The following is a 144179-nucleotide window of genomic DNA, read 5'->3' as shown; positions in this document are numbered from 1 at the left end:
GAACAGAAAAATGTTAAACTTTGCAAATACACATGTATACATATAATAGAAACTCTAAAATTAAGGGCACAGCATTTTGAAATAAAATATGAATATCATACATAATACATTCTGCAAGATTCAATAATTCAGACTAATGCAAATTATGAAAATAAGTCAATAAACAGTATTAACATATAGCTACAGACAAGGTACTAGGAACCTTTTTTCTGCCAAGGACGATTTAGACATTTATAACATCATTCATAGGTCATATAAAACTATCAACTTAAAAACAGACCATCTAATGTTGGAGCTTTTAATTGATCGGGATGATACTCTGCTGGCTCTGTCTTCAAACCAGAGAGGGTATACCTAAGAAGCCATTGAACTTGACTGAACAATAAGATGCTGGACTCTATGTTTGGTATATGCTTGCAATGAGAGAATCTCAACTGAACTTGAACTGTGGTTATGCAACAAGGTGGAGGAATCCACCATGGTGGGAGGGTTTGGGGAGGGGTGGGGAGAATCCCAGTACCTATGAAACTGTGTCACATAATACAATGTAATTAATGAATAAAAAAAAAAGAGAGAAAAAACAGATCATCTATAGGTTTATTGAATTTTGAGTTCCACCTGTGATTCTCTAGGCAAGGAAGGTCAAATAAATTTGCAGGCCTTATATGGCCCATGGGATGAATGTTCCCTACTCCTACAAGTTTATATTCCTCTCTGGATCTGGTAGTATACCCACTTCCTAGCAATGTTCATGGAAAAGATACATAACGATCTATTATCAGTATTACAAATATGTTGCAGACACACATGCTATTTCAATGGGCTTGATGTATCCATTTGGTAAACATTTATTCATTTTCTTATATTTGAAAGGCAGAGTAAAACAGATAGTGGGGGGAGAGGGGGGGACAAAAAAGGGAGACTAGAAGAGGCAAAGGAGGAGACAGACAGAAAAAGAGGACCAGTTCATCTGCTGGCTCACTCTCCAAATGGCCCACCACAGTGGAGCTAGACCAGAACAGCAGCAGGAACCAGGTCCAATGTGGCCTTCACATGGATGGCAGAGCCATCACCTGCTGCCTCCCAGAATGTGAAATAGCAGAAATGTCAGATTTGAAGCAGGTGTACAACCTGAACCCCAGCACTCCCACATGGATTGCAGGCTTAACTACTGTCCAAACACGTGCCCATAATTAACAGTTATTGAGCATCTACTGTAACAGCTATTCATCCAGATACTGGGGATGCACCAGTGAATTATAACAGATACCACCCCCCACCCAGCGGGGAAAAACAAAGTGTAGAAGAAAATGATAATTACTATGAAAAATAAGCACAAAAGATTGAGTCAAAACTGATGACTTGCAACAAAGTTCATTTTCAATTTTATACTAGGTGTTAACATTTCTGTGCCTCAAAACAAAGTTCAACACACTACAAGAGGTGATCTGAAAATATTTACGAATGAATGAATGAATACAGAACCATTTTAACATCAACATAAGAGACCTAGATACCATGTTGAAGAGACAGAATTGGAACAAAAACGATACCAAAGAGGCTCCAACGTATCCACATTATTTTGTATTAAAAAAGAAAGCAACATTTCTACGGCAAAATATATTTACTTACGCTAACTGTCGAGTCCAAAGATGGAAATAATTTTTCAAGTATTGTATGTGTTCTGGCTGTACCCCTGTGATAACCACAGCAGTAAAGCTATCTTTTTCCTTTTCGTCAATGATAAGATTATGCAGAAATCTTTCATCATCATTTGTAATGTGAATAGAATCAGATGGCTGTAAGAGTGAATATAAATACAATACATTAAATAATCTAACTATAACTATACAAATAATGTTTATATCACATATCAGTGTGATTTCAGTTGGACAGTTTCTTAAGCAAATTTCTGAAAAACTTTTAGAGCAAACTGACCCCATATAACGAACAAGCTGAATATGTGACGACACTGTGAAGACAAGGCAACCTTCACTTAACTGTAGACCTGAGAAAGAGAAAGAATGTCCTACCTTATAATAGTGAACCTACGTTAGAATCACAAAGGAAAAAGGGGGGGGAAAAAGCAGTTTTCAACGGCTATCAGGTGCAGAGAGAAGGGGGACACACGATACGCAACACACTTACCCTAAGGCAAAATGGGTGCTCGGTTGGGATTCCTAACACCTAACCTAGAATCAAACCTAGCCTTCATGCTCAAGAAAACTAGATGGCAGAAAAGATGTCCAAATGTTTACAATGGGGAGTAAAATCATCCTGGGCACCAAACTACTTCTGGAGAATATCAGGAGTTTCGGACACAGAGTTTGCAGAAAGGGTGTATACATCAAAAACTGAATTTTTATATATGTATATGTATACACACACACAGTGCTGCTTATACAGATTAAAACTTTGTCAGGATAAAGATGTATACTTTATTTCCATCATTTCTAAGAAGCTGCTCTCTTTAAAATAAGTATGCATTATTACTTCCTTCAAAAAACCAAACTTTTTCAAATTATCCTTGTATCTCTTTACACATTACATTATTAATGTCACTACATATTATACAATATTTTCTGCACATTACAAATTAGCAGATTATTTTGGGTTTACTAATGATTCAAGTTCACTATTCAATATTTACTAATACTGAATATTACCAATATTGAATATTTACACTATTCAATATTTACTAAGTGGTTTCTATAAATTTTATGCTTCAACCTGGACCTGAGGAGAACAGGATTCAAGAAAATTGGAGAGTACTTTTGCTCTCTACAAATCCCAACTGGTAGGAGATGAAAATAAAACAAAAAAAGATTTCAAAACAAGCTATTTATAAAGACATGAACCCTTGCCTGAAGAGTTTAAAAAAAAAATTTACCTAACAGATGACAGAATAAGCATATCTTGTTACCTAACAGATGACTGAGAAGAACATGATGGATGAAAACTCTAGAATCTCTGATCTTAAAGCAATGGGCTAAAAAGCCCTTACTAAACAGATGATAATGGTTGATATTTACGTGCTACATATATTAAGCAGTCTATATATGGGTGGGCTTCAAAAATTCATGAAAATTTGCATTGTTTTTAGCCTCATTTTTTCATGAGCTTTATGAAGCTCCTCAGGATATGTACCAGTTAAACATCAACCATTATCATCTGTTTTTTAGTCAGGGCTTTTTAGGCCACTGCTTTAACAGATCAGAAATGGAAGAGTCCAACAGAAATAGTACTCAGTAAAAGAAGATGACCAGGTAGGTACTCATTGGTGCCCATGAGGTGCTTCTCAGAATGAACCAATCATAAAACACAGGAGAGGCTGGCAGAGAAAGAGTAATCCAAGAGACTTGGCTCTATTCAAGCAGCTACAGTCACACCTGTGAAAATCACTTGTATTCTCAATTCCAATTTTTCACCAGTTCTAAAATAGCAAGGAATATTTTGCTTTCTCCACTTTATTGCTAACAATTTCTGAAACTGAAATTCAGATCAAGGAAAAAATTTTCCACTATTAGGAGCAATTTACATAAAGTTTGGTAGGCTCCAAAGACAACACACTATCTAAAGCCTTTCATGTCAAAAAAAACCCCACATAAATGATAAGTCTAATTAGTCACATGATTAACAGAGAAAGGATGGTAATTTCAAATCTTCAGGTTTTAAAACAACACTGCCACCTTAAAAATTGGAAGTAAAGCTCTGTCCTGTTAAAATGAATATTTATAATTATGAGTTAACATGTACTATATATACATATATACATACCTTTCTGTTTCTAATATATCCACTATATATTGCCTCTTTATTTTTTTCTTTCTTCTCAAAATCTTCTTTTGAAAGCACAAGCTCATGAACATCTTGTGAATCTGCAGGCTTGCTTATCATCTGTCAAATATTAAAAAAAGTAATTTAAAAATTCCTAAAAATTAAACTGGTTAACACATTTACACAAATTCAACCTCAAAATGTTTTGAAAAATTTTAATTTGTAAGAAATTTATGTACTCACTCTGGCTGACTGTCCAACAAAGAAAACAGCCTGCTTTCCCCCAACTCCAAAATAGGAAATATCACTGTTTAAACTGCGTGGTACTGGCACTGGACGAACGTATCCTGAATGGTCACTGAAACAAAACATTATGTTAATGTAGTGGTTTTTTAAAAGGCCCTTAAACTTCAAAGGAAATGTTATAGCATTTTTATTCATTCTAATTCAAGTTAAAACAATCTTGGATAAAAGATACCTCTAGTAAGTGGTTCTCAAAGTGTATCCCCCATACCAGCCTTGAATCTGGAAACTTTTGGAAGTGCAAATTTTGGCAGGCCAGAGCAATAATACAGCAGATAAAGCCATAGCCAGAGACACAGAGAAGAACATCCCGTAAGAGCAGCAGTTCGCGCCCTGGCTACTGCACTTCCCAGTGACCTTCCTGCTAAAATGGCCTTGGAAAAGCAGCCATTACACACATATGTGAGACAAGAGCTCAAGCTCTTAGCTTTGGCATGGCCCAGCCTTGGCCAATGCACACATCTGGGGAATAAACAAGAGGATGGACAATGTCTTTTTTCTGTCTCTTCCTCTTTGCCTTATCTATATGCCTTGATACAATGCCTTTTAAAAATGCAAATTCAGGGTCCAAATTCTTGATCCTGAAAAGTCCCAGAAAACAGAACTCGATAAATACCCTTATCCTTAGATACCCTATGCTCTGAAACCTTTCTTTCAAGATTTGTTCGCCATTTCAAAACTTTCTAAAATACTGTACAGGAAAAAAGAGAGAGAGAACTGGAGCATAGGAAATCCTCCTTTCCACATAAAATGACAAATGAGAAGCTCAGAGTGAAACTTGTACCATACTCTAACTACACTCCGCACAGGAGGTTATCACTGGTCTCTCAAAACATACGCAAGGCCACCAAACACTTGCCACTATCAGAAACAAACAGAAAATGAAGACTGAACCAATATGAAGTCAATGCAAAGATTAAAATGCAGCTATGAAACAGATGGGAAGCTTAAAGGAAGAATACTAGCACTGTGGTACAGCATATTAGGCCACAGCTACACAACGGAGTGCCACTAGGAATCCTGGCCATTCTGCTTCCGGTCTAGCTCCCTGCCAATGCACCTGGGAAGGCAAGATACGATGGCCCATCGAAGTGCATGGGTCAAGCATCACATGAAGGATCCACATGCACTTCCAGGCTCGAGGCTCTCTCTGGCCCAACTCTGGGTGTTGTTGCCATTCGAGAAGCGAACCAAAAGAAAGATCACTCCTCTCTTGTCTCTCTAATCTGAAAAAAACCAGAAAATTGGCTGACAAATAGAAAAGGTTAGAAGACTTTGGCAGCAACAATATTAGACTGTGAGATATTATGTTCACGGTGACCGGAAAGTACATCTTCCTATGGTCATAAAATGAAACTCTAATAAAGAAATTACAGTTAAACCAAGGCACTCTACCATCAAGAGAGTTGCTTCAAATGAAAAGTTCCTTTAAGTACATGACATGTACTCAAAATTTTACAGTAATATATATAACATTAAAAAAAAGAAAGTATTTGGATTCAGGGAGTCAGGTTGTGGCACAGGAAGCTAAATTACCACTAGCAAAACCTGCATCTTGTGCCTGAGTGTCTGCCTTAAGTCTGGACTACTCAGCCTCAAATCCAGGTTCCGGCTAATGTGCCAGGGAAGGCAGCAAATTATAACTGAAGCACTATGCCTTTCAAATAAATAAACTATAAAGTAAAAAAAAAATAAAAATAATGTTTAGGGGTCAGCATTGTGGCGCTTAGGCCTATCACAACCAAGTTTCCTCCTAATGCACACCTGGGAGGCAGCCAATAACCTGGATCCATTCCTCCCCTATGGGATCCAGGTGAAGTCCCTAGCTCCTGGCTGCAGCCTAGCCTAGACATGGCTGTACCAGGCATTGGAAGTAAACCACCAGATAGACTATTTTTGTCTTTCAAATACAATTTAGAAATATTTTTTCAAAAGAGTGTGATTCAGGGTTGGTGCCATGGCCTAACAGGCTAAGCCCCAGCCTGCAATGCCAGTATCCCATATGGCTGCTGGATGGAGTCCCAGCAGCTCCACTTCTGATCCAGCGCTCTGCTAGTGGCCTGGAAAAGTAGCAGAGGCCCCAAGTGCTTGGATCCCTGCCCTCATGTGAAAGATCCTGAAGAAGTTTCTGACTCCTGGTCAGCATGGCCCAGCTCTAGCTGTTGTGGCCATTTGGGGAGTCAGTTATCAGATAAAGGATCTCTCTTCTCTCTCTGTAACTGTGCCTTTCAAAGAAAAATAAACAGATCTTCAAAAAGGAAAAAACAAAAATGTGTTGATGGGAAAACACAATGTCTAAGTTTTGGAATAATAAAAGGTCAAACTTTAAATGCCTTTAACAACAAAAGTATACATACCAACCTAACTCCATACCTCAGGAAATGCAAAAAGGCACAATTAAGTAAATTATCCTATTTCTGCTTATCAACCATTAACATTCTGTAATAGAAACATTTGGATATCAAAATATTCAATGTATCATGTATAATTAAAGGCATATTAAAGTCCTTATTCTTATTCAAATACACAGCTACCCATAAAGAAGTAAGGCTTTCTAAGGGGGGACCCCAGAGTGGAGCAGGCAAACAGAAGGAGGCTTTTATCCCAAACCTGAAGACTCCCAGTTTCTCACAAAGGACTATCAGTATGAGCACCGAGAACTACATCCCAACTGCCAAGGAGACCACGGGGAAATGGAGTGCCTTCAGAGACCAAGAACTCTGAGGTCAACCACCCCCATTTGGATCTACCACATAGGATGGAAGAAGCCCAAATCCTGCCTTGCAGGATCCAAGGGCATCAGAACGACAACCAGGATCCCTGAGCGGTCCACAGACACAGAAGAACAGTAAACTTCCTTCAGGACTAGGGAGAGGAGCTTTCTCTGGTCCTTGTCTGCTTCCAATTTTGGGTCCCCACCCTCCTCTCATAATAACCATCAGGATCGCTCCAGAAACCCCTCAAAACAAACAAACAAACTAGAATAGATAGAGAACAACAAGGAAAGCTTAGAAACAGACAGGAAACGGTCAGCAGGGATGTACTTATAACTCACTGACTGGGACACAAAGCTTAGTCACTCCTCACTGGAGTATTGAAGATTTCTCTGCACACCCCTCCTAAAACTGTTCACCTATACTGTTGACATATGTATCATTACAGTTATAGAGTTAGACTACCCGAAAAACAGCCAGGTTCAGCAAAATCATGCTTCAATGCTATGAACTGCTAAATACTAAAATTAAAATAGACATGAGACAGCTGAATAGTAATCTATAGCCATTTTAAGGTGTATAACACCCGGTTGTATATAAACTAATAATTGAAATGTCAATGTAGAAGTCACAGGATGTGGTTCAGAACTTGCATTCTTTTTTTCTAGTAACATATTGGTTACTCAATACCATGTCAACTAATTCCATAACGTTATAGATTGTTGCTGATGTAATGTCGGGGCTTTTAATTGATCGGGATGATACTCTGCCAGCTCTACCTTCAGACCAGAGATGGTCTCCCCAAGAAACTGTTGAACTTATCTGGACAAAAAGATGCTGGACTTTATGCTTGGTAGATGCTTGCAATGAAAGAATCTCAACTGAATTTGAACTGTGGTAATGCAACAAGGCAGAGGAATCCACCATGGGGGGGCGGTGTTGGGCGAGGGGTGGGGTGGGGAATCCCAGTGCCTCTAAAACTGTGTCACATAATGCAATGTAATCAATAATAAAAAAAAATTTTAAAAAAAGGCAACAGAGAGGCAAGTTAGAATTATGTAAGGTTCAAAACTGAGTGTAGTTTTTTTAATCAGGTTTTCAACTTTACAAATTACTATTCACTGCACAAAACTCTTAATAAAGCATAAATATATATATATATACATATATATATAAAAAGAAGATGGCTTTCTAACCTTTCAAAGTCACCTTGCCTTGTAAATTTTGATAACCTATACACGGCCCAGTTGTTAAGCTGTTTAGAGGTCATTCCTCTTCCATTATCTATCACTGCAACAGCAGGTTTTCCTTGCGTTTCATCAAAAAGCTATGAAACAAAGTTCAAAAAGAAAGTAAGAATAAAATCAACATTTATAACATCAAAAGTTAAATATGAAAAGTTTCAGTGAGCTCATTCATACGTTCATACAACTTTCAGAAAACCACTTCAGTTGCCTATTATAAGCCTTAGAATTTATGTCTTTTAATGTAAAAATTCTATTCCTCATTATTTAATTTGAGCAAACTGCACAAAGATGTGTACTTATCATTCTAACATTGTTTCTCATGACAAAACTACAGAAACAATTCTAAATGTTCAACAAAACCAATACATAACTTATATTATAGCCAATAAACCACTTAGCAGCAATGAAACATTCTATTCCCTAATATTTACAATATGGCAAATGTCTATAATGTCTTGATAGAGACATTAAAAAAAAGAAAATGAAAGATATTAAAAAGAGAAAATAAAAATGTATTAAAAGCAGTATACTCACATAAATACATGAAAGGAAAAATGACACATGAAAAATTTTAACAACAGACATCAGATGATTTTTCTGCTTTTAGTTTATCTTCTATTTTCTACTTATTCTCCAATAAACCTATACTGTACTTATAAAGGGAAAATGAAGTTGCTCTATGATACTTTCTTACCAATTTGATCTGTATGTTTCTAACACCAACGTTACGAGCAGTAGCAGACAATGAATTGTCAATCAATTCCGCAAGAGCAAATGCTAGAAGAGATTGAGAAAACATTATTGCTTAACACCTCCTTCCCAAATACTGCATATAAAAATTCAAAGTACAAGAAACTCTGAAGTACCTTGAAGTGATCACTTCTATTTTCCAAAAAGCTAGAATTAACGTATTATCTCGATCTTTTCTTTTTAAAGATTTATTTATTTTCATTACAAAGTCAGATATACAGAGAGGAGAGACAGAGAGGAAGATCTTCCATCCGATGATTCACTCCTCAAGTGAGCGCAATGGCCGGTGCTGCACCAGTCTGAAGCCAGGAACCTGGAACCTCCTCCAGGTCTCCCACACAGGTGCAGGGTCCCAAAGCTTTGGGCTGTCCTCGTCTGCTTTCCCAGGCCACAAGCAGGGAGCTGGATAGGAAGTGGAGCTGCCAGGATCACAACCGGCGCCCATATGGGATCCCGGTGCGCTCCAGGCGAGGACCTTAGCCGCTAGGCCACGCTGCCGGGCCCATTATCCCGATCTTAATGATATAATACACAACAAAGGCATCATCATCAATTACCACCAACATACAAAAGCAGTCATCAACCAGTACTTGCATGGCACTACATAGCATGACTCAGCCAGCCAGGCTTCCTGGTTCAAGGAGTTTAAAATCTACAGACAGACATACAGACATGAGAGAAAACAGGAGACCATAACCATAAAAACACACAGTAATATGTAGTATGATTACAGCATACAGAAGTCAAAGGTAAACACATTTATAGAAACGGGGCAAAATGTAAGGCAACGGTAACTATACAAGTATCTTTTACAAGTTACTTTGTATGTATAATTTTTCATTGCAACAAAACTCATCAAATGGCTTTACCAACATGAAACTACTTTACCAACAAGAAACTACCATGATCTATTACCATATTGCCAACATGACATTCAATTTATGATTGGCTCAGCATTAACTAACTTTATTCAGGGTTACTACTCAAAATTATTTCCTGTTTTCATTCTCTTAATTAAAAAGAATGGGAAGATATCCAATTGATATCTTAATTCCACTGAAGCACAGCAGAATTAGACCTGTGGTTAACCCACAGAGTAGCACTCAAGCAGCTACTCCCATTTTGCTTAAATAATTAGGGTTAGGTATGCTTATAAACTAAAATAAACTAATACAGCAAAGTTACTACAACCCTGGTAAGTATAAAGATCCAGCAATGGGTAAGAACTATAGAAAATGAGGAAGAAAGGACACTATAGGAAATGAGAGAAAAAGAGTAAAGAAATACATAAAAGTTTACGGAGTAGATTTAAAATAAGAAAAAAGAAAATCCAAAATGAGGTTGAATTTCTGCCTTTAGAAGACTGGAAAAATTTTTCCATAAAGGGAAAATTTAAAGGGAAAGAAAAACGCAGTTTGATATGATATTCTACATCAAGTTCAGTGAGCAGACATGTTCCACAGGGAGGTACATCAGTTAACACAATTATCTGACAAACTAAAGACAGCGAGGCATAAGACTTCTGCTTCACTGACACACATACAATAATTAAGGTCTGCCATGATACTTAGAAAGGGGGAGGGAGAGCAGAGAAATCTTACATCACCCTAGAAGGTGTGAGGAAGACGGGAAATATAACCAATCAGGATCATAACTGGTAACTCATAGACAACAGACTTGAATTAGCATTAGACAATAGCAAAACTAAAAAGGCAAATGGGGGAATCAGGAGTAATCCTAACAACCTTTTAACAGGAGGTCATGCGCATAGAGCAGGGAGGGGTCCCCAGAGTGGAGCAGGCAAACAGAAGGAGGCTTTTATCCCAAACCTGAATTCTCCTAGATCCTCACCAAGGAGCACCGAGAACTACATCCCTACTGCCAAGGAGACCACGGGGAAATGGAGTGCCTTCAGAGACCAAGAACTCTGAGGTCAACCACCCCCATCTGGATCTACCACATAGGATGGAAGAAGCCCAAATCCTGCCTTGCAGGATCCAAGGGCATCAGAACGACAACCAGGATCCCTGAGCGGTCCACAGACACAGAAGAACAGTAAACTTCCTTCAGGACTAGGGAGAGGAGCTTTCTCTGGTCCTTGCCTGCTTCCAATTTTGGGTCCCCACCCCCTCTCATAATAACCATCAGGATCGCTCCAGAAACCCCTCAAAACAAACAAACAAACAAAACTAGGATAGACAGAGAACAACAAGGAAAGCTTAGAAACAGACAGGAAACGGTCAGCGGGGATGCACTTATAACTCACTGGGTGGGACACAAAGATTAGTTACTCCTCACTGGGGTATGGAAGATTTCTCTGCACACCCCTCCTAAACGTGTTCACCTAAACTGTTGACATATATCCTGTTAGAATTATAGAGTTAGACCACCTGAAAAACAGCCAGGTTTAGCGAAAATATGCTTCAATGCTATAAACTGCTAAATACTAAAATTAAAATAGGCATGAGACAGCTGAATAACAATCTAAGCCATTTTAAGGTGTATAGAACATGGTTGAATATAAACCAAAATTGAAATGTCTACGAAGAAGTCACAGGCTGTGGTTCAGAACTTGCATTTTCCTATTAACATATTGGTTAATCAATACCATGTCAATTAATGCCACAATGTTGTAAATGGTTGGAAATATTATGTTAGGGCTTTTAATTGATTGGGATGATACTCTGTCGGCTCTACCTTCAGACCAGAGATGGTCTCACCAAGAAACCATTGAACTTACCAGGACAATAAGATGCTGGACTTTATGCTTGGTAAATACCTCCAATGAAAGAATCTCAACTGAATTTGAACTATGGAAATGCAACAAGGTGGAGCAATCCGCCGTGGGGGGAGGGTTTGGGGAGGGGCGGGGGGAATCCCAGTGCATAAAAAATGTATCACATAATGCAATGTAATTAATTTTTTAAAAAATGAAATGCAATAAAAATGTTAAAAGATATTTTACAAAACACACACACACACAAAAAATTAAGGTCTGAAGCTGTTAGATACAGCAAGTAAAACTGCCACCAGCAACAATGGCATTCCACATGCATCCTAGTTCCTATCCTGGCTGCTCCACTTTGGACTAGGCTTCCCGAAAAGGGTTTGGGAAAAGCAGCAGAATGTGGGCAAATGCTTGAGCCCCTGCCAATATACAGGAGACCTAGATGAAGCCATTGGCTTTGCGGCTGTCCCTGGAGGCTATCCGGGCAGTGGATAAGTGGGTGGAAGATCTCTGTCTCTCCCTTTTCCTAACTCTTTTAAATAATTAAATAAAACTTAAGAAGATATACACACACACACATACCAGAGTTCAGACCTGAATCAATTCACTAACAGAAAAATACAGAAAGAAATTATCAACATCACTTGAAGAAACATTGGCACACAACCAAGAACCAGAAGCAGGGAAACAGAAGCAAGCAAAGACTCAGCAACATACTACACAGAGTATTCAAGAATAAACACCGAGATTTTCACATAATGGTAGTAGGAAAGAAAATGTATACAACACATTTGGAAGGTAATTGAGCTGTATGCAAAGCCTTTAAAATAAATACATCTACTGACCTCACAATGATGCATTTAGAAATTTATCAGCAAAGAATCAAAATTTAATCATTCTGAAATATTTAAGCACCTACTAGGTGTTAGGCATTGTTCTATGAACTGACTACAACAAAGGTCCTGTTCTTGCAGATCAAACATTCTGATGGAGCAAATAGGAAGATGTAATCATAATACATTAATCCTGCAGCATGTGAGATTGTATTATGTGCTATCCAGAAAAGAAATCAACCAGGGCCTGGCACAGAAACCTAGTGGCTGAAGTTCTCGCCTTGCATGTGCCAGGATCCCATATGGATACCAGTTTGTGCCCCGTTATGCCACATTCTATCCAACTCCCTTCCTGTGGCCTAGGAAAGCAGTACAGGATGGCCCAAAGCCTTGGGACCCTACACCCACTTGCGACACTTGGAGGAGCTCCTGGCTTCAGATCGGCGCAGCACTGGCCATTGTGGCCACTTTGGGAGTGAATCATCGGACGGAAGATCTTCCTCTCTTCTGTCTCTCCTCCTTTCTGTATATCCGACTTTGCAATAAATATAAAATAAATCTTAAAAAAAAAAAGTACTAAATAAAAAAACCAGTAAGACTCTTAGAAGAATCGATCTGATTTTTGTCCTGGAAGAACAAAACGATGATCAACACGTATGTGGAATACTGTATGTAGCATAGGAGTCATTTAACACATATGTGGAATACTATATGTAGCACAGGAGTCATTTAACACATCAAGGTTCCCATTTTAGACCATCCTCATATGATGCTATGTGGGCAAATAAATGAACAAAGGTTGAATTCATGAGGTAAATTTGTACTATTTTCAATATGAAACTAAAAATGACTTTTTTTTTTTGCCATTTCCATGTAAGTCACTACTATAAAGACAGCATTTAGAGCCATGGGACCAATGCAATAACCAAGAAGCAAGAGAACAGAGAAGCAAGGACTAAGACATGAGTGAGCTATTCCAATCCTTAGAAGATGGAGGAAGAGAGACAGAGCAGGCAGGGAGGCAATAATAGGTGGTTTCTTTTTTTTTAACATTTTTGTTTTAAAGATTTATTTTTATTTTTTTATTACAAAGTCAGATATACTGAGAGGAGGAGAGACAGAGAGGAAGTAGAGCTGCCGGGATTAGAACCAGCGTCCATATGGGATCAAGGCGAGGACCTTAGCCACTAGGCCACACTGCCAAGCCCAATAGGTGGTTTCTTATAATCCAACTGAAGAAAACATATCAACACGGAGAAAGAGATAAAGCCATGTCAGATATTGCATCAAGTGAAGTAAGAACTGAAAAACTGGGCATTGGATTGTCACTGGTAATCCTTAAAAAACAGGTACTATAGAATGCCTGGGCAAACATCTGGTCAGTGCAAGAACGAAAGAGACAGCCCTTGACTCTACTAACTCACTAGCAGTATGGTCCTAAGCTAGTTACCTAAAATCTCATAGTCTCAGTTTCTTGCAAAGTAGGTTGACTACCTCTGTCATTCCCTAACATCATCCACTGCATGGGATAAAGTTTAGATGAGCTAGTGCTCGGCACAAGGTCTGGCACCTACAGCTGATGGCAGTAACTGCAGCAGCAACAGCAGTAAGGATGTGACAAAGCTGGAGTCACAAGAACATGCAGTCATCTGTAATCAGATAAACACAAAGCTCACATCATCCATGTACCACTAACATACGCATCTGTTATTTTAACATACTTAAAATTCCATTTAATTCTTTAACAAAATAGAAAATTAAATAACTATGCATCATATTACACCATCTAAAAATTAAAAAATGGAAAGGTCTGAAATGGTAAACACCAAACAAGTGGTGATTACATTTGGATGATAGAGATACGGATGTTTGTTAAGTTTTTTGGTTTATCTACATTTTCTAATTTCTAACTTCCTGCAAATAATAATGCATGAATAAGAAAACATTTCAATAAAAATTTTATAATGAACTAAGTTGTATTAAAATTTGACAGAAGAATCTACTAAATCCGCTGATTTGTAAAGATCACTAGCAAGTACGAGGAAAACAGCAAACAAAGTTAGAAGGAAATGAAGACAACACAGACCACTTGTGCAATTCAGTTATATAAATTTGTAAAATAAAAACAGAATGAATCAGGAGAGGACAGGAGAGAGAAGGAAGTAGAGATTCAATATTCCTTAGGAGCTTTAGAGGAATGAATTGGATCAGGTCAGCTGTAAGAAAAGCATACTCACTCTGAAGATGACATTGGTAAAAACAAACATAGTTAACAAAGAAGTTGAGAAAGGAAGCCCAAAATGCCCAGTCAGTTTTCTAATAAAGAAGAAAGGGAAGACCTACAAAAGGTCACATGGAGGGCCCGGCATGATAGTGTGGCGTAGTAGTTAAAGTCCTTGCCTTGACCACGCCGGAATCCCAAATGGGTTCTGGTTCTAATGCTGGCAGCCCTGCTTCCCATCCGGCTCCCTGCTTGTGGCCTGGGAAAGCAGCTGAGGACGATGGCCCAAAACTTTGGGACCCTGCACCCACATGGGAGACCCGGAAGAGCTCCTGGCTTCTGACTGGCTCAGCTCCAGCCATTGCAGCTGCTTGGGGAGTGAACCATCAGAAGGAAGATCTTCCTCTCAGTCTCTCCTTCTCTTTGTATATCTGCCTTTCCAATAAAAATAAATAAATCTTTCAAAAAAAAAAAAAGCCAAATGGAACATACGCCAAGGGGTAAGAGAGTGATGGCTTATCAAAATTAGTGTCAATAGGATACTTACGCAAAGGATTCTGTCCTTCACTTGCATAATATTCATACATGCCACTTTTAACCAGTGTATCATAGTGAGGTAGGAAGTCAATTCTTTCCTTTGTAGCAGTTAGCAGTAGCTGATTCACAGAATGCAGCAAGTACAGAGTGACTCCATCTTTAACAGTTTCATCTGTAATTAAGAGTTAAAACTTCATGTTAAGTTCAGCACCAGAAAGTCAATGATCTTTTAATTTTGAATATGTAAACTTAATCTATTAAAATACCTTTTTGCAATGGTATTGGCAAATCCCCAAACAATAGCTCACCTACAAATTCAGTCATATTTTATTAGGCTAGTCAATGGGATAGCAGTAAACATTTCCATAAGCCTAAAACAATTTTTAAAGTTAAATCATAATAGAAAATCAGAAAATCTACACCAGAATATCACTGCTAATACAAATGGAGAAAAACTGTAAAACTCAAAAGAAACTGGGCATAAAACACTGGCAATTAATTGGATAACAAAAGATAATGGCAAAATTCAAGTTGGTGAGGAGAATTAGCTTAACAGCACAATCCAAAGACCTGTGCTAGCTGTTATACAAGGGTTCATTTTCTGTAGCGAACATCAACTAACATTTTTACAAACTGAATTGAGTAAGCTGAATATAAAGCCAATTTCTCCCTTCACCCCCAAAAATGTAATTAAAAATCATCAATAATTTTAGAAACTTATCTGTGTGATAAAGTAGTAAATGTGTTAAATACTAAACATATAAGATACATGGAGAACGCATCATGGCACAGCTCGTAAAGCTGCCGTCTGCAATGCTGGCATCCCATGTGAATGCCGATTCACACCTCAGATGTTCCATTTGTGATCTAGCTCAGTGCTAATGACCTGGGAAAAACAGAAGAGGAAGGTCACACCCCCGGGTCCGCGCCATCCAGGAGGGAGATGTGGGTAAGCTCCTGGCTCCATCCTGCTCACTGCTGGCCATCTTAGCCAGCTATGGAGAGAGTTGAAGGATGGAAGCTAACTCTTCTTCTCTCTAAATAAATCTTAGCATAAAGAAAAGTAATAAATAAAACACGCTAAATATAAAAGCATGAAAAATAGTATTATTTACTTACCAAAATTATCACTGGTAATTTCTTTCCGACTTGTTGTTGTGATAACAAATTTCTCTTCAGGTGAAATGCCAAGTGTCTATTCAAAATAAAAATAAAACAACTCATTTCAGAAAGGAAATTAATACATCGTTGAGGGCACTTCGGGAGTGAACCAGCGAACTAAAGATCTTCCTATCACTCCTCCTCTCTGTAAATCTGACTTTCCAATAAAAATATATTAATCTTTTTAAAAACATTTGTAGTGACAGTTCTCCTTGGCCACTTTTCTTCCAATCCAGTTTCCTGTTACTATGCCTGGGAATGCAGCAGAAGATGGCCCAAGTATTTGGACCACTTGGATAGGATTCTAGGCTCCTGATTTCTGTCTATCTGAAAAACTGATCTGCCTTTGCAATAAAACTAAATAAATAATAATAATAATAAAAAGTGCATGAGAATTGCCACTGGGAGAAGACTTGATGCAGGAGCTTGGGAAACTCCTTCATTAGGATGCAGACCCTGCAGGTGAGCCCAAGAAGCACAGCAAGGAGCAGCTCAGATCATGCAGGTTACAGTACCCGCCATCATACATGTGGGTCAGGTCTGGGGACAGACCAGTCTCGGCCAGTACATACACCCACAGGCGATCAGAGAACCAGGGCAGGGGGAAGGAGGAGCCAGATCAGGCCACAACACTAGCCAGTTCACATTAGGGCTGGGACAGCAATCAGGCTGCACTGGGATAGGCTACAGCACCCACCAACAGGAGCTAGAACAGGGGACAGACTAAACTAGGTCAGGCTGTGCAATAAGACTGTGAATGCTGAGGTGAGGCAAGTCATGCCAGTCTGAGCCCAGCAGGGGCCAGGCCTGTGAATCCTAGGGACGGAGGATCTGACAGGGCTCCTCGGGTAGCTTGGCTCAGGTCCTGGAGCCCACGTGTGTGATAGGGGATGGGTTTCTAAACCCCAGAATTGGGGGAACCAGTCGGGTGTATCGCCGCCACGACACTAAAACGATGAGGTATGCTATTGAGGGTCTGGTAAAAGCAGGAACCACAACTGGACCCCTCACTGCCAAAAGCGGCTGCGTTTAAATCCTTATCTCCGCTGCTCCTGTCCACATTGGTCTAAGCTTTCCTCCCCGCTTCTCCAGCCCTCTTTCCACCACCCTTCTTCCCATATTTCTTCGTTCTCCCTCATCCCGTCTTTCCCTGTCATCGTTGTCCGTCTGTCCGTCCCGTCCTTCTGTCCCTAGCTTTTACCGGCTACTTTTATATTGTTCTCCACCAATCACTTCTCCCTGTGGGTCCACTTGGAGCTATCCGATAAGCCAGTAGCAATGACATAATCACAGTGGGGGCATTAGCCTATCCCTGTGACTTCCCATTTACCTGCTGGAGAGACCAACCCCGCCTGCTGGCCCTGGGCTAGCCGCCATCTTGCCGCGGCCCCTCTCAATCCCAGAATGGCTTCAGCAACACGCTCTCCAAACGGGTGTGGGTCACTTGGCCCAGATCCTGGGGCCCACCTTCTAGGTGGGTGTTGGTTTTGTGAACCCCAGGGGTGAGTGATCCAGTGGGGCTTGGGTCTCCTGTCCCGGGCCCTGGGGCCCGCCTACTAGGTGGATGTTGGGTTCGTGAGCCCCAGGGGTCGGGGATCCAGCGATTCTTGGGACACACCTGGCCCAACTACTTGGACTCACATGCAGGAACATGTCCTACTTAATGAAAAAGGTGTAGCAGTGGACCATAGGCCCTGTTGGAAAAGGAGAATATGGCAGCACATTTGGTGTTGTAACAGAAAAAGAACAGAACTAACTAGACATCTACCCCAAACAATGACAACAAAAAATCCCAATGAATGGAACCAATGAACATTGGGACGGTGACATCATCCTTGGATCAGTGAAATCAGCAGCATTTCAGAACTATCGAAACCACTTGGACAAAACCCTCAGAATATGTACACACTGAGACTCTGGGTTGACATGAAGTGGCGGTTCCTCATTCCTGGTGTGTAAAGTCATGAGAGGTTTCTCCCTTTGTCTGTCCCCTTCCCCCCAGGAACAACAAGAAATAGCAAATTTGGAAGCAATGAATTCACCCAATTTTCCCTAAACCTAGATCCTTCCCACCCTGATCAACCATGTAATCATTACTTAAAACAATGAAATTAAAAGAAAAAGAAAAGAAAAGAAACTAGAAATCCACTGAGTAAGTGGGTTACCATACATTTGAAGGAGCTGGAAAAACAACAAAATAATCCCAAAATTAGCTGAAAAAAAAAATCAAAATAAGAGAGGAAACAAACCAAGTACAGACCAAAAAAACAATATGTAAGACTTCCAATTAAAGAGCTGGATCTGTGAAAAAATCAACAACACAGATTTCCCACTAGCCCAACTAATCAAAAAATGGAGGGCCAAGATATACAAATCAATAGAACCGGAGATGAAAAAGGAAATATAAAGGATACCTCAGACATGCACAGAATATTCAGGAACTATTACAAGAACAATATGCGAAGAAATCAGAAGAACTAGAAGAAATGGATAGATTTTTTTGACACATACAATTTACCAAAATTGAATCAGGAGGTAGTTAAAGATCTAAATAGACTTATAACCAGGATGCTGATTGAACCAGTGACTGGATTCCTCCAGACAAAGAGCCCTGGACCAGATGGCTTCACTGCTAAATTCTACCAAAGGTTTCAAGCATTTACCGCCCTTCTCCACAAGCTTTTCCAAACAGAAAGGAAGGAAATTTTTGCAAATTAATTCTATGAAGCCAATATAACCTTAATACCAAAGCAAGATGAACACACAACAGAACTACAGACCGGTATCTAATCAACACAGACACAAAAATTCTCAACAAAATACTAGTCAACAGAATCCAGTAACAGTTAGCGTCTACAACCATACCACCCTGAACACGCCTGATCTCAGAATCCAATAACATATCAAACAAATCATTCACCCAAATCAGGTGGAATTTATCCCTTGCATACGGGGATGGCTTAATATGTACTAATCAATAAATGTCATATACAACATCTACAAATTATATAAAAACCATAAGATCATCTCAATAGACACCTTGGAATGAACCTAACTAAAGACACAGAAGACCTCTATGATGAAATTATAAATCATTAAAAAAAAAAAGAGAAAAATATAAAGAAAAGGATACTAGCTTCATAAGCACATAAAAAATGAATAGAGGGCCCAGTACAATAGCCTGGTGGCTAGGTCCTCAGTTTGCATGTGCCAGGATCCCATTTGGGTGCCAGTTCATGTCCCGGTTGCTCCACTTCCCTTCTAACTGCCTACTTGTGGCCTGGGAAAGCAGTTGAGGATGACCCAAAGCCTTAGGACCTTGCACCCACATGGGAGACCTGGAGGAGGATCCTGGTTCTTGACTTCAGATCAGCTCAGCTCCAGCCACTGTGGCCACTTGGGGAGTGAACTAGAAGACAGAAGATCTTTCTCTCTGTCTCTCTTCTCTCTGAATGTCTGCCTTTCCAATAAAAATAAATAAATCTTAAAAAATAAATAAATAAAAGACATTGAAAGTTGAAGAAATTTACCACGTTCCTGAATTAATAGAATCGACATCATCAAAATGTGCATATTATCAATTGTAATACACAGATTCAAGGAAATCCCAATCAAAATCCCAACATTCTTCTCAAATAGAAAGCATAATACAAAAACTCGCCTGGAAACAAGAGACCACAAATAGCCAAGGCTATCCTGAAATATAAAAAATAAGGCTGGAGAAGTCACAACTCTAGACCTCAAGACATATTACAGGGTAGTGGTCATTAACAGTAAACAGGGAAACTCAATGGCAGCAAAACAAACCACCCTGCGAAGAAAGAGGCAAAGGAAATGAGCAGGCATTTCAAAAGGACAAACTGAAATGGTTAGTAGACATGTGACAGACTCCCTACCCAGAAAAACACAAATAAAAGCCACACTGAGGTTCCACCTAACTCCAGTTAGATCGGTTAGACTGCTACATTTGGAAACCAACTAATATAATAGCTCTTGCCAGAGTGGATGTGGGAGGAAAGTAACCTATTTCGGGTGGAAGTGTAGCCTGCTACAACCACTCAGAAAGTCAGCAAAGCAAGTGCTGACAACTGAAAACTGATCTACTATATGACCCAACTATCGCATTCCCTGGAATATATCGAAAGGAAATCTGCATATAAGAAAGTGACCTGCAATTCTAGATTTATAGCAATGCAATTCACAATTATGAAGACACAGAAATAACCAAGATACCCACCAAAAAAGGAGTGGATGAAGAAACTGTGGTACATCTATTCCATGGAATACTATTCAGACATTAAGAATGAAATTCTACCATTTGCAACAAAATGGTAACAAAATGGTCCTAACTTGAGATCATAACACTCAATGAAATAAGGCAATCCAAAAGGACAAATGGCATATGTTCTCTCTGAAATAAGGTAACCTTCATGCAAAACACAAGCCAGATATGTAGGTAAACAATAATATACATACACACATATACACACACATTTTCATAGATGAACTGTATAATGAAGACTAGCACACCAGGAAGTGAAGCTACACTGCAGTATGTCTCTACTCCCAAAAAGGACTCCCAATGAAGCTATTAATACAACTTGCCAATAGACTACTACAGTTTCCACCACTGCTAATATCTACAATGCCATGATCCACTTAAACAGCAAAATGTTGGACTTGTGACTACCGCTGAAGGGGGCGTGGATTCTTGCGCTTATGGAACCATTTCACACACTTAAAAGTAACTGGTGAGGAAACAAGCTTAAATGAGGCCAGCACTGTGGTGCAGAAGTTTAAGCCACTGCCGACAACATAAGCATCCACGGCCCCCGCTAGAGTCCCGTGTGCTCTGCTTCCAATCTAGATCCAAACTAAGGTGCCAGAGAAGCAGTGGAGGACTGGGTGCTGTCACCCATGCGCAGTGATCCCAGATGCAGTCCCAGCTCCTGCATTCAACCCGGCCAGGACTGGCAACTGAGACCCCTCTGGGAATGGATCAGCAGACGGAAAATCTGTTTTCCTCTCTTCCCCCTTTCTCTCTGTAACTCTGCCTTTCAAATACATACAATGAATCTTTTTCAAACTGGACTACTCAGGGCTTAGGTTGTAACAATTGACTGATCCTCTGCCTGCAGACACCAGCATCCCATATGGGCACATATTAGTGTCTCAGTTGTTCCACTTGCCATCCAGCGCCCTGCTTAGGGCCTGGGAGAGCAAAGGACGGCCCAAGGCCTTGGACACCTGCAGCTGCATTCGAGACCCAGAAGAAGCTCCTGGCTTCAAATCACTGTGACCTTTGCTGTCATTTGGGGTGTGGATATGTCTGTCTCTCCTCTCTTGTAGATCTGCCTTTCTAATAAAAACAAATCTTAAAAAAGAACTACTCAATAAACAATACTGAAACAAGTAGTTAATCACATGGAAATAGATACAATTCTCATCTCAACACATTTTAAAGTAAATTCCAGATTTCAAGTGCTTACAAAATTACAGATAAACACAAGATTTCTGGAAAGATATAAACAGTACAAGCCATAAAGGAAAAGGCTAGAAAACTTGGGAGGATGTTAATTCTCACCATTTACTAGAGAATTTAAAATAAGTGTTCATCAGGCCCAGCTCAGTAGCCTAGTGGTTTAAGTCTGTGCCTTGCACGTGCTGAGATCCCATATGGGCTCCAGTTTGTGTCCCAGCAGCACCGCTTCCCATCCAGCTCCCTGCCAGTAGCCTGGGAAAGTAGCGGAGGACAGCACAAAGCCTTGGGACCCTGCAACTGTGTGGAAGACCTGGAAGAACCTCCTGGTTCCTGGCTTTCGATTGGCTCAGTTCTAGCCATTGTGGCCACTTGGGGAGTGAACCAATATATGGAAGATCTTCCTCTGTCTCTCCTCTTCCTCTCTGTATATCTGCCTTTCCAATAAAAATAAAAAAATCTTTTTAAAAATGTTCATTATTCCCCTATGTATGTGAAAACTTTAAAAGTTCTGATCCTACCATGAACAGGTGTCTGTATGAGGAAACAGAAACACACATTGCTGATCGGACTAAGAACTAGCACGGACATAAAGAAAGCAATGCTGCACGTTCCAGTAAACCGGAATGCTCACACCTTCTGCAAATCCACTTTACAGAAATAAAGACGTGAACATAAGCCAGGAGTAAGAGTCTATTCGTTTAGCAGACACTAACTTCACTAACTTTACAAAGTTTCATTAGGTTTTCACTTAGTTTTGACTATTACCTGTTAGTCCATGGCTGCTCTCCCATCTCTACAGTACTGCAACTATCAGATCAAGTGCTTATGAATCCTAAAGAACAAAGTAGGCTTTTACAGTTCCTGAAGATTATGTGCAAATGATTTTTAAGATTCATATCTATCTGCAAAATTTTCACATCAAATCATGCCTGTCAATTTGTACATAAATCTCTTTTTAATTTTCCTGAAGACTCTTCCAGAAAAACTGCATTAGATATTCATCCAGATCATCGCTGATTACAGGGAAGCCGCCTCCCAAACTGGCCCTGTATCTTTATCTAAGGAGAGCAAGACCAACGCCTTATGCCCCTCTACAAACACAGATAAATTGTGTTGGCATTCCTAATCCTGTTTCATCTAACAGTGGCAGTACAGACGCTCCTCTATCACAATGAGGTTATGTCCCAACAAGCTTATTCTAAGTTGAATATATTCCAAATCTAAGAGATTTAATAATACACAACATACCAAAAATAAGAGTTTAATATGGTTACCCTTAACATGCTCAGAAATAGGCTATTTACAGTAGCCTATGATAGATGGCCAAAGTCATCTAACATAATTATAGCCTACTTTATAATAAAATACTGAGTATCTCACCTACCTTGAATACTGCACTGAAAGCAAAAAACCAGAATGGTATAGTACAGTCTATCACTAGCCTGGGAAAAGATGATATTTCAAAGTGGTTTCTTCTGAATATGTACCAGTTTTACACCAATGTAAAGCTGCAAAATCCTCAATCAAACCATGCAGAATTATGTTTTTCTGGACTAGAGAGTTCATTGTCTTTCAATTTTTAATCCACATTAAAATAAGCAGAGAGTGGCATTTACTCTAGTGATCAAAATGCCCACCTCCATACTGGATAGGGACCTGACCCCCAACTCCAGCTGCCCACCACTCGAGACCCTCAGAGGATGGCGCAAGTTGACGACCTGGTCTGAGCTCCCAGCTCCGGGCAGCAGGCCTGGCCCACCCCAGCCAATCTAGGTATTGTAGGACCAAACCAGCACATAGAAGCTCCATCTCTCTGCTGCTCAAATTTTTAAAAAGCTTTTGTTTTTTTTATGAATAGAATGGTGGTTACAAGGAGCCAGCTAGCAGGAGCTGAGGTTATGTTAGTCAAAGGACATAAAACTTCAGATAGGAGGAATAAATTCAAGAGAGCTATTGTTAAATACAGTGAACATAGAGCTAAAAATAAAGTATCATATATTTTTTAATGACCTATTTATTTGAATCACAGAGTTTACTTCCCAGATGCCTACAATGGGCCAGGACTGCATCAGCCCAAATGCCAGGGGCCAGGATCTCCATCTAGTTCTCCCATACGGATGGCACAGACCTGGACTTGGGCCATCTCCCACTGCTCTCCCAGGTACAGATCAGGAAGACAGTGGATGAGAAGCGGAGAGTCCAGAACTCCAACTGATACTCTAATATGCACACAGGCATCCCAGGCATCAGCTCACTGGCTAATTCCATAATGCTAGCCCCTCTGCTCCTGAGAATTATGAATAGATCTTATGAGGTGCATGTTAAAATAGCCATTTCACTACACACACTAAACATACATAACACAAAACACAATATACACTATAGACATAATTTTTACTAATTAAACTTGTTAAAAATTTTAAATGAAAATCAGCTGGCCTTATACACCCATATACCCCTCTACTGCACTGACCTCTATGTCTATATTACACATCAATACTGTACTGTATCACTGTAGCTTTATGCTCAAGTCCTCAAATCACTTTTAGTCATTTTGTTCCTCTTTCTATACCGTTTTTGCTGCTATGGTTATTTCAGGTGCTTTGTATTTTAATATAAACCGTAAAAGTTGCTCATCAATTTATATAATAAACTGAGATTTGGGGGTCAGGTGATAATAAAACACAAGCCACTGTAGAAACAAGGTATAGTGTACCCATACAAAGAAAAACGCAAGCAAGAGTTCTCAAAATTGCGGAGGTTGTGGACACAGGACTTGGCATCTAGAGCATATATGAAAAATAACCAAGGGGCTGGTGACACAGCAGGGGTAAGGCAGCACCTGTAACACTGCCATCCCACACAGCCACCAGACGTCCCAGCTGCTCCACTTCCCACCACGGTGTCCATCGCGAAAGGCCTGAGACTTACAGCCCAAGTGTTTATGTCCTTGCTACCCACAAGGGAGCCCTGGAAGAAGCTCCTGGCTCATTGCTTCCAGCTGATCCAGCCCTGACAGTGGCGACCACCTTGACAATAAATCAGAAGTTGGAAGATTTCTGTTTCTCCTTCTCCTTTTGTAGCTCTAATAAATAAATAAATAAACAAATGACTCATTTTCTTCTCTTTGATTCTGCAGTCTTAAAGGTTCAGGTGAGCCAACAGCGGCTAATGGGCCCCATCCAGTTCACTTTAAGTTTTTATTTATTTATATTTCATTTTGAGAGGCAGAGAGAAATAAAAAAATGAAATAAAAAAAAAAACCTTTGTTGGTTCACTTTCCAAATGGAAGCAACAAACCAACCAGGATCCCAGGATTCAATGAGTGTCTTCCACAAGAGTGGCAGGCACCAAGCAACAGAGAAAACATCACTTGCCGTTTCCCACCACGTATACCAGCAGGAAGCTAGAGAGAAACGGAGCCGGGATCTACACCAGGCACTGCATCCGTCCGGGATGCAGGTGTCCCGAGAGCTGGTTTAACCCTCCACACCAAATGCAGGATCTACACCACGCACTGCGTCCGTCCGGGATGCAGGTGTCCCGAGAGCTGGTTTAACCCTCCACACCAAATGCAGGATCTACACCACGCACTGCGTCCGTCCGGGATGCAGGTGTCCCGAGAGCTGGTTTAACCCTCCACACCAAATGCAGGATCTACGTTTCGTTCTCCCTTCTGGGAATGTTCCCCTATTGCCACAAGGGAAGCGTTCCTTAGTTTAGGATTCATAAAACTCTCTGGCACTACATTTACTGGTTTATATTTCACCTAAATAATTTAGTGTGATATTTTGCATTCTCTCCTATGGAAGATAGTAAAGACTTTAGCAAGCAGTGTTTGGGGAGTTTTCTTTAAATGTAAACCTTTAAAACATTGACCTATGGCCGATGGCCTTGATAGCCTAGTGGTTAAATCCTTGCTTTGTATACGCTGGGATCCCACATGGGTGCTGGTTCGTGTCCTGGATCCTCCATTTTCCTTCCAGATTCCTACTTGTGGTCTGGGAAAGTAGTAGAGGATGGTCCAAAGCCTTGGCAACTAGTACCCACATGAATCACCTGGAAGAAGCTCCTGACTCCTGCCTTCAGGTCGGCTTAGCTCAGCTCTGGCCGCTGCAGCCACTTGGGGGAGTAAACCTTCAGACGCAAGATCTTTATCTCTCCTTCTCTATAAAATCTGCCTTTCCAATAAAAATAAATAAATCCTTAAAAAAGAAAAGAAAATCAGGCGTGGCGCAGCAGCCTAATGGCTAAAGTCCTCACCTTACATGCGCTGGGATCCCACATGGGCGCCCGTTTGTGTCACAGCAGCACCGCTTCCCAATCGGCTGTTTCTGGCCTGGGAAAGCAGTCAAGGACAGCCAAAGCCTTGGGACCCTGCACCCGTGTGAGACCTGGAAGAGGTTCCTGGCTCCTGGCTTTGGATCGGCTCAGCACCGGCCATTGCAGCCGGAGTGAATCAACAGATGGTGATCTTCTCTGTCTCTCCTCCTCTCTGTATATTTGTCTTTGCAATAAAAATAAACCTTTTTTTAAAAAAAGAATCATGTGATAAAACGACGATATATTATTTCCTCCGCTTTAAAGGACAGTTTTTCTTAAAAAAAAAAAAAAAAGACTAATAAACTACTGAACAAAACAAAGAAAATTCACCTAGATTCAACCCTAGTTTCACTAGTTAACTGTGTAATTTAATTCAGGATTACAGAATTCAGTTCTTCATGTATGTAATAAAAAAAAAAGTATGGAATGGTGGCATAAGCAAGCAATGCTTCAAAAAAAAAAAAAAGGCTTTCTCAGTCCTTTTTCTTTTTAATTCTTCCAGCTCACTTCTAATCAAAGTTAGTGTTTCTCTACCCTAACAGAAAAATAGTGGAAAGGGGAAAAATTAATCAAAACCATTTTCTTTGATTTTTAAAGTTGAACTGCTGGAAGAAGGACCAAGTGTATCTGTTCCCTATAGTGAAGAACTTCATTCTTAGCAGATTGGTGTAACAAAAAGTATATGGGTTCAGGCTCTGAAAATGATCACAACTTTTACTATCCGACTCATGTTAGTGACCAACTGCAAGGGTGAGCTTACACTTCTGTAATAAAAGCTTAATAATCTTCCCCTAGCTATCTAGCAAAGTTACTGAGCCAGCCTACAGAGAGAAGGCAGAAAGCAGGAGAAACACACACAACCTTTTTGAAAAAAGAAGAGCTTTAAAATGTTCCTGACTATTGATATGCAGGAATTTAACTTCTAAGATCCTAACAAAATAATAATAAAGACAGAAAAAAAAAGCTATTTATCAAAAAAGTGTTTCTCACAGCATTACTTACCACTGTGGGGGATTCTGTTTTGTCAAGCGTTACATTTAATGCTAGTTATTTATATTTACACTATTTACAACAGACACACCTGACAACGTTAACCTAATACTTTTTACAATGAATAAAGCCTACTTCTTCCTTTTGAGTTCTGTATTTTCTTTAATGTGCAGAAATCTTTGCAACAACAACAAAAGTAAAGAGTTTGGCTTTTGGGACCCGGTTCTACATGCAGGGTTGTAAATTCAAAGCATTCAAAGAACATTCATTTTGCAAACGCAGCGGAAACGGACAGGTGTCGATCTTCATTCACTTATCCCACTCTGAGCTCTTGCAAGGTGCCAGGCAGAGTTCCAAACACCAAGAACTGCAGGTAGCAGAGCAGTTAACACCAAATAAAACCCTTGCTCCCACACCACGGTCATGCTCAAATCAGAACTTCCATCATTCCAACAACTGTACCGAGTCATGTGCCCCAAATGCGTCTAAGCCTATCAGCCTACGGAAAAAAAGCACAAGTGTTTCTCAAAGTTCTTTCTCCTCGGACGCTTGGTTTTCTTAATAGCTTAAAAATGATCCCACGTGGTGACTTCGGGGCCTCCTCATAGTCCTTCTTCAAACAGCTCGGGCAATACACGCCGGAACCAGGAGGCACAGCCCAGCTGAAAGCAGGTTTTCCCACCCAGTCATTCATTTTTAAAGCGCACCGAGACATCGAGTGGACGCTCCCCATGGACGCCCTTTGATGTTCCTCAGGACTTGCCCCGAGGCGCCACGGCCCAGAACAACCGAAGGAGAGCAACTCCAGCTCCGAAGCCACCTGCAGCAGCGACTGGGGCGCCCCAGGAACCCGCCGGCGTGGGCCCTGACGCAACCTTGGCAAACGAGGAAGAGCCTCCCCCTCCGACCCCCCAAATCGGGAACAATGAAGTAAATATCTCCACTCCAGGAACTTCAACAAGTCGTAAGCACCACAACCCTCACAACAGAGTCTTCGCTTAGAGCCCCGCTCGTCACTGAGAAGATCAAAAAGTTCACCACACACCGGCCCGCCCCATCACGCTGCAGCCCAACGAGCCCCGAGGGCTCACGCCTGGGCGGCCGGGCAGGAGCGGAAGGACCCGAGGCCGGGGCCAGCGCCGGACCCAGGTTCCCAAACCGCAGGGGTCACTGGCGTGGCGCCCCCCTTTTCCCCACGCCCCGAGAGCCCAAGAAGCCAAGGCGGCGGGACTGGGGCTGGGTGACAGGTTTATTACCCTGGGGTGAGCCACCCGGGTTCCTCCGTCACCCTCCCACCCCAACTCCACCCCGCGCGCATCCCTCTCGTTCGCGTACCTGGCACACCGAGGCGCGGAAGCCCGCGTAGTCCGAGCGCTCTCCGATCTGCAGCGCCCGATCCCCGAGCTCCGACTCCTTCTCGCGCCGGTCAAACAAGTACACGGTCCTGCGGCCGTCGCCCCTGCCGTCCTCCCCAGTCCCCACCGAGGGCCCGCCAGACCCGCCATCGCCCGCCGCTGCCATATTGGGGAAAAAGGAGAAAGGACGGCGGCCTCGCCCACGGGCCGCCTCCTCGCTCGAGTTGCGGGCTCCCCGCGCGGCGCGCCTTCAGAACCAGCCCCAGGGGGCGGCTCGAGGCCTCGGCCCGGCGCCCTACAGCCCCCCGCTCGGCGACGGCGACGACGACGGCGGCGGCCGCGAGGATCACCCGGGAACCGATTCAAATGCGCTCCTGCCCGTCCCCCACGTCACTTCCGCAACCCGCGGCTCCAGAGGGACCTAGAGGGAAGCGCGGCGCGTTCCTCTGAGGGCCGGCGTCCAGCTCCCGCCGCCAGCCACCAGGGCCTCCCGGAGGGAACCACGAGCCGGGCCGCCAACCCGGGCTGTGGCGCAGGAAGAAGAGGGGCGGCGGGGACGGGGCGGGGCGAATCCAGCAGGCCGCGCGGGAGGGGGCGGGGCTCGGCCGCCCGCCCCCTGGGCTCCGGAGGCGTGGAAGGACGCGCGGCTTTGAGGGGGTGGGGGCGCCTGGAGCCCGAGGCAGCAAAGCCAGGCCCGGGAGCGAATGAGGGGCGGGGGGAGTCTCCCGAGGTGGCTGGCTGTTTTGCTTACCTGGCGGAAAGGGCAGCCATGGTGCCTTCCCGCCTCTCCTCGCCACGGCTCCGACGGGACCCGGGGCTGCGGCTCCGGCGGCTGAGGTGGCCGGGACGCCGCCGTGGGGAAGCGTCCGGCCCGCCGGCCTCGCCCAGTGCAACTTTGCCCCCCCACCGATGCGTGCACGTGGGTCCCCACGTGGAGACAGCAGTCGCCGAGAGACAACACCCCCCCCCCCCGCATCCCGCTTTGTTCCACATCTTATTTCTTAGTACTTCGAGGTGGGCTGCAAATTCCGAGGGCCACCGAGGCAAAACTGATGTGTGAGATTTCAGAATCGAATTTTCTGGCAACCTCGGTGTCCTGAGGGCTCAAAGGGTGTCCTGGGGCGGGAGTGTCTCCTGCAGCCCTTCACCCCGCCGACCTTGGGCTGTAAGTTGTAAATGAGAGTTAACGTCTACTCCTTGTTAGGGCTCAAGTAGGTGTTTGTGAAATACTTAACGCAGAGTACACTTTAAGCCAAAGCCATTCGTATGGAATTTGTTTCCTTCACTAAGCAGATCCTGGTAGTGTCCTAACAAAAGATGCCCTTGTTGGACTGCTTAGATCTACTCCACATTTTTTTTTTACGTGTTTTAACTTGGGAGTGGTGTGGCCATCTGTAGTGTCTCAGGTAGCAGCTCAAGAATTTCCCAGTCTCCAAAAGTCTAGATAATATTTCACATGTTTTCTCCGTTATGGGTTTTGTCAAACCTCTTGGGGTTAATTTTTTAGTGGACAAACTTGTTCATCTGTTAGAAACCTCCACTTGCTAGTTGGTACCCGTATTCCAGGATCCTGGGGGTGAGGAATAAGAAGGAATCCTTGGCATGACAGAAGATACCGCAGCGAGAAACACAGTTGAAACGGAAGTGTGAAGACGTGTTTGGAGACCAACTAGTGTGGTTGGAAGAGCAAGGGAGACACAGCGTTTTGAATCTGTATACCTTCTCTGTAATGACAAGATATACAATGCCAAGGACATAAACACAAACTGTTTACATCTATAGAAGGTCATGATCACCTCTTAAAAAAAAAAAAAAAAAAGAGGTTCAAAATGCTGCCAGAGACATGTACTGCAGCTTTAGGGTCAAGTGTTGGTGGAAATGTTGAGGTGTATCTTCTCAGATAATGAGAATTCATTTCTTGGATGGCAATGTGCCACCCTGAAGCAGTCTGGAAACCACTTACCTGTCACTTCTGTTCTCAAGAAACTCCACAAACAACTTTTTCAGGGGTGAGGGGGATTATGAGCTTATTTATTATCACTAAATAAATAAATTGTGAATTTCTTTTTAAAAAAAGATTTATTTATTTTTATTGGAAAGTCAGATACACAGAGAGCAGGAGAGACAGAAATATCTCCCATGCACTGGTTCATTCCCCAAGTGGCTGCAAAGGACAGAGCTGAACTGACCCGAAGCCAGGAGCCAGGAGCTTCTTCAAGGGCTCCGATGCAGGTGTGCGGTCCCAAAGCTTTGGGCTCTTTGACTGCTTTCCCAGGCCACAGGCAGGGAGCTGGATCCTAAGCAGACCAGCTGGGACATGAACTGACACTCATTTGGGATGTCAGTGCTTGCAGGGGGAGCATTATGAAGTTGAGCCGTCACTCTGGACCCTAGATTGGATGGTTCCAGTAAGAGAAATGAGAAGATTCAGATGAGGCTGGCTTGGTTCAAGAGGCAAACTGAAGCCTCCGCTAATGGCTGTTGCTTTCTATGCACGAAGATTAACTTCCTTCTCAAAAAAAAAAAAAAGAAACTCAAAAGCTGTTCCACTGCTTTCTACTGCTCTCTATAAAATTTAGGACTTGATTAATTTTCTAGCATGAAGAATAACTGCATTCTGAAATAGGCTAACTTACATAGATTTGTTTTGAAGCAGTGTTGAAGATGTTGCATTTCATTTTTTTTTTTCATCAGCTGCACAGATCATGTTGAACAGATAAAGGTTTTCTGTAGTAGCTTCCTGAAAAGATAAGATCCAGTGCAGCAGCCTAGCGGCTAAAGTCCTCGCCTTGCACGTGCTGGCATCCCATATGGGCACTGCTTCTAATCCCGACAGGTCCAGCCGCATGGCCACTTGGGAAGTGAGCCAGTGGACAGAAGATCTTTCCTCTCTGTCTCTCTTCTCTGTATATCTGACTTTCCAATAAAAATAAATCTTTTTTTAAAAAAAAGGATCATTTGATAACACTATGGTATATTATTTCCTCTGCTTCAAAGGACAGCTTTTCTAAATTCTAGGAAAGTTTTCCATAATCATTGATCTTGTGTTTACCTTATAATGCTTCAGTTATGGGGGGATGTCATGGGGTGCGCATAAGTACTAATTATATGGGGCTTTATGATTTATTTATTTTATTTATTTATTTATTTATTTATTTATTTATTTATTTATTTAAAAAGGCAGATATGCAATCAGAAGAAGAGACAGAGAGGAAGGTCTTTCACTTGCTGGTTCACTCCGCAAATGGCTGCAATGGCCAGAGCTGAACCAATCCAAAGCCAGGAGCCTGGAGCTTCTTCTGGGTTTCCCATGTGGGTGTAGGGTTGCAAGTCTTTGGGCTATCCTCCACTGCTTTCCTAGACACAAGCAGGGATCTGGATGGAAAGTGGAGCAGCCAGGACACAAACCAACACCCATATGGGATCCCGAAGCTTGCAAGGTAAGGATTAGCTGGTTGAGCCATCCTTCCAGGCCCCATGTTTCTCATTTTATTGTTTTTTTTTTCCTTTAATATTAATTAAAACAAAAGAATGGCATTCCAAGTCACGGGAGTGTCCATGTCGTTTCTGGGATGCCCTCATTAGGAGCAGCTCGGACTACTGGAGTTAATTTGAATATTTTCCTGAAGCTATTAATATTAACCTTTCAATTTCAATAGCCAGTACTATAATTGAGTGAGGTCAATTTAATGTAAATCAGTTAAAGGGGACCATATAAAGCAACCAAAGCAGGATTCATATCCATGTCCACAGCCATATGACTGTGGCTATAGATAAACAGCACTTTATTTGTAAAACTCAGAAAGGAAAAATATTATCACTACTAACAACCTCCCTAGCAGGTGTGGAAAGGAAATAATTAAGACTGGTTGGTTTTAATTAGTTTAATTAAGTAAGCAAGGCTTACTTCAATGGATATTTAAAGGTTGCTGCTCCTGGGGCCAGCGCAATGATGTCATAAGCTAAGACTCTACCAACTGTGCTGTCATCCCATATGGGCACAATTAGTGTCCTAGCCGCTCCACTTATTATCCCATTCCATATTTATGGCCTGGGAATGTAGTAGAAGATGACCCAAGCAAGTACTTGGGCCCCCCCACTCCCTGCTTCAAATCGGCTCAGCTCTGGCCATTGAGGTCATTCGGGGAGTGAGCCATGGGATGGAAAACATCGCTGTCATATCCTTCTCTCTATAATTACATCTGTGAAGATAAATCTTTTTTTTTAAAGTTGCTATTCCTTTAGACAAAGTTGAGAGGCCAGCATTGTGGCATAGTTGGTAAAATCACTGCCTTAGACTCCAGCAAACCCATATGGGTATTAGTTCAAGTCAGGGCTGCTGCACTTCCCATCTATCCCTGCTAAAGTGCCTGGGAAAGCAGCAGAAGATGGCCCGAGTCCTTGTTAGATACCTGGAAGAAGCTCCTGGCTTTGGTCTAACCCAACTCCAACTGTTGCAACAATTTGGGGAATGAAACAGCAGATTAAAGATTTCTTTCCTTGTCTCTCCCTCTGTCTCTATAACTCTGCATTTCAAATAAATAAACATTAAAAAAAAATAAGTTCAAGTCTTCATGCTACATTGACTTTAAAAATCATGGTTATGGAATGATTTTGCTTATGAAACTAATTATTATGTTGTTGTTGAAGACCTGCTATCATAAATGGGTGAACAAACTTGCAATCTAAACTATCTACCTGCATCTTTTTTTTCTCTACCACTATCCATTCCTTACCTGTAGGCTCAGTTTCTCAATATTTGGGTGACAGGTTTGGAAACAGCCAGGAAAAAAACTGTTATAGTAAAAAGAATGTTATCTGAATGTTTCTTGTTACTTTATTGTGAATGTTAATGAACATTTGCCAGTAAGTCACTTTTCATGTATTACTTGAAAGCAGCAAGATACAGGGCTCTTCCATCTGCTGTTTCACTTTGCAAATGTCTGTCCACCACAAGGACTGGGCAAGGCTGGAGCCAGGAGCCAGGAGCCAGGAGCCAGGAGCCAGGAGCGGGGAGCTCAACCCAGGTCTCCCAGCTGGGTGGCAAGAACCGAAGTACTTGAGCCATCATCTTCTGCCTCCCAGGGTGCATGTTTGCAAGTTGCTGCAATCAAAAGCAGAGCCATTACTAAAACTCCTGCACTTTAGCATGGGATGTGGTTAGGCAGTGCACCAAATGCCAACCTTGAGCTTTATTTAAACAAATGAACAACATCCAAAAGCACAGTAGTTTAGAACAGGAACCCTTCATTGGCTCTTGAATCTGAAGTCTGGGCTGTGCTCAGATCAGTTCTGGTCTTGCTTGCAGTCATATACACAACTGTAGGTGCCTGGCGGCGTGACAGAGGCTGGGAAATCCATGACGGCCTCCGTCACGAGGCTGGTCAGCAGCTGAGCTTGTTGGCCTGAGCACCTCATTTCTCCCTCATTAGGCAGCTCTAATAGGAGAGCTTTGTTTCTTCCTTAGCTGTCACAGCACTACAAAACCAAAACCCAAACTAAAAATCAATGTACAAGTGCTTGTCAAGGTTCTGAGTGGATTACATTTGCTACTGTCCCTTGTCCAACTTTGGTTAGAGCCAAGCTCCTGTGTGCTTCCTTCCCACAACAGAAATGGGCTCATATAAATGACTACAGGGCCTGGCGCTGTGGCCTAGCAGCTAAAGTCTCACATGGGCACCAGTTCTAATCCCAGTGGCCCCGCTTCCCATCCATATGGTTCACCATTCAAATACTCACAAAATTGGGCTAGGCTAGGCTTAAACCAGGTTCCCATATGGACACAGGAGTTCATTTACTTGAATCATCTTCCAGACATGTTAGTCAGAGGCCGATTGGAAGTTAAGATGGAGAAAGAGTGGACAAGAGAGAGAAAGAGAGAGCTCTCATCCACTGATTCACCTCCTAAATGTCTACCATGATGAGGGTTAGGTTGAGGACTAAGCCATGGAGGTGGGAAGTCTTGGCCATTTGTGGCAGGGACCCATCACCTGAGCCATCATCACTGTTTCCCAGAGCCTATGTTAGCAGGAGCCTGAGTCAGGATCGAGAGGCAGGCATTCAACCCAGACATTCCAATGGAAGATGTAGACATATAATGATCTTAACCACTAGGCCAAATGCTTTGCCCCTGCTTTCATTTTATGGCTACACTTGTTATTTTTCCTCAAATAGTCCATGCAGTTTGAATGTTTTCTAACATATGGATAATGATGCTGTCATTTATTGAATTTTGAAATCACCAGTATCTCTATACTTAACATTTTTGTTTTACAGTTTTGAAATTATATCATGAAATGCTTCATATAAACAAAAGTTTATAAAATATGAGTGCTCAAAAACAAATATCTATTTATCATTTGCCCAACTTGAGAAAAAAGAGCATTACTGACCCTTTGGATCCTTAGTGTCCATACCCTCCCAACATGACATCGCTGTACTACAAAGGTGGTCTCCATTCTGAAATTGGTAGGCCATTTGTCTTCTTCCCTTTTGTTAAAAATATTATTTTATGGACCTGGCACGGTAGCCTAGTGGCTAAGATCCTCACCTTGCACGTGTCAGGATCACATATGGGCATCAGATCAACTCCTGACTGCTCCACTTCCCATCCAGCTTCCTGCTTGTGGCATGAAAAAGCAGTCAAGGACGGCCCAAAACCTTGCAACCCTGCAATTACACACAAGACCCAGAAGAAGCTCCTGGCTCCTAACTTTGGATTAGCTCAGCTCTGGCCATTGTGGCCACCTGGGGAGGGAACCATCAGATGGAAGATTTTTCTCTCTGTCTCTCCTTCTCTCTGTGTATCTACCTTTCCAATATAAATAAATAAATCCTTAAAAAATATTTTGTAAAGTTTTTGAACCTTATACCTGGGCATATATTCTTTTGCCTCCTTTGAAGCCTTATTTTATCATACTTATCAAACAAATCAGAAAGCATATCAACAGTGCATTTTAGTATACTTCAGTTTGCAATGAAACTGAACAGGGCAATTGTGTTTACAGAAAAAGTTTTTAGCCAAAAAGTACACAATACGGTCAACTGAAATGGAGTGTTCATACTTTGTGGGAATATAGAAAAATGAAAAATGAGAGTCCTTTGCCACTTGCAAAGGGGAAAAGAGTACATGACTTGAATGAAAAACTAGGAATTGGGAGATTTGAGAAAAGAACTCAATGCTGACACACATCCCAGTCCCACTCAGACCGCTGGCCAGGATCTGAGTCATGTGATCTAGTTGAGAGTTCCCAAGAAATCTCAGCTGGGGTGACCTCAGACTTGACTCTTCTGTGTGCCATCCACTGTAGGGTCAGATTCAGTCTGTCAGCTGCAGCAGACCACGCACACACCCTTGGATGCAGCCTGATCAGTTGTGCTCCAGCCCCAAATCTCACACAAACCCACCGGGCTGTTGCCCAGCTCAGCCCAGCCAACCTGCCAGACTGCAACCTAGTCAAGGTGACCTCTAATAACACCCACCAGGTCTGCTCCCGGCTATAATTTTTCCGCATGCCAGCATCTGCTGCCGCCTCGCCCAGCCCAACCCATATTCCAACCGGCTCTCATGCACACCCATGGATGCTGCAGTTTAGCTCAGCCCAACCCGCTCCCAGGTTTAGCCCTCATGTATGCTGACAGGGGCCACTGCTTTCCAGCCTAGCCTGTCCCCAGCCCTAGTTCTTGTGCTTACCAGCGATAGGTACAGCATAGCATGGAAGTACAGTTTTGCACCTTTAAAAAAAATGTTCTAACTCTCACTCTAATCCATAATGGCTGAATTCATTATAATTCAAACTACAATTTGGTAATCTTCAGTGAGGCAACATGTTTTATTTAAAAAGAGCAAATGCTGGGCCAGTGCGGTAGCATACAAGTCCTCCCTTTGCATTTGCCAGGATCTCATATGGACGCTGGTTCTAGCCCCAAATGCTGCACTTCCCTTGAGAAGTTTCCAGGGGGGCATGGCGCCATGGCCTAGTGACTAAAGTCCTCACCCTGAACGCGCACCGGGATCCCATATGGGTGCCGGTTCTAATCCCAGCAGCTCCACTTCCCATCCAGCTCCCTGCTTGTGGCCTGGGAAAGCAGGAGAGGACGGCCCAATGCTTTGGGATCCTGCACCCGTGTGGGAGACCTGGAGGAAGTTCCTGGCTCCTGGCTTTGGATTGGCACAGCACTGGCCGTTGCGCTCACTTGGGGAGTGAATCATCAGATGGAAGATCTTCCTCTCTATTTCTCCTCCTCTATATAAATATCTGACTTTGTGATAAAAATGAAGAAATCTTTAAAAAAAGAAAAAAGAAAGTTTCCAGGGACCAGCATGATGGCTCAGTTGGCTAATCCTCCCCTTGCAAGTGCTGGGATCCCATATGAGCACCAGTTCATGTCCCAACTGCTCCACTTCCGATTCAGCTCCCTGCCTGTGGCCTGGGAGAGCAGTCGAGGATGGCCCAAAGCCTTGGGACCCTGCACCAGTGTGGGAGACACAGAAGAAGCTCCTGGCTTTGAATTGGCGTTAAGTTGGCTTAACTCCAGCTATTGCCACTTAGAGAGTGCACGAACAGATAGAAGATCTTTCTGTCTCTCCTTCTCTTTGTAAAATCAGCCTTTCCAATGAAAATAAATAATTCTTAAAAAAAAAGAGCAAAGCTCTCACTAAAAGTGATCATAAAACGACTCAAAGAAAAAAGGATGACAGACGTATAAGTAGCTAAAGATAGTTTCACTGCATGTATCAGATTTCACTTTTGGGGAAGAGAAACTGTAACTTCAATAGAGAGCAACACAATCGCACTTAGTTTCCATTTAGTGAGTCAGTGTATCTGATAGGTCCATTACCAAACTGGTTGTGCTTGAACCCTCCTTGCTAGCAGCTTTGCAGCTGCCTTGAACTTGGCAATTGCCTGCTTCTGTGATGTTTGGAGCTGCTCTGGTACCGCATGCTTCTCCACCCAGGTTCTCATCGTCTTGTGACCCTTTGCATACATTATGTTCTGTTCTGCGCTGTAAGAGCCTGGACAATCCTTTATCTCCTTGTGTACCCTAGGAAGTCATTCCTGGTCAGCCATCTCCAAGGCCATGGCACTATTATTATTCCCCTGAACATCAAAAAGGCAGAGGTGCCTGCTATGATTTCTCCAGTTCAACTGTATTCTGCATTTGTGTGAATGAAGCTTGTTTCATTTCTAGTAACACAATATTTTGTTCATTGAGTCTATTAGCAAACTGCCCAATTGAGGCACTATCTTTTTAAATTAAATTTATTTAATTTTTTTGATAATGATTGCATGGTTAACCAAGGTGGGAAGAAAGAGGATTAGGGAAAAGTGGGTGCAATAATTGTTTCATAATTCTCTGTCTCTTCTTGTCTCTGGGGAAAGAGAGAAAAAGAGGGGAGCCACATGTAGCCTCCCAGATGTCCCAGTACCCAAGGACGGGGAACCGCCATCCGATAACCCTGCTATTGATATCACAGAGAAGGTCTCTAGGAGCAATCACATATATTTATTTGGATAGAAAAGATAATATCAACCCAGACCCAGCTATCCTGCTCCTAGACATATACCAAAAGAAATGAAAACTGTATATGAGAAGGGGATCTGTAATCCTATATTTACAGCAGCACAATCTACAATAGCAAAGACATGGAAACAATCCAGGTGCATGTCCAAAGAGGAGTGGTTAAAGAAACTGTGGTATATCTACTCCATGGAATTTTACTCAGCCATTAAAGAATAAAATCATACCATTTGCAACTAGATGGTCCCAACTAGAGACCATTATACTCAGTGAAATAAGTCAATCCCAAAAAGACAAATACCATATGTTCTCTCAAATATAAGGAACCCATCATGCAAAGTGTAACTAACTTCAATAACCCATTCCATACTGGTTTTTTGTTTTGCTTTGTTTGGCTGCATCCCATGTGTTTTGATGTTTTTTATTTCAGTTTCATTTCTTCCAAATATTTTCTTTTCTCTTGTTGAATTCATCCCTGGCTCATGGATTACACAGTGGCACCATTTTACCCATGAGACTTTTGTGTTTTATTTTTTGTCTGTGATATCAATAGCAGAGTTATCGGATGGCGGTTCCCCATCCTTGGGTATTGGGACATCTGGGAGGCTACATGTGGCTTCTCTCTTTTTCTCTCCATTTTCCCCAGAGACAAGAAGAGACAGAGAATTATGCGTTGGTTACTCAGTGGCACATTTTTTCATGGTGCTGTAATTTTGTTGTTGTTGTTCTAATTCATACCAGTTATTGACATTATTTTGTGGCTTCTCATTTATGGAAAAGTATAGTGTTGCAGTAAAGCGTTGGAGATTAACATATCCAGATGTGGGGATATAATGTAATATGCATCCCTGCTTCCAAATCAAAGATCGACTCCCAATGAAACTGTTGGAAATGTGTAGACAATGGGATGTTGGACCATCTGACATTGTCTGTACCAGCAATGTCAGGGCACACTTAAATAACAGGCTGATGGAATTATGACTCCTTATGAGGGACTGTACTATGTAATATATGAAGAAAATCTTTCAGGGGGTGGGAGTTTGGGGGCGGGGGAAATGTCAGGTTCTACAAAATTGTACCATAAAATTCAAAAATTCAAAATAAAAATGCAACAAAAAAATCAACATCACAAAGAAGAAGAAAAAGAAGAAGAAGAAGAAAATACCAACCCAGCTCTAAGCATGCAGGATCCTATCACATCAGCTTTAGGGTAAAAAACAAAACAAAAACAAAAACAAAAAAACAGAAGAATCCCTCAAGAAGCTCAAGACAAAATTTTTCTTTATATTAAGGGGAAGTGGTAAAGGGCAAGACTTGGCCTCCTCATGGGCAAAGTGCTGCATGCTTGCCATAGCCATGGATCTAGGAGGCCTGTGGGCTTCATCTGGGGCCATGTGGCAGAAGCAAAGAGCAACACTTGGATCAACATGGTCTGCAGAGGACCAGGCAATCCTGTTACTCTCACTGGAGAATCTATTAGGGGAATGTCAAACTCAACTTTTAAAAAAATTAATGTATTTTTATTGGAAAGGCAGAATTACAGAGAGGAAAGGAGATTTACAGAGAGTTCTTCCGTCTGCTAGTTACTCCCCAAATGCCACAATGGTCGGAGCTGAGCCAATTCAAAACCAGGAGCCAGGTGCTTCTTCTGGGTCTTTCATATAGGTGCAGGGACCTAAACACTTGAGCCTGCATTCTCTACTTTCCGGGTCGTAAACAGGGAACTGGATTGGAAGTAGAGGATCTGGGCCTTGAACCAGCACTTGTACAGGATGCCAACGCTGCAGGCAGAGGATCGGTGTAGTATACCAGTATGCTGGCCCCCAAGATCAATATGTTTTTTTAAAATTAATTTATTTATTTTGGACTTATTTTCATTGGAAAGGAAAATTTATAGAGAAAAAGAGAAAGATCTTCCATCTGCTGGTTCACTTCCCAGTAGCTGCAATACTAAGGGCTCTGCCAAGCCAAAGACTGAATCCAAGAATTCCATCCTAGGCTTTCAGATGGGTGGCAGGGCTCCAAGTCTTCAGAGCATCATGTGTTGCCTACCCAAGCACAATAGCAGGAAGGCGGATAGAAACAGAGAAGCCTGGACTCCAATCAGCGCTCTGACGTGGGCTGCTGATGTCACAAGTGGGAAGTGTAACCCTCTGCCCAGCAATGCTGGGCCCTGCTCAACGTAATTGCAAATAAATGCAGTACATTAGTATATAGTATTTACTGATATGGGTACCTGCACAGTTTCCCCATTGTCTCATCGATTTTTGAATATTTTTTTAAAGATTTATTTTATTTTTATTACAAAGTCAGATATACTGAGAGGAGGAGGGATAGAGAGGAAGTGGAGCTGCCTGGATTAGAACCAGCGGCCACATGGGATCAAGGCGAGGACCTTAGCCACTAGGCCACGCTGCCGAGCCCCGATTTTTGAATATTTTAAAAGTTGTTTCCATAAGTATGTTTTTAGACTCTTGGTTGAGCTGTCTGCATCCCGCATGGGAGTGCATGGCTCCTGACTAGCTGCCTGACCAAGCAGCTTTGAAAAGTAACTGGAGTCAGATGCCTGGGTTGTGTTCCTCGCTTCTGCCACTGCTTGAGCTGGCCACTACAGTTGCTGTGGCAGCAAAACAGTAGATAGAAGTGTTTTCTCCCTCTCTGTCTCTCAAATGAATTTTTAAAAAATTACAATTATTGCCAAGCCTTTGGTTTTTGCTTTTTCCTTTTGAATATCAAACTTCTATGAATATTTGCATTGTATTCTGATCATCTTCTAACAGATATATAGGGGCATAGGGTACACTCAGTTTTACAGACTATGCTTATTTACAAACCTATGAAATAACACCAACTTGTTTCTTAAGAATACATACGAGTCACTGCTGTGTCATCTTCTGTATACCTCTAGTGTTTTATTTCTGAAAATCTTTGTCAGTCTGGTAGATATAAAATAGCATCTCATTATGGTCTTGAAAACAGCTCCCTCATTCTACATTTAAATGACATTGAAAACTTTTACCTTTTTCAGATTTTATTTATTTTTATCTGAAAATCATATTTTTACAGAGAAAGAGATGGGGGGTGGCTTCCATCTGCTGTTTCTCTCCCCAGATGGCCACAATGACTAGGGCTGATCTGACTCTGTTATGGGGTGCAGCCAGTGAAATTTGGCTGGGTCCCCTATCCTCTGTCCTGAAGGTGGGTCCTAACAGCAATGGAATGTTAATTCAATCCTCAACCACTTCCCCCATGTCCTAATTTAACCAGGATAGTGGATACACACAAGTCCAAGTAGTCTAAGCATTTCCAGCTACAAGCCCAGTTCCTGCCCATCCCAATGAGCACCAATTAACTCCTGAACTCACAACACTTAGGTATTCGCTCCTGCCCACCTGTGACTCACAAGCCCCTTTTAAAAGGCCCAGGAAGCAGGGCTCTCCGGGGTTCTGGGGCACTCCGGCTCTGGGGCGCTCTGGCTTTCTGGCTCTCTGGCTCTCTGACTCTCTCGCTCTGGCTCTGGCTCTCTCTTTCTTTCTGCCAAGGTGCTTCCATTACGCTAGCACTCTTGGTTTACTCAGAACAGGTGATCCCTGAGCATGGTCCCTGTGTACTGTTTAGATAGAGCAATGGTTATAATAATGTTTCTGGTTTGCGTGCTGTCAGGAGTTCCAGGAAGGGTGAGGCCTAGCAGTAGTGGAATGTGGGCAGAGAAACCAGGGAAAGGTGAATGTCTGCAGCTTTGTAAGTGTGTCCAGGTTCTTTGTGAGTGCGTCCCGGTTGTTCGTATAACTTATATTGTTGGGGAAGCTGGGAAATAGGTCTTCAGCTTAATGGATGGATTTAAGGATAATGCCCATTGGCTCCTTTTGGGATTATTATTGATTGGATTGCTGTATGGACTTGTGATTTCCTATTGTGCTCTGTTATCACCAAGCTTGGTTAATAAAGACTCCTTAATAAGCCTTAGACATGGGCCCAGCGGCGTGGCCTAGTGGCTAAAGTCCTCGCCTTGAACGCCCCGGGATCCCATATGGGCGCCGGTTCTAATCCCAGCAGCTCCACTTCCCATCCAGCTCCCTGCTTGTGGCCTGGGAAAGCAGTCGAGTACGGCCCAATGCATTGGGACACTGCACCCGTGTGGAAGACCTGAAAGAGGTTCCAGGTTCCCGGCTTCGGATCGGCGCAGCACCGGCCCATTGCAGCTCACTTGGGGAGTGAATCATCGGATGGAAGATCTTCCTCTCTGTCTCTCCTCCTCTGTGTATATCTGGCTGTAATAAAATGAATAAGTCTTTAAAAAAAATAAATAAAATAAGCCTTAGACATGTCTGGTGTGATCTCGCTTGCACCCTGCAACAACTCGAAGCTGGGAGCCAGGAGTTTCTTGCAGGTCTCCCATGTGGGTACAGAGGCCTAAAGCCTTAGGCCATTTCTGTTGCTTTCCCGGGCCACAAGCAAGGAGCTGGATCAGAAGCAGAGTAGCCAGGACATGAACTGGCACCCACAGAGGAAGACACCGGGACTTCTAGGCAGAGCATGGACATGCTATGCCACTGTGTTTTCCCCTGAAAGGTCACAGTTTTATATAAACCAGAGAAGCTCTCTCTGATAAGGTGATAGCTGGACAAAATTCTACATAAAATGGAGCAACAAGTTGTGGCATGATGTTGGAAACACATATTCCTGGCAAAGGGAAAAGCACGCTAAAATTCAGAGCTCAAACGCAGAGTTACAGATGGGCATCTGATCCGGTAATCAGATGCCACCTGGGACACCCACACTGCATAGCAGATGGCCTGCTTCGAGCCCTGGCTCCACCTCTAGTCCAGCTTTCTGGAAGTGTGTTCCGTGAGGCGCAGCAGGTGTGGCACAAGGAGCCGAGTCACCGCCAGCCACAGGAAAGATGTGGACTGAGTTCCCAGCTCCTGCTTTCAGCCTGGTAGGCATACGTGGAGGGAACCAGCAATGGAAGATTTTTGTGTCTCTCTCTACCTTTCAAACAAAACAGAAATAAATACTTGCTTTTTTTAAAGTGTGGATGGCGCTATGATAAAGAACAGAGGATGAGCTCACAAGAAGCAATGGGGAAGAGAACAATGGGAGGGGAGCTCCAGCAGGAGCTGACAGGTCATTGTGGTAACTTCGGCGTCTACCCTGGACTGGAGGAATCGAAGCAGAGGTGGAACACGAACTGGCGTATTTTTGGGGAACTACCCTGACCGTTGTGCTGTGGGTCAGCTCTAAGGGGCCAATGCAGAACCCCCAGATGGTGCAAGAGGCTGACTCATCTACGCAGGCTAGAGGTAGTGAGGATTTGGTCTAGATTAGTGGAGCCTTCCAGCAAACCACAAACTACCCAGCTTACTGGTCAAAAACATTCGTCCTGCTTTTAGAAGAGCTGGAAGAGCTGCTTTTCTTTCAACAACTCGGATCCACTAAGGACTGACATTCTTACTGCAAATATTGTCACAATGATGACTACCATGTTTTGAATGAATGAGGCATCATTCCAATGGATTCAGCTAAGTTGGTATCTACATATTAGAAATGAAGACACTGAGACAGAAAAGATAATCACTTGCCAAAGGTGATGCAGCTAGTAATTGAAAGAGCCGGCATGAAATTCACATTGATGTGTCTCCACAGCCTGCACACTATGAAGTCAGATTGGGATTCATACAATATTGTGAATCAAGATGGTTTTCCACTAATTTAGTTCTCTGTATGACTTCTGTATACATTAACAATACATATTCAACTTTCTCTGAAGTATAAAACTATAAGACAATGCTGACATTAAAGATGGGTCACTGTTTGGAAAATTTTTGTAGAATAGTAGGACTATAACTCAGATTCAGAATAAATGCCACTGGCTAGTATTACCTGAAAGTGGGCAAAATTGTTAACTGTCTTTTTCTGAAAGTTTCACTTTTATTAGATCTTGCTTCAAGTTAGGGGCAGAGTGTTAGGCAGCGCTCTCCTTCAGATGTATTTATTTCCATAAACAACATGATGGATTGGAACATACAGACATGTTGTGCTATTTTAAAGAAAACAGCCATAGTTATCTAAAATGTAGGCATGATGGACTTTGAACACTGGAAACCCACAGCTGGAAAATCTTGATTGCCAGAAAGAGATGTGGCTACAGCAGTGAAGGCCAGGCCTGGGATTGGAGCTCCTGTTTGGTCCCTGGCTGTACTCATGCAGACCTGGGGAGGCTGCAGCAATGACTCGAGTGGCTGGGTTCCTATCCCTCCTATGGGCTGTCTGGGCTGACTTCCAGCTCCTAGCTTGGGCCCAAGCCAAGGGACATTCCAGGCATTTGGGGAGTGAATTAGAGTATACAAGCTTTCTTTTTCTCTCTCTCTACTTCGTAAGTTAAACACTAACACAAGAAACGAAACTGATTACTAATAAAGAAACTGGCTTGTGAACCTGCAGAGGAAGCACTCAGAGGAGGGGCATGCTAGAATGTTTTCACTTGCACAACGTTAAAGAGAAACATTGCGTGAAAAATAAGGAAACTGAGCTAAGAATAAGGACCTGTACTTCCACATGCCAAGCTTACACTAGCAAACCATATAACTAAAGGTCATTCAAAAAGCACTGAGCACAGGATGAAAGAGACATAGATGAATAAAACAAGCACAGAAATATCAAAAACTAATCATTTTTAAAAATTATTCATTCATTTTGCACTGTTGCCAATCATATTCCCAAGAACTGGGCTTCAAAGATGAACATGCAAGGAGGGGTCACCAGGGACCTGTGTGCTGACACACTGGGTTAGGCTACTGCTTACGACATTGGCATCCACATCAGAGTGGCTGGGATCTGACTTCCTGTTAAGGTATCTGTGAGGGTAGCCCCAAGATGACCCAAGAACTCTCAGGTGGAACTTTTGGTTTTTGGTTTTGGCCTGGCCCAGTCCCAGGCACTGTGGACATTCAGAGGATTGAAAGTTCTCTCTCTGTCCCTCTACCTCTTCCCACTCCCTCATCACTCTGCCTTTCAAGTAAGTGAAATAAATTTATAATAAATAAATTAATTAAAAAGAGGAATCCAGGAGCAAGTGGAAAGGGAGTAATGACCAGAGATCCAGTGTCCCTGTCTGCAGCTTCCCTGGGGGCTGACAAGCCACACCTGCCTGCAGCAGGCTCTTCTTTGCTCTTTTAGCTCGTTTTTCCTCTACCAATTGCCTCTCCAAAGCATTAGCTTAAGTAACTGACTCAGATTCTCCAAAACAAGGTGCTCTCTCTCCCTCTCTCTTCCTCCTTCTCTCCCTTCGTCCTTCCTTCCTTCCTTCCTTTCTTCCTCTTTCTTTTTTTAAAAAAATTATTTATTTTTATTGGAAAGGCAGACTTACAGAGAGAAGGAGAGACAAAGATTTTCCATCCACTGGTTCACTCCCCAAGTGGCTGCAAAGGCCAGAGCTGAGCTCATTGAAAGCCAGGAGCCAGGAGCTTCCTCTGGGTTTCCCATGCGGGTGCAGTGTCCCAAGGCTTTGGGCCCTCCATCACTTTCCCAGGCTACAAGCAGCGAGCTGGAAGGAAAGTGGAGCAGCTGGGATATGAACCGGAGTCGATATGGGATCCTGGCATATGCAAGGCAAGGATTTAGCCACTAGGCTATCACGCCCCAACAAGACTTTCTTTCTTTTAAATTATGTTTATAAACACACACACAGACACACCATTTTAATCTGAAAGTGAAAAACACAGAGAAAGAGAAGGATAAAGAAATAGAGGCATATAAACTTCTAATCTTTGGTTCACTCTCCACTCTCCAAATCTCACAATAGGTACACCTGGGCCATGGAAGCCAGGAACTTAGAACTCAATCCAGGTCTCCCATGTGGGTGACAGACCCAAGTCTTTCGGTCGTCACCTACTACCTCCCAGAGTGCACAGTGGCAGGAAGGTGAGCTAGAGACTGCAGAAATGAAATGAAATGAAATAAAATGAAATGAAATAAATTAAAATAAAAATGAAATAAACTGCAATAACTAAAACTCTATTCAGCTGTCTCCCTCTTCTGTTGGTGGGTTGTGCATCTGTGGGTTGAACCAATCAAGGCTTAAAAATATTGGGGATATGACTGCTCCAATACTGAACATAGACTTTTGTCATAATTCTCTATACAGTATATTGCAACCATTTGCACAGCGTTTACATTTGCATTAGGTATTATGAATAATCTGCACATAATTTAAAGTACACGGGAGGATACTGTAGGTTACAAGAAAATACTCTGTCATTTTTTTCTTTTTTGTTTTTGTTGTTTTTTATTTGTTTTGTTTTGTTTTTTGTACTCTGTCATTTTATGGAAGGAATTGCAGCATCCGTAGATTTTGGTAACTAATCTGTGTGATTAATCTACTCTTTCAGATATTCCAAGGTTTGGATAATCTAATTTATCATTTTCAGAGGACATAGCCAGTACGTACATATAAACTTTTGCATTCACATTCACGGAGTCAGCTGATTTTCTGAAGTCTATCATAGTCCCCAGCCCAAGAACCCCAATTCTAAAACATTATTTATCTCTGAATTAAGGGTCAAGAGGCAGGCGCTGTAATATAGCGGTGAAGCCATGGCTTGTGATCTGGGCTCATGGCCCAGCTGCTCTGCTTCCCATCAGCTGTGTGCAAAAGATGGCAATGAGCTTGGACCCCTATCTGACTCCTGGCTTCTACCTTGCCCAGCGCTAGGCTGTTGCAGCCAACTGAGGAATGAACCAGCTAGTGCAAGATCTTTCTCTGCCTCTCCCTTCCTCTCTGTAATTCTATCAACTCAAATTTAAAAAAATCATAAAAAAAAAAATCAAATCCCTAAAGGTCCTGGAGTCACCTCAGAGTTTGTAGCTTAGGGGCTGATGTGATGGCGCAATAGGCTAACTCTCCCCCTGAAAGTACCAGCATCGCACGTAGGCAATGATTCATGCTCTGACTGCTCCACTTCCCATCCAGCTTCCTGCTTATGGCCTGAGAAAGCAGCTTCCTTGCTAACACACATCCTAGGAGACAGTAAACCATAAGTGCAGTGTTTGGGTTCTTGCCGCCTGAGGGGGAAATCTAGATCTAGATCAAATTCCAGGCTCTTGACTTTGACCTGGGCCAGCTCCAATGTTGTGGGCATTTGGGAACCGAATGGGAAATTCTCTCCCTCTCTACTACTGTTGCGCCTTTAATGTTTTTAAAGAAATATTAATGGGCCCAGCACAGTAACTTAGTGGCTAAAGTCTCGCCTTGCATACACCAGGGTCCCATATGGGCACTGGTTCATGTCCTGGCTGCCCCACTTCCCATCCAGCTCCCTGCTTGTGGCCTGGGAAAGCAGTCGAGGACGGTCCAAAGCCTTGGGACCTTGCACCCATGTGGGAGACCCGGAAGAGGCTCCAGACTCCTGACTTCGGATTGGTACAGCACCAGCTGTCGCGGTCACTTGAGGAGTCAATCAGCAGACAGAAAATCTTCCTCTCTATCTCTCCTTTCTCTGTACCTGCCTTTCCAAATAAAAAAAAAATCTGAAAGATTTTTTTTATTTAAAAGGCACAGCAACAGGCTGCACAACTTTGATAAGGGGGGTGTATCATCCACGCTGCTGTTCAAACTGCTGTGCCACAATGCTCAGCCCGTAAACAGTTTTTTAGGTTAAATTCACAAAAATAAAAAAAGTGATTACTGTGGGTGGAGTTGGGATTAGGGAGATTTTGGTAGGACAGGATTGGGAGATATAAATCTTCAACTAACTAAATAACTAACTAACTGAAATACTACTCATTACCCTGACTTTGTAAATTATCAGGGATGTTTATCACTTCCGCCTCCCCAGTCCTAATCCTTCGACTGCTGACTGTGATGTCTTCCCTGAGTTTCTGTGACAGCCTTTGGCAGGCCTTTAGTCTGTGTGAGTGCCCTGTCCTGCAGGAAGAGGAGCAGGAGCAGGAGGATGGAGGGGAAGCAGCAGCCGCAGGGCGGCCCCAGGACAGAAAGGAGGAGACTGACTTTCAGGTCCTGAGAGCCTCTCTCTGTTTTCAATTAAGGGCCTCTATACTGCTTGACTTTCTACAATTTTGTCTAAAAAAAGTATGTGAATTCATTCAAATTAGTTCAATTTAGCCGTTGCAGAGTACACACATATTTTGAAACTTATAGCAGAGCATAAATAAATGGTTTTTTTTAAAAAAATTATTTTTATTAAAAAGTCAGATATACACAGAGGAGGAGAGACAGAGGGGAAGATCTTCCGTCTGATGATTCACCCAATTATGTCCTTTCTAATTGACAAATAAAATTAGATTTATTGGGCCTGGCGGCGTGGCCTAGCAGCTAAAGTCCTCGCCTTGAGCACACTGGGATCCCATATGGACGCCGGTTCTAATCCCGGCAGCTCCACTTCCCATCCAGCTCCCTGCTTGTGGCCTGGGAAAGCAGTTGAGGACGGCCCAGAGCACTGGGATCCTGCACCCGCGTGGGAGACCTTGAGGAAGAGGTTCCAGGTTCCCGGCTTCGGATTGGCGCAGTACCGACCGTTGTGGTCACTTGGGGAGTGAATCATCAGACAGAAGATCTTCCTCTCTGTCTCTCCTCCTCTCTGTACATCTGACTTTGTAATAAAAATAAATAAATCTTTAAAAAAATAAATAAATTTATATAAAAAAAAGAAAGGACATAATTTCTTCCTTTAAAGGCTAATTCCATTCTCAAAATTAAAAAAAAAAAGAAAGCAAAGGAGGAAGAAATGTTTTACTTGCTATTGGTACAAGAATGTCAGACTTCTGAAGGACTCAGAAAGACTGGCTCACCAACCACGAATATTTAAAGAGAAAGAAAGACAAGAATACCAAAGTTATCAAGTTCCTATCAGCCTGTTTATGATGGGTAAAACACAACTTTTTCAAAGGAGTATCCTACTGACAAAAATCATGTATGTTTTCAGACAGTAGCATTGCAAGTCAGCATTTTTTTTCCCCTTAGGAAACCAGGTTTCACTGAAAAATATCCAGCATGTATCATTTTGGAGAATACAACCAGTCAGGGTGAGCCTGATATTTTCATTTTTTTTTTCTGTGTGCAAAATGATTTCATTTTATTGCTAACTAGAGCACTTGACTCAACTCTTCTGGAAGCAGAGCAGAGGCAGTTCTGCTCGAATAAAGCCCGTGAGGGAAGACAAGGATGTGGCTGAACGTTTATAGACATTTATGGAGCTGGGTGGGTAGAGGACACAGGTGAGGCAGGGACAAGTCACACCTGCAATTGGGCTCCTGTCACCTCTGTCCTCAGGTGTGTCACACACACCATGAGGCCCAGGAGAAGTCCAGACAGTAGTTTCCAACTCTTGGTTTTGATTTATTTATTTGAAAGATAAAGTGAGGAAAACTGGCAGAGACGGAGAGAAAGACATCTTCTACCTCCTGGGCAGGTGTTAGGTCAGCCTGAAGTTAGGAGCCTCGAATTCCATCTGCACGTTCCATGGGGGGTGGGGAAGGGACCACAAACACTGGCGCCATTTTGTGCTGCTCTTCCAGACACCTTAGCAGGGAGCTGTATCAGAAAGCAGAGTGGCCAGGACAGGAACTGGCACTCTGATTTGGAATTCCAGTGTTGTAGGCAGTGCCTTAACACACTCTATGGCAACATTTGCTCCTAGATTCCAACCTTTGATTCAAGTTCCAAATGAATCTTCTACAGTATGGCTGTTTCTCAAGGAAAAAGAGGGTCATGGCCCACAAAGCCTTCCTAAGGCTTTGAAAAGGCACTGAATACATCTAACTTGCCAAACACTATAGCTTAGCAGCACTGCTCCCTGAGGAGTGTCACTTGCTTCCCCTCTTCACGGGACTGCTGGCTGATCTGAGGTAATCTGATACTGTATATCAGCAGCCTAAGAAAAGATAAAATTCAAAATTTAAAAAATGTGTTCTACTGAAAGCTACACTTTTGTTTGTGAAGTTGAAAAATTTTAATGAAGACACTGTTAATTCAGAGATCATCTGTATTTGGAGAAGATATAACTGAAAACTCAAGGTAATCTTTTGGGAGCTGGAACTATGGTGTAGTGGGGTTACGACTCCATTTACAGCGCTGGCATCCTAATGGGCACCAGTTCAAGTCCCAGATGCTCCATTTCCAACCCAGCTCCCTGATAATGTGCTTAGGAAAGCCACAGAATATGGCCCAAGTGCCTGGCCCCTGCCGCTACATAGAAGGCCTGGATGGAACTCTGCACTCCTGGCTTCAACCTGGCCCAGTTCTGGTCATTATGGCCAACTGGGGAGTGAATTAGCAGATGGAAGACTACTCTCTCTGCCTCTTCTTTTCCCTCTCTATAATTCTGTCTTTCAAATAGATACTTAAATCTATCTCTCACTGTACCACTGGAAGCAAGATGGAAACTTAGAAATCTTGGACTTCATCTGATGGCAAATAACAGGAAAGGCATTTCCACATTTATCCAGCAGGAGTAGAAATTCACAATAAATCAGTAGTTCCTGAAATACTAGTTACCCCACAGTTTTCATAATAGGCAGCAGAAATAAAATTTCCACACAGTCTGTGGAACAACTAAGTTTTAAAGTCTCAAGTCAGAGAATCAAGAGGCGGAATAGGGTAAGGACACGTTTAAACGGACGGAAAAACATTTAATCAGGATGAAGCAGAGAGGACACATTCCAGGAAATAGGAAAGGACAGAACAACAGCAGAGGGGTACCTGGAGACTGACAGACACAGGAAAGCAGCGGACACAATGGTGTGGTGTTGCAGTGACTGATACTCCAGCGGCATTCAGGTAACAGCGATTTGAACTCCACCAGCAGCCAGAACTGCATCAGCAACCAGGTGGGACGGGACTTTCACTGGGAGCTTGGGAGGTGAACCCAGACAAAGAACTGTCCGTCCTGCTGGTCCGTTTGATCTGACCAGGAGCAGAAACAGAGCAGCAGATCCCAGACGGGCAGTGTGAGAACAGGGTGGATTTCACAGCCCAGTCAGACCCATAAAACCGATTGGGCACCATTTTGCGTAAGGAGGCAAAGGCAAGGGAAAGGACTGAGCATACACTGAGCTGGGAGTGAACTCATTTCTGACTCAGGGAACTGCAGCAATGTGGCATTCTACAGGTTCCACCCAAGACAGGTCTGGGTAGCCCTCGGACCTGACAGCCAGCAGATCAAGAACTGAAGTAGTGGAATGTCAGGCACCATTTTGTACACTGTGGCAAGCTTTCGGACTGCAGGGGATAACAGTGAACTGCACATGTGCTGAGCTTGCGAGAACTCACTGAGTTCCATGGATTGCACTGGTCCTGCAGGAAAATAATATTGACTGTGGCATCGTATGGGTCAAAATAGGTCTGAGTGGCACCCAGACCTAATGTCCAACAGGTTCCGACAAGATCAGCGCCACCAACAACCTAACTATATAGGACACCTGGTGTCTCTCAATCCTGGAACCTGCTCCAACTAGAAGTGTGAGAAAGGTTGCAGAGACAATGGTGCAGCCTCACCACGGTGTCACAGGAGGTGGAGAGTGGTGAGCCAAGAGCTGGGGCTGTGGAGACCACAGTGGAAATCTAACACAAGAACCCAAACCTGGAGCTCACTGGAGGGAGTGGCACAAGTGGCTGCAAGCAGAGTTGTGTACCAACTGCGATAAGTAAAATTGCATTGTAGACCTGTGGGTGACACAGCTTAGGAACCTGCCCCAAGGAGAAGACTCTGCTAACCAGAAGTACAATGACCAAGAGCAAAAGAAGAGACAAAGGCACAATGAATATTACTAAAAACGCCCCTGCATAGGAGCAAAAGCCTTTGCCAACCTCGGAGTTAACTGAGGAAGACATTGAGAAAATGGGGGACACAGAATTCAGAAAACTCATTTTAAGCTTCTGACCAACAATGAGAAATACATACAAAAGTTCAAAGAATTTAAGGAAGCAATAAAGCAAATCAAGGCTGATACATCAGAAATTAAGGACACAGTAGAGCAAATTAAAAGTACAGTGGAGAGTCTCCAAAGTAGAATGAAGCAAGCAGAAGAAAGATTCTCAGAATTGGAAGATATTTCCTGTCATCAGGGGGAAGCAAACAAAAAGTTGGAAGCAGAGCTGGATCAGGCCAAAAAAAGTATTCAAGAATTGAAAACACTATTAAGAGGCCAAATCTAAGAGTTATGGGAGTCCCAGAAGGTGCAGAAAGAGAAGCTGAGTTTGCAAATGTATTTAATGAAATAATGAAGGAAAATCTCCCTAATCTGGAGAAAGAATTAGGAAACAAGATCCAGGAGGGGCACAGAACTCCCAACAGGCTTGATCAAAAGAGATCTTCACCAAGAGATATAATCATCAAGCTCTCTTCAATTGAACATAAGGAAAAGATCTTGAAATGTGCATGTGAAAAAAAATCAGTTAACATGTAAAGGAATGTCAATTAAACTCACAGGAGATCTCACAGTAAACTCTACAGACAAGAATAGAATGGAGTGACATATTCCAGATTCTAAAAGAAAAAAATTGTCGGCCTAGGATAACATATCCAGCAAAGCTTTCTTTTGTCTTTGAAAATGAAATAAAATTCCTCCACAGTAAAGTTAAAAGAATTTGCCTCTTCCAAACTTGTCCTACAAATGATACTTCAAGATGTTCTCTTGACAGAGAAGAGGAATAGCACCTACCAAAACCAAAGGTAAAAGTGACGAACATCCCAGTAAAATGACAACAGAAGACTAAACCAATGAACAGTCCATTCCTGAAATGACAGAACCAAAGTACCACCCATGTATATTAAACTCTGAATGTAAATGGCTTAAGCTCAATCAAACGTCATAGATTAGTAGACCGGATTAAAAAACAAAACCCATCTATTTATTGTCTAGAAGGGACACACTTCACCAACAAAAACCACATGGGTTTTGATGTTTTTGGTTAGTTTCATCTCTTCAAAACACTTTCTTCTGATTAAATCATTCAATGACTCGTATATCATACGGTAGCATCATTTTCTGCAAGAAGGTTCTTGATTTTCATTTCTTCAGCTACATGTTAGTCATTTAGTAACATGTTATTTAACTTCATGGTGTTGTTAATTTCTTTTTTCTCCCTGATGTTGATTTTATTTTGGGGTTTTTCATTTAAGGAGATATATAGTAGCTGTGTAATGGAGACTGTCATAACTAGTAACATGCTATTTGACTTTATGTCATTGTAAATTTCTATTTTTCTATTATTGATTTTGTATTATGACTTTTCATTTGAGGGGAAATACAGTAGCCATGAAATGGAGACTAACCTATCTAGATGTGAGGATACAATGTAGTATGCATTTCTACTTCCAGACAAAGATGGACTTACAATGAAACTCTTTACTATATCTTGACAATAGGATGCTGGACTCTCTGCCATTGTCCATGCCCGCAGTGATGGCATAAAACTATGTATGAAGAACTATATGTTAGTAATGATATAGAGGAACTAGGTGGGGTGGTGGAATTGGGGCTGGGATAAGGGAAATACCAGGAGCCTATGGAACCATATCATAAAATGATAATAATAATAATAATAATAATAATAATAATAATAATAAAAATAATAAAAATGTGGAAAAAAGAAAATAAAAGGTCAAGACAAAAAAAGAAACAAATTGGAATATAGCATTCCCACAAGAGACACAGAAATAAAATATACAGATTAGTTATACAAGCACACGATTATATAAACTGTTAAGAATAGGGCAGTTTTTATGTTTCATATTTCCCAAAGTCTGCACTTTTTTCGGCTCTAAATACCCCACTAATAGTTACTTCAAGGTAATCTGCCCAACTGGGGCCACTCGTCTTCCCAGACCCTCTCGTTTGAAGTGAATGTGACTCTTACACAGTTGTCTGCCTGCTGTCCCATAGGACCTGGCTTCGAATACTGGCAGAAAGTGAGTGAGCAAAGAAATACCTCCCCAAGGGAAGGTTTGATGAGACGAAACTGCCTAAATCACATCAGCTACTGCATACGCAGAACCATTCCAAACAGCATACGTATGAAACAGACTTCTCCAGAAAGTTAGCTGGGGTTTAGGCCCGAATCTTCTCAGCCTGCGTTTCTCGGTGCTTCAGTATTGTAGATGTTTCCTGCTTCTACAGCTGTTGGGTGTGTCCCTTCCCTTGTTCCTGTGAGCTCAAGCTAAAATAAAGGCTTCTCGCAAAAGAAGAAAGAAGTTGAGAGGAGTCAGAAGGTCACACACACACACACACACACACAGTCTTATAGGGTGCTGCTCAATATTTTACATACTCACCATAGCGTGTCACCCTTTTCTACCTTAGAGAATGTTTTTTTTTTTTTTTTTGTCTTTTATGTGCAAAACTAAATCTGCTCAAGCATGTTGATTTTTCAGACTAAAGGGAAGTTTATACTAAAGAGAGTATGGTTTCCAACTTTGCTAATCAAAGAGCAAAGCTGCTCACAACCCAAAACCAAATTCCTCAAGGTGCTCTAGCATGAAGCTAGCCACAACAGGAAGAAGTGTATATGCTATTCTCAGTGTTGACCGTGTTGTTCTGTTCCCCACATTGCTATGGCTTCTCACATGTCTCCTAATCTCCGAGTTCAGCCTCCCCGCACGCACTGGAGGCAGCTTCTGAGCACTGAAGCTCAATGTCACACTGGCTCCTTCCACAACGCTGAGCAGCTTCCTGTCTGCGCGCAAGTTTACCACCCTTGTTTTTTCTCCGCTCCAGTTGAATTTTCTGTGGATCTCTCCTGCAGCACCTCACCCCTGTTGAGGATCTTCTGTGCCATCTCATCTGCCAATAACTTCCTTCAGCCAGCAGGTTTCGTTTTATGCGTGTGAGAAACTCTGCTAATCCTCAGATGGTGAGAGTGTTTTCAACAGGATGTGAAGAAAGGCAAGGGCACCACCATGTTTCTGGTTGACATAATGAAGGCTACGCTGCAACAACAACAACAAAAAAGACTAATAACCCTTAAAATCAACTGACAGAAGCCCCTCACATCTGTGTTTCTTTTTTAAGATTTATTATTGTTGGAAAGGCATTTTTACAGGGAGAAGGAGAAATAGAGATTTTTCTGTCCGCTGGTTCATTCCCCTAAATGGCCACAAGGGCCAAAGTTGAGCTGGTCTGAAACCAGAAGCCAGGATCCAGGAGCCCCGTCTGGGTCTCCTACCCATGTTCAGGGTTCCAAGGACTTGAGCCATTTTCCACTGCTTTCCCAGGCCACAACCAGGGAGCTGGATAGGAAGTGGAGCAGCTGGGACATGAAACAGCCAAAGGTTTGGCCTGTTTAGTCATTGCACCAGCCCCTCCCACCTGCATCTTAATGGGTCATTCCATGACTGGATTCCCCATACCATAGACATGTCGACATTTCAAAAAATCCAACTTGTTTCTGTAAGTATAGCCTGTGGTCTTTGATTAGTGGGGTGTACGTATGTGTTTTAAATTCTGGCTGGTTTTTTCAACTCTCAGAGTGATTAGCCCTTAAAGTATCTTTCTTTTTCTCTTTTTTTTTTTAAAGGGTTTTCCTGCTTTCTTGAGAGACCCTCCCAAGTTCCCTGTCATTACCCCAGTAGAAGTTTTCTTAAGGGAAAGCACCAGGAAATACTATTTTTGGTTCCCAGTCACCTAGCTACGCACCTGCTTGTCATCCACAGATTCAGAGCAGTTGGATCTGCTGCTGGCCATTCCTACTCCTGGCTTAGTTCCTCCATCAGGGGGCCCTTGCTAGCTGGCTCAGAGTCAGGCCAGCCTTACCCCCTTTTTTGATGGTCAACTCAGTTTCCAGCATGACTCAACTCGACATCTTTGCTTCTTCTCCTAATATTGTACCATTTTGAATGTTTCACTTCCGCCACTTCTCCGTAGCTCTAGCAAAGGATGGGAGGCATGAGCGTAGGTTTGAGAGCACGTTTGGAATTCTTTCCAGTATCTACAAATTTTGGACCATGCCTCTCCTGGTGATCAGCAAACCAATTCCCTCAAAGAAGCGACTGAAAAAAAATTATGGAAAGGGGCCATACCACACAGGATCTGAAGTTGCCCCGTGAAAGGCTGGCAAACCATATGAGCACTTGTTCAAGTGTTCCACTTCTGAAGATGTACCTGGGAAAGGAGAAGATGACCTAAACACTAGGTGCCAGCAGCCTAAGCACTTGGGCCTTCCTCTGATTCTTTTCTGGATGAATTAGCAGGGAGCTGAATCAGAAGTGGAGCAGGTGGGACTTCAGCCAGTGTCCCTACAAGACACTTGCACTGCAGGTGGCAGTTTTACCCACTATGCCACATTACTAGCCCTAGATATTTACATTTTAAAAAAGAAAATTAAGAACAATAATTGGGGACCAGCACCATAGTATATCAGGCTAAGTCTCCACCTGAGGCAGCCGCATCCCATATGGGCACCAGTCCGAGTCCCAGCTGCTTCTCTTCCGATCCAGTTTCCTGCTGATGCATCTGAGAAGTAAGCAGAAGACGGCCCAAGTCCTTGGGTCCCTGCACCTATGTGGCAGATCTAGTTGAAGCTCCTGGCTTTGGAATGACCCAGCTTTGGCTGTTGCAGTCATTTGGAGGGTGAACCAATGGGTGGAAGATCTCTCCCCATCCCTTTTCTTCTTTGCAACTCTGGCTTTCAAATAATAAATAAATAAAAATTTAAAAAGGGAATACAATTTAGCCTAGTAAGCTAAGCGCCAGATAAGATGCCAGTGAGTGACCTGCATTGGAGTACATGTGCTGGACGTATGGGTTCAGCACCTGATTCAAGTTCCCTTTAAACTAGCACACAGGAGCTCTTTCTTTGTCTCTCAAATGAATGAACAGAACTTGTGTTTATTTTCTTTATTTTAAAGACTACTTATTTATTTATTTGAAAGGTAGAATTACAGAGAAAGAGGGGAAGAAAGAAATCTTCCATCCACAGTTTCACTCCCCCAAATGGTTACAGCATTCAGAGGTTGGCCAGACCAAAACCCAGGGCCTGCAATGCCATTAGGGTTCCCAGCAGATGTGGCAGGGATCCAAGCACTTGGGCCAACTTCCTTGTCAGGCGCATTAGCAATGATCTAGATTAGAAGTGGCATCTGAGACTCCAGGTGGAAATATGGGATGTTGGATCTACAGGCAGTGACTTAGCCTGCTGTGCTACAATGTTGTCCCTAACAACAAAAACCTTCAAACAGAAGAATGTAAGTTAAAGTTTAGGCTAAAAGCTTGCAAAATAAATGGAAGCAAAACAGAAGGAGTTAATCAATAAAGACAAAAGCAAACATTTGATAAGTTACAACAGGTAAAAGACAAAATATTAAATTTAAGAGAAACACTTAACTATTTGATTTTTATGGGGGAAATACACAAGAAATAATATGGGAGAAAATAATCACTAAAAAGTCCAAAAGGTAATTACAACAAGCTAATATATTTCATTCTATGAAATCAATTTGAAAAAGTAGATTGAAAAAAAAATCTTTACGATTTTGCCAGACCCACTAGAAGAGACTAAAACTAAAGCTTAGGCTGAATTCTGTAGAAGGACTAGGTAAAGTTGTCAATGAGCTAAACTCAGAAAAAGCAGCCATCCAGTTGGGGAGTTACACAAAATTTAAAAAGCATATCATCTCATATAATATCCTAGGGAAATTCCCAAAGAAAGAAAAATGCCTAATTTGTTTTTCTGAAGTGCGCATTGTATTAGTAACAAAAAGCTAACAAAAAAAGTAAATATGTGTTCTTGGCCCAGAGAGGCCCCACAGTAACAACCAGGCAGCCCTGCCTGCTCCTTGTTGGCCTCAGGAAGCAGCTAAAAGCCCTGTACACGCACACACGCTGCACTGGAAAGAATCGGGTAGCTCCGCCCACCCAGCCTGCATTCCAGGAGACAGGTGGATGGTCCTGCCCCTGCACCTTTAGCCCAGAATACAGCTGCACAACAAGCCCTGAGCAGCCCACCAGAATTCCCAGGAAAATACGATTGGCTCCTCCCACAGTCCCATTGTTCTGGCCTCAGGTAGTACCATCATCCACCCTTGGCCCTGAGCACAGCAGGACTGTCTGCCTTGAAGAGTAGGAAGTAGAGGAGTAGCCCTACTCACTTTGCCAGCTACAGTGCTGGGAAGTGGTCAAGTGCTCTTTCCTGAGTAAGGAAGAAACAAGACAGCCTGCCAAGCCTCCCGGGGATTGAAAGAATACGCTGTCATATCTTGCCACCCCTGCATCAGTTATAACCTTAACACCGCAACCTTCTCTGGTGCCTAGCAGGAGACTGCTGTACACAGTAACCCCCATTTCAAATATATATATTTTTATATACCCCCTCCCCCAAAAAAGAAAGAACATGCTGGGCTACAACACCAGTAGACACTATTTCAGTATTGTGAACTTGAGTGTTGGCTGCAGAGGTCCATGCCATCCAGGACACTGTCCATGCTGCAAAGATGACATGCAGCTGACTCCCAGCTAAAATGACCTTTCAATAACCATTACTGTGACCAAGAAAACATGGCACAAAGGCAGGGAAATGTTTCAGTTTAGGGGCCCTGTATGAAGCACAATGAAGGACTACATTGTTTTCTTCTTTTGGCAGAGAGCCTTCCCCTTCCTGTGTTAGTGTGTGGGTGTAGAGTGCCTCCTTAATCAGTAATCAGTCCGTTGCTTATTACCAGGTATTCGTCAGTGCTTGCTGCCGTTGATGGTTACATTTCATGTACACTGTTTTAAGTGATGCAACGCACTCACTCTGTAAGAAAAGTGTACACAGGCAGTTCTTTCTCTCTCCTTTTTTCTGTGTCATTATGCCTTTAAATAAATAAGTAAATAATATTTTAAAACCCAAAAAACTATAAAACCTGTAAACACTTGGGTTTGCCGAACAGACAGAGCAGGCAACTGGCCAGACATTCCCACCTTTAAGTTCTCAGTTCAACTTGCTGAAAGCTTTGCTTTCTCAACCAGGGGTTGACATTGAGGGCCACCCTGTAACAGGTAGAGGCAACTGACCCATCAGGTGCACAAATATCACTGTAGGGGCACAAGGAGCATGAAAAGACAGGTAACATGAGGTCTAACATGAACAACACAATGGCGCAAAAGGGAAGGGAATCAATGAATTGCCTGAAAATGAATTCAAAAGGATAATTTTAGGAAAGCGTAAACACAACCAAGAGAAATGAAAGAACACAGACTATTAAATGAAATTAGGAAGATAATTCCAGATGTGGATTAAGATCACCAAAAAGAATCAATCAGAAATCTTGGAAATGGAGAATTGAATACATGAAATAAAAAATACAATCTAGGGCCTGGCGTGGCAGCCTAGTGGCTAAACCTTGCCTTACATGCCCCGGGATCCCATATGGGCACCGGCTCATATCCCAGTTGTTCCACTTCCCATCCAGTTCCCTGCTTGTGGCCTGGGAAAGAAGTGAACAATGCAAAGCCTTGGGACGCTACTTCTGCAAGGGAGACCCAGAAGAGGCTCCAGGCTCCTGGCTTTGGATTGGCTCAGCTCCAGTTGTTGCGGCCACTTAGGGAGTAAACCAACAGATGGAAGATTTCTCCATCTCTTCTGCTCTCTGTAAATCTGACTTTTCAATAAAAATAAATAAATCTTAAAAAAATTCAATCCGGAGCCTCAGTGGCAGAAGTAATCAGTTACAAGAACTTCTGCGCCTGAAGACAGGTGTGTTGAAGTAACTCAAGAACCTATGGACATCCTAACTAGCACCTTAAGTGCCAGACCAAATATCTGCCACTTTCTTTTCAGCTTTTGAATTGTAGCCTGTTTTATCAGAGAGGGATATAGTTACTTTTGCTTGCTTTGGAGTTCTGATTGCAAAATCTTGTTTAGCAATGCCCCGTAAGTCTCAGTGGCTTACTTTTTCTTTTAATTTTTTTCCTTTTTTATTTTAGTTTGTTGAGTTATTTGAATATTACCACTTGCTTAAGCCATGTCGGTTCCTGTGCTTAAGATGCTTTTTAGGGCCCGGCAGCATGGCCTAGTGGCTAAAGTCCTCGCCTTGAATGCACCAGGATCCCATATGGACGCCGGTTCTAATCCCAGCAGCTCCACTTCCCATCCAGCTCCCTGCTTGTGGCCTGGGAAAGCAGTTGAGGATGGCCCAATGCCTTGGGACCCTGCACTCGCGTGGGAGACCCGGAAGAGGTTTCAGGTTCCTGGCTTCGGATCAGCACAGCACCGGCCGTTGCGGCTCACTTGGGTAGTGAATCATCGGATGGAAGATCTTCTTCTCTGTCTCTCCTCCTCTCTGTATATCTGAATTTGTAATAAAATTAAATCTTTTTAAAAAATGATGCTTTTTAAGAGACAAGAACCTAGGAAATAAATATTGGGCCCAAACCTAGATCCTAATATGAAGGTTTCACTACTCAGTGGTATCAGATGGCAGAGGGAGTTCCTTCGGATGCCTTACTCGGGCCAACGCTGTGAAGTTTTTATTGCCAGATGTTATTGCAGCAGCCCCTCATGGCTAGGCAGAGAGAATTCTCCGGGGAACTTTTCTTGGGGGGTTGGGGATGGGGGTGGGTGGCTGGGACCACCTGTGTAGTTATCAGGGTATGGGCAAGAGTAAAATACTGGGCTGCTTCCAAGGTGTGCTTCTTAGGTTTTCCTTTTCACAGAAGCCTTGTTCTTCCTCAGGCCTCTCTCACACACACATAAGCTAATCTCTAACTTCCTAGCTAACATTCCCCCCTCAAAAGAAGTTGCCCATAGTCTCATAGGGGTAACAATAGAGAGTGCCTGGGTTCCATTCCTGCCTCCGGATTCCGATTCTAGCTTCCTGCTAATGGGGACCCTGGGAGGCAGCAGTGATGGTGCAGGTAGTTGGATTCATGCTAACCATGTGGGAAGCGCGGCTTGTCAGTTGTTGTCATTTTGGGAGTGAATCTGTGAATGGGAGTCTTTGCCTCTCAAACAAATGAATATATAAATAATTTAAACCCGAATAAAGGAATAAAGAAAGTTACTATAGTTTGTTAGTGACAAAAGGATCATCAGTAAGAAATAACAACTATAATTATATATGTACTCGATGCTAGATCACCCAATTATGAAAGCAAATATTAGATGTGAAAGTATAGAATCTAATGCAATAATAACATTATATTTTCATCAATGATTAGGTTATCCAAGCAAAAAGAGGGAAAGAAATATCAAAATTAAGCTAAACTACTATTCCAATGGACTTAACACAGAACCTTTCATTGAAAAGCTGAAGAATGCACAGTTGTCTCAATACATTCGGAACAGTTTACAAGGTAGATCATAAGTTAGGTCACCGCAACAAATTAAAAAAAATTGAAATCATATGTGGGATATTTCCTGGATGCAATGGAATAAATCCAGAAATCAACAAGTACTTCAGGGAATTGATGGGAAGTACATGGGAATTGATGAATCAATGAAGAAATCAAGAGAAATTGAAACATTTCTTGAACCAATGACAACACAAAATATAACAAAATCAATGGAATACAACAAAAGCAGTACTAAGAGGGAAGCCTATATTAATAAGTGAATACCTACCTAAAAAAGCCCTGATAATTTCAAATAAACAAATACAAAAGAGCAAGATGAAGCTGAATTCACAATTAATAGAAGAAGTAGCAAAGATTTGAGCAAAAATAAACCTAAAAGCCTTTAAAAATAAGACAAAAGATGAATGAATTTAAGATTTGGTGTTTTGAGAAAATAAACAAACTTATAAGTTTTTTTTTTTTTTAAAGATTTATTATTATTGGAAAGCCGGATATATAGAGAGGAGGAGAGACAGAGAGGAAGATCTTCCATCCGATGTTTCACTCCCCAAGTGAGCTGCAACGGCCGGTGCGCGCCGATCCGATGCCGGGAACCTGGAACCTCTTTCGGGTCTCCCACGTGGGTGCAGGGTCCCAAAGCTTTGGGCCGTCCTCAACTGCCTTCCCAGGCCACAAGCAGGGAGCTGGATGGGAAGTGGAGCTGCCGGTATAAGAACCGGCGTCCATATGGGATCCCGGGGCATTCAAGGCGAGGACTTTGGCCGCTAGGCCACGCTGCCGGGCCCGAAACTTATAAGTTTTTATGTAGCAAAACCAAAAGAAAAACAAAGATACAAAATGAGACATTACAACTGATATAGAAATACAAGGTGGTGGTGGTGGGGGCGGGCACAATGGCTCAGTTGACTGATTCTCCCCTTGCAAGTGCCAGTTCATGTCTTGGCGGTTCCGCTTCCCATCCCGCTCCTGTTTGCAGCCTGGAAGAGCAGTAGAGGATGGCTCAAGGCCCAGGGACCCTGTACTGGCATGGGCAACCTGGAGGGAGCACCTGGCTCCTGGCTCCTGGCTTTGGATTGATTCTGGTTGTCAGGGCCATTGGGGAGTTGAACTAGCAGGTGGAAGATGTTTCTGTGTTTCTTCTCTGTGAATCTGCCTTTCCAATAAAAATAAATCTTAAAAAAAAAGAATCAGGAGAGAAATCACATTCAATGCCATAATATTACTCATTTGCTAATATTCAACAACCGTAACCAAATAAGGAAAAAAAAAAAAAACACAGTGCTTTCCATGACTTATGATGGCTGTAACTCAGCACAAAAGCTGGTCTTACATTGAATGGGGCAACATTCAGGCGTAGCCACCGAGAGCAGGAAAAAGACCAAGGTAACACTGTCACAATGTTTTGTCTTATCAGCTAACACAATTGGAAGGGAATTAGAAACATAACTGTGTGTGAAATAAATATGCTGAGATTCATGTTTTACACATGCAAACCACCCACAGCCATATATAGGAAATATGAGGTTACCATGCTGCTTCTGTTTTTTTTTTCTTTCAGGAAGATTCAACTGTAGTTAATTTATGAATTGTCCTAAAAGTGGAAGACAAGATTGTATGGGATTGCATGGGCAAAAATTTCATTAAGGGGAAAGGGTGGCATGGGAATGAGAAAAGGCTTGAGAGAGCAGTCAACTCACAAAGCCAACAGGAGGGGCAGCAAGTTGGATGGAAAGCCGACTGCCAGAAAGCTTTCAAGGGAGTTCTTGGTCAACGGCAACATGCTTGCAGGAGGTCTGAGGCTCAGCCTCACGGCTCCCCCAGTTCCCTCTTTGCCCACACATGCTCTGCCTCAGATAGGCACAGTGAGTAAATCTTCCCCTGCCATCCAGACATTTTTATAAAAGTTAGTGGGAAGAATGACAGCCCCTGTAGTTGTTGCTGACCTCAGGCCCCTCGTAGTCCCCATCCTCTCCCTTCTTTGTTTTCCATTGGATATTTTCTTTACCTGGAAATACTCAGTTCTCCACATGATAACCAATCCCTCACAGTTTTGGGGTTGCTACACTTGTGGGTTTGCACTAACAAGGGCACAAGGACATACCAGGAGATGCTCCAACTAGATCACCTGATTTTGCCATCATAAGCAACTCCGAGTCCTTGCAGAGGTGGGTCATTTGTCCCTATCATAATGTTGGCGTCTGTGCTTCCCTAGCACAAGGAGTCCAAAGTGTTCTAATCGGCAGCTGTAATCAGTAGGTAAACAGTACCCTCATTGTGTCCCTTGGCAAGAATGTGTCCTTAGGGAATGGAATTTTCCATCCTGCAGTCTTGTGGATGTGAAGCACTGTTACCTGTGGATCACTAGCAGTGATGCGAAGGGCAGCAAGTTTTGGTTCCATTCTTTGAATCTCACCCCCATGTATCCTTTGTACTTGGGAAATAGATTTATACAGAGGTATTTTGTTTAGTAATTCTATTTTGGGACCAGTGTTGTGAAGAGCGTGTAAAGCCCCTTCCCTGCAATGCTGGCATCCCACATGGGCTCCTATTCAAGTTCCAGCTGCTCCACTTCTGATCCAGCAGATCCCACTTCTGATCCAGCTCCCTGCTCATGGCCTGGGAAAGCAGTGGAAGATGTCCCAAGTTTCTTGGACCCTGCCACCCACAAAAGATATCGGGAAGCAGTGTCTCGCTGCTTCTTCAGCTCAGCTGTTGTGCTAATGCGGAGAGTGAACCAACAGATAGCGAGTCTCTGTCTCTTCCTGAGACTCTTCCAAATAAATAAATCTTTTAAAAAACAATCGTATTGCATCCTGTAGGCCCTGTAATGCTAGTTCTCTCCAAAGCTGCTATTTCAGATGCTTCTCTGCAAGTCTGTTGCAGCATATTGGAAGGCCAGGGCTGATGCGATCAGTGAATCTCAGGGACACTGATTGACTCCTTTATTTCTGTTACTGATCAGATGCTCACAATGTGGAATTCCATGTCCTATGGATCAAGCCTTCAATAAGTCTCAGTTAATGGTGAGAGTCTGGGATGAAAACTCAAGGCTTTACTTGGATTAGGGATCTTTCTTTGGTGGAATGCTGTCTTAGTGTGGAAGAGGCTTCATGAAAGTCACTTTGTCACCAAGCGGCCAGTTGGTCTCTAGAGACAGTGCTGCATCAGAGGCTCTGTAGTAGCAGCAACTATGCCAATCTTGGAAAGGGGGAATCCTGGCTATTGGGTGTCCATGTGGCTTCCATATCTGATAGCATGCCCATCCCATCTAGGCACCCATCAATCACTTCAGCCTGCTTAACTTCAACTGGCCAAGTGGTTTTATCAGCAGATATTTTGTGGCAGGTGTTGACACGTGACACCAGTCTGTAGGCTTTGTGAGGACTCTCCTCTGTTTATCCATTTGGTTCTATCCCACGAGACGTTGCTTATCTTTCAGCCCCACAGTTTGCCTTCTAGGCCCTACACAGGACCAAGCTGCTGGCTGTTGCTCAGGAATCTGCTGACCTTCTACACCAAGTGGGTGAGCATGGTGCTCTGTCCGTTAGCAAGACTGTCCCCGATACAGGATTCCACTTGGAAGTGTGGCTGCACTACGCTGAGTGTTTTCTACTTGAATCCCACATAAGAATGAATTAACTCATGTACAAATAAAGTTCAGGACGTTACCTCCCTTTTCCAACGCAATCACGGAGAGTCAAATGACAGCCTCAACTGCTTGCTTGGTTGGGCAGTGCCAAAGGACCTGACAGGTGTAGCTGGATGTCTATTTGGTGATGGACTACCCTTAGGCTTGGGTAACCTTATGACTCACTGGATCACAACAGGCAATGTTACTTAGTCAAGTACTATATTTCTACCAAGGCCCTGTAATGCTAGTTACTCTTCCTTATAAGGTATGTTCTTTTCTGTATGGATGGCATGAATTTAGAATTCCAGTGACCTGCATGGCAGGTCCACTGTATCTTTCCTGTCACTGATCCTCAGCACTCTAGGGGCTCAGGAGTGTATGAAACAAGAGGCAGCACTGATGGCATCACAGCCTACACTTGATGGGGCCAGAGTGGGAGAGAGGGGTGTGGGGCCATACTGAAGCAGGAGGCAGGAACTTCATCTTGTTCCACCACATGCATGGCAGGGACTCCAGTACTTGGGCCATCTCTGCTGCCTTCCCATGTGCATGAGCAGGAAGCCGGGCCAGAAATGGAGCAGTCCGGACTCAAACTGTCACTTTCATATACGCCAGCATTGCAAACAGTAGGCTAAACCAGTGTACTGGTTCCATGGAACACTTTGTGTTAGAAAATACTCATGGAATGATGGATAAATATCAAAATAGGATCCACCTCCTTCAGGAGACTAGCCAGAAGGGGTCCTACTAGCTAGATCTAGAACAGTTTAAATACCAAAACTAGGGCTCGGCAGCGTGGCCTAGTGGCTAAGGTCCTCGCCTTGATCCCATGTGGCCGCTGGTTCTAGTCCCGGCAGCTCCACTTCCTCTCTATCTCTCCTCCTTAGTATATCTGACTTTGTAATAAAAAAATAAAATAAATCTTAAAAAAAAAAAAACAAGTAAACATCAAAATTAGTAGTAGTTACTGATTAGCAACCCACTGAGTAAAAATCCATGGATCTGATTATATTGATATAATGGTGAAAATTCTCCTTTATAGAATGCAAGAAAAATAAAGAGATTTAAAACTCATTTTTTGAGTTAAAACTCACTTTTTGAGAATCATCATAGTAACATGAGATTGTCATTAATCATAGTAGTGAAATAGACTGTCATTGGTTTTAGGACACACACATACACACACAAGTATTTAAAGGCAAAGGGTAACCTGTCTGAAAATTACAAGTGTGTCAAGGTAAATAAATGGGGAGGTAGAAAAAGATAATGTAAAATATTAGTGAATTTGCATAAACAGGCCTACTTGTATTTTTTAGTCTTTGTAAAAAGTCAAAAATATTTCAAATTTAATAATTTGAAAACATTTCCAACAAAGGCTTTAATAACATTAAAAGCAATCCAAAGTTTAATTTTTATCATTTTAAAAACAAAAACTTTTAAAAACTTAGTTTTATTTGAAAGGCATATTTACAGAGAGACAGAGATATCTTCCACCCACTGGTTCACTCTCCCAATAGCTTCAGAGCAGCAGGAGCTGAGCTGCTCTGAAGTCGGGAGTCAGGAGCTTCTTCTGGGACTTGCACAAAGCTGCAGGGACACAAGGACTTGGGCCATTTTCTGCTGCTTCCTCAGGCCATGAACAGGGAGTTGGGTTGGAACTGGGACAGCTGGGACTCAAAGCAGTGACCATTCATATAGGATGCTGGCATCACAGATGGAGGCTCACTGTACTCTGTCACATCACTGGCCCAAAGGTTTAATTTTTTTAAAAAATATTTATTTTTATTATTTTTTTTGGAAAGGTGGATATACAGAGAGGAGGAGAGACAGAGAGGAAGATCTTCCGTCCGATGATTCACTCCCCAAGTGAGCTGCAACGGGCTGGTGCTGCCCCGATCCAAAGCCAGGAACCAGGAACCTCTTCCGGGTCTCCCACGTGGGTGCAGTATCCCAACGCATTGGGCTGTCTTCGACTGCTTTCCCAGGCCACAAGCAGGGAGCTGGATGGGAAGTGGAGCTGCCAGGATCAGAACTGGCACCCATATGGGATCCCGGGGCGTTCAAGGCGAGGACCTTAGCCACTAGGCCATGCTGCAGGGCCCAAGGGTTTAATTTTTTTAAAAAATATTTTTACTGGAAAGGTAGTCTTACAGAGAGATGGAGACAGATCTTCCATGCACTGGTTCACTCCCAAGTGGCTGCAAAGGCCAGAGCTGAACTGATCCGAAGCTAGGAGCCAGGAGCTTCTTCTGGGTCTTCCACGCAGGTGCATGTTCCCAAGACTTTGGGCCATCCACTACTGCTTTCCCAGGCCACAAGCAGGGAGCTGGATGAGATGTGGAGCAGTCAGGATATGAACTGGTATCCACATAGGATCCCAAAGCTCACAGGGAAGGATGAGCCAGATGAGCTATTGTGCTGGGTCCCCAAGAATTTAATCTTATAAAGTCCATTTGAAAGTCAGAGGGAGAAAGGAGGCATTTCAGATGGTTGCATGATTGGGGCTGGGCCAGGCTTAAGTCAGGAGCTTCATCTTGGTCTCTAACATGGGTAGCAGAGGCCCAGGAACCTGGGCCATCCTGTGCTTTTTTCCCCCAGTGGCAGGGAGCTGAATTGGAAATGAAGCAACCAGGACACAGACATACAGGTGCTGGAGTTGCAGGTGGCAGCTCTAGTAGATACACCACAACACTCGGCTTAACAGTACCTACAATTTGGGAAAGACTGATTTGATCATATCTAAGATGAACAATGAAAAATGAGAACTGATGTCTTTGAATGGAACAGGAAACTGATACACAACTACTCAATGACAAAAAGATGCAATTAGAGGAAATAACATGAAGGTACATTTTGGCCCAATGTAAGAGGAAATTCTCACAAGAAGCGTGCTCAAATATCAAATGCCTTGAGGTGATGGACATTTTAGCAGCAGTCTGTCATTGGGAACATTCTGACAAACACTGGATCACCCTCTATTAGTCAGCTTTTTGTCACTTTAAAAAATACATCAGAAAAGCTGCTTAAGCAGGACAACTGATTTAGGTTCAGGTTTGGAAGTGAGTCCAAGGTCAGGCAGTCTCTGGTAAAGGTGGTGGACAGTGGAGCGAGCCTAGAGGAAACATGTGCTGAGCCAGAAAGTAGAGATAGCAGCTGACCTGACTCAGCTTGTAAAACCAGCCCTCTCCTGAGATGCTCCTTACAGATACAACCCCAGGGACATCCCACTGAACCCTGTCCTGGACAACGTAATCGGGTCTTGTATCCACCAAAAGGGCCATCAGTCCATGACTTCACGACCTCAACATCTGTGTTGAGTTTGGAAGCCAAATCCTGGTCACATTATAGTATCAGCTTTTGTATTCCTCATTGACCAGGGAATTGAACTGTATTTCTGTACCCTTTTCAGGCACTAGAACTCATGGGATTTGTTATCGGAACAATGTCTTCCTCAGTGTGGTTAGGTTTACAGATATGCATGTCCTACAGCGGTGTATCGGAAATTTTACTGTGTAAAGAAACAACTTGCGGATCTTTTCAAAATGTAGAGTTGGCTTTTTTTTTTTAAATTCAGTAGCCAAAATTACAAAGTTTCTAGAATTTTAGGTGAAAAACATCATTGGTGAAGATTTTTCAAATACTATGTAAAATACAGAAAGCATAATAGAAATTGGGCATCATTAAAATTCTACTTTTGCTCTTCTGAAGATATTAAAATATTTTAAAGAGGTCCCAGTGTGATGGTTTAATGAATAAATCTTTACCTTGCAAGCTGCTGGGATCCCATATGGGCACCAGTTCATGTCCCGGCTGCTCCAGTTCCCATCCAGCTCCCTGCTTGTGGCGTGGGAAAGCAGTGGAGGATGACTGAAAGCCTAGGCACCCTGTGCCCACTTGGGAGTCCCGGAAGAGGCTCCTAGCTTCGGATCAGCTCAGCCGTTGCAGCCATTTGGGGAGTGAAACAGTGGATGGGGGATCTTTCTCTGTGTTTCCCCTCTCCGTAAATCTGATCTGCCTTTCCAAAAAAAAAAAAATTATAAAATTTTTTTTCTTATTCAAAAAAAGGAGGAATGAGTTATTGACACACAGAACATACATGAATCTCAAAATCATTATATATAGAAAAAACATAAAAGTGTACCTAGTTCCAAAGCAGTCATAGACACTATGTACATGAATGGATGTGACCAGCTTTCGGCCCACTTGATAGTTTGCTCGTTCAGATCAAACTATTCACTTTCTCAGTTATTAATTTAGGCAAAGAAATGAGAGAAAAAACACTGATACAATTTTATTAGTTATAGGTACCTGTGTAACTGGTCTTTCATAGCTAAACATAATAAAGCAACCAGTATACTCCCAGGCTATATACATTCTCAGATAATGAGCCAGACTTATCAAAGACAGGAGGAAATCCACACTTTCATCTGCACTCGTCAGGAGCTGTTAGCACAGCCGCGTTCTTCTTATACTTCTCAGCCATCTCTCTGATGTGGTCCCAGAGCTCTTCAGACACGCATTCTTCATACTCCCTATCAGCTTTAGCAATCTGCTCCTCAAGATGTTTCTAGCGGAAACAATTAGCAATTGTTAATGTAAACGTTAATTTCTATTAAGGAAATTTAATTGTGAAATCCACAAAACATGGGTATTTGCTTTATTTCTGTTCAGGACTTGCAAATACCCATGTTTTGTGGATTTCACAAGTGCAGGAAAGCTTTTCACACACGTACCTCCACAGATCCCACATGTGTAGCAACCATTTCTAAAAGACGCTGCAAGTTATTCCCCACTTTCCGTCTTTCTTCAGTGGTAGTCTGCACAACTAGTTGATACCTGTAGAAGAAAAACTCTTCAGTCATCTAGCACACAAATTAGTACCCAAACCTCATGCTTCAATATTTAAAATGGAGCAAATGGTCTTACCACTGTTATCATAAATACACATGCTTTTGGCAAACAGGGAGAAGATTCAGTGGAACAGACATTCAAATTCAAATAAAAACAAAACGTGCATACAGGACAAACTCCAACTTAATGTTCTATCCATAGCATACAATAAAAGAGTAAGTTGACTATTACTGTAACAATTTTTGCAACCACGTTGTGAGAAAATTTCTTAGTTATTTGAGGTCCACTTAAACTTAACTAAATGAGGGTTCTTCAAAAGTTTGAGGATAATGAAATTAAAAAGTTCTTTTGGAGCAAAGCAATTTGAAATCCATGCACAGTTCTTTCATATAATGCAATTCCACATATTTTTATTTTTTATATAATTATTGTTTAAGGATTCATTTATTTTCATTGGAAAGTCAGAATTTTAGAGGGGAGGAGAGACAGAGGAAGAGCTGTGTCTGTTGATTCAGTCCCCAAGCGGCTGCAACTTGGGTGGAGCTGCGCCGATCCAAAGCCACCAGCCCGGAGTCTCCTCCAGGTCTCCCATACGGGTGCAGAGTCCCAAAGCTTTGGGCCGTCCTTGACTGCTTTCCCAGGACACAAGCAGGGAGCTGGATGGGAAGCGGGGCTGCCAGGATTAGAACTGGCACCCATATGGCATCCTGGCACGTTCAATGTGAGGATTTTAGTTACTAGACCACCATGCCAGACCCAAATAAATATATACTTTTTAATGTTCACAGAACTGTATACTTGATAAATAGGTGCACCTGAACAGGAGACCTGGCAGAAGTTCCTGGCTCCTGATTGGCGCAGCTCCAGCTATTGTGGCTCACTTGGGGAGTGAATCATTGGACGGAAGATCTTCCTCTCTGTCTCTCCTCCTCTCTATATATCTGACTTTGCAATAAAAAAAAAAAATCTTTAAAAAAAATATTTATTTGAAAGTCAGAGTTACAGAGAGACCAAGATCTTCCAGCTGCTGCGTACTCCCACATGGCTGCCACAGCCAGGGATGGGCCAGGCCAAGCCCACAATCAAGAGCTGCTGCTTACGTAGGCAGCAGGGTCGAAATACCTGGGCCTTAGCAGGGAGCTCTACCAGGGTAAGAACCAGCACTCACATGGGATGCTGGCCTCACAGGCAGCAGCTTTACCTGCTATGCCATAACCGTTTTGCCATTTGAGAACATTTTTATTCCTTATCTTTTAGGTGTATTACTGATGGGAGGGTTTTTTTTTTTCTTACTGTTTCAATATCAATTTTCCCAAAGATCCTGTGATTTTTAGTGCATAGTTTCATATAGTATCCTGGTTATTATGAAGACAAACATTATGTTACAGCAGGCTGATTACAGAAGACAACATGTGTATTTTCCAGGGAATATAACATAAAAACACATGATGCTAATGAAGTTGATTAAAATTCACTAGCAACCAAAATAATCTGAGGTGACTTAAAATTTTATGTTGTCTTCAGAGATTAAGACACTGTTTATTAGACCTGAAAATGAAAGGTTTCTTGGTTGACACTAACTACAGTAGTAGCAGAATGTATGTCAAGTTAGAAGTTGTTCTGTTCCAGTTATCCACAATTCCCTCCACTCCAATAAGCTCTATGACACAAAGTGAAAACCAAACAGAATCTGGACTGGAACCATAGTGGATCACACTAAGCCCCCACCTGCGGCATCAGCACCCCATCTGGGCAGCAGTTCCAGTCCCGGATGCTCCACTTTTTTTTTTTTAAGATTTATTTATTTTCATTGAAAAGTCAGATTTACAGAGAGAAAGAGAGAGAGAAAGATCTTCTATCCTCTGATTCACTCCTCAAATGGCTACAATGGCCAGAGCTGAGCCGATCTGAAGCCAGGAGCCAGGCGCTTCTGGGTCTCTTGCGCAGGTACAGGGTCCCAAGGCTTTGGACTGTCCTTGGCTGCCTTCCCAGGCCACAAGCAGGGAGCTGGATGGGAAGTGGAGCAGCCGGGACATGAAATAGTACCCATACAGTATTCTGGCATGTGCAAAGCAAGGACTTTAGCCACTAGGCTATTGTGCCAGGCCACAGATGCTCCACTTGCGATCCACTCCCTGCTGCTGCTGACCTGGGGAAGTAGTGCAGGGTGGGGGACACTGCTCCCAAGTGAGAGACCAGGAAGACGCTTCCAGATGGCCCAGCCCTGGCCCTGTGGCCATTTAGTGAGTGAACCAGCAGATGCAAGATCGTTCTGTGTAGCTTTTCTCTGTAACTGTTTCCTTTTTTCCCCCCAGAGTTCCCCTATCTTTATTTGTAGAGGTCATCAAATAATTTCATTAATTACATCACATGCTTCTGAGTCCATTCCCGAACTATTCTGTTGTACTGTTCTCCATCTGTTTTGTAGAGGCACTAAAGGATCATCTGGATTGGGATTTTACAACACAGAACAGAAAGACAAGAGGACTCTTGAAACAGTGCTGGAGACTACTGTGACCACAGAATATCAAGACAAATGGTGTTAATATTTGGGTAATAAGTTCTTGTTGTAAATGCAACCTCAGGTGGTTTGAAGGGGTAATCTGTAGGCAAAGGAATTGTCAAGAGAAATACTCCACCCTGATAAGATCTGTCATTCGGCCCCATTATTGTAGCCTGCCAACAGAACATATCATCTCCAACAGGACCTGCTGAACACTGTGCTGCCGGGGGTGCTGGGCCAGGTCACTCAATTCCTTGTGGATTCTCTTTGGCGCCATGGTGGGAGGTGGGTGGCAGTAGCCCCCTGGGGAGTGAGGTCGGTGGGGGTGGGAGGGAGAAGGGCCGGGGTCCGGCTGGATAGGCTGCAGGGCCCACTCAGCTCCTGGGCCTGTTGCAGCAGCCTTCTGTGTGCGCTGCTGCCCCAGGCACCACCACAGCCATGGCGGCCTCTTCCTTCCCGGCTCAGCGCTGCCTCCTCAGCCTCCACGAATCCCTCGGCCAGGGAGCAGCGCCCAGGGTCTGGGGCGTGGCCCGGCCTCTTCCTGCCTGGCTCAGCACCGCCTCCTCAGCCGCCATGGATCCCTCGGCCAGGGAGCAGCGCACAGGGCCTGGGGCGCGGCCGGCGCCTCCTGGTCGGTCAGCCGGAGGGACTGCCCGGCCTTCCTGCGGGCTGCAGGTGCGCCGAGGGGCGGGCATGCGGGCGGGCAGCGCTGCAGGGGTGGCTCTGTGTCTCAAAACATGCACACACAAATGAAAAAAATCTAAAACCTCCCCCCACCCAAAAAAACTCACAAAATCCAATCACCTGGTTTTATCGAAATGTTAAGTAATTAATCTCAAAGCAAAAATATGTATCTTGGTGAGATGAACTTACTCCCGTTGGACAGCATCTAATTCATTCATCGCCTCACTGAGGCCATCATTGACGGCACTCTCCAGAAGGTTCTTGTGCTTTTCCAAGGACTCGACCTCACTGGCACATTTTTCATCCTCTTTCTCAGCTTCCTATTAAAATAAAGTCAAGGTTAGAGTCTGTGGATAGTTACCATCTATGTATGAGGTCAACTTAAAAAAATTTACATAAAGCATTAAAAGAAAATCAGGATATTTATACCTTTATAAATAAGAGACTTTAAAACGCTCTTTTGTGAATTCTCTACAAGTGACTTAATTAATATGCTCGTATAGTATTTTTAAATCTGACTCAAATAAAATTTTATGATATTTTGATTAAATTCCTCTAGAAACACGAAGAAGGCAACATCTGGGTCATTATTTCACCAAGGCATTTCACTATATTGGGCAAAGAGGCCCAAACAAATCAGTCTTGAGGTTTATAAAGATGAAGCATTGTAAGATCTTTCCTTTAATGAATTCAGAAAATAGACTGAAATACTGCCAAGGAGGACACAGGAAAAAATAAAAACCATAACACTGATTACCAAATATTTCACAGTTCACATGTAGATATTACATAATATGTATTTTTTCAAATTTTTATTCATGTAAACACATCTTATGCATTCCATGGGTACAGTTTCAAGAGCACAAACACATTTTCTTGCTTCCCCCTAATATCCCTCCTTCCCTTCTTTTTTTTTTAAAAAGATTTATTCATTTTATTACAGCCAGATATACACAGAGGAGGAGAGACAGAGAGGAAGATCTTCCGTCCGATGATTCACTCCCCAAGTGACCACAACGGGCCGATGCTGTGCGCGCCGATCCAAAGCCAGGAACCAGGAACCTCTTCCGGGTCTCCCACGTGGGTCTCCAGGGTCACAATGCATTGGGCCATCCTCAACTGCTTTCCCAGGCCACAAGCAGGGAGCTGGATGGGAAGTGGAGCTGCCGGGATTAGAACCGGCGTCCAATAGGATCCCAGGGCTTTCAAGATGAGGACTTTAGCCACTAGGCCATGCTGCCGGGCCCCCCCATTTTTTTTAACAGTATTTGCAGTCATAATTTTAATCCACTTTATATTCACTGGCTTAATTTACCACTAACAATATTCCACAATAAATAAAAAAACCACATTTCCACCGGGGGACAAACATGGGCCAAAATATCAATCCTAAAGTGACCATTTCCAGGTTCAGCAAAATTATGCTTCAATGCTATAAAAGGGTAAATATTATAATGAAAATAGACACAAGACAGCTGAACAGTAATCTATAGCTATTTTAAGATGTATAGAACCCGTTGTATATAAACTAAAATTGAAATGTCAATGAAGTAGTCACAGGATATGGTTAAGAACTTTCATTTATTTTTAACATACTGGTTACTCAATACTATGTCAATTAACTCCATAATGTTATAAATTGTTGCTGATGTTATGTTGGAGCTTTCAATTGATTGGGATGATACTCTGCTGGCTCTACCCTCAGACCACAGAAGGTCTCCCTAAGAAGCCGTTGAACTTATCTGGACAATAAGATGCTGGACTCTATGCTTGGTACATGTTTGCAATGAAGGAATCTCAACTGAACTTGAACTGTGGTAATGCAACAAGGTGGAGGAATCCACCATGGGGGGGAGGAGGGTGGGGAAAGAGGTGGGGGGGAAATCCCAGTACCTATAAAACTGTGTCACATAATACAATGTAATTAATAAATAAATTAATAAGAAGTGACCATTTCTATACATTTTTGTAAATGCTATATTAGCTGCCATATCAGAGAAAACGTTTGTCTCTTTAAGACAGACTTTGCTAAGCCAAACTGGTTTCCAGTTACATTCATTTTATTGTAAAAGGCAGGACTTCACACACCCCCTCCACCCCTGTATATCCAGTCATCTGTTGAACATCCGGGCTGATGCCATGGCTTAGCGATTGTGAAATGAGGTGCAATAAACACGGGAGTAAATAACTCTCTCCGAAGCTGGTTTCACTTCTTTGGGTAGATTCCCAAGTGCAGGATAGCTGGACATCTGTTTTCAGATCTGAGAGGAATCACTATCCTGTCCTCCATAATGGTTGCAATAGCTTATATCCCCACAAACACTGGGTTACGAGAACTTTTGTTTCACTTCCTCAAGAGCATTTATTGCTTTTTGACTTTTGGATGATAGCCATTCTAACTGGTTATGTGGCATATTTTCTAAAAGTTTTATGTTGCTTAAAAAATGTACAGGTCTTGGGCCTGGCACAGTAGCTTAGCAGCTAAAGTCCTTGCATGCACTGGGATCCCATATGGGAACCGGTTCATATCCTGGCGGCCCCGTTTCCCATCCAGCTCCCTGCTCGTGGCCTGGGAAAGCAGTCGAGGACAGCCCAAAGCCTTGGGAATCTGCCCCCGTGTGGGAGACCTGGAAAAGGCTCCAGGCTCCTGGCTTCAGATCAGCTCAGCTCTGGCTGTTGCTGTCACTTGGGGAGTGAATCAGCCGCTGGACTGAAGATCTTCCTGTCTCTCCTTCTTTCTGTATGTCTGACTTTCCAATTAAAAAAAAAAAAAAAAGTTGGGCCCGGTGGCATGGCCTAGTGGCTAAAGTCCTCGCCTAGAACGCCCCGGGATCCCATATGGGCGCCGGATCTGATCCCGGCAGCTCCACTTCCCATCCAGCTCCCTGCTTGTGGCCTGGGAAAGCAGTGGAAGACGGCCCAAAGCTTTGGGATACTGCACCCACGTGGGAGACCCGGAAGAGGTTCCTGGTTCCTGGCTTTGGATTGGCGCGCACCAGCCATTGCGGCTCACTTGGGGAGTGAATCATCGGACGGAAGATCTTCCTCTCTGTCTCTCCTCTACTCTGTATATCTGACTTTGTAATAAAAATAGATAAATCTTTAAAAAATAAAAAAAAGATAGCAACAAGATTTCATTTAAAAAAATGTACAGGGCCTATATATGATACAGGTCTCAAGAAACTCCGTCGGCATGGCTAAGTAAAAAAATATATTGGTGCAGCTAAAATTGTCACATAAATTATGTAAGTGGCAATCAACAGAATCCTCTCAGCACTTCAAGTAAAATGCCTCTGGGAGGGTGGGACAGAGTGGAATTCACATTTCTGGAATTCGGCTATAACACAGTTTGTAATGACTCTTGATGGACAGTCACACATACAGATGATTCTACTAGGGTTCAAACTTAGGATGTACGTAAGACTACATAACAACATATGACATTATGATCAAAACATTTTAGTCTTGTAGACACTGAATCATAGATCTAAGCATGAAGTATCAAATAAGAGAATAAATTCAAAACAATGCTAATTAAAAAACAGGTTCTTTTTTTAAAGAATAAAATGCTATGAACCCTGGAGCAGGCGTGTACGCAGACACGTGAAGGGACACGGGACGCAGTGCAGAGGCTGCTGCTTCTCACCTTGACTTTCTGTTGGTAAAGCTCGTCCAGCTTTTGCACTTCCTCTTTCAGCGTTCTCACACCTCTCTTGTTTTCTGTTATCATTGTGTTCAACTTGGGGAATAAAACTTTGTTTGAAAAATCATCATTATACATCAAAGACATTTTTGACAAATTACAGAATTTTTATATTATTAATTGATTAACTGAACTATGTTATTTTTTCTAGTCCTTTTGGACTCTAACTTGAGATTAAAAAAGATTTATTGTTTCCAAAAGAGAAATTACTTTTAATGAAACTTTAAAATAAGAAAACTTGTCTGTTTTTTCATATATGGCCATGAGAATCCTTTCCTAAGTTCTTATATATGTTATACAAATATTACACATTTCACATTAGTACACGTATTAATATTATTCTAACATTCAGAAATGTAATTTTTGACTTCTAATTTTGAAATTTAATCTTATGTTTACTTTCTCATTTTCATCTAGTTACACAGCTTTCTATTTGTTCAGTTTTGAATACAGCCAGGCATTTTCCCAAAGCACAGTAGTGTTGCTTTGGAAACAGTCTGCCGAGCAGGACTGTGTGCTCATCAGCGTTTTCCTCCTTTGGAACGCGGATGCGGACCCGCCTGCATCAGGCCTTACAGTCATTTTCTCCAAAGTCTATCTGCTCACGTTTTTTAAAAGTTTTGACTCAGTCTGAAAGATATTCAGCAATGACGTCCCTACTGTTTGGAATTCACACCTTTTTGAGAATCTGCTGGCTTTGTGCCCATTTCAACAGACCAGAAAAAACAAACTGAAGTAGGCTAAAGGTGTAACTTTAGAATCATCATCCCCACAGAGCACTCGCTATTCCTCTTCTTGCCATAGTTTGGAATTTCAGAAATCCCAAATTACATTAACAACAGTATGATGAAATTCCTTAATATCTTAGAGTTTTATATAAAAATATATTTTATATTTATACTTTATATATTTTCTGAGTGGGAAAACTTCTGATAGAAAATAAGTCTTGATAGAGTGTTGAAATGTAAACCTCTGTGGAGGTTACTACATGATTATTTCTGTTGATTACAACAGTGGTGCTCTCTCTCGGGGCCAGGCAGGAATTATGCTTTGAGGATCTTGGGAGCAGTAACCTTACCAGAAGTATTTTTGGAAGCACACTTCTATAGGAATTTCAGTTTGAGTTCTGAAATTCCAGTCTGGAATGAAAAACTCAATTAAAATAACCTCTTAATTTTTTGCAACTTATACACCATTAACTTCTCACCGTAAATGACACCATAGCTGCTTTTAAGGCAGCTACTTTAAATAAGCTTTAGCATTAAATGATCAAGTTAAAAGAGGTAATTTTCTATCAAAAAACCAGGGGAACCTGGTTTCATCTCACTTCATCATCAATGATGATGTGTAACCTAGGATGCTTACAGGGCCTTATAAGGTACTTTGTCAAGGGGATATTCAACTCCCATTTCTCCATAATTTTGTTAAAGAAATGAATTCCTTAGACACCAGGAACCATAAATCATGCTTTTAGGCAGAAAAATTTCAACTTAGCTTTTAATGACTATTTCATTACTTACTTGTTCTAAAGTATCCTCCAAGCCCATTTTTTTATTTAGAGCTTTATTAATTTCTTCTTCATTTTCATTCAGAAGTTCCTTTAGTGGTACCTATAAAATACATATGATTGTGGGTGATCAGTGTTGTATCATTATAAAATTTCTCATGTGATAGTTACACATTGTAACAGGAGTCACTATTGGAGAAAAAATGGGAAACTATGATAGTTTTAATCTAATATTAAGAAAGCTAGGCTTTTTATGTAATTTTTATAACTTCTTTTTGAGTACTTGTAAAATTTAAGATCTGTTCTAGAAATTCATTGATAATAAGCAAACATTTTACAAGTATACTTAAGTTCTCTTCAGTTGTTGTAGTAATTTATATGTTGACTGTATTTTCCCACCCAGTTCAAAGCAACAAGGCCTGGAGTTCTTAATTTGGAACTAGTAGTTTCATTGATGAGGCTTCTAGCACCATGCAGAGTGAATGGATGAATGCCGGGGAAGGTGTCTGCTGAGATTTCAGGGCTAGGTGGAAGTTGTGGAGCCTAACGCTAGACCCTTCCCGGGGTTCCAACCAAAAAGAGACATAGGAAAAGGGAGGCTACAGCTACATGGAATTAAACTTAGACATACCCTTGTCTTCACGCGATTCCTACTCCAAGAGCAGGTGCCAGTTTCTGCGAAGGAAACCAACTCTCGCTCACACTCACAACAGTGCTGACACTCACAGCAGTGCTGACACTCACAGCAGTGCTGACACTCACAGCAGTGCTGACACGGGGCTCAACTGTGGGCTCTCCACGTTGTTCCACTGGCCCCCCTTCAATGACACGCCCAGAACTCACTGGCTTTCCATTAATCCAAATGGTTTACTTTAAAAACTTCACCTTCAAACTGGCTTATGTTTCCTTTGCTAAATTCTACCTCACCAAACCTTGAGAGTTCTATGCTGGGCCAAGACTCTTCCTTCGGAGTGATATGAAGACTCACAGGAATATTTCTCCTTAAGATGCAGCCTTAATTAGACACTGATATCCTATGTCCACCAAAGTGCTTGAGGCTGGATCCCACATTCAGGGCCCAAAGGGAAGACACATTCCTGCTTACTCTTCCCTCTGTCCTGGGACCTAGATGTTGAGGGATTCAGGACAACGCCTATATTTTCAAGCTATTTTTTTCTATATGCATCAGTTTCTCAACCATTTTAAATGGGTTAGTCTTAAAATTCTCCACTGGTATTGTTTATATTTATCTTTTGTTCTAGACATGGAGTCAATGAATAATAATGCAGAAGGAAAAACGTATAGCCTTTGACTAACAACTCTTTAAAAAACTTCATACTTTGAAAATTTGTATTTTTGGAGCTTTGCAAAATAAATATTCTGTGAATAATTTAAAATTTGCAATGGAACAGCTAAAAATTTCTCTTCCCCAAATTACCTCCTTGGCTACATTTTCAGACTAGGCACAGAATTCTCAGTGTGGGCTGCTGGCACTCCTTAATGCTCCATGACACTGTCTGCCCTCATGTATGTCCTTATGCCTGGAATGCTTTCTCACACCACCTCCATAAAGATGTCATCTTTCAAGAGTTCATTCCAAGGTCACAACCTTTGGAAAATTTTTCCTACTGCCTGAGAAGCACTGATCTTCTTACTGTAAAAGTTCTAACACGGCACATGCCTGGCATTTATTTGTTTAGGTCTTGCTCCCATGAGGGCAGTAGGAACAACTAGAGAACAAGGGTTAGGTCTTCTCTGTCTTTATAGCCCTGGGATCTATTTTATATGGAATAGCATTTTTGGGGGATAACTTTATAGACAGAAATGAAGAAGAGGTTTTATACTTTGAAGAGTTAACTATACCAGAGAAAATATTTGTACCTCTAAGAAAAAAGAACACAAGGAGACCCAGTGTGTTTTATTTTTTTGTTTAGTCCAATGGTTATGAACAGACTGAGATTCAAATGCTTATAAACATCAACCGTCATTTAAAAACTTCTGAAATAGCCATACTTACATAAACTTGAGCTCTATATTTGACGAGACAGTTGGCACCAGCTTCAGGATTAAACTTAATTTCAAAGTCATAACCTTTGGAATTCTCAGCACCTTTAGGGATAAGTTTCAACTTTCTAGCCAATTTGTGGTACTCTGCTAGTTGTGTTTCAATCTGTAAGGAGAGAATACAAAAAAAGAAAAGTTAGACATAAAGCACTCCTGGTTTACACTGTGCTACAGCGGGTTGTATGTGGTTGCTGAAGCACTGGCAACACATACTAGTACTGGTTTGAGTCCTGGTTGCTCTGTTTCTGATCCAGCTCCTTGTAAAATGCATGGACAAGCACTTGGGTCCCTGTCACCCACATGGGAGCAGCTGTGTTCCCAGCATGCAGAACAGTGCTTGGCGGAGAGCAGATGCTTACTGTTTGAATCTATACATCTGCAGAGTCTACACAGTCTATTTTCATATTGATTTTCTCCATTTATACACATACTTGGGATGGGGGTGATACTGTTACACAATGGGTAAAGCCAATGCCCATGGCACTGGCTTCTAAAATGGGTGCTGATTTGAGTCTTTGCTGCTCCAATTTAATTTCAATTTTCTGGCATTGTGCTTGGCAAAGCAGCGGAGAGTGGCACAAATCCTTGGGCCTCTGCACCCCTGTGGGAGACCAGGAAGTGGCTCCCGGCTTTGGACTGGCCCAGCTCTGGCCATTGTAGCCATCTGGGGAGTGAACCAGTAGATGGAAGATCTCTCTGTCTCTCCTCCCTCTATAACTCTGCCTTTCAAATTAACACAAATGGCTTCTCACTGCTATTACGCATCATAAAAATGAATAATTTGAGTGAAGGAATGGTATGCGAAAGCACATTTTGAAAATTGCTTAACAATTTTCACAAACATTACCAGATGTCAAAAGCAACACTTTTTTTTTTTTTTAAAGATTTATTATTATTGGAAAGCCGGATATACACAGTAGAGGAGAGACAGAGAGGAAGATCTTCGATCTGCCGTTTCACTCCCCAAGTGAGCCGCAATGGGCCGGTGCGCGCCAATCCGATGCCGGGACCAGGAACCTCTTCCGGGTCTCCCACGCGGGTGCAGAGTCCCAAGGCTTTGGGCCGTCCTCGACTGCTTTCCCAGGCCACAAGCAGGGAGCTGGATGGGAAGTGGAGCTGCCGGGATTAGAACCGGCGCCCATATGGGATCCCGGGGCGTTCAAGGCGAGGACTTTAGCCGCTAGGCCACGGCGCCGGGCCCAAAAGCAACACTTTTTATATATTACAGATTTCTCCATTAATAAATCAGGATATCATTTTAGTTACTATATTAAAACATAGTAACTTCCCAGGGACTAGAGGTACATGGCTATTCGTCCTTACACTAAATAGTCTCGAAGCAGTTTCCTTTATTCTTCAATATCCTTTCAGCAATTTAAAGCCTCATGCAGTTTTCACAAGCCCAGCACTGACTGCGCCTAACTGGTGGTGGTGGGAACAGCAAGTATGTGGCACATAGGTCTCTGCCTTCTCTCTAGAACTGATGCCCAACATGTAAACTTTCTTCCTGATGAATCTAGACGTAGCCTACTTTTTTCCTGATGAATCTAGACATAGCTCCAATGTCTATCTCAAGAGGCTCCAGAATACATCAGTCTGGCATGTGGAATAAAAGCCCAACAAAAAGGACAATGGGTGAAATGCTCATGCTGACCAGTGCCTCCTGCCACTGTCCTTAACTCTCCGGTGCCCAGCAGCTTAAGGTTCTCCTATTTCCAGTCTCACTCCAGACCATCATTGGCCACTGTTTACCCATTTCCCACATTTTCACTACCTTTCAGCCTGCTGTTCTAAATAAAAATTGCTTTTTAGCACAGCTAACTTGAGTTAAATTTTTCTTTCACCTAGAGCAGAAGTTCCTACTTTTCTCTTTCCCACACAGAACTACAGATAAGGTATATTCATTAACATCTGTTGAAAGTAACCCACTCAGAGCCATCAACTTCATCTAATCACTTCAATTTACACATGAAGGAATGGAGCCTATGAGAAGTTAGATAATATGAGAAGTTACTCAGATGGTAAGAAACAACTCAGGGTTAAAGCTTAGGTTTAGCACATTCTAAGTTCAAAGTCTGTGGACTCTGCACAGCAGGCTATTTCCTACAAATACAAATTTTCTCCTTGAAATATGGAGACAGAGATGACCTGGAAGTGTCAGGAGGGAACACAGACAGTTAAGGTGAAAGCAGAAGTACGGTTAAGAGAGGAGGCAGTGCTTATTGCTCAGATCCAAATGCCCATTTTACATTAAGAACCATATATATATATATATATATATATATATATATATATATGATTTATTTATTTTATATGAAAAGCAGAATTATAGTGAGAAGACAGAGAGATATCTTCCATCCACTGGTTCATCCCCTCCAAATGCCTGCAACAGCCAGAGAGCTGGGCCAGTGTGAATCCAGGAGCCGGGAGCTTCATCTGGGTCTCCCCGTGGGTGCAAAGGCCCAAGGACCTGGGTCACCCTCCACTGCTTTCCCAGGCCTTACGCAGGGAGGTGGATCAGAAGTGTAGCAGCTAGGACTCAAACCAGTGCTCTTATGGGATGCTGGCAATGTAGGCAGAGGATTAACTGGGTATGCCACGCTGGCGAACCAAGAAATGCAAACTTCCAATAATGAAAAACAGTCAACTACTAATACCCCTTAGACCAACCTAGCTTTACCACTGGTGATAAGTATATGTAAGTACTGTGCTAAGGAATATGCTGCAGGTAATAGCATAATGCTAAATTGTTTTCAGTGAGGTTCATATGTTAGCACATTTATATATATATATATATAAAAGCCCAAACATGTAACTGAATATATGACTGCAAGTTTCAAATCAAAACTAAAGTGTGAAGCTCTAAGAGGTCTATTCTCCACTCAGCAACAACCCTGTAAACACATCTTCCTCTCCCAAGAAGGACCATGTGGGGGTCAGTGTGTAGTATAGTGGGTTAGCTGCTACCTACTACACTGGATCTCACATGGCACCAGTTCAGGTCCTGTTCTGGCTTCTTCCTCACTTCTCATCCAGCTCCCTGTTTACAGCCTGATAAAGCAGCAGAGGATAGCCCAAGTACTTGGGACACTGCACCCAGGTGCGTGACTCGGAAGAAGCTCCTGGCTTCCAGCCTCAGATCAGAGAAGCACTCTGCCTTTCCAAAAAAACAAAACCAGAAAAAATCCACCCACACAAATAAAAACAAAAACCCTACTGCTTTAGAGGACCTGTTAACGGGTTCTATGACTTTGTAATACATTAGAGGCATGTCTGTGATTGTGCTGAATCATCAAGAAAAAGTGTGATCATACAAAAATTACACTTGACACAGTAAATCATGTATGTAAAATAGCCAATTATATATTTCCAGTTGATGCCCCATTAAAAAACACAGACTTACGGATTCCATCCCCAAACCCAACTGACACATTCCTTCTCTTCCCCAGTGAGTGGTGCTACTGCTTGTTCAGCTGCCCAAGTCAGGCATGGCAACTGCTTCCCCTCTTTCAGCAAGTCTCACTTCCCTGCATTCCTACCAACATTGTCTAAATTCAGCCTGTCCTTTCTCATTAGATCACTGCTACAGATTCTTATCCCATCTCCCCTCACACACAAAACGAAACCTTTCTGAAATGTGATTATATCTGCTTAAAAATTTTAAAGCCTTTTTGAGAACCTTTTGGACAAAGTAAACTTCTAAGCATGAAAAGGCCCTTCCCCATGTGGTCTGTGTTCATCTTTCATGTTCTCATTTCTTGCTATGTTCCCCCTTAACCCCACGCTTAGGCTCCAGCTATATGAAAAGCTTACACAACAGGCTGGGCAGTCTGAACTGTCCTGTATACTCCTTTGCTAACCTCCCTACTCCTGTCATGCTAACCCATCTTACTTACCAATTCAGTTCAGATGCTCTCTCTTTACAGCTTTTTCTAGAAAACACCTCACTCATCTTCCCATCCCATGTCCACTATATCTGGCTTAGGTATACTGTAAGTGCCATTCATTCCAATTTTAGTATATGAGCTGTTGAAGCAAGCACTCTATAAGTGCCTTTCAAAAAAATTGGGGAGTAGAGCAACAAAGGAGGAAGCAAAGGTTGAAGGGGGGGGGAAGGAAGAGAGTGTGTGAGAGCAGACATCTTCTACTTGTCCCTCAAATGTTCACTCCTCAGCCAAGACCAGGCTAGGATAAAGCCAGGAACCTGTAACTCAACCTGTGTCTTCCACATGGGTGCAGGAATCTAAGTGCTTAAGCGATCACCACTGCCTCGGAGTGTATATACTGGCAGGCAGCAGGAACCCGAAATGGAGCCTGTGTATAAATCCAGGCAGTGCACTGGGAATGCAGGTTTCCCGGTGGACTTCTAACTGCTACACCAAATGACTTCTTCAGTACTCTGGAGTCCTGATCCCATGGCAGAAAATATAAACAAAACTATTTCTTGATGAAAGAGAGCATGTTTTTTTTACAGTTAATTTCTCTGTGACCAGCACAGATGTCATGCAAATCTTTGAGGAGTGAATAGGTAAATGAAGAACTGATTTATTCTGCAAAGTAAAAGGAATGGGATAAATGGAAATTATGTCCATGGTTTTCCTTATTTCCTGGTTCACTATTATCAAATAGTCTACCTTAGAGCTGACTGTGAAAGGGCAGTGCTACTGAACTGACATAAAGAGAAGACTGTTTCCGTAAAATGTCAAATGTTTTAAAGTTTTACAACTTTAGCCACTTCACCAGTTTGAGAACCAAACTGGGATAAACTTTACACGTTCAGTTCTGATGAGCTGCCCTGCTGGGAACGGTTATCACTTACAGTTTCTTTGCCTCTGGCATACTTCAGCTCTTCATTCCACAGCTGCTGCTGTTCAGCTTCCAGGTCCTTTGTAAGTTTATTAATGGTCTGCTGCAACTCATTTTTTTCATGATTTATTCTCTCAATGTCTGCAACTGAGTACTTCTGGTTATCAACAATATTCTGCAGTCGAGCGTTCTCCTGCTTCATCATTTCACACTCTGATTCTACATTGGAAAAAAATTAGTTTCCTTAGTACCTTGGAAGACATACTGGTGCCTTTATTTAATACAGCTAGAATATCTAAATTTCCCCCTAAAAACATATTTGCTGTTATTATGTTAATAACATTGCTGAAAATAATATAATTAAAGCTATGAACATAATTATTCTCTATTGGCTTGCTATGGTTTTCAGAAAAAAAAATATATAATGAGATCCTACAAAATAATTATGCTTATATTATGTTTATATTTAGATAGTATCTGTTAATGTGCAACTCTGCAATGAATAAAAAACCCTAACATTTTCTTTTTCAGAAGAATAAAAATATTAAATTATATCAGAGCTTACTCTTATTTTCAGTGGTTACATTTTTGCTTTGTCTACTTAGAAACAGTACTTTCCCTAGCTGGCAGAGGCTGGCATTTGGAGCTAATGCTGTCAAGTCAAATGCCAGAACTACCTGGAGAGTGCATAATCTGCGAGTGAGTGTGGCCTAGAAGGGAAATAGTGGGCACCTCCTTCGGGGCTACCACTCCCATTGGACAGCACGAACACCAGGACAGGGGCAGGGGTGGCTGTACAGAAGGGCACCTGCCAGTAGGTGTGTGGGCTGGATAGTAGGTTGGTTGGGTTGAGCTGGGCTTCAATCCCATCGACACGTGCGAGAGCTAAACAGGATGTGGGACAGACTTGACAAGCCTGCAGTGGGTACTGGCAGCCATGGGAACCAAGGTAGGGGGCAGAACTGGTGGGGGTTATGGGGAGTCGCCCCAACTAGGCTGCAGCTCCAACCGGTTTGCGTGAGGACCGATTATGAAGTGGGCAGGATCGAACTGGACTACAACACCTGTTGGTTCACGAGGAAGACAGGGCTGGAAACAGAACGAACCCAGCAATCCCAACGACCAGCATGAGCATAAGCTGATTGGTGTGACGGATGGTGTCGCACTCTGTACTAGCAAACTCGCGCAAGAATCAGGCCTGGGATCATCTCAGACGAAGTTTCTTTGGAGATCCCTCCAACTGAACTGCTGATCTTAGAACCCCAACCATGAAGAGACTGTTAGCCAGTGGATTCTGAATAGGGTTCATTGCGATTGGAACTGAGATATTGGCAGCAATCCAGAACTGATGAACAATCCATACTGTATGAGCACGACCCTCAGAGCGCGCCTCCCATTGAAGATCTGGGACGGGTGGGAGGTTGGGTGGGGCTTTTCCCTTTGTTTTTTTCCCTGACCCCAGATACAGGGTAAAATGATATTGCTGTGGAAACAATGGTATTACCCACTTTCACCCTGTAGCCCTTGACACTTTGTTCCCTAATAAACTAAGTAAGATCATTAAAAAAAAAAAACAAAAACAACAAAAAAAAAACAAACAGTACTTTCCATTTGTTGTGACTCATGACCTATGTGGAAGATGACAGTGTTTTTATAGCAGCTTGGGATGACTGGATGAGGATGTACAGACGGGCGAGGAGAATCGTCCTGAAGACTGACAGAATCAAAACGCTGACTCTGTTAGAACCTACTTGCAGCACAACAGTTGAGAGGCTCTAAAGGTGATCTCAGCCTCTGAAGAAAGCTTCGTGCATTTACTAGAGGTATTGTACAAAAAAATCCTCAACATATATCTACAGCATTTAAATGTGTCTCATCCACTCTTACACATGTACAGCTTTAGACAATCAAGACTATTAAAACACTCAGAGTAAAAACATCTCAGGTTAAAAGCTATCAAAGTAATGTCTCAAACTAATCACTCTAAAATGGTAAAACTATCTTTTTCCCATCCAGTTTTTAACTATTGAAAAAAATTCTTATAAGTATAGCAATTTTCTTGATTAAATGTTGACAAGAAAGACAAAGTATTGATACTATAAAGTATTAATTGCATTACAAACACTGATAAGAGATTGGACCGTGGTTCTTTTTCATCATGGAGGCCAAAGGATTTGTTTAGATAAAAAAGACTGAGCAGCACCACAGAAAATTACTGGTCTTCATTTGATACAATCAATGTCAACAGACTATATGGGATGCTAGTGCCACAGGGTGGATGATTATAGCCTCATCACAACGATCCAAGTTAAGTCAAATTTTAAGGACCATTTATACAAGTTCTATACAGGACAGCCAGCCTACAAGATACTAAGAGAATAAACAGGAAGTGGGTAAAGTCCTGAGGAAATAGCTTTCCCTAAATTTGGTTTCTAAATGGAAGCTCACTGGTTATATGATTTTATAGGATCCAACACTCAACCGATCAACTACTGCTTCCCAGAATACATGAGCAGGAAGCTGGACATGAGGCAAGCAGTAGATGGGATTTGAACTGGCACTCCGAAAAGCAATGTGGTTGCCGCAAGTGTCACAATACCCACCTCATGATTAAGTATCGTAACTGCATACAGGCAGAGGGAGATTGCACGCACACACACACACACACACACACAGAGAATAGAATGTGAATAGAGGTCAAGATTGGAGCAGTATGATCACAGCAGCCCAGGGTAGCTGTAAACTACCAGAAGCTTGAAGAGGCAAAGAATGAATTTCCCTTGAATCCCTATAGAGAGTGTACACCTGGCCAGATATTGGGTGTAGTCTCTACCACAAGACAATTCATTTCTGTTATTTTAAGCCATTATGCTTGCGTTAATTTGTTACAGCAGTGTTAGGAATCCAATACAGAAAGCACTGAAAACCTGGTAGCCTGCTATAGATATTTAACACAGGAGGAAAAACAATACAGGTAACAAAACCATCTTAGAATAAATCCACAAAGGTCAAAATCCTCTTTTAGCATCAGCTATGCTTACCTACTCTAGAAACTTCTTCATCAAGACCATTCAATTTCTGGTCAAGAATTGCTGAATGAGATTCCAAATTGTTCATGTATGCCTGATATTTCTGAACATCCGCTTGTAAGGAGGTTTTCAGTTTTCTTAATGACTCCAGACGATTCTTTAAGAAAAGATGACTGAATTAGATACTTTTCATCAATATTAATTCCATACCTTATTTTAAAACAAAGCAATATTATTTATCTTATAAAAAGCCTGAACTTTTTCTTAACTTTTAGAAGGAATCTAAAGAACTGTTTTATTAATCAGACTTATTAAGAAGTCAGTTTGGGATGTTTAAAAACAAAACAAAACAAAACAAACCACACGTGAAGGGTCAGGTGAAACAGCACAAACATGGAGAATCTGAAATTGTCCAGAAAAATCAGCGTGCTACGTTAGTGGCATACAAAATAAAATTAGCTACTGGATAGTATTATTTAGTTTTTAGGAAACCCTGAGGATTCCACATAAACTCATAGGGTTCCTTTTCACCAATTAGAAAACTCAGGTCCCCTGTGAGTAGTACTCACTGGAGATATATAACATGGGGACAATGTTCAAAAGATCCTCTTGGTCTTATGTAAGCAGGTAAAAATCTTTCATCATCTTACGAGCACCATTAATCCAAGACGGACAGACCACAGGGCAAACAAAGCTCCACAGATACCAAACACGTTGTCATCAGAGAGCTGGCCTACAGGAAAATTTTACTTTTAAGAAGCTTAATTTGTTAAACTGCTAAAAGGAGTTTTTTTCTGATAAAGACAGCCGATATTCTGTAAGTAGTCCTAAGAGTCTAGAAGCATTCTTAAGTCTGTGTATAAACACGGTTACTCACTGGTTCTTTTTCTCTTTCTTGTTCCAGTCTTGCAATCTGTTCGTTCAGAGCTTTGTTTTTTGCTGCTAATGATTCCAGCTTGAAAGCATCTACATTATACAAATCCTCTGGAGACAAAACCCAAACACTTCATAAGATTTCAAATGTGCCTGGAACATTCTTCTCTGCACTTTGTTGGCTCTCATTTCCTTCTGATCTCTGCTCATTACTGGTAATGTACTAGTAATGAGGCCAATTCTACCCTTTGTCAAAGAGCAAGCCCTTCTCTTCACTGTATTTTCTATTCAACTTATCCTCCTCGAGTTTTTCATATTTATCGTTACTTGATTTATAGTTGTTGATTTTATTATTGTCTCCCTTTGTCTACTAGATCTAAAGGCAGGGTTTTTTTTTTAATCTCTTATTTGTTACTGAATCTTCACTGCCTATGTGGTGGCGGGTACACAGGAGGTATAAATAACTATTTGAAGGAATGAATGCAGAGGTGTCAATCATCCACTAGATGCTTTGTGTATCAGATCACTATATATTTCCCGCTCTGTAAACATTTTGTTCCTAGCTGCCATGTGGACCATGTGAACCTGTCTGAGTTCCTCTTGACCAAAGCACGTTCCTAGGGGAACAGTTGAGGCTGCTATCAGCTTTATGCCAACAGTGACAAGATGATGAGCTCCCATTTCAATTTTGGAGGAAAAGGCTCAGATTCCTTAGATTTACCTATTTTATCTGCCGCTATGTTATTTTATATTTTCACAGAATGAAAAATAATGTAAAAATAATACCTCTGGAATGTTTCAGAGTTAGCCATAAACACTGAAAGTCACTAAATTATACTTGAATGAAAAAATAATTTCCTTACTAGAAATACAACGGCCCATTAACTTTCTCCAACTTCTGAAGGATTTTTTTGGCCTTTTAACTAATTGGTGCTTTAATTTCTCAAATAGGAAGCAAGAATATCACAGGGGCATTGTCTCCCAAGAGGAGTAACACTTGCATTATCATCTGTGCTTTTGGTAGTGTGTTTGCTACTTTACTGCCAGAGAATCCTGAAATGCTTTAACAGAAAACCCAAGTATTTTGTTCAGGCCACACGGTCAATGATGGATCACGCTCGTGTCTGACTGCAAAGCCTGCTTGCTTTCTGCACAATTAGTACATGTTGCACCATGGAAATGAGAAAGGTAAGGACCTGAAAGTTTTCAACATGTTTAAAGTAAACAACCCATAAAATCATTGGATACATCAAAATCAGCTCCTATTCACAGACAGGGAGAGGGCCTGAGCCAACCCGCTAGTGGTAACACTCACTCAGCCTGGCCTGCAGCTCCGGACAGGGAGAGGAGCTAAACCAGCCCGTTAGTGTAACACTCACTCAGCTTGGACTGCAGCTCTGCGTTCATCTCCTCAAAGCTGTCGGCACCAGTCATGAAGCTCTCATAGCACTTGATGGTGTAGTCCAAGAACAGCTGATTGGTCAAGCAGAAGGTAACAATGACCTCATTACTTACTTAAATTTAAATTTTAAGAAGCTAAGAATATTGACTAGTCATATGCACTCTTAAGTGACACAAACCTAGGGCATATCATTAGTTATGTTGTATACGCTTATTTGCTCTGTTACATCTAAATATGAGTAACAGAGGAAAACAAAAAATTTGGATAAAGGTGATATCTATAAATAGTCGATAAATCTTTAGAATTTTGAGAGGATCAAACAAAAAAGTTTATTAATAATTGCTGCCCAACATAAAATTTAAATGAATTGCTGATTATCAAAGTCCAGTTAAATTAATTAGTCTGTGAATACTTGAATATAATTAGTAAAGGCTGGGACTAGTAAAGTGTAAATTCAGGTTAAAAAATGGCATGCTGGTAGAGATGTTAAGAGTTGAACAGCACTAGGATTCTTAATATCTTGTTAGGAGAAAGTTACACTCTATCATACACTTGTGAGGTTGTTGGTCACCGAGAATATATACTTTATTAGAAGGCAAGGAAGGCTGATCAGAACGTTCCAGAGTCTACATGAAGTAACTATCCCTTAAGACCGACCAATTCTCTTTGTGCCCAATCCTGTTTACTAAAGAATCTTATTACTCGGATAATAAGGGTACCCTGAGTCATTTATGTGAAGCTACATTACTGATAATTAATTAATACATTTTCATCCTACTTCAGAGTAGTCTTTTGGATAAATGAATTTAATACTTAGCAAGCATTCCTGGGAGTTTTATTTTGGGGGAAAACAGAGGTGTAGATAAATTTATTCCAGTACACATGCGGGGGGGAGAACTCTCTCGAAGGTAGGATAAGGAATCACTGTTAAACAGTAGAAAGCCATGTTTGCTTATTTAAAAAAAGTTTATGCCATGTTTATTTGTGTGTGTTTGGAGGAGGCGGGGGAAAGGCAATGATATCATGCCAATTAGTTGAACCTTCTCTGAAAATATTTCCCGGGCAGTAGCAAAAAATGAGATTGAAGTTCTCCTATTTTCTTTTTTGAAAGACTTCAAACCTATTCTGAGAAAAGAACAGTTTTATTTTCTTAGGGTAATTTCTCTGCAGTAACTGGCCTTTTATATATGCTATTTTACATATGCTGTGAAACGTTATTGAATACTTTTGACATTTTAAACATATTGCTACTGTTGCTCCCTTTGGATAAATGAGATATCTTTCAAAAAATTTTTTTCTTAGAAAATACGTATTATGAAAAACAATGTGAAGGTTTCACATTTTTTCTCAGGCAAAATGAATATCTTTCAATTTGATTTTTTCCCATACTTTTTGGGACTAGTTACAGAGCTTAGATTCCAATAAAGTAGTTGTGCATACTTTAATATACAGTAAATGTTACAAAAAAGGCATAAAATATATGGAACCAGTTCGACAGCTGTTTATTTCAACCATTTTCAGAAGTTATACAGCAATATCCCTAACTAAAAAAGCCAAAACATTCTACATGCAATATTTTAAGACCTAATTCACTATGTTTTGTACTAGCAAAGAATCATATTAAAATAATGTTGCCTTTATAAGAGAGGGGGAAAGAAAAATGACACTTATAGCATATAATATGACTTGATTCTAACCCTTTTTCATGTTTTAACAGTTAATATTATCAGGGTTCTGTGTCTAGCAAATTTTAGGGAACTAAACTATTACCCCCCCATGGTAGTCTATTGCTCAATATTTCAAAAAAATTTTTTCTAGAGATGTTTCAGGAAGCAAAAATACAAGTTCCACAAAAGAATATATTTATTTCTACAGTGACAAATTTAGTTAATAATATCAAAGTAGATCATTATTATAGTCAATGATATTGTAAAGCACCTTATTATGCACAATTCCATCTTCCGTTTCTTCTCCCCGCGGATGTCCATCATCAAACAAAGGTGAATTTTCTTTCATGGCCGTATAAATCTAATGAATGCACAAGCAAGAAAGATGGTTGAGGGAGCTGATGTGGAAAACAGAAAACTTTGCGTTGTCAAAACTTTTTAAAGTATCACTTTTGAGAAGCATTTAATTGCACGACTAAAAGTCTTTTGAGAATCGTAACATATGTATGAACCTCTTGGTATTTTAATAACTTTTAAAACCCTTAGGATTTAGAAAGGATGGGCTCTAGACTTAGTTCTGCTCTGTGGGAAAACTATGTTGACCTTTACTGTCGGGGTCTTCCGTCCCGCAGAAGAATTCACCCGACACTCCAGGCTCTGTTTCTTGAGGAACTTTATTTTTCCAACCAGTCCGTTTCCCAGCTGGTCGACTCGACTTCTACTACCTCCTGTTTTTCTTCCGTTTCTCTCTGCTTCATTTCCCAGTCTCCTTGTCGCCCCTAGTCTTCTTCTGTCCGTCCGTCGGTCCGTCCCAGTCGTACCCTGTCCTCCGTCTCCGTCCCCGTCTTCTTCCTGGAACCCCCACCACTAAATACAATCCTAGTCCAATCAACTTAAAGGTCACCGATGCACGCGGCAAGCATGCCAATCATAGCTCTGATCACGCGTAGCACACGCGCTAAGCATGCAGCTACGGGCCAATCAGAAGGCGCTTCCTGAAACCTGTGTACCGCTAAGCTCCGAGAGGAGGAGAGGCCTCAGCGCCTTCTTAGGGCACACACGTGCAGTGCTCCCAACACTTTACACGTTATGGATGCTGTGAGAACACACACACACACACATTTAATTCTAACAATCCAAGACAAACTTGCCACATAAAAGGTAATAATTTGGGCCCGGCGGCGTGGCCTAGCAGCTAAAGTCCTCGCCTTGAATCCGCTGGGATCCCATATGGGTGCCAGTTCTAATCCCAGCAGCTCCACTTCCCATCCAGCTCCCTGCTTGTGGCCTGGGAAAGCAGTCGAGGCTGGCCCAATGCTTTGGAACCCTGCACCCGCGTGGGAGACCTGGAGGAGGTTCCAGGTTCCCGGCTTTGGATCGGCGTAGCATCGGCCGTTGTGGTCACTTGGGGAGTGAATCATTGGATGGAAGATCTTCCCCTCTGTCTCTCCTCCTCTTCGTATATCTGACTTTGTAATAAAAATAAATAAATCTTTTTTTAAAAAAAGGTAATCATTTTATTCTTTTTTATGTAAGTTCAGTTTTTGTGCTAACATGTTACCAAGTAATTCTTTCAGTAGGCAAATATGAACTTTATATAAAACTGTCTTCAGAAAAAGTAGTTGCTTAAATTTGAAAAGTGAAATAAACTATATTGCAACACTCAAATAATTACAACCAACAAGGTGATGACTTTATGTGGGTCTTGCGCCATGGCATGGCAGACATCTCCGGTGACAGTGCCAGCATCCCATGTGGATGCTGTGCTCCGACTGCTCCACTTGTGGTCCAGCTCCGGCTCATGCCTGGGAGCAGCACAAGGTGGAGCAAGCTCTTGGTGCCCTGCACCAAGGGGCTCCTGGCTTTGGACAGGCTCAGCTCTGACTGTTGCAGCACTTTGGGAGTGAACCAGTGGATGGAATATCTCTGTCACTGTTCTTTTTGTCCTTGAATTCTGCCTTTGAAATAAAAATAAATCTTAAAAAAAATTTATGTATTCAGGGGGCAGGACTATGGCATTTGTGGTTCCAGCGTCCCATATGGGCACTGGTGAAAGGTGAACCTGGGAAGCCAGCAAAAGATGGCCCTATTATTTGGGTCCCTGTGTCCATGTGTGAGGCCCGGATGATGCTCCTGTCTCTTTGCTTCGGATTGATCCCAATTTTACAGTTTCTGTGTTAACGCTGCCTTTCAAATAACTAACTTAAAAATTACTTAGTTATTTGGAAGGCAGAGTTACACAGAAATTTTCCATTTGCTGGTTCACTCCTCAGAGGGCTGCAACGGCTGGACCAGGCTGAAGCCGGGAGCCAGGAATGCATTTGTGTTTTATAACTTAAGAACAGAACCTCTCAAACACAAATTATTGGATAATTTAAATGAAATTGTGACAAAATGTATTTAAGTAGATAAAATGAACAATTTCAATGAATAGAATAATGCACTAGCAGTACGTAGAAGAATATGCTTTCCACTGAAAACACTCCTATTTCCTTATCCTGGGACCACAGACAGGATGTGAGCTGCATTCCTACCCTTTGCATGCTGTAAGGCCCCGAGTTCAGCCTGCCTCCGGGAGATGAAGGGTTGCTCTATCAACTCATCTTTCATGCTGTGTTTCTTCAACAAGGCCTCAACTAACTGATTTAATGAGGTCTAAAAGACATGTTAGGACATAGCCCAAGATGAAGAAAACAATCCTTATTATCAGGGTAGGTGCTTCTGCTGCCCTTTTCAAACGTCCTTGTGAAAACTTTTGCTACTCTACAAGGTTCAAGATTTGTACACAGGGATAATCACAGCAACTATAGGAAAGCCTATACTACAAGGACTGTAAAAGTTTGAACTAAGGAAATTTGGTAGAAATTGTTTCAACTTAAAATTGTATAGACATTGCCTTGGCCCTTTTTCTTTTTTTTGCCTTCCTGCTCTTTTTCCGCCCAGCTGTTCCAGCTGTAGTCATGGCTGCAGCTGCCCCTCCCCTGCCCAGCTCTGCTGGGCTGGGGGAGGTGGCTGGGAGACCCAGGCTAACCTGAAAATAAACCACCTTTATGCTTAGCACCGGGGAAAAAAAAAAAAGGATAGAGATTTAAAAAAAAATGAAGGCAATTTTTTTTTTCAGTTAAATGTGGCCATTTCGGGACTGGCACGGTAGCCTAGTGGCTAAAGTCCTCGCCTTGCAGGCACCGGAATCCTATATGTGTGATGGTTCTAATCCTGGCAGCTCCACTTCCCATCCAGCTCCCTGCTTGTGGCCTGGGAAAGCAAAAGTTTGGCTCAATGCCTTGGGACCCTGCACCTGCACGGGAGACCCAGAAGCAGCTCCCGGTTCCTGGTTTCGGATTGGTGCAGCTCCAGCCATTGCAGCCGCTTGGGGAGTGAGTCAGCAGATGGAAGAAGATCTTCCTCTCTGTATATCTGCCTTTCTAATAAAAATAAATAAATCTTAAAAAGAAATGTGGCATTTTCCAAAATATTGTGCAACTTTAGTGTGGGTAGGGGCAGATGTCTGAGGGATGTGAATCGGGCGGCCATGCTCGCTTTGCCCTCCCCAACAGGCTCTCCAGGAGCTCTGAGGGCACACGCAGGACTCCTCTCACGGCCCTTCATAGAGCCCGGGAGGGCAACGCTGGCTCAACTGCTGCCTCTCAACCTCTGCAACAAGGTCTGCTTCTGTGCAAGCAGGCACAGCAAGAATCGGAGGAGAAACCAAGCTTCAGTTATAAAATGTTAACCAAGCAATTTAGGAGTATACCAAAGGTATAATGAACAATGAACAAAAAGCATTACTACAGACTGACAGATATAGAGGCCAAAAGAAATATAATGCTCTGATCAGATCCTACAAATGCCTGTCATACTCTTCAATCATCATGTCTGGCTGAAGCAGGCAAACTTCAACATGAAAGATTTATACTTATCTCATAATCAAATATGCCATAACTAAACAATAAAACACTTACTTTGAAAATAAGAGTAGTAATAGAAAACTGAGAACAGTAATGGGAAAAAGCTATTTAGCATGGTAATAAAGATAAAAAAAACTTTTTAAGAACTCTTTATAAGAATCTTAGAAAATATGAAAAAAAAGTTCACCATAGTCACACATGAAATTATCTAAAAAAATATAACACTATAGGAGGCAAGACTAAATACTGTCAGGATGAGAAATTTGCCCCAACACTTTGGTGTATTTAAGGTAATATAAACAAACAAAACCCTAAAAAAACTCCACAGGCTATATTTTGGAGCTGTACAGGATAATCTATGCGACACTCTAGGGGTTGGTGGCTGCTGGTGCGGCACTCCCAGCCGCACCCGATTCCAACCTCTCGACAATGCACACCCTGGAAGGTGGCGGATGGCGGCTAAGTAGCTGTTACAGAGACCAACATGAGAGACCTGGCTTGTGTTTTCAGCTTCTGGCTTTGGCTTGGCCCAGTGTTGACTATCGTGGACTTATGGGGAATGGGCCTGCAGATGGGAGCGCTATGCATTACTGTTGGTCCCTCAAATTAACATATACATAACTTTAAAAAGTAAGGATATGGGAATAGCTAGAACAGTTGTGAAAATTAGTAAGAATCTCTGTCAACTACATAAAATATGTCAGATGGGGCTAATGTGGCATTGTGGGTACAGCCGCTGCCTGCAACAGTGGCATGCTATTTGGATGCCTGTTTGATACTGGTTGCTCCAAAGCTGATTCAGCTCCCTGCTAACGTGCCTGGAAAAGCAGCAGCAGATGACCGAAGAGGTCAGGTCCTTTCACCCAGGTGGGGGACCTGTACTAAGTTCCTGTTCCTGGCTTTGGTCTGACCCTGCCAGCCACTGTGGACTGTATACCTGTGGAAGAGATTTCCTATTTACCTTCCTTTCTTTTTATATTCACATAAATAAATAGATTGTTAAAATAAATAAAATATATTAGAAGGCAACAGGAATTACAAATGGTCATGTTATAGGAATTGAGCGTGAACAGTGCTAAGAACACACTGGGACAGCTCAAAACTCTCGGGAAACGATGGGTTTGCTATAAATGGTACTGAGATACATGAGTGAGTAATTGAGAAAATAATGCCACTGTTGGGATCCAAGAGTGATTCTTACAGCCTCTTAACAGGAGGTCATACGCACAGAGCAGGAGGGGATCCCAGAGCTGAATGGGAGGATAAGAGGTCTGTATCCTAGTCCCCTGGAAACCTTCCAAATGCTTTTGCCACAGAAGCAGTGGATACTTCATCAAGGATTGTCAGTATGGGCACCAAGGACCATATCCCAACTGCCAAGGAGATCACAGGGAATTTGAGTGCCCTTGTAGGCTGAGAACTCTGAGGTCAGCCATTTCCTATCGGATCTCCCACATGGGATTGAAGCATCTCAGAACCCTCCCCATGGGGTCTAATGACATTGGAATAACAGCCAGGAGCCACTGGTGGTTCTCAGAAGAATTGTAAATTTCCTTCTGGACTCAGATGAGGAGCTTCCCCCAGTCCTTACTAAGTTCCAAACTTGGCTCCCCATGCTCTCTTACAGTGACCATCAGGGTCACTCTGGAACCCAAAAATTAGCTCGGATGGACAGAGAGAAACTAATATAGAAAGCTTAGAACAGACAGAAAAAGTCAGCTTGGCTTTTCCTAGACCTCACTAGGTAGGATGCAAAGTTCAGTTATTCCTCACTAGCTAAGTTATTACAGATTTCACTCTGCACCCCTCCTAAGACTGCTCTACTCTTCAATTATTAATATATGGCTTATTAGAATTATAAGTTATAAGTCGGTTTTGATTATCCTCAAATTCATGAAGTTTTGTAAAATCTTGCTTGAATACCATAAACTGCTAAATATAAATAAAAAAAGAAAAGAAAAAAATAACACCAACTGTTTTGGTGACGGGGAGCTGGTGGAGAGGCAGGAGCTTAGCTTAGCAGTCAAGCTGCAGGAGCTGGGCCTGGCACGTTCATGTAATGGTTTACTTCCTGGCCTTGAACATGCCAGGATCCCATTTGGGCGCCGGTTCTAATTCTGGCAGCCCCACTTCCCTTCCAGCTCCCTGCTGTGGCCTGGGAAAGCCGTGGAGGACGGCCCAAAGCCTTGGGACCCTGCACCCGCGTGGGAGACCCGGAAGAGGCTCCTGGTTTCAGATCGGGTCTGGGGAGTGAATCATCAGACAGAAGACCTTCCTCTCTGTATGTCTGCTTTCTAATAAAAAATACATCTTAACAAAAAAAGGATGCAGGTGCCCTTTGTTGGGAGCACCTGGATTTGACATCTGGCCTCTCATTCATTTCTTGCTAATGCAGATCAAAGGGGTACGAGTGACTGTTCAAGTCAGAGTTCCTGCCACCCACAGGAGGACCAGCCTGTGGGACTGGCTCCGTGTTTGGCCTGGTTCAGTCTCGGCTGTTGCAGGCATCTGGAGGATCAACCCGCAGACGATACTGTGCTCTCTCAGGAAAAAAAAATACAAAAAGGCAGTGGCTTGGCATCCCAGCTTGAATGACCAGGTTCCTGGCTTTTGCCTGGCCCCACCATGAATAATGTAGGAATCTGGGGAGTGAATCAATGGGTGAAGAGTACTATTTTTACCTTTCAAATAAAATGAAAAGTTTAAAAAGAGTTTTAAACTTGTATGGTGTGATAGCTGAACTAACTAGTCCTCCCCCTGCAAGTGCAGGGATCTCATACAGGTGCCGGTTTGTTCTCCGGTTACTTTGCTTCCCATCCAATATCCTCCTTACTGTCTGGAACAACAGGAGAGGATGGCCAAAGGCCTTGGGGCCTGCACCTGTGTGGGAGACCTGGAAGAAGCTCCTGGCTTCATATAGGCTCAGCTCCCTCCATTGTGGCCATTTGGGGAGTGAGCCAGTGGATGGAAAAATGCTTCTCTTTGTGTCTCCTTCTCTATGTAAATCTGCTTTTCCAATAAAAAGAAATAAATAAATGCTAAAAAATTTAAGAGCTTCATCTTTATTATGCTAATTTGCAGATAAATTTTGACCGAAACATGAAGTTATAAAAGTACTAGGAAAAAGCTGGAAGAGTTATTCAACACACACACAACCCTCCACATGTTCGGAAGTAAACAAGGCCTTCCTAGGTCTAGTTAAATGTCTTGGCTTATGCTACGTGGGGCAGAGTAACAGAACAGGAAACTTGCAGTGTCTCCCGGATCTTTACATTGTCGTGACAGATTGTTCTCCCATCTCTAACAATGAAAGTCAGGAAGGAGGAGACTTCAAGCCACACAATGAGCTCCCATATCACTGAAGAAACGTTCTCTCTCAAAAATCTGACAAAACCCATAAGCTACTTAGGTAAACAAAGATGAGGTGTTCTGTTTATAAGAGGGGTGAGCATTACCAAGTGATCATATACATCATGTGGGGGAAGGAGACAAAGAGGATGCATGATTGTTACATGAAATCTGATGGAATAATTTATTAATGAGGTATGTTATTGGATTTCTATTTCTATCTTGACAAACAGTGTAAGAGGACATTGTGACCCTAGAAGGTCAGCGAGCACAGGATTACAATTGGTTGGATAATAGTTGTATGATAACAACCGAATGGATACCTTTTGTATACCTGATTGGATATCATTTGTATGAGAACAGCTGAGTGGACAGCATGTGAATAACACTTGGTAGAATATACAAAACAAAAGGAGTTCCAAAGGAAAGTATAGAAAATTGATGGGTTTGTTGATAAGCTCAATACTTCCTCCCTTATCCCATATGACCCTAAAGTCTGATGCCACTAATAAACTTCGGCTTTTGACTGTCAGTCAGGGTCCAGGCGTGTTACTAGTGTTACTATCGGCTCTGTGCACTAAGTCCATCGCTGTGGGACAGCGACAAATTAGTAGTACTAAATGTGTCAGCGTGGATATTAATTGAAAATCCATCTAGTACCTGCCTACAGTTAATTAAGGTATACATTCCATGGAATACTACTCAGCCACTAAAAAGAATGAAATTCTACCATTTGCAACCAAATGGTCCCAACTAGAGACCATTATGCTTAGCGAAATAAATCAATCCCAAAATAGAATGTTAAGGGGACAATATTAATTTTTGATGTTGGCAGTACCAAGTAGGTCAGGAAACTCAGAAGAGACTATATTAGACCAGATAAAAGCTCAAATTTGAACAGTTGAAGTAGAAAACACAAAATCAAAAGGAAAAAAAGCATATTGTATCATAAGACAAGGGCTAATATCTGTAACTCAAGCACTTTGTAAAAAACATATTTTTGAACGTTTTATTCTTATTTATTGGAAGACAGAGTAATAGAGTGAGATATTTCCCATCTGTTGCTTCCTTCCCTAAATGCTTGAACACCTAGAGCTGCGCCGTGCTAAAGCCAAGAGACAGAAACTCCAGCCTGGTCCGTGCCCTGGCTGCCAGAGACCCAGGTCGGTGAGCTGCCAGCAGCTCCCTCTGCTCCCTCCAGGTGTGCACTAGCAGGAAGATGCATGGGAAGCACAGTGGGACTCTCATGCACTGCCCTGGGATGCAGGGATCCCAAGCAGGGACTTCACCCGCTGCACCACAATGCTTGCCCTTCTAATTTTTAAAACCGTAAATACACATATACATGTATGTATATTCAGGTAAACTGAAAGCAAACATGCAGAATAAATATTATATATTTTCATTTTATCTGAATGACAAAGAGATCCTGTTTCTAAAGGCTCTCAATGGGTGGGACCAGAGCCCAAAGTTCACAAGTGGGTGTTAGGAGCCCAGCTGTCACCTGCTGCTTCCCAGGGAAACATGTCAGCCAGAAGCTGGAATCAGGTGCAAGGCAGGACCTGAACCAAGGGACTTCAGTGTGGATGCAAGCATTGAGGCAAGTGCTCACCCAACTCAACCTATAAAATGGAGCTTATGTAAATTAATAAGAACAAAGAAAAATGGCAAAAGTCATGAATAGGATATTGACATAATGCAAAAAGGGCTGCCTTTAAGAATCAAAAAAAAATACACACACAACAAAAACTATAATTTTCTGGCGATGTTGTCAATTCTTAAACCTACTGATTACAGGTCCAGCATTGAGGTGCTGCCACCAACATCAATATCCCACAGAAGACCACCTGGTGAGTCCTGGCAGCTCTGCTTCCAATCTAGTTGCCTGATAATGTGAGCTGGGGAAATAGCGGGAAATGGTCCCCCACATGGGCCTGTCACCAGTGCGAGACCTGTCTGGAGTTCCAGGCTCCAGGTTTTAGCCTGGCCCAGCCCAGCAGCCACTGCCGCCGTCTGGGCAGTGAATAGCGGATGGGAGCTCACCCTTTCTCTTTCTCTGGTTCTCCTTTCTGTCACTCTGCCTTTCAAATAAATAAAAACACATCTTTAAAAAACAAGAATACATTAGTAAATTTAATGTATAAGCAATCCAAAACACTAAAGCTCAATATTTAGCAAGATAATGAAAAGTAGGCTAAAAAGTATGCACAAGCAAATTAAAAGGAAAAAAAAAATCATACAAAATTATACATTTTTCAGTAATCTATGTATTCAAGCAAGTTATTTTTCATGTTTGAAAATGGTGACGATTTTGAAACAAAGTCTAAGGGGCAGGATTAAGAGTTGTGTTCCTATGTTGTTGAGTTTTTAATTGATACAAGTATTCTGGAGGAAAATATGTCAGTATGTGGAAGTCTAAAAAATACGCAGTCACATATTGCCTAACGACTGGGACCTATTCTGAGCAGTGCTTGGCTGGGCGGCTGTGTCTTGTGGGAACAGTCATACGGTGCACTATAAACCTAGCTGGTACAGGCCAGTCATTCACGGGGAGGCCCCCCGCGCAAGCAGTGAACATGAGATGCAGGAGGCTGCTGCCAGCCTAAGACGGCATACGGTTTTGCAATAAGCTTTTGTTTAAAATAAGTAGGAGTACATTCTAAAATAATAATAAAAAGTATAATGCAGTAAATACATAAACCAGTAATAGTCACTGATTGTTACTGTACATGATTGCTCATGCTATACTTTTATATGATTGGCAGCACAAGTCGATAACAGCATCACCAGAAATACAAATTAGTGTGTCATGTTGCAATATCACGACGTGTGCGACTTCACTGGAGGATAGGACCTCTTGGTTCCACTACACTCTGTGGGACTGCTGCCATATTTCTGGTCTGTCCTTGACTGAAATGTCATTATGCAGTGCATGACTGCTTACTCCGCACAGTGCTAACGTGTTAAAAGTTAGCTCTCTGAGCTGGGACATTATATGGCTACTTCCAGAAAGTTCTGAAAACCTTTTGCAATGAATTTACGCTGTAATTAAAAGAGGGGAAAATGAATTTCATGGGAGAAAAAGCAAAAAGCCAGTTTCCCTTTTAAAATTTTTTGGAGTTGTAAAAATCAATGAAAATAAATACTCTCCTTGCCACTGTGATACTTCCTTCCCACTTCTGGTATGTGCTAATGGTCTGAAGAACTCAAATGTGTTTTAAAAAGTGAAAACAGATTGACAAAAACAATATTGTGAAACAGAAATATCTAAGTACAAAAATAAACAACTTTCCTGTTGTACATTTTAAAACATCAAAGCAAATACCTTGATGCAGTCTATTAGCCAAACCAAGGCTGCCACAATGTGAGGCCACGTGTGAGGGGCCCCCACTGTGTACATGGAGCTTTTGGATAGTGCAAAAGGGTACCTAGGAGAAAGCAGAAAACAATAAGCCAACTTCACATGTCAGTGCAGTAAAAACAATGGCTATGTACAGGAAGAAGAGATAAGTTAACCCTAGTCTTGACTTGTTTGGAAGTCACATACTTGTTGCCATTCTGTCCTTACTCATCTTACTCGCCAAGGATTTTGTGCATTTTTTTTTTTAAATTAAAATGTACTTGAGGTTCAGTATATATTTAAGTAGACGGGGGAGCAAGGAAGGGAGGTTTGTAAATAATTCCTTTTAAAAATATAAGGGTAGGGGGCCTGGAACGGTAGCCTTGTGGCTAAAGTCCTTGCTTTGCATGCTCAGGGATCCCATATGGGTACTTGCATCTTTTTTATATATATATATATATCTTTTTGACAATCTTTACATAGTTAATTAGGGTAAAAAGGTTTAAAGGCTATACGAAAGTGGGCAAGACTATTATTATTATTTTCATTGTGTTTCTTTCATGTATCTGAGGAAAAGGGGGATATTGAGGGAGAAGCTCCACCCAGTTTCCCACCCACCCCAGGTCCCTGATGTGGGGAATGCTCCGAGGGTCTTGCTCAAGCGGTTTTGATAGTTCACCAGTTATGAATCGCTGCCAATCTTGCAACTCCAAGCACGATGAAGTCGTTGAAGAATCCACTGATTGACATAGTCCACTGTAGAGTCTCTGTCTGCCCAGTATTTTGCTGCCAACATATAGCTAAGGTGGGTGATTGACTTGTTCTGTCTTCTTTCTTTTCTCGGTTAGGGTTCTGAGTCCGCCATTTCAATTGGGGAGATCCCCAAAGAAACTTTGTCTGAGGTGTTCCCAGACCAGATTCTTGTATGTTCTAGCAAGCCCAGGGCTTGACACAGCCCATTGCCCTGATCAGGTGGTGGTTGCGATCGCTGAGTTGGTTCTGGTTTCAGCCCTGAGTTGCACTGGAATCAATGGGTGTTGCAGTCCAGCCTGGTTCTGCCCAGCACGTACTTGGCCCTCACATAAACCAGTGGGAGCTGCAGCCTAGTTGGAACGACCTGCAAGAACCCCCACCAGGCCCGCCCCCTACCCTGGTTTGCCAGTCTGTGCAGCAGACTAATCCAGTCTGTCCCACATCCCATTCAGCTCTCGTACATGTCAATGGGTATTGAAGCTTAGTTCCATCTAACCAACTCAACTATCCAGCCCTCACGGATGTTGTTCAGTGCCTCTCTGTCCAGCCACCCCAGCCCCTGTCCTAGTTTTCATGCCCTCCCGTGGAAGTGGTAACCCAAGAGGGAGGAGCCCTCTATTTCCCTCCCGGGTCTCTCTCAGTCCGGGATTTTGCACCCTTTGAGTGGTTCTGTGGTTTGACTTGAGAGAATTAGCCCCCAGTGCCAGCTTCTGCCATCTGATGCTGTGGCTAAGCCCAAACAACCCTCACCCACTCTAATTTTGTTTGCACTAGTAGGAATAATCAGCCCAGCCTGGCTTTTCCCTGATCTAGTCTACATGAGGCCCACAGGTGTTATAGCCCTGCTTAGTCTGTTCTGTCCCCCATCCCAGCTCATGCTCTCCAGTGGGAGTAGCTGTCCAACAAGGAAACCACTCCTTATTTCCTCTGCCGGCTCTGCCCCCTCCCTTCCTGGTTCTCATGTGTGCTGGTTGGTCACTGCAAACCTGGCTCGACCCACACTCTGTTCTGATGCTTGGATTTGCCAGTGGATGACATAAACTGATTCAGTCTGGTCTGCCCCCGACCCATGCCAAATGTATGCCAGTGGGAAACTTTCCATGGCCTATTCTGGGCTGTTTCCTTTCATGCCTCTTGCGCTTACCTGCAGGGTCTGTGTCCTGCCAGAGGAGTTGCCCAGGCTCCTCCATCAGAACCTCTCCCAATGCCAGATTTTGCGCATACCAGGGGGTCGATGGGCCAGCCCTACTCAGTTCATCTCCTGTCCTAGCAGAACAGTGGCTTTTCCTGACTGGCCCTCAATCCAAACTGGTTCTTGCTGGATGTTTCAGCCAAGCCATGACTCGTCCATACCCACATACAGCTCACACATAGTTCAGTAGGGGTTGAGACCTAGCCTAGTCAGTCCCACATCTACCCTGGTTCTCCAGGACACCAGACGGTGTTGGGGTCTGGCCTGGATTGGTGCATCTAGTCCCAGTCCACACTAGTGCCAATGGAGACTACAAACTGTTTCCTAGTTAGAACGCAGCCCCTTTCCAGCCCACGTGCCCCTTGGTGGGAACCTCAACCCAGTTAGGGTGTCCCCTTAGCTCCCCAACCAGGTCTGTTCCCGGCTGTAGATCACACGCCTGCCAGTGGTTGCTCTGACTCAGCTTGGCTCAGCGCTTCACCTGTCACGGCCTCTGCCTTAGACACTGTGGCTTAGCGTCCCTGGCTCACACAGACCAGTAGGTGCAAGAGCCAAGCTCAGCATGACCTGTGCTCCATCCTGGTTTCTAGTTTCGCTTGTAAGCTAAGGTTTGCTCAGTACTGCCCAGTACATCCTGTTCCATTACCAATTCACACATTAGCCAGCTGTTGGAGCTACTTTGCCCAGCTTGTCCAAACCCCAGGTCTGGACCACGTTTACCAGCAGGAGCTATGACTCTCCTGCAGAGTTTCCCAAGTTCCTGCACTTGATCCCCTCTCAGACCCAGTTCTCATACATGCCAAAGGGTTTTAGGCCAGTGCCCGGCACAGTCTGGCCTTCCATTTGGCCTTGTATGAGCTGGTGAACGTTGCAGCCCGGCCCACCCCACACCCTATTCAGGATGCACATTCGGGTGCTGCTGCCTTGACCATTCTAGACTGTTGAGGGTTCTTTAACCTGTGATTGATGTCAAGCTCCTTGATCACACCTAGCTTAGTCCATCACCACCCCAACTCTTCAGCTAACCAGTGGGGCTAGTATTTCCACAGGATGTGGCCCACACATCCCCCACAGAATCTACCCCCGGATATGGTTCTCGAGTGCTAGTTAATGTCATGCAGTTTTTGGATTCTCTTCTGTAGATTATGTTGTACATGGATTCCTGAAGTTGCAGTCCTTGATTTACAACCAGTATGCTGAACTTCTCTCCCCCAGAATCTTCTATACCACTAAATTACAATGTCTCCCCAGCTAGCCACACATGTATGCAACTCCTCTCCAAATCTGTTTCCCACCCCATCTTCACTTTTCATAGTCCTTTTCAATTTCATCTCACTCCACTTCACCAGAACTGAACCTGGTGTTTTTGCTTTTATAAAATTGATGGTATCTGATCTGTCCCTCCCCATTACCTCAGCAGCCCAGGGCCTAGTAGAAACGGTAGATCTTAACTACTACTGAGGTTTGAATGATTGTCCTCTAGAAGTCATGTTCTCAAAATTCAATCCCCAGAGCCATACGCTAATATTTGGAGAGAGGAGCTTTGGGTGGTGACTGTTCAGGAGGGCTCTGTCCTCAGGAATGCTATAAGCTCATTCATGGACTCATGGGTTACCAAGGGAATGGCTTTTCGTTCTCTGACATACTGTGCTGTCTTTCCATGGGACAGCCTCCATCAGGTCATGAACCGGTAGGGAGGCTTTCAGCAAATGCTGAGCAGATGAGATTCTCAGGCTCCAGAGCTGTAAGCTGATCAATCTTTATTCCTTACAATTACCTGGTCTCAGCTATGTTGTCGCAGTTACAGAAAACAGACTGACATATCCATTTTTTTTTTGCATGTGCTTCTTTAAATTATTTTATATATTCTTCCTATACTTATGAGAAATACAGCATACATACCCAAGCTCTTTAAAGATTCTTGGAACTTCTTCTTCAAATTTCGTGTCAGGGAGTTCATAGGAAGGGCACAGGAAGCCATAAAGAAAAGCAAAGATCTTCAGGAAGTCTTTAACGGATGGAGCTTGTAGTGATTTCACGGATACACTGTATGCATAGCCATTTTCTGTAAGAAACTAAAATAATACTTATTAAAGCCAAACATTTTGTAACTGAAAAATCACTGGAAAATATCTATTGGAACAGCTCAACTTATAAATTACCTCACAGAGTTGTCGAATACAACCCTGAATGAAGGCTTTGTCATTAAGTGGTCTTGGGTCTTTGATTTTTTCAGAACTGGAAAATATACCAAACTGACTATTCCGGGATCCATGTCCACTAGTTCTGGAAAAAATATATTTTTAAAAAGTTAGTCAAAACGATTTCCTTTTGTGGTTAACTGTAAGTTTCAAGTCAATCATGTGTATGTCTGTGTATAAATTTTAAAAGATTTATTAATTTGAAAGGCAGAGAGCGAGAGAGAGATCTTCCATTTGTTGGTTCACTTTCCAAGTGCCTACAACAGCCAGGGATAGAAGCTGAAGCTAGGGAGCAGGGATTCCACCATGTCTTCAGTGTGGGTGGCTGGAGTCTCAGTCCTTGGGTCCTTACCTCCTGGCTCCCAGGAGCAATAGAAGGAAGCTGGATTGGAAGTGCAACATAGCTGACACATGAATCAATCACTCCAACACAGTTTGTACATGTGTCCCAAAAAGGGCCTGAGCCTTGTGGCAAAATGTCTGTTCTTTCTGCATCTGAGAAGCAGGAAAGACAGACAGTTCCCATCTGCTGCTTCACTCTTCCAGAGCTGGCAATGGCTGGAGGTGCCCAGACTGAAGATGGGAAGTAGGAAATTTAATCCAGGTCTTCCATATGGTTTGAGTTAGCATTTCTACGTCCCAGGGTCTGCAGCAGCAGGACGGTGGGGGAGTCAGGAGCCAGAACTGGGAATCCAGCATAGGCCCTTATGAAGTAGTACATAATGGTCTAACTGGCACCTTAAGCACCAGGCTAAATGCCGGTCCTGGAACTGATGTGATGTGATTTATTTATCTGTTTAAAAATCTAGTTATTTATATCAAAGGCAGAGTCAGAAAGAGAGAGAGAAAGGGAAGGAGAGAGAAAAACAGCAAATGATCAGTCATCTGCTGCTTCACTTATCAACATGATGGCCAGAGCTCTGCCTAGCTGAAGCCAAGAGCTTCTTTGGGGTCTTCCATGTGTATGCAGGGCCCAAGCACTTGGGCTATCCTCCACTACTTTCCTAGGCACATTAGCAAGGAGCTGTATGGGAAGTGATACAGTCAAGGCTTGAAACGGCACCCATGAAATTCCAGCAGTGCCAGTGGGGACTTTATCTGCAACGCTAGAGTCATGGCCCCCTGACGTTAGATTTTAACATCAGTACCAGATACTAAAGGTTAGTTATTTATTGACTGAAAGCTGATTTTTTCATTTAAATTTAGAGTTCTAATATGATGAATTTTGAGATACGGCTCACAAAACAAATGCTCTTTCAGGATCTGCTGTTTAGCTTAGCGGTTAAGATGTCTGTATCCCGTTTGTGTACTGGGTTTAACGCCTAAGTAGCTCCTGGCTCCAGCTTCTTTGCTATACCCTAGGCCTCAGCAGGCAGTGATGGCTCAGGTCACTGCTTCCCCCACACTACCTGGCAGACCACGTCTGAGTTCCCAGCTGCTAGCTCAGCTCAGCATAGCTTCTGGCTGTTGAGGGCCTCTGGGGAGTGAACCAAACACACTAGTTGGTGCTATCCTCAAGCGATACATTCTGAAACTTCAACCTTTTAAAGCCGACAAAAGTAGACTGTCACTTCTCTTGGAAGGAACCATGTCATCTATTTTATTTTTTTTTTCTCTGAGGGTATCAAATGCATGTTTAGGGGAATCCTTTTAGTAGAATTAATTTAAAAAATTACCTTTTACCAAACACAGAAACTTTTCTTTCAGATGTGGGTTTGTTTACACTCAGCTTTCCAAAGTTTGGTCTTTCCTTGCTTTAAGAAAAAACAGAAAACAAGTCTTAAATATGTATATAGAAAGCAACAGTTCTCAAGAAATTTTTGGAAATATATTTTGGAACTAACACTTTTTCCCCATTTCCTATAAAAAAAAATTACTCAAAATCCTAAAAACTTTTAGCAGTAACAATATCTGATATACATGAAATGGCTTAAAAGATAGTGGAAGATATAATGCTAAAAATGAAGATATATACATTTTCATTATTTTAACATTAATGATTTAATTTTTAGAGTTTATATTAAAATACATTTAGGAAAATAAGGAAAAACAAAAATGTAGACAGACAGTCCAGTTATAGGATAATGTCTACATTTAAAGATTTTTCTTCCAAAGCTTGCTCTTCATTAGAATATAGTTGCACGTAATACTCATTATCTAAATTGCAGACAAAAAAAAATCACATTAATAAGCTTTTTAAATACAATTTAAGGCATAACATCTTTTGGTTTAAGTAATGTACAGTAGTACAAAAAATTCTGTTTGAATTATTCAGAAAAAAAACTACTTAAAATTTCTAAAAGTAGCAGAGGCTCATGCCAGATAGCCTAAACAATTTAAGATTAGCACACAACTTTCCCTTCAATGTTAGAGGACTTAAATGTTTTCAAATAACCTTGTGTTAACTGAAAGAAATTCCATCACTGGGGAAAACCACGTGTCTGTGAGCAGGTTCTCTGGGAACCTTTGCCCAGGGAATCCTAAGGAAGCAGTCAAGGGAAGCAGGGCTCTTAGGTTCGGCTACATTCTAGCCTGGCATCCAGGTTAACGGTTTTACCAAACCAGTTAGAAACAACTTAGTAAAGTGAGTTACAGCACAAAGCCTGTTCAAACATGAGGCTCCAGGACAAAGGAGAGAAAGAATGCTAAAAGGGAATCACCAGTCCTCTCAGGCAGCGCTCGGGAAAGCACTGGCTCTGGGGATTTAACAAACAAATCACATGACACAGGACACTTAGCTATGCCCACTTTGCGGTTTCACCCCCGGTTAGGCCCGCTGGGAACACAGCACTCGCGCCTTTGATGAACCACTGTGACCGCATCTGCACAGCTGGCAGCACTTCGCTACTTACGTTTGAGGCGTGTGCAGGCTCTGTTTGTTGAGGTCCAGGGATCGCAGCTCCTGTATGGACAGGCGGCCAGCACCTCCAGTGGACATGGAACTGCGCTTCATGCCTAGGCCCTGCAGGCGCGGAGCCCGTATTAGAGACACTTTCCCATTGCAGGTGACACATCAAGGCACAGCTATTACCTTCGTCCTGACAGAAAGGCAGCTACATCTCATGGTTTCAGCAGGATGATACTCTTCCCGAGTCATGCTATTGGTTCATGTACCTAAAGTCCTTTCACAGGGGGCATTAACTTCATTTACATCTTTGAGAGGCAGAGAGAGCCAGAGAGGGCTTTTCCAGCATCTGTTTCATGTTCAATGCTCATGCATGGGCTGGGCCAGACTGAAGCCGGGAACTTGGAACTCAACCAGCGGTGCTAAGTAGTTGAGCCATCACGTGCCCCCTCCGCAGGTGCACAGGTGCAGCAGACTGCCACTGGGGCTGCCACCTGAACCCACACTCCGATACAGGATGTGGCTGGTCCAAGGTGTCCTATAGATACAAACATCTACTAGCTGCCCACCCCGTAGAAGGGATTATGTTAGACGCCTAGGAGCTACAAAGATGAAAGTCAGATTCCAGACTTCCCAAGGGGACCCCCGGGGACAAAAGTCCTGATTATTAACCCTATTGCAGGTCCCTATTTCAATGAGAAGTCAGTGTGTCCTCACACCATGAAATATTTCTTTTGTGTGTGTGTGTGTGCTTCCAAGGAAAGAACTATTTTGTTTTCTTTTGAAAATTCAATTTCTCCTGTTCATATTGAACCCAATTTCCTCCTAGATCATATTCAGTTACTGTTCATTGAAATGGTCTAGAGGCTGATTGCAACTTAAACACATGGTCATCTCACTGCCTTCACACCCACTGAACAGGCTGTCTGCCCGGATTTTCGGAACTGACCAGCCTTTGGTTCCCGTGTCCTCTGCCGAGCTGGGCAGCGCCCCCAAGCCCACCCTGGCTCCTGCAGGGCGGACAGCCGCTGTGGCTACCCCTCTGCTTCTCCGGGCACTCTTGTGGATGTAGACCGCCTATTTCTTCTCCTTAAAACGCACGCTTGTCCCTCTAGTCAGCTCTCTGCCTCTGACCTCCATGTCCGTGTCTCCATCTCGGTGCACCGCGGCAAACGGACTTCCAGGCTAAGCTCTCCAGACGTAACCCTGCCCAGGCCACTGGTTCTCCCCGCCAGCGCCCAAACGCGGACCCTCGCCGGGTTTTTCCCTTCCCCTTCCCCGGCCTCTCGTCCCTCCCTCAGGCTGCTCTGGGCAGCCCCATCTCCTGCACAAACCCGTCGGACCCGGGCTCCACCGGCTCCTCTCCCTTCCGTAAACGCGACCCCGCGCGCCGCCCCTTCGCTTCCTCCCACCACAGTCCTCCGGCAGCACCACAATTAGCCCGAGTTTCTTAGCTACCTGTCCTCCAGGTTCCTGACTGGACTCAGGGGCCGAGTCTCTGCAAGTCGCAGCGCAGGAGAACACCCGCCAACACAAGCGTTTCCTCCGCCCGCCCGAGCGGTTTGAATTTTAAAATCTCCGCCGGAGCTGACGACAGCGCGCACGACGTGCTTGTGCTTGCGCATGCGCCCGCTCCCGGGCCCCGCCCCTTGTGTCGGGGAGGGCAAGGTGGCCGCCGCCTGCCGCCTGTCTCCTGCCGCCTCGCGGACTTCCTGGCGTCGGGGGCGGTGTAAGTGTTGTTCGCCCGGTGCGTCCGGACGGACCCCGGAGTTAGCTCGCAAGGGCCCAAGGCTCGGCGTCGCCGGGAAGCGCGCTTCCGTACAAGCGCATGGCGGCGCCCTGTTGAGTCGCCGTGTGGAAGGGTGCTGCTGGGCGTCTGGGCGGGCGGCCTGGCGTGTTCTGACTGGGCGCGCGGCTGCTGAAGGCGGACGTGGCCGCGGGCAGGACGCCGGGGTCAGGATAGGATCGCACGGAGTACCGTGGATGACAGGGTGGGGACTCTCCTACATCGGAACCCCGAGACCTGGGTTGTCCCAATCGTGGAGAGTGGTGGGCGTGGAAGAGTTCTTGTCACAGTTCTGCCGTGGAGTTATAATGTCGGGCAAATCACCTTTGTGCTCGGTGTTGGAGTTTTCCCATCTGGGTTTCTGTGCCACTAGCTCTTCCTCCCCGCCTCAGCCCCGACCTGGTGAACGTGAGGAGTTGGGGACGCGCATCCTCAGCAGTAGCAGTAATTGTTTAGCCTTGAGCTGAGCACTGTATTGGATGTGCAATAATATCTCATTTGATTCTTTAAACGGAAGGACCATTAAAAAAAAAGACAACTGTGAGGCTCAATGAAATCATGATCATACTCCTAATACAGGGAGTTAAAAATTGGATTCCAAATGCTACAGTTACTGTGCTGTGAATCACTTATTTCTTGTTCTGTCCCCTAGTTAGTTCAACAGTATAGTAGCTTTAGAAAGCTGTCTCCAGCACTCCAAGCCATCTTTTGAAAAGTGTGTGTGTCTACCTTTCACATAAAGTGAAACAAAATAAATAATAAAAATGATCACCCCTATTGGGTCGCCCTGTATTGGAGTGCCTGATTCCAGCACCTGCTACTCTGCGCCCTGCCCAGGTGTCCTGCCCAGGTGTCACTTGGCAGCAGCTGGTGGTAGGTCAGGCAGCCACGTGGGACACCTGGATTGGCTTCCAGTTCTTGGCTTCGACTAGCCTGACCTTTGGGGAGTGAACCAGCGGTTGAAAGATGTCTGTCCTTGTCTGTCTGCCTTTAAAATGAAAGTGAATTTCATGTCGTCTTTCCCTGTGTGTGCTGGAAAGTTGGGTTTTTCTTCTAACTCGGCGTTTGTTTTCCTTTTTTTCAAGGAAGGAGATGGCAGTGGTGCACCAGTTGTCATCTGGGTGGTTGCTGGATCATCTTTCTTTCCTTACCAAGATAAACTATCAGGTTGGCCAGCCCCCCGGGCCTTGGTGCAGTGAGGACGAGCCCCCTGCCGTCGCCCTGGACTCAATCCCTGCAGAGTCACCATCTTCCTTTGCTGACTCCTCCAAGCCGCTGCCTGTTGGTGGAGGAAGTTGTCAAACGTTCACACAAAAATACACTTTCCGAGCTGAACTGTTTAAGATCACCAAGCCTTATATAGCTCCGGCTGCTCACCAGGAGTACCAGCAAAGCAATGGGAAGCATGATCTCGAAGAAGACAAAAAGGAAAACTCCGTCTCTATTATTGGGAAGGTAGAAAGTTTTAAGACTCTTGGTTTTTTTTTTTTTTCCTTCCTACAGAAGAAAGTAAATGTAACGTCCTGGTATCACAAATATCTTGTGATTTATTCAGCATAAAGAAAAACCAAGAAAGCGTTAAGAAATCGTTGGCATAACTAGAGTAATTTTTAACTGTTTCCTAACAGTCTGTGAAATTTAACGGGCCAAGTTGTTTATTTCACAAGTTGTTTATTTATTGGTAAAGTTGGATTGAAATTGAATGTTTGTGAGTTGAAAGCAACCAAACAAGCAACCGAAAGCTCTACATGCTTAGGCATTTATGTGAATCGAATGTTTTTATAGTTTTTTTTTTGCTGAAAGACATTTTTTTTTGTGTTTCTTTTCTGCAAATTTCCAAATCATGAGTTTTGGGAGATGTTTAGAGATTGAACTGTTGTGGAATAAGCTTCATATAACAGAAGTTTGGAAGAAAAATGGTAATTTTGAAGTTTCTAGTGTGAAAGTTTAGAAAGCCGTAGAGTACACTCGTTTGTCATTTTCAGCAATGCATCCTTGCCTGATTCCATCCAAGTGTGCACATCCTAGACCTATGGCAGTGTCTCCAGGCGATGTGGTCTTGTAGCACTGTGCTGTATGGTAGGTCTGCTGGTGGTACAATCAAATGATTGTATAATCACTCCTAAGTTACTAATTCAGGCAAATAATAGGTATTTGGGCATACTGTTGGATCTTGTAATAAACTTTTGAGAATGCCATAGAGGATTAAATTGTTGTTTATAATTTAATATTTTTTATGTCTTCAAGAGCTCAGAGTTGATTATGTAGTTATTTCAGATGAATTACATCAGAATTGCCTCTGTTAGTGATAAAAATAACATTGATTATTCACTCACGAATGTCCTACCCTTTATATATGTTCGTGCATAAGTGCAGTGAGAGAAAGTGGTTCCTGCTCTCTGCAGTCTTGTTAGAGGAGAAAGATACTAAATGAGAGGGCGTGCTGAGGGTTAGAGTAAGTCAGAGATAGTTTATTACATTGTTTCAGGTTCTTGAAATAAGACTTTAAACATTTTTCTTGTATGTAGTTTTTTTTTTTTTTCTTTAAAAGATGTGTCATTAATTATCTACTATGTTATGTCCAAACAGGGAAATATGTAGGTTTGTTTGAAATCTCAGTGAACTAGCATGTAGGTAGTATATCATTCCTGTTCCTAGTTCGGACAGGTAAATGTTGGGGAAGGACTTTGCAGCCTAGTGAGTATAGACGGTAGGTCCTGATGTTCATTCTCCTGTGTTGGGTGAATTCTTGTTTGAAATGGAAGAATGTAGACTAGCATACGTCATGAATGTTACACTGGTGAATGTTACCCTATTTCTGATGTGCTAAAGCAAGGTGTGTAGTTAGGCCGGTCCTCAGCTCGTTTATTGATTCAGCCAGAGGCTTGTTAAGGTGCCAGAGTTTGGTACCATGTGAGTAGTGGGATGCAAACGAAGCACCAAGTCCCTGCTCCGCGCTGCGTCGTCTTTCCTGGAGCTTTCCATGGGATCGCAGAGAAAAATAGGATTCATAACTCTGGTTTGTACTTAGCCCACCAAGGATGATTAGGGTACCTAGCAGAAGGTCTTTTAATAATAGGGATGGCTAGTTCCTCTGCTCAGATATAAAGGAAGTTGAGCATAATTATATGGAATATAAGCATACCTAAAAAAGTTTCTGGAAAGATATAATTAAAAGATAAATTTGTTGCAAAAATTTACAAGTTCATTTACAGTTTTTTTTAACGTTATATACTTTCTGTGGCCGTTCTGAAGAACCGTACTAAACATGGATCTCAACAATTTTTGCACCAAAATAAGGCCATCTTTTCATTTCATTTTCTCTTTTGAAGTACCTGAGAGGTGTTCATGCCTTATCACAATTTCCTTGTATTCTGTGGATGCTGGTGTTAGATGTTATCACATGAAAAGAGTTTTTATTAATAGCAAATAAAGGCAGGCTAAATTTCTTATTCATATTCTCTTTATTGTATTTCTAGTTTTTTTCTCATTTATTTATTTTTACTTTGGGAACACTTATCACCTTGGTCCATATTCTTTGTATTGATTTTTACTTCAGTTATATAACTAATGTCTCCATTTATTGTTATTGGAAAGTCAGATATACAGAGAGGAGGAGAGACAGAGAGGAAGATCTTCCATCTGATGACTCACTCCCCAAGTGGCTGCAACAGCCAGAGCTGCGACCAGGAGCTTCTTCTGGGTTTCCCACGTGGGTGCAGGATCCCAAGGCTTTGGACCATCCTTGACTGCTTTCCCAGGCCACAGGCAGGGAGCTAGATGGGGAGCAGGGTTGCCAGGATTAGAACCGGTGGCCATATGGGATCCTGGTGTGTGTAAGGTGAGAACTTTAGCCACTAGGCTACTGCTTCAGACCCCAAGTATTATCTCTTAAAGCCTGAGATACATAATGTAAAAATTTATCAGAAAAGAAATATTAATATATTTAAGAAAATCTCAATATTGTGATGGTGTGTAACATAATTTTTTCCTCTGTGGTTTATCTACCCTGTAGAAGCGCAAAAGATGTATTTTCAATCAAGGTGAATTGGATGCTATGGAATACCATACAAAGGTAGGTGTAAAATGTTCTTTGATCATATTGGAAGATTAATGCAAAGTAGTACAAAATGACAACATGAATAAAAATGTTCTTCAAAATCAAGCAGTCATTTTTTGATTGGGTTAGAATTTAATCTTGCTTTGCTTTTATAGTATTGAATAATTTAAACCAACTTTTTATTGCAACTTCATAAATCAATTTAACAAATTTAAATTTATGTTATGTTGACTAAAGTTCTTGGAAGTTACAAAAACCCATTCTCCACTGATAAGAAAAAATTACAGTATGATGGTGGAATGGGGCAGGCATTGTGGTGCAGGGGTGAAGCTTTCTCCTACAATTCCAGTGTCTTAGGTGAGCACTGGTTTGAATCCTGGCTATTCTGCTTGCACTCGGACTCCCTGGTAACAAGCCTGAGGAACAGGTGCCTGCTGGCTTTGGTACCTGAGCTCGTGTCGTTCATGTGAGACACTTGTGTGATGTTCCTGACTTTTGCCAGGCCCAGCTCTAACTGTTGTGGTCATTTGGGGAGTGAACCAATGGGTAGAACGTCTCTTTGTCTCTCTTTCCCTGCAATTTAAATAAAAGGGGAAAAATGGTGGTGGCCAAAGAAAGCATGAGTACTGTGAAAGCTGAGTTTTTCAGTAACTATTTGTTTCAATGGGAAGCTTTGAAGGAACTCAGACGTCCGAACTTGAACTGAATAAGCCTCTTTCCTCTTTGAGCTGTCTCCAGGTATTGTAATTACAATCTGATTAGACCCTCTGATTTCATTTCTTCCGGTCTATATCCAGAAGTGGAATTGCTGGGTCACATAGTATCTTTATGTTATCTTTTTGAGGACATGCTAAGCTGTTTTTCCGTAAGGGCTGTGCCATCTTCGGTACTCACCAGCCACGTGGTGAGGCCCAGTAGCTCTGCCTCTTCACCAACACTTATGTTCTGTTCTTTTTTGGTAATAGTCATCCCAGTGAATGGGGAGTGGTGTCTTCTTGGGTTTTGATTAACATTTGTCTTACAATTAGCGATAGTGGGTATGTTTCTGTGTGCTTGTTGGCCATTTGTATATCTTTGGAGAAAGAATATATTTCCTGTTAAATACTAGTGTTATTTAATTGTTTCATTTTCAGTGATTGTGGTTTTTTCATTCAATAGTTCAAAGGTGTATGCACAGTTTTCTTCATTGTATAAACTTGTTTTTACTATAAGCATTAAGAATATGGACTACTAGATTACCCCCTAAACTCCCTACAGCTGCTGTTACTCATTAACCCCTCCCTTTCAGCATGAAGCAGCTAGAGTGGTTGTCGCCCCATCCCCCCCCCCCAGAGCAGCTGAGGTTCTTTCTTCTGGGGGAGGGAATGTATGAGGTGTCAGAGGGGATAGTAGGCAGCTAGTTTTTCTGGTTCTCAAGTTATTTTTTTTTAATATAAAATCGTATTTTCCCCCATGTCTTAATTTCCCCAGAGCAAGTTTCTCCCAAGGACACCCCTTGCCTTAAAGGCCACAGGGGCAGAATTAATATCTCAGTTCACTATCTAGAAGTGACCCACCTAATCTCCTCTCCAGGCCACTGTCAAGAGTTAGTGCCTGAGTGATGAGGAAGTTAACCAATCCTACCGTTCTGAGGCTGTTTCAGAGTTAGGTGCTGTTGAGAATGAATTCTTTCCTTTGTTTTTGGAGAAATTCCTTTGAGATGGGGTTTAAAAGACACCATATCCGCCATTACCTCGGGTTCTTTTTCTTCCCTCTTACCCAACTGTGGCAGGAGGTCTGGGGTTTTTCCTCAGACACATGAAGCCCCCTTCTGTGGCCATGGCAGGAGCCCTTTTCCCCTAAATATATCCTGCTTTGCAAAGTGGAAAGAAAGACAAAGAATATTGAGTTCAATGTGTTCGAAAGTTAAGTATTTGAATATTTAATAGTCATTTAATGTTCCCAACACAGTTTGAATTTAGTTACTTAAAATTTTTTTTAATGTCAGTGTCTTTTCATTGTACTTAATTTTTTTCCTCATAGATCAGGGAGCTGATTTTGGATGGATCTTTGCAATTAATCCAAGAAGGGCTCAAAAGTGGTTTTCTTACTCCACATTCTGAAAAGCAGGACGCGTGTGGGGAGCCTGTCACGTTACCAGTTGATACCTGCAGCTTGCCAGGATTATGCGCCATGGCAAAGCATTTGCCTCCGCTCCATGAAACTGAACTTCAGACGTTACAATTGATGGAGGATGACTTGTCTGTTACAGACAAGGATTTATTTTCACGACTTATTGAAAACAGCTCTGGATTTACAAAAATGATTACTTTGATGGGACAGAAATACTTGGTGCCGCCAAATAGCAGTTTTCTTTTGTCTGACATTTCTCATATGCAACCACTTCTGAATAGTAAGTATTTATGTTTATTACTACTAAATGTAGTTTTTCTGCAGTCTTAAAAGTTAAGAGGGCCTCTGAATTTATTTATTTATTTATTTTTATTGGAATGTCAGATTTGCAGAGAGGAGAGACAGAGAGAATGATCTTCCATTGTTGGTTCACTTCCCAAGTGGTCACAATGGCTGGAACTGATCCAGTCCAAAGCCAGGATCCAGAAACTTCTTCTGAGTCCCGCACGTGGGTGCAGGGTCCCAAGGCTTTGGGCTGTCCTCCACTGCTTTCTCAGGCCACAAGCAGGAAGCTGGAAGGGAAGTAGAACTGCTGGGATATGAACTGTCTCCCACATGGTGAGGTGTATAAGGCGAGTACTTTAGTCAGTAGGCTATAGTACTGGGCTCAGTTGCTAATCTGTAAAATGGAGATGATAATACCTATGTCTAAGGGTCATTTTTGGTTATGTAAATTATATAATCTGATACAGGCTCTACCTGATTTACATGTTTCAATTTTTCTTTATTTTTTAATTTTTATTTTTAATTTTGATTTTATGGTACAATTCCGTAGAATCTGGGATTCTTCCCCCATGAATTCCCACCCCTCAATTGATTTTCCCCATGTTATTATAATAGTATAGTCCTTCATAAGGAGTTATAATTGCATCAGTCTGTTATTTGTTTTTTATTTATTTATTCATTTATTTTTAAAGATTTACTTATTTTTATTACAAAGTCAGTTATACAGAGAGGAGGAGAGACAGAGAGGAAGATCTTCCATCTGATAATTCACTCCCCAAGTAAGCGCAATGGCCGACCCAAAGCCGGGAACCAGGAACCTCTTCCAGGTCCCCACGCAGGTCTCCAGGGTCCCAATGATTTGGGCCGTCCTCGACTGCTTTCCCAGGCCACAAGCAGGGAGCTGGATGGGAAGTGGAGCTTCCGGGATTAGAACCGGCGCCCATATGGGATCCCGGGGCTTTGAAGGCGAGGACTTTAGCTGCTAGGCCACGCCGCCAGGCCCTGTTTTTTTTTTTAAAGATTTTACTTATATTGGAAAGGCGGATATACAGAGAAGAGAAGAGACAGAGAGGAAGAGCTTCTGTTCAATGGTTCACTCCCCAAGTGAGTGCAACGGCTGGAACTGAGCCAATCCAAAGCCAGGAGCCAGGAGCACTTTCAGGTCTCTCACGTGGGGGCAGGGTCTCAAGGCTTTGGACCGTCCTCAACTGCTTTCCCAGGCCACAAGCAGGGAGCTGTATGGGAAGTAGGGCTGCCAGGATTAGAGCTGGTGCCCATATGGGATCCTGGTGTGTGTAAGGCAAGGACTTTAGCCACTAGGCTATTGCATCGGGCCCATCAGTCTGTTATTGAAGTGTGCCCTGACATTGCTGGTACAGACAATGTCAGACAGTGCAGCATCCCATTTTGTAGACATGTCCAACAGCTTCATTGGGAGTCCTTCCTGGATTTGGAAGTAGGGATGCATGTTGCAGTGTATCCCCACATCTGGACATGGTAGTCTCTATTGCTCCATCACTATACATTCCGTTAAATGAGAAGCCACAAAACAAAGGTCAACAACAGATATGACGTTAAAACAAAATCAAAAAGAGGAAAAAGATGCAGCACCATAGAGTCAAAACAAAACAAAACAAAAAAAGTGCCACTAAATAACCAACGTATGGGTGACAAAAATAAAACACAAAAGCCTTTTGGATAAAATGATGCCACTGTGTGATCCATGAGCCAGGGGTGAATTCAGCAAGAGAAAAGAAAGTATTTGGAAGAAATGAAATGAATCAAAAACATCAGAACACATGTGATGCAGCCAAAAAATAACCCAGTATGGAATGGGTTGTTGAAGTTATAATTTGCATGATGGTTTCCTTGTATTAGAACATATAATATTTGTAATTTTGGGATTGGCTTATTTCACTGAGCATAATGGTCTGTAGTTGGGACCATCTAGCTGCAAATGGTATAATTTCATTCTTTAATGGCTGAGTAATAGTCCATGGAGTAGATATACCACAGTTTCTTTAACCACTCCTCTTTGGACGTGCACCTGGATTGTTTCCATGTCTTTGCTGTTGTAGATTGTGCTGCTGTAAATATAGGATCACAGATCCCCTTCTCATACACAGTTTTCATTTCCTTTTGGTATATGCCTAGGAGTGGGATAGCTGGCTCATATGGCAGGTTTACTTGCAATTCTCTAAGCATACTGATTTCCATAGCTATTATATTACTAGTTATAGCTTTATCATATTTTCAAGCAAGTAGTGGACATTAGTTTTTTCCTTTTTAAAGCGACTTTAGGTTGCAGCATTATTGACACACAAAGTAGAGTTCCTGTTTACATCCTGTTCCCACCCACTCATCAGCCTCACCACATGTTGCCTTCTGAACCAGAAAGATACATTTTTACTCTCTATGAACTGAACACTAGACACATCATTACCCAAAATATATTTTATATGGAAAAGTTTTTTTTTTGTTAGATATGTTTATTTGAAAGTGTGAGAAAGAGGGAGAGACAGGGAGAGATGGAGAGAAAAAATAAAAAAGAGAGAGACCCATCTTTTGTTCATTGGCTTATTCCCCAAATGACCAAGACTGGGCCAGGGTGAAGCTGGGAATCAGGAGCTCTGTCCTGGTCTTCCATGTGTGGCCATTTTCTGATGCCTTCCCAGGCACATTAGCAGGAAACTGATTCAGAAATGGAGGAGCTAGGATTCTGATATAGGGTGCTGCGTGGCAAACAGTGGTTTGAGGTGTTATACCACAATACTGGCTGTATGTTTTTAATTTTTAAGGAGATCATTTACAGAGAATGTTTTCTGAATTGTTTCTTTGTTTTCAGGTAGGAAAAGATTTGATGTGATTGTTATAGATCCACCATGGAAAAACAAATCAGTTAAAAGAAGTCACAGGTAAGTGGAATGAGTTCTCTAATAGACAAAACTTTTTTAAAAACTATGGTCTTTTTCTGTATGTTCTAATTAAAAGCATTGTAAGCATTACTTTATAATAGTAGTTATTTGAAACTACTCAGGGACCAGAGTGATGGCTAAATTGGTTAATCCTCCCCTTAAAAGTACAGGACTCCCATGGGGTGCCAGTTCGTATCCTGGCTTCTCCACTTCCCATAGAATTTCCTGCTGTGGCCTGGGAAAGCAGCAGAGGATGACCCAAAATCTTGGGACTCTGTACCTGCGTTAGAGACCAGGAAGACGCTCCCAGCTCCCAGCTTTACCGTCCTCCACTACTTTACCAGGCTACAAGCAGGGAGCTGGATGGGAAGCAGGGCAGGCCCCCAGCCATAGCTTTCGTGTGGATTGGTGTGTGGCAGTCAGTGATGCTCCACACTGACAGCTTATCTCAGGATTCCCATGTGGGCTGGTGAATCAGTCTGGCCCAAGTAGATCTTATAGACTCTCTCCTCCAAACCACCAGGTCTCAGTCCCCATGCTTGCCAGAAAGTTCCGGGACCCCGTTGCTTGGAATCACCCAGGATTCATCCCTCACCTGTACTCGCACTGGGCTTATCCATGGATGTCCCTAGGCAGCAATTACATACCCAAGTCCTCCATAGCTCGCTGCCAGGTGGCCAGCAGGCAGAGTCTGGCACCCTTATGGGCGCACTGGACACCCAAAGCCTAGGACTTGGTCACCAAGATGATAGTGGCAGGGTGCAGCCCAGGCCTTAATCCAGTTCCCAAGCTTCCCTCATGGTGTACTTACCCTGAGGGAAGTGGTCTCTCAGGCCTGGAATCGCCTAGGACTCGGTCACCACTTGGCAGCAGTGACCATGACCTGAGTCCCCAGCATTGGGTCTGGCTTGGCTGGGCACCCCCTGCAGCAGCCAGTTGTAGGAAGCTCCCTTTGCCCCAGTCCCACGGCCTAACCCATCACTGAGTTTTGATATGAGCATTTTTTGGAATGCCTCTTGGTCATTTGTATGTTTGAAGAAATGCTTGCCTTGAACTGTTGCCCATTTTAATATTGGATTAGTTAGCTTTTTGCTAATGAGTTGTTTGAGTTCCTTATGTAGTGGGGATGTTAACCCCGTCGGCTGTACAGCTTGCAGACACCTTCTCCCTTTCACTTGTATCGATTGTTTCCTTTACGTGCAGCAAATCTTAGTTTGATGAAATCCTAATGACCTATTTTTGTGTTTGTTTTGGGGTCTGATTCAGAAAATCCTTGCCCATTCCAGTACTCAAGTGTTTGCTGTTTTCTTCTAGTATCACTTTCTTGTCTTATATTAAGTCCTTAAGTTTTGAGTGGTGTGAAATAGGTCATTTCATTCTTCTGCGTGTAGATACCCAATTTTCCCAGCACTGTTTATTGAGAAAAACTATCCTTTTTCCAATTTTGTTTTTAACATCTTTGTGACATGTCAGTTGGCTGTAGATGTGAGGATTTACTTTTAGAGTCTGTGTTCTGTTCCTTTGGTCTGTGGGTCAGTTTTATGCCAATGCCATGCTGTTTAACTGCTGTAGCTTTGTAATAGGTAGTGTGATGCCTTATGCTTAGTTTTGTTTTATTTTTTTGTTCAAGACCACAGCCTAGATGTTAGTGGTCTTCTGTAATTTCATACAAATTTTGGTAGAATTTTTTTTGTAGTTCTGTGACAAATGTCGTTGGAATCTTGGTAGGAATTGCATTGAATCTATATATTACTTTGAGTAGTATGCACATTTTAAAATAAGATTTATTTATTCAGTTCAAAGGCAAAATTGCAGAGAGAGGGAGAGGCAGTAAGAGAGATTTAGCAACCCCTTGTTCACTTGCCAAATGGCCACATGGCTGGGGCTGGAGCAGGCCGAAAACAGGGGTCTGGACTTTCTCTGTGTTCCCCTTGTACCTGGGCCCACATCTGCTGTTCCTCCTGGCACATTAACAGGGGAATAGATGGGAAGTGCACTCATACGGATGCCAGGCATTGAAGGTGGCAGCTTAACCCACTGCACCACAATCCTTGCCCCAGTATGAATATTTTAATGATTCTAATCCATTCCGTGGACATGGGATGATTTTCAGTTTCTTTGTGTCATCTTCATTTTCTTTCATCAATAATTTATAGTTTTCATTACGGAAATCTTTCTAGTTAAATTTGTTCATAGGTATTTTACTTATTTTTTAGTAGCTGTTTGAAGTTGGGATTGCTTTTTTAATTTCTTTTTCTCATGACTCACTATGGTTTTATGACAAGGTTGATTTTTGTACATTAACTTTGTGTCCTGCTACTTTGCTGAATTTGTTATTCTTTTCCAAAAAGATTTATTTATTTAAAAGGCAGAGTTGCAGAGAGAGGGGGAGAAACAGAGATCTGGCCCCTCCTTTTACCTTCTTTCTGTGTGAAACATTAGTTTTAAAGTTTGATATTGTTCAAATTAGTTATATTTATTTAGTTTTGTTATTGGTGCTTTTGGTGTTGTAGGTAAGAAGTCTTTGCCTAAACTCTGGTCACAGGAATGTATACCCGTGTTCCCCTTGAAGATTGAGAAAAGTCGACTACTTTCCATTGTAACACATAAAGATGAATAGGTTGGAATTTGCGCTATGATTTCCATGAGATTAGAGCTCAGAAAAATATAAATATTTTGTCTTTATCTCTCAAATCAACCCAGTTAAATAATATTAAAATAATCAAGAAATCATGTAAGTTTAAATTTTTGACCTGACATTCTTAGTGCTGTGGCAAAATAAATTTTAGAATTGTCACTTTGATGATGAGAAATGCTAGTCTGCTGGGAGGGAAGTGGTCCAGGTGGCAGGGAAGTTGGTTGCTTGCAAACTGAATTCTTTCATTCTTTCATTAAATTAAAAACAGTGGGTTATTATTGATCAAACAGTCACCACATGTTAGAGCTCCAGTGTTTGCTGCATTTGATCATTAGGAAATCATAGACTTTTTTCAGAGCAGCTATAGTGGGGGCATCCTCTTTGGTCTCAACTGAGGAACAAACTAAAAGAAAGTGTAACGGCTAAGGCCTAACAGACCTTAGCTTGTAAGTTTTTTCTCTCTCCTCCCATTCCTTCCATTCTTCCCCCACTTATCTTTTCTTCCTTCCCCTTACTACTCCCACCTTCTTTCCTGTTTATTTTTTCAAACATATTTAATATTTTAGCGTATGTGCTGACAAAGTGAGCACATCAAACATATTTAACATTTAAGCATATTTACAGGCTGAAGGTAAAGAACTATTAGAGAGGTTGAAAATACGTCCAGTCATTCAGTGGTGCTGATGTTGAGCTAGCTGCTGGCCTCCTTTCCCGTGTTGGAGTGCCTGCGGGGCTGTGTGTGTGATTTTAGTTCCCTGCTAACAGACATCCTGGGAGGCAGGGGATGCCTCAAGGGGTTGGATCCCTGTCACTCTCATCAAAGACCTGGGTTGAGTTTGCAGTGCTTGGCTTCAGCCTGGCCCATACCCAGCCATCATGCGCTATTGGGAAGTGAACTCTTGTTTTTCTGTTTTTCAGATAAATAATAGAAATAATAATAATAAAGAAGAAGCAGTGGTATCAGATGCTGTCAGAAGAATATGAGGATAAGATAACACAAACGGATAAGCTTTAAACAGTGACATCATATTCTTAAATCTTTCAAGATAAAATGTACAGAAATAGAAAGTAGAGGGGTGGGCAGTTGAAGGAGCCCAGTGGCCTCTAATTTTACTGATCTGTGAGTCTACTTCACCTGCCTAGAGTGGATTTGGACAAGGGACTGGAAAGGAAATAAGGGTTTATAGTAATAGTTGGCCATGGATAAGTAAAAGAACTCAAGAATAGTTTTGAAAATCTGAGTATGGATTTAATAAGCTTTTTATGACACAGTCATTCTGTTCTGCATTTTCTGTACCATATATCCATTTATGAAGAAGTTGAATTAAATTTTGCCTTTGATTTAAGGTAGGAAGCTTATAGGAACTCTGAGTTTGAAGGCTGGACAGGGAATGGGAAGTGATGCTACCTGAAAGGCAGTGAAGTGACTGGTGATATATGGAGAAGAAGGATATGTGTGGTTCAGGAAGATCCTGAAAAGTGAAGGGATGGGCACCCAGTGGTTTGATAAGGTCCAGGAATAGGTAAGGCCTAGACAGTTATGACTGGATATTGATGTCTGTAGTTTCAGAGATGGAGCAGGTATGAGTGATGCTAAGATCCAGGAAATGGCATTGGAATGCATTATTGAATGGAGTGATGCAGTTTTATTTTTTTTACTTATTTTTGAGGTGAAAATAGTTAAGGTTTTGATATTGCTCTGAATAGAGTGATGGCTTAGTGGCTGGATCGTACTCTGCATGCACTGGGATCCCATATGGGTGCTGGTTTGTGTCCCAGCTGCCTCATTTCTCATCCAGCTCCCTGCTTGTGCCCTGGGAAAGCAATCGAGGATGGTCCAAAGCCTTGGGACCCTATACCCAGTGTGGGAGACCTGGAGAAAGCTCCTGGATCCTGGCTTCAGATCAGCTCAGTTCTGGCTGTTGTGGCCACTAAAGTGAACCAGCAGATGGAAGGTCTTTCTCTTTGTTTCTCCTTCTCTTTGTAAATCTGTCCTTAAATAAAAAAAAATGAATAAATCTTTAAAAAAAATTGCTCAGGATAATGGCAAGGTTTGTGGTAGTAAAGTGTCAGAGCTTACATATCTGAGCTTAAGTCCTCTTCGTGTATGGAGAGTGGGGAGGGGGAAATGAATTCATCAGGCAGCAGTAGAGCCTGCATTGCCAAATAGCAACCCTCCTGGAGAGGAGATTTGATGCGCAGGTAGATGAGGTAAAGCTTTGAGGCAGCAATGGGAAACCAAGAGAACACTGACCTGGAGTGTGGTAAGTGTTGAAGAGAGGGTCACAATCATTTGGATACTGTAGAGTCAGTGGTGGCCTAGCAGGATAGTAGGTATCATGTGATTTGTGGCAAAGACATGCACACTAGAGAATTTGTTTTCAGACAACACCATTTTTAGAAAGATTTATTATGTTTTTGTTTGAAAGGCAGCATTGTAGAGAGTCAAGACAGACACACACACAAGGAAGATCTTCCATCCTCTGGCTCACTCCCTAAATGGCCGCCTATATGGCCTGGCGGTGCCACAGCCTAATATGCCATATGCCATGGTGTTGCCCCCCCCCCCCAAGAGTTAAAGTTTTTTTCTTTTATTGTTTTCCATAGTACATTTGTGTGGGTATAGGGATTCATACCTCCCCTTCCCAGTTCTCCCTCCCCATTTTTCTTTTCTGCCATTTCTCCGTATGTTATCACAATAGTATTGTCCCTTAGTATAAGTTACAAGTTTAACTTTTTTACATTTAAATGTATCATAACATGATAAGTACAGGCAAAGGTGGAAAACCTAGTATTGTATCTTAGATGTATCTTTAAAAGCTTCATTGGGAGTCTTTACTTTTATTTGGAAGTAGAGATGCATACTGCATAGCATCTTTAAAAATAGAAATGTAAGGATTTCAGAGGATTGATTGGAAAGTGAAAAAGGAGGTTGCTAGTCTGAGAGTTGGGATGTGCAAGAGTGGAGATGAGGTTGGATGCGAAGTGGTGTGATGGCAGGTGACGCGAGGGGTTCAGCACTTCCGTAAGATATGAGAATAATAGGGGAATGAAGATGTTTATAGAAGTAAATTGATTGGGGCATTCCAACTTCACAAAACATTTTTAGTGTCAGGTGACTGGTGTTTGTAGAGTTTGGTTTGGGTTATTGAGACACTAGCTTCAAGACTCACTGTGATAGTGTTCCTGTGTAACATCGGAGTGTGGCATTAACAATATTTGCTTAATTTTGAATGAGACAATAGTACATCATAAATAGTAATATTACTGAGTGTAACATATTAAAATGTGGTTTGAAAAATACAGGCTGGGACAGGCCTAGGGTTGTGCTGGGCTCTGGGGGTCTCAACCCACCTGCATGGCTGTGGTGGGTGGGCCCCGTCAGGCAGCCCAGGTGCCAGTGGTGCTGGATGAAGCCATCAGGTCTCCTGGTAGGACGCTCCGGGGGACTTGGGCAGTGTAAGTTTAAAAGGGGTGTTGGGTGAACTTGAACTGTGGTTATGAAACAAGGTGGAGGAATCCACCATGGTGGGAGGGTTTGGGGAGGGGTGGGCAGAACCCAAGTAGCTATGAAACTGTGTCACATAATACAATGTAATTAATGAATTAAAAATAATAAATAATTAAAAAAAAAAGGGGTGTTGGGGATGGTGCAGGAGGGGTAGGTGGGGACCTGAGGGTTCATGTCCAGATGAGGAATGACTACTGAGGAACTTCCATAGACAAAGCCAGTGTACTTGCAGCTAAACGAGACCTGCAGTGACTGAGACTGAGCAGTTTTGAGGGGGGAACGGGGATCTTTAACTGTTAGGCTGAAGCACCAGCACATGTGGGAGACATGAGCTGGGGTAGTTAGCATCTACTACCACCAAATACCACTCAGTGGTGCATGCTAAAGCCAGGGCTGGGGACCTATCTGGCAGGGTTAGATCATAGTACCCACCAGTGAGAGTTGGAACAGGGGGCAGGTAATGTTAGGCTGGCACTAACTACATGCAAGAGAATCAGGTCTGTCAGGGGTATGTGGGCTCACTCCTGTGAAACTGCAGTTCCCGCTGGCATGTGCAAGATATGTGTCTGGGAACAGGCCTGTTTGGGGAGCTAAGAGGATGTGCCGGTTGGGTCGGGGTTCCCAGTGTGAGCTGGAATGGGGCAGCAGTCTGAGCCGGACATGGCTGCAGACCTTCAGCATGGGTGTGGATAGAGTCTGGTGTGTGCCAAGTTGCTAGACTTTAGCACCCACTGGTACTCATGAGAGCCAAGGTTGGTGTAAAACAGGCTGAACCACATGACAGCTGTGTATGGGCGTGGAGCAGGTGTGGCTGGGCTGTAACACCCAATAGTAAGAAGCAGAATGGGTATGGGCTGGTTGGGCAAGGTCACTGTTCCTGCCAGGACAGGAGGTAGACTAGGTTAGTCTTTCCCAAAGACCCACCAGTATGCACAAGGTGTGCCAGTGGGGGGAGCCCTGAGAGAGGAGCTCGGGGAACTCGTGTGTCATGATGCGGTCCCTGCAGGTGAGCGCAAGAGCCATGGCTGGGAGCGCCTAGAGCAAGCCAGGTTATGGTACCTGCCAGCATACATGCAGGTCAGGTCTGGCAGCAGGCTAGGCCAGGCCTGTTCATAGTAGCCACAGGAAGATCCGAGAACCAGGACGGGGTGCCAGATAGGCCAGGTTGGGCCGCAACACCAGCCAGTCCACATTAGGGAGATAGGCCAGGTTGGGCCGCAACACCAGCCAGTCCACATTAGGGCTGGCACTGGAGGCAGGCTGGGCTGAGCTAAGCTGTAGTACCTGTTGGTGGATGCTGCCGTGAGGCGGGCCATGCCATTCTGGGCGTGGTGGGTACCTAGTCCATGAGTCCTGGTGGCGGGGGTCAGGGGCCCCAGGTAAGCTGGCCTCACAGCACAGTCTGGATGACTGGAGTTCAACGTTGATTACTGTGTCAGCAAATGGACATTGAAAGGGGTTCCTCATGCTTGGATTGGCAAAATCAACAGTATTTCAGAACTATTGAAACCACTTGGGCAGAACCCTTGGAGCATGCACCACATTGGGGTCCCTGGATTGATGTCGGGTGGCCAGTCCCCATGCCTGAGTACTGGGCAGTTGGGAGGCTGGGTATGGCTTCTCCCCTTATCTCCCCCCTTCCCCTAGGTAGGTACAGGAGGAAGAAACAGAAAATTTGAAAACTGTGATCACACCCACTCTTCTCTAGCCCTCGATCCTTCCCACCTGGAATAATTATATAAACATTCTAAAAAATAAAAATTAAAAAAAAATACATGCTGATTTGAAAGATGAAGTTATTTCTGATATGTGTAACAATATGTCCACTAGATGTCACTGTGGCTTCATACTTAGCTGCCCTGGGAGGGTCGCATTTGTGGTGTGTTTCCTTGCTTTTTTTTTTTTTTACTTTAAACAAATTGTGTTACATTTTTCCTGGTTTATTTTTAGATACAGCTATTTGTCACCATCGGAAATAAAGCAGATCCCTATCCCTGAGCTGGCTGCCCCAAACTGCCTTGTTGTTACTTGGGTGACCAACAGACAGAAGCACCTGCGGTTTGTAAAGGAAGAGCTATATCCTTCTTGGTCTGTGGGGATGGCTGTGGAATGGCACTGGGTGAAAGTAAGTTCATGTGGGGCACACGAAGGGGGTATTTACTTCTTTTTCATTCTGTTGATTTGGAAAGCAAAGAGCAGGGAGGGAGAGACAGAGATACACATCTTCCACCGGCTTTCCTGCTCCCCACATGACCCCAGTGGCTAGGCTGGCCAGCTGAGCCAGGAGCTGGAGCTCCATCTGGGTCTCACCCAAGCACCTGGACGGCTGTGCTGCTTTCCTTGCTAGCAGGGGGCTGGACTGGAAGCAGAGCAGCTGGGACTGGCACTGTAATTTGCGGTGCCAACATTCTAGCTGGAGGTTTAACCCGCCTTGCCACATGGTTGTCCTCCGTAACCCTCAATGCTTATCATTGTCCGTGTTCTTCAAAATGGTCTCATTTATGCTTATAAAGACTCTAGGTGTCTTATTCTCAAAGCTTTTTTCCTGATTCTTCTGTTTTTTTCTAGTAGTGTCATTAGTATTGGCATTAGGAAATCAGTCAGGGAGCTGTCAGGATGGGATTTTAAAAAAACTTTAATGTCTTTAGCTTGAAAACTCGGGAGAGGACCTGGCACGGTAACCTAGTGGCTGAAGGCCTTCACCTTGCACGTGCCGGGATCCCATATGGGCGCCGGTTCTTGTTTCAGGAACCCTGCTTCCCATCCAGCTCCCTGCTTGTGGCCTGGGAAAGCAGTCGAGGACGGCCCAAAGCCTTGGGACCCTGTACTCGTGTAGGAGACCCAGAAGAAGCTCCTGGCTTCGGGCCAGCTCAGCAGCAGCCGTTGCAGCTGCTTGGGGAGTGAACCATAGGACAGAAGATCTTCCTCTCTGTCTCCCCTCCTCTCTGTATATCTGACTTTCCAATAAAAATTAAAAAAAAAAATGCTTAACAAAACAAAACAAAACAAAACTCAGGAGAATCTGTGCATTTCCACAGAAGTGGTCTCCCTCATCTTCCTCTTTGCTACAAACTCACAGGATGTGCTCGGCCCCTTTGTTGTGGATGAGGGGAGAGTAAAAGGCAAATCATTGGAGATGATGCGGGGAGAAGCCTAAGGCAGCAGCTTTGGGGCTCACAGCCTAAGGTTCTCGGTGCCCTACGCACTGACATGCTTGATTTTGACAGAAATGAATGCAATTATAGGGTGGTTGAATGGTCTTTAATTCCTCCGCAAGTATATAAAAACCAAGAAATAGAGAATAATAAGGCAGCAGGTTAGAGTTCATTGACTATCCTTTTAAAGATGACTGTTCAAGTGAATAACACAAAATCCCGCTCCTCTCGATTTTTAAAAAGATTACCCCATTATTATCAGCTAACGGGTTAATATTTTTTACTGCCGGTATGTTCATTTTGGACATAATATTATTATATTTTTATGTATTTTGTAGTCTATTGAAATATTTTCTAAAAGCTGTGTACAATTTTTAAAGACCTATTTGTCATTTTTATATATACATATATGTGTGTATATGTGTATATGTAGGTCAGTTCTCTATTTTTGTTATCAGTTACATGCACTGGGGGCCAAAGTCAACAAAAGGTCGTTTTCTGAAATTAAACTCAGTAATATGTTAGTATATAAAAGTTGAGACTGTGTTCATTTGTAGTTGCAATCAAATGTATGTGTAGGTTCAGAGTTTAAAATATAATATATGGGGCCCGGCAGCGTGGCCTAGCGGCTAAAGTCCTCGCCTTCAAAGCCCCGGGATCCCATATGGGCGCCGGTTCTAATCCCGGAAGCTCCACTTCCCATCCAGCTGCCTGCTTGTGGCCTGGGAAAGCAGTTGAGGACGGCCCAAAGCTTTGGGACACTGCACCCGCGTGGGAGACCCGGAAGAGGTTCCAGGTTCCCGGCTTTGGATCGGCACAGCATCGGCCCGTTGCGGCTCACTTGGGGAGTGAATCATCGGACGGAAGATCTTCCTCTCTGTCTCTCCTCCTCTGTGTATATCTGGCTGCAATAAAATGAATAAATCTTTAAAATATATATATAATATATGATATTCCTATTAAGTAAGCATACATACTATTAAAACAGGAGGAATTGTCTGCATTGATTATAAAGGCGACGGGAAGAATCAGAGTTTGCCAGCGTCTGTACTGCCTGAGAGACGCACAGTAGGACTAACAGGAGAGGAAAGGGATGTTGGAACTGCTGAGTAGGTTGTTGACATAGGTTGTTGAGGTAGGGTAAAGGATTTCACAGTTGACAGAAACAGGTTTTCTGACACTGAATATCTCCTCCTGGTAAATTAATGAATTGATTTTTAAAATGACATTGCAAGTTTGAAGAGCTTAAATGAATCTTTGAAAACCAAGTCATAGTACAGTGAAATGACAAAATTCAATTTCTAAATTTATAATTCCAAGAGCTAGTTTCAGGACTAGGTATTGTCTATTTATTAACCACTTAGCTTCCTTTTCTGTTAATTTTGGTGCTATTTAATGACACCATTTTCTTACAGATCAAAGTAAGACAGATGCCTTATTTTGATCTCCTTAGCTATGTTGCCGTTAATCAGTAAATGTTATGTGAAGGAATAAATGAGTAAATTGATGACGTATCAGTGTCAGGAATGAACATCTGAGCGAGGAGCGGGACGCTTGGGGCTGGGGTGGCACACTGGGGGACCTCCTGCCTTGTGCCGGCACCCACATGGGTGCAGGTTCATGTCCTGGCTGCTCCACTTCAGATCCAGTTTCCTGCTTCTGGCCTGGGAAAAGCAGCAGAGGATGGCCCAGATTCCAGGGCCCCTGCACCCACATGGGAGACCTGGAAGAAGCTCCTGGCTCCCAGCTTTGGATCAGCTCAGCTCTGGCTGTGTGGCCATCCGGGGAGTGAAGCAGCAGATGGAAAGCTGCTTCTCTCTCCTCTGTAAAATCTGCCTTTCAGATGACAATGAATCTTTAAATGTGTGTTTACCTTCTGTCGCTGCATGTGTGGTGTGGTGGCAGTCTCACTGTGCTCTCTGGCTGCTCCAAACCGATGCGCTGCCGAGTGTGCAGCACCCACTGGCACTCAGAGTGTTAATGTGCAAGAGGGAATGTAGCATTTCTCAGTAACTTTGAAGTGATCATATATTGGAATATTCATATTTTATGTGTTAGATTAAACATATACTTAAAATAAATTTCACTACACTTAAAATTTTTAAATGCCATATGAAAGTTTAGTAATTGTTTTTGAGGGGGAGAAAACTATTAGAGGGATAAAAAAATAACCTTATTTCTGGCACCTTCTTATCAGATCACCAATTCAGGAGAGTTTGTGTTCCCATTAGATTCTCCACACAAAAAACCTTATGAAATTCTGATATTGGGGAGAACTCAAGGAAAAATGACTTCATCATTAAGGTAAGAAAGGTGATTTTTCCAAAAATCTATAAGCATGCTAATTTTTAGGCCTTATAAATTATCAACACAGTGATCATTGACTTTTCTTATTATTTACATTTTTGAAGTTCTGAACATAGCTCAAAGCAGAAAGGTATGCGTTTCCTGGCTTATGAATTTTTGTAACCTTTATATAGTGTGTAATGTTTCTTTTTTGGGGGAAGGGAATTATAGGAAATTTTTCAATAGTTAGATCATTGATTTCCTTCATTGAATCTGTTCTTAACTTTGTTTTGAAATCAGATAATGTATGAATGGGAGGAAAAAAACCAAGTGCTTAAAATGCAGTTGACTGTTTTGTGCTGCTTTGGCTAGGGACGCAGCTGTGGGACTGCCCCCCATGCCACATCACAGAGTCATTGTCAGTGTGCCCTGTGCTCTTCACTCGCACAAGCCGCCGCTGGCTGGTAAGTGTTTTGTAGCATAGAATTTGTGTGGCTCTTCTCAAATCGAAAAAAAGGAGTGAATGTAGTGTTTGAGTGGCTATAGACTTGGAAATTAAGTCACATATGTGTTGTTCTAATTCATGTTCTAAAATGTCAGGTGGAATTTCTCAGGGAGCAGACTGGTTCGGTGCCTTCCCTCACCTTGTCCCCAAGCTCCCTCTGGCACTGCCTTGACACAGCAAGCACTCGGGGGCTCTCTGGGCATGCTCAGGGAGCTGTCCCTACTCCTCGGCCCTGCGCTCTGTTTGGTCTAAAACAGGAACACAGGGCAGTAGGAGTGAGTGTGGTTACAATCTCCTTGGTACTTCCTAGGGCCTCCCATATGGGTACCAGGACTAGAACCAGCACCCAAATGGGATCCTGGCACATTAAAGGCGAGAACTTTACCTGCTAGGTCACTGCGCTGGCCTATGGTGCTATTTTTGAACCAAGCATTTTTGAACTCAGGCATTCCAGGTGGTGTCATAACTGCCATACCAATTGCCTGTCTGCTTACAATACATTTAAAATTATATATAGCATGTAGTATAGGTTCAGTAAAAATGCTAACTTTTTGGGCCTGGCGCAGTAGGCTGCTGGCTAAAGCCCTCGCCTTGCCCTCTCCTCCTATGTGTATATCTGACTTTCCAAAAAATTAGCGTTTTTTTTTTTTTTTTAAAGGTTTGTTTTTATTTGAAAGGAAGACTGGCAGAAAGGAGAGACAGAGATATTTTTCCATCCTCGGGTTCTCTCCCCCAGTGGCTGCAAGAGCCAGGAGCTCGGAGGTTCTGGATCTCCCATGCGGGTGCAGGGGCCCAGGACTTGGGCCATCTGTCATTCCTTTCCCAGGCACATTAGCAGGGAGCTGGATCAGAAGTGGAGCAGCTGGCATTTGGTGAGATGCCACAGGTGGAGACTTAACTTACACCATGGCACTGGCTCCGAAAGAGAGTTTAAAACCTGAGAGGTAATCCTTGAGAGATCTGAATTGGGTATTTTTTTTCCCCACGGAATTTTTCTTCAGGAATGTGTTTTGTTTGCTTGGTGATTCCTGCTGTTAAAACCCCGTGGAACTCCTTGAGCCTGTTGCTGAGGAGAGCACAGACAGCCGGATCGTTTCCGTCTGCTAGGATAGGGGTTAGGTCAGGGACTCGGACCCGGAAGGAGACACGAATTCCCTGGAGAATTGCTTTGGTGGCTCTCAGGATTTCTGTTAAATGGCTTACACTATAGTGTTCCCTAAAGTGGCAGACGCTGGGATATCTGTGTGCTGATCTGTTGTTTGACTTGGATTCTCAGCGAATAATCACCTTCAGACATGGGCTTGTGCTGCCCATACACCTCTCTGTGCTGCCCATATCGGATTTAACTGAAAAGGGAGATTATATTATGCCTTCAGAAAAAAGAATTACATTAGGCACCAGTTATACTTAATGGGTAAAATTATTTGTGTTCCTCTTATTGAATGTTTTTATCACCGAGCGTCAGTTTTTAAAAAAGATTTATTTATTTATATTTGAAAGGCAGATTTACAGAGAGAAGGAGTGACAAAGAGAAAGATTTTTTATCCGCTGGTTCATTCCATAGGTGGTCACAATGGCAGGAGTTGACCTGATCTGAAGCCAGGAGCCAGGAGCTTTCTCCTGGTCTCCCACGTGAGTGCAGGGTCCCAAGGCTTTGGGCCATCCTCGACTGCTTTCCCAGGCCACAAGCAGGGAGCTGGATGGGAAGTGGAGCAGCTGGGACATGAACTGACACCCATATGTGATCCCGGAGTACTTGCAAGGCAAGGATTAGCCATTGAGCCCTTGAGCCGGGTCCTCAGCATCAAATTTTAATTTAGTGTTTGTCTTAGAGTTTATTCTTAAAGGGCCTGGCGTGATAGTGTAGTGGTTAAAGTCCTTGCCTTGCACGCAGATCGCCAATTCTAATCCTGGCGACCCTGCTGCCCATCCAGCTCCCTGCTTGTGGCCTGGAAAAGCAGTCGAGGACGGCTCAATGCTTTGGGACCCTGCACCCACGTGGGAGACCCGGAAGAGGTTCCTGACTCCTGGTTTCAGATTGGCTTCAGCTCTAGCCATTGCAATCACTTCAGGAGTGAATCATCGGATGGAAGATCTTCCTCTCTGTCTCTTCTCCTCTCTGTATATCTGACTTTCCAATAATAATAAATAATAATAAAAAAGACCTCTCTTCCTAAGCTATTAAAAAAATTATTCTTAAAAAAAAATTTTTTTTAATAGTAAAAATTAGTCCTGTCCTAAAGAAGATGCAGTATTGGTGAAGTGCAGTTCTGTTGTATTCCCCGTAGATGGCAGTACAAACATATTTTTGGAGTTGAATACATTTAAAAATAAGTTATACTTTTGGGAAGAATGTGATAGAATGTATTTGTAATTTTTTTTTTTAAATTATTTATTGTTTAACTTCATTAATTACATTGTATTATGTGACACAGTTACATAGATACTTGGGTTCTCCCCACCCCTCCCCAAACCCTCCCACCATGGTGGATTCCTCCACCTTGTTGCATAACCACAGCTCAAGTTCAGTTGAGATTTCCCCATTGCAAGCGTATACCAAACATAGAGTCCAGCATCTTATTGTCCCGTCAAGTTCAACGGCTTCTTAGGTATACCCTCTCTGGTCTGAAGACAGAGCCAGCAGAGTATCATCCCAGTCAATTGAAAGCTCCAACATACCATCAGCAAAAATTTACATCATTATGGAATTAATTGACATAGTAATGAGTAACCAATATGTTAAAGATAAATGCGAGTTCCCAGCCACCTTCTGTGACCACCTCACCTATACTTCAATTTTAGTTTATACACAACATATAACATTCAAAACATAACATGTTATACATAACATCATATCATCTTAAATTAAGGCAAACATGTGGTATTTAACCTTTTGGGATTGGCTCATTTCCCTTAGCATTATGGTTTCCAGTTTGGCCCATTTGGCCACAAAGAACTGCATTTTGTTTTTTTTAATAGCTGAGTAGTATTCCATGGAGTAGATGAACCATAGCTTTCTTATCCAATCCTCTGTTGATGGGCATTTTGGTTGCTTCCATGTTTTTGCAATTACTGATTGTGCTGCTATGAGCATAGGAGTGCATGTTGGTTTCTCATAAAATGTATTTGTAATTCTTAAGCTTTGGTTAAATACTTATAGGCAAGAAAAACTCATAATATTTTACTTTTGAGTTTGTATTAGTGTATGTATTTTAGTTATAGCGTGAGACTGTTTATCAGAATGTAGCTTTGATAATTCTGCAGTGTATTTGTTCTGAAATCATAATTCTAGGGATTTGATTTGGTACACATTCTGTATATAATGCTTAAAACTTACCTCTAACCACCATTGTGGAGCTGGAGCTGCTGGCAGCTTCACTGTCTGCCATGGGCTTTGGGTCTGGGACCTCTTCGCTGGGTCAAAGTGGGTCTGAGATCAGGCATGTGTTTCCGTCCTAAGGGTGGGTGGGTGTGTAGGGACGAGAGAAAGGCCCCAGGCTAGCATGGTGTGCCCATGGGCTGTGCTTGGGATTTTATGCATGCACTTATGGCCCAGACAAGTGAGAAGTAAGGTCCCAGACCTGCACACATGCCAGAGGATTGGGTCTGGGAACCTATCTATCATTTTGGGTCTCTGGTGGGCAGACAGAGCTCCCAGCCAGCATGCCAATCTATCAGAGAACTGGGCTTGGTAAAACCAGGCTGGGGAACCCATATGATCCCAGGCACAAGGACCGTGGATCGTTCAGGGAAGGGGGTATGGGAATGTGAGCGATGGAGGACCGCTGAGGGAGTATGTTACAGGTGAGGAATGATTTCTGGAGGGGTTTCCACTGACAGAGCCACTGTATTTGCAAGTAAGCTGAGATAGCAGTTTGGAGGGAGAAAGCTGGTAATTTTTTTGGGGTCAGACTTATGTACCTGCCCAAGTGGGAGACCTGAGTTGGGCCAGTTAGCATTGACCACCCCCATCTACCACCCACCAGTGCACACAAAAGTTGGGGGCCCACCTGTCAGGGCTAGATCACAGGACACACTAGGGAGTATCACAGTAGGAGACAGGTCATGTTAGACTGGGCCATGACACTAAGCAGTACGTAAGAAAACCAGGCCTGGTGGTACATTCTGTGGGGGATAAATGGGCCCACCCCTGTGGAACTGCAGTTTCTGCTGGTTTGCTTAAGAGCTGTGGGTGGTGATGGGCTGAGCTAGGCATGACACTCATGGATGCTGGGGTTGGGAATAGGCCAGGCTACAGCACCTGCAGGTGCACCCAAGAATAGAGTGTGGGGTGGGCAGGACCGGGCCACAACATCCACCAACTGATTCAAAGGCCAGGACAGAGGGGGGCAGACTATTCTGGGTCAGGGCCTAGCACCTGCCGGCACATGTGTGATTTGGGTCTGGGAGTGGATCTGGGAGTGGGCCTGGTAAGGGAACTTGGAAAACTCCCCTGGTGGGTCATAGCTCTTGCTAGTGAACATGTGATTCAGACCTGGGTGTTGGTCAGACCAGGCAAGTTAGGTCCATCTCTTTGCAAGTGTGTGGGTTGGCTCTGGATGGGAACAAGACTGGGCAGGGGTGGGCCAACCTTATCTCACTGGCATGTGTAGGAGCCAGGCTGCAGTGCTAGGCTATCACATCTCTCAATTTCCATGAGCCAGGGATAGGAGCAGACTGGGCAGGGCTAGGCTGTGGCACCTACCGGGGGAGCTGGGACTGGGAGTGGGCCAGGGCAGGTCAGCATCCAATGGGAGAGGCCAGGATGGGGGAATGGGCGATACCGAGCTGGGTCAGAGCAACCACTGACACATACAGCATCGGTGGCTGGGAATAGACCTGGTTAGGGAGCTATGGGGACACCCTGGCTGGGTTGTGGTTCCCAGTGCTAAGTGCAAGAGCCAGAATGGGGGCAGCTTACTGGGCTGGACATGGCTGCAGTGTCCCTTGGCATGGGTGTGGACAGGGTCTAATTTGTGCCAGCCTGGGCTGCTGGACTTTAGCACCCACTGGTACTCATGAGAGCCAGTGAGGATGAAGGGTAGGCTGGGTTAGGTCTCAGCTCCCACTGAACCACATGAGTGCTGTGTATGGGCGTGGTTCAGGTGTGGCTGGGCTGTAACACCCAATAGTAAGAAGCAGAATGGGTATGGGCTGGTTGGGCAAGGTCACTGTTCCTGCCAGGACAGGAGGTAGACTAGGTTAGTCTTTCCCAAAGACCCACCAGTATGCACAAGGTGTGCCACTGGGGGGAGCCCTGAGAGAGGAGCTCATGATGCGGTCCCTGCAGGTGAGCGCAAGAGCCATGGCTGGGAGCGCCTAGAGCAAGCCAGGTTATGGTACCTGCCAGCATACATGCAGGTCAGGTCTGGCAGCAGGCTAGGCCAGGCCTGTTCATAATACCCACAGGAAGATCCAAGAACCAGGACGGGGTGCCAGATAGGCCAGGTTGGGCCGCAATACCAGCCAGTCCACATTAGGGCTGGCACTGGAGGCAGGCTGGGCTGGGCTTGACTGCAGCACCCACCAGCATGAGCTGTAACTGGGGGCTGACTGGGCTGGGCTAGGCTGCAACACCCACCAGCATGAGCTGTAACTGGGGGCTGGGCTGGGCTGGGCTAGGCTGCAACACCCACCAGCATGAGCTGTAACTGGGGGCTGACTGGGCTGGGCTAGGCTGCAACACCCACCAGCATGAGGTGTAACTGGGGGCTAACTGGGCTGGGCTAGGCTGCAACACCCACCAGCATGAGGTGTAACTGGAGGCTGGCTGGGCTGGGCTAGGCTGCAGCACCCACCAGCATGAGGTGTAACTGGAGGCAGGCTGGGCTGGGCCAGGCTGCACACCCACTGGCAAATGCTGTGGTGAGGCGGGCCATGCCAGACTAGGCCACAGCACCCACCAGTACACACGAGACCTGGAGGTTGGATGCAAGCCCGGTAGGTGGACAGTGGAAGGCTCCCCTGCTAGGCTACTGCTCCCAGTGGTGAGCATGAGAACTGGGATTGGGGGCAGACCATGCAGGGCAGGGCTGACAGCTGTGGGCCTACCTGCTCCACACGGAGGACCCTGGGGTGACGTGGGGTGGCCGTTCCTCCTCCCTGGTACTGAGGCTCTTGGGAGGCTGGGTGTGGCCTCTTCCCTTGTCTCCTTGCTTTTCTCTGATATAGGGAATAAGAAAATTTGGAAGCTATGGTCTCATCCACTTTTCCCTAATCCTCTCTCCTTCCCACCCTAATTAACTGTGTAAACATCATCAAAAATAAAATTTTTAAAAAAGAAAAAAATAAATTTAAAAAATATTAAATGTTCTTAAATCCTCCTATGAAAATTCCTAAAAATTTTCCTAAAAATATGTTGTTGCTGCTTTTTAAGTTTAGTTTGTTATTTCTGTTATACCCTACTGTAATGTAGTTGGTATATTGTATGAATGGAAAGAATTCCACATTGGTAGTATACTCCATTTTGCAATGATAGTAAAATTGTTCTATTTTTGAACTGTTAAGTTTTTGTATAGGTGAGCAGCTAACTCATCAGTAGCTGTACCTGACAGCGTGACAGTGGGTATGCTTAAGTCTAGGAACGTAAGCTAGAAAATGAGGAAATGAAAGTATTCAAATTAAAAAAATGTGTTTTAACCTTGGAGAAGTTCCTATTCCTTATTATATTAATTTATTAGCTAGAAGCTTCTGTGTGAACAGTGAGACATAGTTGGTGGGATTTTGTGCACTGATTTTTTTTTTTTTTGAAGATTTATCTATTCCTATTGGAAAGTCAGATTTATAGAGAAGAGAGAGTGAAAAATCTTCTGACTGCTGGTTCATTCCCCAGGTGGCTGTAATGGCCAGAGCTGAGCTAATCCGAAGCCAGGAGCCAGGAACTTCTTCCAGGTCTCCCACACATTGCAGGGTCCCAAGACTTTGGACCATCCTTGACTGCCTTCCCAGGCCACTAGCAGGGAGCTGGATGGGAGGTGGGGCTGCCGGGATTAGAACCAATGCGCATATGGGATTCTGGCGCATGCAAAGCAAGGACTTTAGCCAGTAGGTCTGCACTGATGTTTGAATCACTTCTCCCCCCACCATTCCTGCCCTGTCTTCTGGAGCACAAGGGACTGGCCGGGCATGGCCTGCTCCGGCTGCTTGGGATGGAAGTATGCTCTGCTGCTGCCGGGCGTTCTGTAACTCTAGGCACATTCAACTCATGCTCATATTTATTTAAGTTTATATATTTGCATTAATTTAAAAATCATTAATGAAAGTCAGAATAGAATATTTCTATTAATTTTTATTTCTTTTGCTTTGTTTTGAAGTAAAACAAGTATGGCTGACATAATAACATGGCTTGATTATCTTTTTTTTTAACTGGAAAGAAGAAAAAGCAAATATGTGTCATGTTGAGAAAGTCAGATACAGTCCTCCAATCCAAACACCTGGCCGCCTTCTGCTTTTCAAAGTGAATACTAAGAAAACACGGCTGTTGTGTTTCCTATTTCCGTCCCGTAGCACTGGGTGTAACTGGTGCTCAGAATGAACATTTCTGGCCGACTGACTCCAATTTAAAGTTTCCTGATAGGAATGCTAACGTCTTTACAGCACAAAACTGAACAGACTAAGCAAAAACAAGGAAGATCTTGCTTCAGCCTGGCCTTTGACCACATTGAATGTAAATACAGACTGGCAAGGCATTAAATTCATGGAGAGAAATGCGTGAAGTATCACACTGTCCTCTAAGACTCTGGGGAAATTTTTGTCTTTCGAGTTTGGTGGCACTTAATTATAATATTATAATGAAAAGGACTAGAAGTCTTCATGCCAGGATTTTCTGAAAGCTAACGAAGCTCAGATTTTAAATCACCTAAATTACACTGGACGTTGTTAATTCCTCTGGTTTTGGTATACAGACAAGTGAGCAAACGTTCTGCTGTGAGAGCAGGGTAACAACACAGTGCCATGTATAGCCGGGTCAAGGCTCTGCGATGCTGGCAGCCCAGCTGGGTAACGCTTTGAGACTCGGCTGTTCCAGTTTCCATCCAGCTCCCTGCACATGCATCTGGGGAAGCAACAGAGGATGGCCCAGGTGCTCTGGCCTCTGCGCCCACGTGGGAGACCTGGCGGAAGTCCCAGGCTCCTGGCTTTGGTCTGGCCTCGCTCTGGCACTTGTGGCCATTGGACAGGTGAAGTAGTGGATGGAAGAACTCAGTGTCTCCTTCTCCTCTCTCCCCAACTCTGTCTTCCAAATTAAAAAAAAAAAAAATCTGAGGAAGAATAAAAGAAAAACTTACACATTTAAAATATTTGACATATTCTCGTTTAACCTTGCCAAATTCAATTATTCCTAAGGAAGCCTTATCATTTATAAAGGGAAGTTGATGAATTCCTTCCAGACAACCTCATAGAGCAATTATATATATATATATATATTTTTAAAGATTTATTTATTTTTATTGGAAAGTCAGATATACAGAGAGGAGGAGAGACAGGAAGATTTTTTGTCCGTTCATTCACTCGGCCGGAGCTGAGCCGATCTGAAGCCAGGAGCTGCTGGGTCTCCCATGTGGGTGCAGGGTCCCAAGGCTTTGGGCTGTCCTCCACTGCTTTCCCAGGCCACAAGCAGGGAGCCGAATGGGAGGCAGGGCTGCCGGGATTAGAACCGGCGCCCATATGGGATCAATCGTTCAAGGCGAGGACTTTAGCTGCTAGGCCACCATGCCGGGCTCACGGAGCAATTATAAATTATGTTTTATCTGAAGAAATACCTAGCATTGGGGCATTGTAAAGTCACCTATGGGTGTCAAATGTACAAAACCTCCTTTTTTTTTATACTCAACCACTAAAGAAAAATTGATTCCTTTCTTAATTTTTTTTTTTTTTTTTTAACAGAGGTCCTGAAAGACTACATCAAGCCAGATGCACAGTGTTTGGAGTTGTTTGCTCGAAATTTACAGCCGGGTTGGACCAGTTGGGGCAATGAAGTTCTGAAGTTTCAGCACGTGGATTATTTTACTGCCCTGCCATCTGGGTGCCGGCTGTGAGCTTCACTAAAGTAATGGCTGTCTCCTCACCCTCTGCTTTCAGTGTCGTCGGTTTTTCCTTTTATTACCAATCAGTATATTAAAAAAATATGTAACAGGAGTTGTTTTCAGTGCAGTGAATGTAACTTTTGATCGCATTAATATTCTGTGTTTGTCTATATAAAGAGGGTGAGACTATGTTGTTGAGCAGGTTCAGAAAGTGTCTGCTGTGCATCAGAGAAATCACAGTGCTGTCCAAGGATTTGGCCCATACAGCGTTATTAAAAAAACAAATAAATAAAAGTTGAACCTTAACTTGTAAAAAATCAGAACAGTTCAGATTTGTGCTTCTTACACACTGGAGGTCCATGTTTGTCCCTGGCACCTGCAGGGCCTGGCAGTAATGGGCGCTTGGGAAGGACCACTCACTGTCCAGTTTTGCACAAAGTGACTGCTTCCATTCTGCTCACTTGGAGTCTGTGCTTGGCCCTGTAGGACCCAGGCTTGTCCCTCTGGTATACTGTTATGTTCTGGAAAAGTGTAATGACCTTGCCACTACTACATAGGTATGTTACGTTTATGTAGCAGTTTTATAGGGTTTTCAGATAGTATTCAGGAGCATATTTCAAGTTCCAAAAATTTTACTGTTTTTCTGGAAGAAAATAAAAGCATGTTTCTTACAAAAACATCAGAATGTAAACAGTACTTATTATTGTGAAGAGTATTTTTATTATGTACACATTTTTTCTAAAAATAAATACTAAACAGAATATTTGACTGAAATGATTCTTTGATTATTGGTTTACTAAATTACGGAGGTTTAATTTTCACATGAGATTTCCAGCTTTCATAGCAGAGGTCAGTGAGATTTGAGTTCCTATGTATAGTTGTCTGTGTATCATTATCAGTGGTGCTACGGAGAACATTTCCTCTACCCTGAGCTCCTCTGTCCCTGTGCAGCTTGTGCATTCCTGTGACCCTTGCTCCCTGGCAAGCACTCACGGCTCTTCTGTCATTATTTTTGTTTCTGTGGAATTTGATGTAAGCAGGATTATATAATGTGTAGTTCATGTGTTCTGACTTCTTTCGCTTAGCATTTTGGGAGAAAATATTAGCGTGATTTACAGATTCTAGGCATATACTTATCTACTAGTAACATGTTAGACTGAAAAATTTGGTAAGCTTGCCAATTTATTGACTGATTTTGTTGGTGAATTTTTTTTTGTTTCTTTAAGGTTAATTTATTATTAATTATATTTTTAAAAGATTTTATTTATTTTTATTGGAAAGGCAGATATACAGAGAAGAGGAGAGACAGAGAGGAAGATCTTCCGTCCGATGATTCACTCCCCAAGTGACCACAACGGCCGGTGCTGTGCCAGTCCGAAGCCAGGAACCAGGAGCTTCCTCCAGGTCTGCCTTGCGGGTGCGGGGGTCTCAAGGCTTTGGGCCGTCCTCGACTGCTCTCCCAGGTCACAAGCAGGGAGCTGGATGGGAAGTGGAGCTGCTGGGATTAGAACTGGTGCCCATATGGGATCCCGGCACGTTCAAGGCGAGGACTTTAGCCGCTAGGCCACCATGCTAGGCCCTAATGTTAATTATTTTAATAATGATTACATGGTTGATCAGGGTGGGAAGGATCTAGTTTTAGGGAAAATTGGGCTGATTCATTGCTTCCAAATTTGCTATTTCTTCTTCTTGTTCCTGGGGGAAGGGGAGAATAAATGGGAATATCACAACTTTCCACACGTCCCAGCACCCAGGGATGAGGAACCGCCCCTCACATCAACCCAGAGTCTCAATGTGTGCATATTCCAAGGGTTCTGTCCAAGTGGTTTGGATAGTGCAGAAATGCAGCAATTCCACTGATCCGAGGATGATGTCACCCTCCCAATGTCCATTGGCTCTGTTCACTGAGATTTTTTGTTGTCATCGTTTGTTTGGGGTAGTTGTCTACTTGTTCTGTTCTCCTTCTGCTTCAGCACCCAATGTACTGCCATATTCTGTTTTCACAACAGGGCCTGTGTCTACTGCTGTGCCTTGTTCATTAAGTAGGGCATGTTCTTGCAGGCGATTCCAAGTCGTTGGGCCAGGTGTCCCAAGCATCGCCGAATCCGCCATGCCTGGGGCTCACAAACCTGGCACCCACCTAGTAGGAGTTCCCTGGTACCCAGGCCAGGAGACCCAAGCCCCACCATTCATCCGTTGAGTGTGAGTATAGGTTTCAGAGGCTTGGTTCTATGTTTGTCAAGGTATTCTGTGTATTTAGGAAAGTGATATTAAACTGGAAAAGAACTTTTTAAAAAAGATTTATTATTTATTTTTATTGCAAAGTCAGATATATATATATATAGAGAGAGAGAGAGAGAGAGAGGA

The 144179-nt window shown here is 42.9% G+C and overlaps 3 protein-coding genes and 1 pseudogene across 10 annotated transcripts in view; 1 reads left to right on the top strand and 3 right to left on the bottom strand.

The window, feature by feature from the left end:
• Nucleotides 1-28950, bottom strand: part of SMCHD1 (structural maintenance of chromosomes flexible hinge domain containing 1) — a 140872-nt gene extending 111922 nt beyond the window's left edge. For 3 of the 4 annotated variants that reach the window (XM_058677106.1, XM_058677103.1, XM_058677104.1), the window contains exons 1-8: nucleotides 28402-28828; nucleotides 16230-16305; nucleotides 15121-15282; nucleotides 8736-8818; nucleotides 7991-8121; nucleotides 4021-4135; nucleotides 3778-3897; nucleotides 1633-1799 (exon numbers count right to left, since the gene is read on the bottom strand). In XM_058677106.1, coding sequence (XP_058533089.1) covers nucleotides 1633-1799; nucleotides 3778-3897; nucleotides 4021-4135; nucleotides 7991-8121; nucleotides 8736-8818; nucleotides 15121-15282; nucleotides 16230-16305; nucleotides 28402-28587 — 1040 coding nt within the window. In that variant the 5' untranslated portion in view covers nucleotides 28588-28828. Of the gene's footprint in view, nucleotides 1-1632; nucleotides 1800-3777; nucleotides 3898-4020; nucleotides 4136-7990; nucleotides 8122-8735; nucleotides 8819-15120; nucleotides 15283-16229; nucleotides 16306-28401 lie in introns of all 4 variants that reach the window. The other variant, XM_058677105.1, reaches the window with a different exon arrangement.
• A 40182-nt stretch (nucleotides 28951-69132) lies between these two features.
• NDC80 (NDC80 kinetochore complex component) lies at nucleotides 69133-111153 on the bottom strand. 3 transcript variants are annotated; one of them, XM_058677021.1, is made up of 17 exons: nucleotides 110995-111153; nucleotides 109544-109653; nucleotides 108368-108445; nucleotides 106653-106776; nucleotides 106393-106565; nucleotides 102531-102633; nucleotides 92221-92310; nucleotides 90260-90353; nucleotides 88885-88991; nucleotides 88020-88164; nucleotides 84992-85197; nucleotides 80126-80278; nucleotides 78122-78211; nucleotides 76545-76637; nucleotides 73088-73218; nucleotides 69594-69696; nucleotides 69133-69427 (listed from the first exon to the last, which is right to left on the bottom strand). In XM_058677021.1, the coding sequence occupies exons 2-17, from the start codon at nucleotides 109642-109644 to the stop codon at nucleotides 69284-69286; spliced, it is 1935 nt and encodes a 644-aa protein (XP_058533004.1). In that variant the 5' UTR covers nucleotides 109645-109653; nucleotides 110995-111153; the 3' UTR covers nucleotides 69133-69283. The 3 variants fall into 3 exon arrangements, with proteins under 3 accessions (XP_058533004.1, XP_058533003.1, XP_058533005.1); XM_058677020.1 differs by lacking the exon at nucleotides 110995-111153 and adding an exon at nucleotides 110671-110896; XM_058677022.1 differs by lacking the exon at nucleotides 110995-111153 and adding an exon at nucleotides 110486-110643.
• Nucleotides 72073-72491, bottom strand: LOC105942708 (ubiquitin-conjugating enzyme E2 D2-like; annotated as a pseudogene).
• Nucleotides 111154-111211: 58 nt separating the features above from the next.
• METTL4 (methyltransferase 4, N6-adenosine) lies at nucleotides 111212-142136 on the top strand. Of its 3 annotated transcripts, XM_058677056.1 has the most exons (9): nucleotides 111212-111265; nucleotides 112408-112777; nucleotides 115338-115397; nucleotides 117405-117774; nucleotides 120625-120694; nucleotides 128794-128968; nucleotides 132196-132302; nucleotides 132657-132748; nucleotides 141673-142136. In XM_058677056.1, the coding sequence occupies exons 2-9, from the start codon at nucleotides 112415-112417 to the stop codon at nucleotides 141822-141824; spliced, it is 1389 nt and encodes a 462-aa protein (XP_058533039.1). In that variant the 5' UTR covers nucleotides 111212-111265; nucleotides 112408-112414; the 3' UTR covers nucleotides 141825-142136. The 3 variants fall into 3 exon arrangements, with proteins under 3 accessions (XP_058533039.1, XP_058533038.1, XP_012786955.2); XM_058677055.1 differs by lacking the exon at nucleotides 111212-111265 and having other exon boundaries at nucleotides 111931-112777; nucleotides 117405-117778; nucleotides 120629-120694; XM_012931501.3 differs by lacking the exons at nucleotides 111212-111265; nucleotides 132657-132748 and having other exon boundaries at nucleotides 111931-112777.
• The last annotated feature ends 2043 nt before the right edge of the window (nucleotides 142137-144179 follow it).

The sequence above is a fragment of the Ochotona princeps genome, chromosome 18, assembly GCF_030435755.1.
Source record: "Ochotona princeps isolate mOchPri1 chromosome 18, mOchPri1.hap1, whole genome shotgun sequence".
Lineage (NCBI taxonomy): Eukaryota > Metazoa > Chordata > Mammalia > Lagomorpha > Ochotonidae > Ochotona > Ochotona princeps.
Note: the sequence above shows the minus strand (reverse complement) of the source record. Positions and strands in the feature narration are given on the sequence as shown.

Bases quoted from the DNA above. Each gene is read 5' to 3' on its own strand.
- NDC80 (XM_058677020.1), bottom strand. The intron at 106,777-108,367 runs GTAATTTTTTAA...TATTTTTTCCAG, and splicing joins GTTTCTGTGTTTGGTAAAAG to AACTAGTGGACATGGATCCC. The intron at 88,165-88,884 runs GTGAGTAACCGT...CTTTTCTTAAAG, and splicing joins AAGAAAGAGAAAAAGAACCA to AATCGTCTGGAGTCATTAAG.
- METTL4 (XM_058677056.1), top strand. From the start codon at position 112,415: ATGGCAGTGGTGCACCAGTTGTCATCTGGGTGGTTGCTGGATCATCTT. The intron at 112,778-115,337 runs GTAGAAAGTTTT...TCTACCCTGTAG, and splicing joins CCGTCTCTATTATTGGGAAG to AAGCGCAAAAGATGTATTTT. The intron at 120,695-128,793 runs GTAAGTGGAATG...GTTTATTTTTAG, and splicing joins TCAGTTAAAAGAAGTCACAG to ATACAGCTATTTGTCACCAT.